Source organism: Dermacentor albipictus, chromosome 3, assembly GCF_038994185.2.
Source record: "Dermacentor albipictus isolate Rhodes 1998 colony chromosome 3, USDA_Dalb.pri_finalv2, whole genome shotgun sequence".
NCBI lineage: Eukaryota > Metazoa > Arthropoda > Arachnida > Ixodida > Ixodidae > Dermacentor > Dermacentor albipictus.
The window spans coordinates 43,854,958-43,999,136 of record NC_091823.1 but is presented as its reverse complement, the minus strand read 5'-3'; the positions used below and the strand labels follow the sequence as shown (position 1 = coordinate 43,999,136).

The 144,179-nt window shown below is 45.3% G+C and overlaps 2 protein-coding genes across 9 annotated transcripts; one reads left to right on the top strand and one right to left on the bottom strand.

Annotated features, from left to right (window-relative positions):
* The first annotated feature begins 32,192 nt into the window (after window positions 1-32,192).
* Window positions 32,193-42,195, top strand: LOC135898096 (uncharacterized). Its single transcript, XM_065426836.1, has 3 exons — window positions 32,193-32,282; window positions 34,232-34,606; window positions 39,815-42,195. The coding sequence occupies exons 1-3, from the start codon at window positions 32,267-32,269 to the stop codon at window positions 40,036-40,038; spliced, it is 615 nt and encodes a 204-aa protein (XP_065282908.1). The 5' UTR covers window positions 32,193-32,266; the 3' UTR covers window positions 40,039-42,195.
* Window positions 42,196-48,190: 5,995 nt separating this feature from the next.
* Window positions 48,191-137,728, bottom strand: LOC135898210 (uncharacterized). 8 transcript variants are annotated; one of them, XM_065427056.2, is made up of 11 exons: window positions 137,413-137,728; window positions 121,692-121,813; window positions 106,131-106,296; window positions 85,046-85,196; window positions 80,252-80,411; window positions 77,120-77,296; window positions 63,722-63,818; window positions 61,274-61,396; window positions 57,760-57,940; window positions 53,921-54,092; window positions 48,191-49,537 (listed from the first exon to the last, which is right to left on the bottom strand). In XM_065427056.2, exons 4-11 carry the CDS (start codon window positions 85,187-85,189, stop codon window positions 49,407-49,409), a joined length of 1,185 nt encoding a protein of 394 aa, XP_065283128.1. In that variant the 5' UTR covers window positions 85,190-85,196; window positions 106,131-106,296; window positions 121,692-121,813; window positions 137,413-137,728; the 3' UTR covers window positions 48,191-49,406. The 8 variants fall into 8 exon arrangements, with proteins under 8 accessions (XP_065283128.1, XP_065283131.1, XP_065283129.1 ...); XM_065427059.2 differs by lacking the exon at window positions 137,413-137,728 and adding an exon at window positions 136,459-136,594; XM_065427057.2 differs by lacking the exon at window positions 106,131-106,296.
* Window positions 137,729-144,179: the final 6,451 nt, after the last annotated feature.

Genomic DNA, 144,179 nt, shown 5'->3' with positions numbered 1-144,179 from the left:
CTGTGTTCTACGTGACGTGCTACATGCACCTAAATCTAAGTAAATGAGCGTTTCTCATTTCACCATCCATCGAAGCGTGGCTTCCCCGACCGATGATCGAACCTGCGCGACCTCGTACACTCTTAGAAAAATTTACACCCTTTGGGGCTTATCTTGTCCCACAACAATAATCATCATCTGTCTTGCCCGCGCTTCCTTTCTTTAACGCTGCGAGCCCGGCACTTTCCAGTCACGAACGGCATGCGCGCTATCAGTGTGACGCAGCATTCTCGACAGGAAAGTAGCGAGCGCCGAGTTTTCAGGAAAGGAAACGCAAGCAAGCCAGATGACGATTATTGTTGTGGGACAAATATACACCCCAAAGGGTGCAACCGTTTTAAGAGTGTATCGAGCAGCAGAACTTTCTTCAAGATATTTCTTCATGCGACGGGCACGTATGCCTCATATAATATTCGTATGCCGTTATTTCACAGCTCGACCTGCATAAAGCAACGGTGCATTTGCACACGGGGATGTGCGCGCGGCGTTTGAAGAACCCCCTCCTTAAAGCGCGCGCATCGCGGTCCAGAGCGGATGCGCGGCGAACCCGGAGCCCAGATCCCGTTCCGGGAAACTGGAATCGGCTCCCGCCGCGCCCCACCGGCTGCTCTCGCGAGTCGGCTTCCTGCCGCTCCGGGAGAGCTGCACGGGGCCAGCCAGCGTATTTTTCACCGCGCGGCCGCCACGGTGCGTGCGGTGAACGGCCTCTGCGTGCCCCTTGGCGGAAGCCAGCCGCTGGTCTGCCGGTGCACGCTGGTCACCGACTCGCTTCGGGCAGCGGGGCGATGGTGGTCACCCTGACCGCACATATGCACCGTGGCCCCGCGGGGCCGAGCCTTCTCGCGTAATGGGTGCGCATCCCCTAACTAATCTTTTATGCGAAGCATATTACGAGGGCTCAACCCAGCTCCTCAGGCGCGGCGGTGACCATGAAATTACGTGACACCGTGACGTCACGACAGAGGAGAAGTGGCTTTGGCTCAACTCTTGCAAGACGGGCTGGGTGGGAATCGAACCAGGGTCTCCGGAGTGTGGGACGGAGACGCTACCACTGAGCCACGAGTACAATTAACGCTTCAAAGCGGTACAAAAGCGCCTCTAGTGAATGCGGTGTTGCCTTAGAAACGCGCTGTTTCTAAGGCGTGCGTCTCTTGCTCAGGCGCACATTTCGTTGCCGCGCCGAACGCTGCTTTGCTCGACGCTCACCGCGTCCAATGCGGGGCGCGTAGTCGCTGCCCTGTAGCCCATTGTCTTACACCCCTTGGCGGGTCGACGGGAACGCTGTCGCGTTCCACTCTTGAAGGCGAAGAAGTAATGCATGAGTTGTTTCTTCGTCTAGCCGAACCAAATATAGCCAAGCAACAGCAGTTCACCAGGCTAAACAGTGGTTCAACAACTAAAATAAAGGCTAGTATGCTTCGCATCCTGGGCTTAACCTTACCTAAGCCACAGCCATTTTTTTCTTTCTCTTCTTTTTTTTTTCTCCCGGAGGCCAGTGCATGCAAACGCGTGGGATGAGGGCACCGGCGGAAGGAGTGCACGGGGTTTCGCCCCCGGTGTTCACTCACACCCTCGCTTTTGTTTTCCCGTTCTCGTTGGCCCTTTCGTAGGTCGGCGGAGGGGAGCTCGCACCCTCATATAGGTGGGCGCAAATGATGGCGCGCTAAGGGAGACAGCACGGCATCGTTGGTTCATTCCTTGGGTGCACGGCTGCCGTATATGCTGCGGTTCTTCCGCTGGATGCCTTTAGTCGCAAGCACAGAGAGAAGCAGAAATAGTAGGGCTCGGCGCTCGCGCGCCTGCACGATGCAGTGTCGAGTCTAGAGCGTGTACATAGTGAATGCGCAAGCACGGGGAAGTATTGCATGTAGGAAGGGTGTTCTGGGAGTGCTTTTATTACTCTTTAGCTGCCACTGCTATCAGTGGCGAATGTGCAGCGCGAATGCCGCTCATAACCTAACCAGTGCACGTTCTGTGCAGTTGGTGTTTATGCAGATATTTCCTCTTTAGTGACGTAACCACGTCTCGTACTGCCACAACTGCTTGCGCTCGTAGGCTCGTAAGGGAACAGCGGTTTCTGCACGACTGAATTTGCTTTTTGTCAAAGTCAGATGAGGCTTAACCACGCAATAGCTACTTTCCGATAGCGAACATGCCGCGTCATCCTTACGATATTTCGCGCACTGTAGCCTAAACTGCGAGCTTATTTATACCGCATACCTGCGGGGCCTCAGATACCGCCTACTTGTTGCTATGCCATGCGCGGTTACAAGACTTCGTCGTCCCAGGTCGCGCCGCGGCTTGGAAAATTGAGAGAGAGAGAGATAATCGTCTGACCCCTTATCTATCTTTCTTTAACGCGCGCCGATCCGCTACATAGTGCTACTCGACAGGGCAGCTTTCGGGCCGTCCTCTCTTTTAAGTCTCAGCGCTTTGTCTGCTTCTTTTTCTTCTTTATTTTTTTTTTCGCCACTCTAGAGAACTACCAAGCTCCTATACCGCAACCGGTAATACGGGCCGTGCTTCGGAGCCGAACGCATTTACAGCAGGACTAGGGGAGTAAGCCCCGCAATGGATGCTTCCCTCGCCTACTGAAACATCCTTCTTTTCCTTACGCGTAAGAAAGCAAGCGAGTTGCAACCGTCACGAAACGTAACACACGCACGCACGCACAAACGCACGCGTCCATATATACTATACCACAATGTGGCGCACCAAGCGGCGTATACGTAACAGCGTCTGGCCCCGCCAATCTCCCCCGCCCCCCATCTCGGCCGAACAACCTTCCTCTTCAGCTGTCCGCGATCCCCTGCGCGCGGAGTCCCTTTCCTGTTTTTAAGCCTCAAGGGCTGCGAGCGCGCTGCCCATTTGGGAAACAAAACAAGGACGCTGTGTTCAACAAAAATCCACCGCTTCAAAGAAACGCGGGAGGGGAGTAAACTAAAAGAAAACGCAAAATAGACGAACGTACAGTATATATACACGCATACGCGAACAGAAATCATCATCACAGGCCAGGGCGGCAAGGGCCAACGACCTCGTGACGCAAGCATCCGAACTCCGGTGGTACCTCTCTCTCTCGGTGTCGGTGGAAATACTCAACTTCCATACCCCCCCCCCTTCCTCCAGCCCCCCCTACTTCACCTCAACTAACGCAGCGTCCCCCGCACTCTCCTACGTTCTCCACTCCCTGGTTGCCGCCGCCATCTTGTTTGGCTCTCTTTTTTCCTTATTTGCCACCACTTCTTTACTTGCGTCGCAGTTACGTGATTCCTGCCCTCCCTTCCCGCCATCCTGCCCCTTTCCCGGTCGACCTCAGAAGCTTCCCCCCCCCCCCCTCCCACCCCGCCTTCTCTTTTTACTTGCCTCCCGCGGATATTCGGCTTTACCCCGCCAGTGAACATAGTTGAAAAGTTTTCGACCCCGCAGAAGGCCTTCGCCGCCGCGTAAACCACGTTTTCGGGAATGCGACCTCCCTCCTCTCTCTCGTTTCCCTCTCTCTCATCGCATCCTCACCTCTCGGCTGTTGAGCAAACACACAGGCTAGAACTTTCATCATTTTTATTTTTTTTTTCGTTCTTGCCATCTCTTTTCCCCTCTCTCTCTCGTAGTTATCTCCTTTCGTTCGAGCAGGAAGCACAGACTTAAAATATTGGCCGACACGCGTTTACTGTCTGACGGCCCGTACGGTTTCGGCAGTTGGCAAAGGACCTGTAAATTTGCATCCAGCCGACGATTTCTATACTCGCGACGCGTGTATAGTCCAGGGGGATCCGGCGCCGCCCCGTCTTCGAACGGAAACCGCGAGCTCCTGTGTTCGACAAGTTTCTCCAAAAAGTCCCGCCACGCCGTTGGGTATTGTGGCTTTACGAGGCATCCTGCGCTGAGAGCAGTTCGCAGAATTTGCGGCACCCGCGGAGATTGCATGTAAAACAGCCTTTCCGCGCTCGTATCCGTGTTTCTTTCGTGTCTATCTACTTCGCTAGCTACCCTGTTGCGTACTTCAAAACATGTGCTGCTCATGCATCATTCCTGATGCAACGGGGTTTTCAACTGCACAAATTCTGTTGCCAATAGTTTTGAGTTGGAGAGAATTATCAACGTGATCGTCGTATACTAGTTCGAGATTCGTCGATAAGACTTTGACTTTGTCGTCAGAAAACCGAGTACCGAAGAAAAACGCATAGGCTACGTTCCTAAAACTACAGAAATCAGACACAGTGTAATCGCGCCTCATCAATTTTCGGTAGGACACATATCAGTCGTACAAGTGCATGCATTCGCTGAATATCAGTCATGCCCTTGGTCATGTGTTGTACTTTTTCTATGGCAAGTCTTTTACGTCCTTAACTAATCTGGCCAAAAGCGAGCGAACTATTACAGTTGACCTATATAGATAGCATCATGTGTATACACTTGCGTAAACCACAGCATGGTTCCACGGTTCCTTTACAATGGGCTTGCTTGCTTGCAATAATTTCGTCAACGGTTTTGCACTGCTGCTTCAGCAACTTTTGCTGCTGCCCTGTTCACGTTGACATGTTACTGTCCCCGGAACACAGTACCAGGTACAAGATAATGGGAATGAAACTTAGAGGGCAACAAAGAAAACTTGTAAAGAAATAAAGTACCGCGCCACGAGCGATGTAGCTAAAGAATGGTTGGCGTGTCATTACGATACAGTAAGACAGTGGTGCGGATTAGAGAGCAAACGGGGGCAGATATTAGGATGAAGATGTGGAGTTGTGCAGGTTATCTGATGCGTAGAGCAGATAACCGGTGATCGATTACAGTTAAAGAATGGGTGCCAAGAGAAAGAAAGCGCATTGGGGACGGCAGATAATTAGGTGGTGTGATGAGATGAGAAAATGTGCAGGCTATAGGGTGAAGTCGGCTGGCACAAGGCAGGGGCGACACTAGCCCTCCTCCTGCAGTGAACAGAAATTAGATGACAGTGATGATGATTGTTCTGAGGCCTCACATGATGATGCCCGGATATGTCTAATTTATGCGAACATTAATACACCGCGCGAATTCGGTTATCGATAGTACTTGCACCATAAAGACCATAGTTGGGACGGTGACCAACCCATCGACAACAGCGGGATGTGCTAGCGGCGACGGTTTCGCAATGATGTCACAATACATATCTTTGCAGTATGTTTTTTTTTACCTTGAGACAGACGTAGGGGAGCCCGTTTTGATGCATTCAAAGAAAATGTTTCCTGCCAACGATAAAAAAAGTTGAAGTACGGTGTGGCACTTCGTCCACTTGTTTCGTCCTTGCGATATACACGCCGTAGTTTTTGTGTATATTTTTCTGCACGTCAGAGAAAAAATAGCAAATGACACTTTTAACAGCTCCCAACATCTTTTACAGGTCATATAATGACAATATAAACGAAATCTGATGACACTTATTCGTAAGGCATCTCTCTGCTGAAAAACGCAGCAAGCTGGCTTTTCTGCAAAAATTAGTGCCGTACACAAAATATGGAGTCTGCTTTCAGGATCCGCGTGACAACCGATTATAGTACCACGATCTTACTTAAACCTCAACGACGTCGAGCACTATTAAATATAGCTGCAAGAAATAAACAGAAATGAACAAAAAGTTGCTTAGGAAAAAAAATTAAGTACGTTACTTTTTATATGATCATATTACAAGGGTTACGGCTTATATTTATCCCACCTTTCCATATTAAGTAAAACGTTTTCATTCTTCCTGGCAGGTCTGCGTTCAATTCGAAGCAAAAAATAAAATGGCCTTTCCGAAGGAGCTTTGTCAGTACGACCAGCATTAGAACCGGAATGTGACGAATTAGTTCCACTTTGTGAGTACTGGATGATGAGAAAGGAATAGAATAGAGCTAAAGGAGTTGCTGCGTATTACGTCGGCCCAAATCATGTTTCCTTTACAAACCTGGCAGGCTCACCTGCGCATTCTTACCGTTTACTCATCTGCTCCGCAACAAAACTCGCTTGTTAGGCTGGTATATTTAACCGGAAAGTCTTCCTTGCGTGCACCATTTAGGAGCAGTTAAGGAAGACTAAACAAGTGATCCTTGCAATGTCGGAAAAGTTGACACGGCTTCTAGCACGGAGCCACTAATCGCCTTTTCATTCGTCGTCCTCGCATTTTTTTTTTAAATTCTGTTTTTTCTTCTCTGTCAGGAAATGATCATTCCATGTCCCGTCTAGCGCCGTAAAATCCCATTTACGTAAAGTGTAAAGTAACAAGAAAAAAAAGTGACATTTTCTGTGACATACTTGTTTTTCGATTGCACGCAACACTGCTGCAAAAGGAATAAAAGAATAACCTTAAGGAACATTTCTACAGGCTGAACGGAAAGACAGGGGCTCGAACGTATAGGGAAGAACTTGTCGTCACCGCCATTTCATTCGGTCCACCAAAAGCTTCGCCTCCCCTCCCCTCCTCATCTTCACTCCAAAAGACGGAGGAACTGATACAAGGGATCATTGAATCAGTGTTGCGAGATTACACGACCGCACGCCCCGTCGATATACCCTGGCACCTGAATATATCCCTCGGATTCTTCCGCGCATTACCACCGCTCGAGCGTGGCCAAACAGCGCGAGTAACTGGTGAATCTCCCGACAACCTTATCTTACGCATACACGCAAAGGCTAGCGCACTACGGCGCTCGCGGAGTCGGAGAAAAAACTATGGACAATAATAAAAAAAAAAAAAAGAAGAAGCGAGGCTCAGCGACTCTTCGCTCCGCGCTCGCCGCGGACGGTTCGCGTCCTTCGTCCCAGGCGGCCCCGAAGGGCTCGAGTACGGAGACTGCTTGCCGAAGCCGGGGCTCCGGGAACACGGATCGCCTCTTAGGCACCTGATGAGCTTTTAATGGAGGCACGCAACGGTTCGCAGCGGCCCGCCAAATCCTTGCATTATTCCCGGAATGCATTAACCGTTCAAGCCGCTAATTGGCCGTCCAGGTCCGCTCTCAAGAAGAAGGGCGATAAAGGAGGGCTCCCGCAATGACGCTATAACTCTACGCCTTGGGCCACTGTTTTCCGTTCCATTCGAGTTCCGGAGAGAAAAAAAAGGAAATAACGCACGCACACTTCCTACTTGCCCGTCCTTTTCTCTCTCTATGTGTTTGTTCCTGTAGGCCCGCGGAGGTGGCCACATAAACCCCCGGCCGGCTTTTGTGAGCCGTGCACTCTGCCTTGCAGGCTTCGCGAGCGCGCCCAAAGATCCTCTCCTCGACTGTCGTGAGAAGAACGTGCGCTATCGTCGTCTCGAGCTTTTTCTACTCGCTCGTGTTTCACTGCCTACAGTCGAATAGTTCACGCCGGAATCTACTTCCGATTTGCCTAAGCACGTCCGCAAACTTCTGTCGCACGGCACGTGTGCGGGGATCAATGATGAAAAATTGCGCGGCAGGGAATTGGACGAGTGCGGCTCATCTTGCAGAGTTGCTTCGGTCTTCATTCCGGTTACTTCCTCTTGTCCTCAAGGGTACCGCTTATTTTCTTTCTCGCTCCCTCTCTCTCTTCCTTTTTTTTTCTCTTTTTAACTGTCCGCTGACCATTCTTCTGCAGTATTCAGAAAGAGTACCGAACATGGTTCTTCGGAGAGCACAGCCGATCGCCGGCTTAATGGAATGGAACAAGGCCTAAACTACGGCATAGGAAAGTAGAATCAGTATGCTTGGAAAAGTTCACTGCGGTATAGAACCTTTCAAAGCGCATTCCGTAAGTGTCAGAATATAGATAAGTAGGCATAAAGATAAAGACTTGTTGTAAGAAATGTGGCGCCAGGAACAGATCCCATGACAAATGTTGAAAATGCATACCAGCGTATCGGGCATGACACGTTTACAGGGCAGACAAATATAAACGGGAACGTATGAATTGTGTTTCAGTGTTCTACATCCTTCTTTCTTTTCCTTTTTTGACAATGAAGTGAGAAACTACCACGCGACATTTTCTAAGACACGATAACTACTTACCAAAGATCAGAAAGTGACGTCCCAACTGGAAAAGTCTGCAGTAATCGTTGTTCGAATACTGATTAGGCGTTCTATTCCATTCAGATGCCCCCTGTATGCAGCCGCACCACAGCAAGCTGCCCCGCAAGTCAGGCATTTAGTTGTCTTGTGGAGACCCTTTCCCCTACAATCACCGCGTATAAGTTTTATTTCTGTCTGTCAGACTAACTCTGGTGGAAAAGCTCGCGGTGAGCCAATTGGATGTCCGGCAACGGCTCTCGGGCACCCTTTCTCAGCTCGTTGGACTGCTGTGCGCTCCATGTGGCTCGCACGGCCAAAAGGGAACCGAGAGTATACACTCAGGGAGACGGGAGCAAGTCCACGGCGGGAAGCGTTCAAGCCTTCGAAGCGCGTCACCCGAAATACGTTGGCCCGAAACACCGCCGTGCGTCCAGAGTCGACGGCCCGGGTCGCAGGGCCACGAAAGTGCATTTCCTGATGGCATTCCGAAACGGGAGCCACTTCCGGCAAGGGTTTTTCCCACGACCCACCGCCTGTGCACCCTGGCGGCCATCCCACCGTCGGCACCCTCCTTTCATTCCCTCGCCTTAACGACCACTGCGGGCTTCGGGACGAAGAAGGGAGGAAGTAAAAAAGAAATAAAGGGAGGAAGGAAGGAAGGCGAAAGGCTGGAACACGCGGAAAGAGTGCGCGCACCCGGGATGCGACGGTGACAGTTTGTTGCGCCATGGTTACGCAGTCAGCCAGCGCCTCTCCTTCCCCCCATCGTCTTGCGGCTGCGTCGTCGAGTCGTTAGCTTCGCCGCACATGCGGCGAACCAGCGCGTTCCCGGCGGCCCCGTTCGTCGCACTCGGTGCTGCTGCGTGCTGCGCGATGGAGCGGAGTGGCAGCACGCCAGTTCCGACCGGTCTCCCTCTCGAGTCTTTCTCTCGCGCTTCCGTGCGTTGGCTACAGTTACAGCTACAACGTTGCATGACGCGCTGCGTGGTTTTTAGGTTAGAGGATGGCTTTTTTCCCCCCACTTCCCCTGTATCTCCTCCCCCTGGTATCGCCCATAAGAAAGGGGTAATTACTGTCGGTTTCGTTCAGCCCTACGTTTGACAAATGCTACGCGCTTCACGAAGGGAGCGAATGGTTTTCTATTACAACTTTCAGCCGCCCCCAATAACGGTACGCCTATCTCTTTCTTTCTTTTTTGTCCACTCAATTACACTCCTTCTTGCAGTAAAACACATTGCCGTATGGCAATTTATGTGTTTTGTAGTAAACGCATAATTTGTAAGTAAACCACACTGCTTTGTGGCAAATTATGTGTCTTCCTTTAAAACAAATACTACATTAAACATCATAACAAAGATATTGACTTGCAATTTCCCATCTAAGTTTTCCTATCCACGGAGAGGATAAAGTTTTGCCTGAGCAGCAGTCTCAAAAGCGTTGCACGGACCGTAAGGCTCTTTTGTCGGTGACGCCTGTGGTGGAAAAGGACGTTCTATATCCACACGGCATTGACTTGTGGTGCACGCTAACACTCCCATGGATAGATCTAGTAGACATATAGTACCTATGGTAGTGGATAGGAAGACGTACAGCGGTAGCTGAACTGGTAAGAGCATCACACGCGCAATGCAGAAAGGTGGGTTCGGATCCCACCTTTTGCAAGGCGACATTTTAATGCCTTTTTTTCATTTTTCTTTACTTTTTATCATTTCTACATTTCAATTAGAACAAGTAAGTTATCCTACATTTTCCTTAGTTCATTGCTTGTTGGTTCCATATACCTTGCATGGAGCGAGATGTTTAAATAAACTTATTCAAAGTCCATCCACACCTTTGGCTCAGCGGCTATGACATGGTGCTTCCGAGCCCGAGGTCGCGAGTTAGATTCCTTGTAGCCGCATTACGATGGGGGGCGGAGTGCTAAAATTCTCGTGGAATTACGTTCACGTGCAAATGAAAGACCCCTGGTGGTTGAACGTAACCTTCAGTGTCCCCGAAATACGAAAAAAAGAAATGACAGAGTTCACTGAATTTAAAAAAAAGAAAAAAGAAGGAAAACACACACACACACAAAAGAAAAGAACGGGTTCACGTGTTGCGACACATATTGAGCGTGATAGTACACCTGCTAAATACGTTATGTACAGCAAATTTTCCGGAGCAGTAATCTGCTTTCATGAACGAATCAACAACAGCTGTAAAAGACGGACGTATCGAATAAGTAAATGAAGCAAGCGCGAACCAGCAATAATAAAGAAGAAAAAAAAAACAAAGCTAGATGTACGGTTTCAACGCAGGCTTTTAAAAGCCCTCCCTCTCACTCTTCACCCCCTTTGTATCTTGCGTGAACGATTGTAGGTTTCTCGGCAGGCCGGCTAATGTGACTGCTCATCTTTCTTCACTAATAAAAATGCACGCAGTTGCCCGGTGAATTATTGACTCCATAAGTACACCAGCTCCTTAAAGTGAGCAACGAAGAACGAAAAAAAGAAATGACGGAGTTCACTGAATTAAAAAAAAGGAAAAAGGAAGGAAAAACGCTGTTTATGCAATTACAACTCCCCAAAGAACGTCATTCATTTCTTTTTCTTTCTTGCCAGCTGTTTCATACACAGTGTCGTGGACCGCCATACTGCCGCTACAGTTGGACTCGCAGATCCTTCCTTCCCTCTCGCGGATTCACTTTCCTTCCCAAGAAAGAACCACGCGCGCCTTCTTACGCAACACCAAAACCACGTCATCAAGCGGTCTTTCCCGCAGCGTGTCGTCTTGTGGGAAAGCAGTCGTACAAAGATGAACTCCTAAAGAGACTCGCCGAAGAAAAAAGAAGAAAAAAATAAGATAGGCAAAGCGAAGAGAAACAAGACAACTCGCGGAAGCGAGCGAATGATTCTCGCGACGGAACTACGGAGGCTCGGTCTCTTGCTTCCTCCTTCTAATTTTGGCAGATGGCCCGCATTTCTCGAGAGCGTCTCGCCTTATACGCCAAATGCCCCTGTCCTTCTAAATCTTCTTTCTCCACTGCCTCTTTGGAGCTTTTAATTTTATATTGTTTTACATTATTTTTTTTTTGTGTGTTTCGGTGGTATAGGGACATAGCGTGGCACTGCACTTGAATTTCAGGAAGCGACGGAGGCGGAAGTGTCACCGAATGCAGTCGCGAATACGCTAGCGAGGACAAAAAAAAAAGAAAAACGTTTTGTTTTTAGTGACGGAAGTATACCTGCTGAACTAGCGACGCCGGAGTTTGATTGATATCCGCGTCTCAGTCGGCGTGAGAGCCGTCAACATCACGCTCGGGAGAGGCGCTGTGTATACCCTATCCGTGCCGAGGCGACGATAAACTTGCCATCAGAGTTCTCGGCCACGTACCCCCTCTCCCCCCTCCTCTTCCTCGACTCTTATGCCTAACTGCGGCAAACCAAGTTACCCGAGGCACTTTTTTTGTTGCAGCTAGTTTGAAACGTTGAAACTCAGTCTGGGATTCAGAAACCCGGCATAGACTGTGGCTTTGCGTATGTTTTGCTTTCGTTTGTTGCGTCGCTTACTTTATTGTCGTTTCTGGGAGCGAATGCGGCGCTGTGCGGCGCCCACGTAGTGCGACGTCTGCCAAGAATGAAAACGGGAAGTCGATGACTTGCATGGAAGACAACAGGATACCGGCTACCGGAAGTCGCGTCACTAGTAAATAGGTCGAGCGCTGGGTGCACTAAAATAACTGACTTGTCGCAGTAGTAATAACAGCGACAGCGGTTTACTCTTTGTAACGACTTATTATTTTTTTTTCTTAGCGGGGGGCGGGAAGGGAGAGAGGCCACCTTCAAACCAACCAACAATCGACGTAAATGAACCAGACATTGTTTTAGTATTTCTTTGTTGAGTGTTTTTTAGACAAACTTCGCGCTATATCGTTGCCACTAGCCAAAAATTATTTCAGCTATCAAACGATCGTTTTATGTTTAAGAATATTAAGATACCATTTACGAGAACTGCAAAGCAACATAGAAAAATGCCCTTGAGGAGTCCTTTTCACAGTAGCGCCGATCATTCCCTTCAACCAGTTCTATGAGATGTGTTTAACAGACCTTATCGTGCTTGGGCTTATGGTTTCATCAATGAAGACTTGCCAACTCAAAGTACAATTTTGTGTAAACAGCGCATACGCAGCGCCTTCACTTGCACAGGACAAAGTGAATTTTAAACAGAAACTGTTCATTTGACATGGATGCACATTAAGTCAACTCTAATGCAAATATGCCATCTGAACTTGAGGCAGTCAATGCCCTTAATTGTAGAAGAAAGAAAGAAAGAAAGAAAGAAAGAAAGAAAGAAAGAAAGAAAGAAAGAAAGAAAGAAAGAAAGAAAGAAAGAAAGAAAGAAAGAAAGAAAGAAAGAAAGAAAGAAAGAAAGAAAGAAAGAAAGAAAGAAACGGTGCTTAATCTCGCACAGTTATGATAAAACAAGACCAAGAAAAGGTGCCTAGTCAGTGCATCAAGTATGATTATGCTAACCTTCTGACCTGCGGCCGCAATATCAATTATCCATATTTCTGAGGCAGCATGTTGATTCGTTGTAACACAACAAAACAGATGTCGGGGACGCCTAAATTTCTTCGTTGTACCGACAAATGCGTTGTAGATCTCCTCGTTGTACAGGCGCAATAAATTTGAAAGATTGGCATTAAGCCGAGACACAATCAAACCTTCGTAACAAAGGTAATTTCGCTGTAAACGCGCTCGTGGTTGACGCGTTAAATTGTACAATGCATCGACGGCGCGAAGGTGCATCCGGATATTCTGTCATGCTCCCCGCATAACTACGTTTTGTGCAGCCATTTATTGCCCACCGGAGAACACTACGAAGGAATGTCGACAAAAATTTGTGCTTAAACGGCCTCTGAAATTGTTCAACGCTACCCATTCGACCGTCCCCAACCATGAAAAGCGAACGCAGGTGTCATGATTATGTTCGAAAAACCCGCAACTCATTCGCTCGGTAACCCTGGTACACGGACCCTTGATTACGTGGTTAAGAGGCGCCCCCCCCCCCCCCCCCCGGCCGAACCTCCAAAAATTGCTGCCAAATAAGCGCAGCGAAGCGGCTTCACTTCCTGCTGTCACCGGATAGTGTACGGCCGGTGCTCTTCCCTGTTCGACACAACAATGAGCACCGTCCCCGAGGTAGGCAGCGCTCGGGGGATAAAACGTCCGTTGCCTAACCACCGTCGCATCACTCGCGCATGCGTGAATCGAGCAAAAGAGCTGGCAAGTTGTTGCGTCGCTCATCGCATGTTGTATGTAGTACACACGCGCGAAACGCTTCTTCTCTTTCAGCGCATCTTCTCTCTCTCCTCTCTTTTTTCTTTTTTTTGTTCGTTAGACTACTCGTCATCTATGCAAAGAAGAAACTAGGAAGAGACCAAAAGAGCAGGGGAAAAAATAAACTACGAGGGAAAAAAAGGAAAGAAAACGCGAACTCGGGTGTGGGCGGAAAGAATGGCGAGCCGGAGAAGAAAGAAACGCTCTTGGGTTGTGCGCTTTTTTACCGGACAGACGTGCTCGCGGGTGAAGCCTTCGCGCGGCGTTACGGAGGCAGTTCCGTCACGCCGGAGACGGGAAATAAGCGATGGCAGACGCGCACTCTCTCCGATGGTGCAGCGGAGGCGACGGATTGCTTCTCTGCTCATTGCGGGGGTGGACTTCCTTTGTCTCTCCCCACGTAACGCACGGCTACCTCCTCCCCATTTCCCCCTTTCGCCCCCTCCACAGGGAAGCCGAGTGCATAGAAAAGGGAGTTTGGGGAATCACGGAAAGAGGTAAGAACAAGAAAAAAAAAGCATACAGTACAATAAGGTCATCCGCCCCCGCCACCCACAGCTTTTTTTTTTTTCTGGGTGCCTTTCCCAGAGTAGAGGAAACAGAAGGAAAACGAAAAAAAAAGGACCCACCGGGTGAGGCGGTCGGGAAATATGGAAAGAGCATAGAGGCATGTTTGGGGTGGGGGGGAGGAGGTGAAGGGGGTGGCCTGCACTTTTCTTTCGTGTCATAGAAGCGACAAAGAAAAAGGAAAGGGTAAGAAAGAAAAGGCGAGACTGTCACCGGCCGAATTTCTGCGGAGTCCGCTGGGTTAGCATTTTTTTTTCGCCTTCTCCCTCGTCGTTGATGGTGGTGCGTCCAGATGCGTGTCGGTCAGAAGGGGGTTGCCGCTTCGCGGGTCGTCGCCGGACGCGGGCGATACTGAATATGCCATAAATCACCCGTCCTTCACCCCTTTCGCCGCGCGAGTCAGGGCACGATGAATGGAGGCTGTTGCGCCACGGCCAACAGGGCGGTTGCGGAAATGCTGCGGTTGTCCACAAACAAGGCGCGCGCCCGCGGCCAGGCCGCGAGCTGCCACTTCCGGAGGAGAAACTAGAAGGTCATTTGCATGCGCGCGCGGGCGGCGAGGAAAGAAAGGATAAAAGAGGAGGACGGGGTGAAACGGGCGGCTGACGTTTTTTGGGGAAGCGCGGGCTGGGTGGGATCGAGTAAGGGCGAGTCCTCGTGTGCATACGCTGCAGCGGCGGCAAGCGTGCGTTCGGCCGTTGGCGAGAAGAACGTGTGCCGTGCCCCTGCGGCCAGAGAGAACCACGGTCCAGTGGTCACCGTTGGCTCCGACAACAACTCTTAACTGGGCTCATTTGGGAGTCGAGCACCGCTAAGCGGATGAGGGGGAAAAAAGGCAAGGGGAAACTGCTTCGGGATTTAGTCCCGTGTGGCTGACTGCAACGACAGCAGTAACAGCAATGAGGGCGATCGATGAACGTAACAAACGGGTGGGTGACTTAACTCTAGGGCTTCTGGCTTGTAGTTCGACGGGTGGTTTTCGCTGCAAGAGGTACGCCGTCTGTTTCTACGTAGCTTCCGGTTGCGTATAGACTCCAGTTTCTGTCCGCGGTTGGCTTGTTGAGAACGGCGCTTATGTTAAATACCATATCTCTTTCACTGCTGCTGACGTTAGTGTGGTGGCCTGTCACCGAATACCGCTGTAGGGACACTTTACCGTTTGCGTGCTGTGAATGTGCACTGCATATTGAACCGTGCAATTCCTCCTTTCATGCTGGAAATGTGAACTAACTGATTAAGTATCAGCCGTAATGCACTGGAAAGCTAAAGATAGCTCGTATAGTTTCAAAAACTTGAAGTAAAACCGAGGAAGAGCAGCAAATATCCTACTTCGGAACTGAATCAAGGCGCAGGTTGTACCTGGATAGTTGGTAGACATCTAGATTAACGCAGGGTTTGAAACACAGGTCAAACAGACAGGCAGCATACAGGGATGCTACTGGCAAGTGATCATAGTTAATGGGTCGCTGCAATAAAGGTCGAGAGAACACAAAAGAATACAAGCAAGCATGCTGGTAAGAATAAGTGCTCTGGTAGCATGGCAGCATGGTCGATCTCTTTGGAAAACAGCGCTGTAGCGACAAAGCATTCATGTATATACGAAGTCAGTGATACATGGTGTCATGATCTCTCATGTGCATGAAGCGTATCATGACAGCGTTTTAGGGTGACACATTAATAGAGTGCAAGCCGCCATTCGCACTTTCTTTAATGAAACTCCGAACGGCTGCCAGTGAACCTGCATGTACTTCGCATGTGCACTGGCATTATATCGCCTCTGCTCAGACCAGTTCACTTGCAGGGATTATGCGGAGATTATGCTGACCTCTTAAGACAAAACGATTGCGATAATAAGTAAGCGTGTGCGAATAGTGATTTTTGAGACCGAATCAAGCACGAATCAAATAGCGCCAGAAGCGAGTCGAATCTCATTTTGAATACTTTTCGAATAGTTGTCGAATAATGTAGCCGTTATTGCATTTATTATAAGATGTTGTTCACGTCCCAGTATTATTAAAGTTAGCAAATTTATGTCATTACACAGTACATTATGAAGCGTTGTTTATCAAAAGCACAAATGGAGCATTAGGAGCAAGCAGGTAGTTTCTTCGCATGCACAGGGCTTTCTAGAGAATGCGAATGATTGCTGCACACCGTGTAAAGTGTGGCTACCTACGCGGAGTGGCCTGCTCCACTAGACAAGTTCTCGTGTTTTACGTCTATACTGCACCCGCGGGGACGAAATCTCGTCGTACTTTTGCCCCAATTTTATGCTTATTTTGGCGCAGCTTACGTCATGAAATATTCGAAAATTATTCAAAATATATTCGCATTCACGAATAGTGAGTATTCGATTCGTTATTCGAAAGTTTCGGATATCCGCACACTCCAAGTCATAAGTGACGAAGAAGGGTATGCAAAATTTGAGTATTCTGTTCTCAATGACAATGTTCGCAAGTACTTTACAATCAATGAAGCAGCAGCGAGTGGAACCCATGTACGAGCTCCACGAGAGAAGGGAGAACGACTGCGGTGCCCAATTTCTTAATTCGCATATGTCCAAAGCGCAACTGCTACTATATAGCGACCGTTCCGTTACGTTAAGCTGCCTTAATTTTCATAATGGCCCGTGCCGGCTGGGAAAATTTCAGAAAGAGAGAAAGCGAGCAAGAGTTGGAGCTTCTTCGCGGTATATTTCGAGCAAGTGTATTGGATAAGAATGAGCAATGTATACTGCTTCGAGGAAGATGACGACGACGAGTTATTCGAAGCCTTGTGCGTGCATTGCCTAAGCTGTGTGTGATCTGTGTAACCTGAAGCCCTCCCCTTCTCTCACATGTATACAATCGAGACGCAAACCTCTTTGATTACCATAGATATACCGTCCCACATCTTTCCTCCCTCCCCCCAAAAAGAACAAAAAAATAAGAAAGAAGATACAGAAAACAACACACAGGTCTTCGTGGAGTTGTCATAAAACTAGCCACTGTGTACAACCACTGTTTTTTGTCTGTTTCCATCAGTTTCTTTATCCTGATTTGACATATTACCACGTACAGCAAATCTCGGCGTCTTAATTTGTGCTCAATACCAAAGAGACCCTCCAGCATCTTTGTTCTCCCTCCCCTGCGTGTCACGCACCTTTCGTCGATAACAGAAACTTTGGGTCACAAGCAAGTGCATCACTAGAGGCGGGCAAAAGCTACGTGCCATTTTGTGAAGAAAGCGTGTCCACAGTCATCGGCGATCAAAAAAAGCTATATAAAAAGTTCAACGTACCTTAGAATGATTGGCTGGGTATCGTTGGCGCGTTGCATCTGCTACACTTGTAATGATCTATCATCATCTACAGGTCAAAGGCCCCTGCCAAAAGCGCGCAATTAATCCAAACGTGCGTGACCACATCGCACCACACGCCTTCAAATTTTCAGATCTCCTCGCTCCATCCATCTAACTTTCTGTCGCCCACGGTTGCATTTGCCTTCCCTCGGCGTCCGTTCTCATACTTTCGGTTAGCTGTATGTGGAGCGCCATCGCGCGGCCTTCCCATATCCGCTTCTCACTCTTAATATAAACTCGAATATTATCTACCCGCACTTCACCTATAATCCACATTTCCTTTATCTTGACGTCACGACGCTTTTACCATTTTCTTTTAACCGGTTTGCTGCACGGTCTTTCGCCGATTCCTTTCAAATTTCTGTTATTATCTTTCACGTTTCGGTCTTGGTACCGGTCGGTACCGGCAGAAAGCCGCGATTGTGAATTTAGTTACGCTTTTACCAAACAACGTTGGAAGATTTTTTTCGTTTGCTACTGCTTGGTTCTCGCTCAAATTTCGCTTGAATATTGCATCACTTTTGTTCGCATCCTTCAAGAAAGCGCTTGAAAGTCTTGCCTATAGATCGTCTGAAGAGAATAAGCCAGCGCTGTATGTCAGCGCCTCGCCATCAGTGAAGCGAGCTGCTGCAGTGATGCGTGCAGCTATCGCTGTCCGATATGTCCAGACAACGTTAACGCAGCGCGGTGAAAAAAAATTCTGCTAGTCAATAAATTAAAGTGAGAACAAACCAGCGGCAAGCGCACAACCTTATTTTAAAGTGTTTGTTGCATATATAAACCCAGCCACTGTACACTGTAAACGAAAATAAACCCACCTGGGAGTTTTTAACAGGTGATGTACCCTAAAACCTCCCCTCCTCAAGTATTTACTCCGATGTATGGGAGCAAAACAGCGCCATTCCCTCGTTTCACTCCGCTGGCTGGCTGCGGGAGTATTAGGGCGACATGACGCGATTTTACTCCGCTTAAAAATCTTGTTTTCTCGTGAAACTCCGACAGGGAGTTTTAAAAACTCCCCTCCGCCGAAAGAGCTTGGTCACGTGGCGCTTCCCATGAGGCTGTGCGCCTCGCCAGCGACCGGGCGCATTCGGCGGAGTCGGCAGTGCTCATGGCTGACGGTTTGTTTACATTTGTGAAGTGTCGTTCCGTGACAGCGTTTCGTCAATTTGTTTCCCGTATTTCCTTCCCGAAAGTGTTGTAGGCATGCCTGAAGCTCGCTGTTTCTCAGCTTCAAGTACGTTTGCTCTGATCACTTTGCTGACAACGATGAATGCAAGAGCAACGTTTTCAAGTGCGGAAAAAGGCTTAGGTATACCTCGAAGCTGCTCACTCGCTCGTGATGTCGGCTCAGGTTCTGACTGTGTTTTCGTGCTGCGTGACCCTGGCTTGTGTTGTTCAGTACGTGAAATGCGACTTTTATGTCCTTTTGGGTACATGCTGACAACGTCTGGTGTAATGTTTGAAAGGACCGCGTAGCAATGGCAACAGCAGCCACTGTTCGAGCGACGACGTCCGTGCTAGGCCGGTATTTTGTAGCGATGCCTTTTCCTATTCTATGCTTTGTCAGGCTTTTCGCGCTTGGCCGGTGGTCAGAGCGACGGTCTGCCCACATTATCAACGGGATCAGGCGGCCGTGTGTGGTGGATGATAAGAATAGCATAGAATAAGGCATAAGGCATCGCTACAAAATAGCGGCCCTAGTCGCACATGTATGGCGTACCCCAAGTTCGTTGCGGTGCTGTGTTGCCAGTGAGAAAGATCGGAGTGCAAGCAACTGTTTTTATGTATCTGCGAACGGATATTTTCACCCGAAGAAAAACGGTAGGACATAAGTGTGCGTACTGTAAATAAAGCTTCTTATTGAACGATGTGCATCGAATTGTTATCGCGCATATAGATTTTGGTCACGTCATTGCTTCCGATATTGCATTAACATTACGCTCTATCCGAGACACTGATTTAGACGCATGCCTGCTCGCTCCGAGTTTAAGCATTCACTCGACAGATCAGCTATGTAGCTCCTTTTCACAACCGAGAGATATTGCTTGGACGCGGAGCAAGTAGTGCGGTGTATAATATGTATGACTGCGCATTTTTCGGTGTTACGTCGGCTGCTGCGGGTCATGCTCACACGTAATAATTTGTTGCTACGCTACCACTATATCGCAAAAATTTAATTTTGCTATGAAGCAGACGCACTTACATTTTTCTTGCTTACTGTAACTAACGCACTACTTTTTGGCCGCGAACGCCGGCAGTGTGCGAAGTCGCTCCAGCACTCAGAATGGCATGCTAATTGTGAAAATTTACGCCATTAACTTTTTTCTCTCACTATTCTGAATTAACAGTTTTGTGTTGATTAAGGTATTCTGTTAATCTCAGAGAGGCACATCTCGTATGAACGAGCATGGGAGTCGTAATTCTGAAAGAAGCACAGCTGCTCCCTAGGCGTTTTAGAGGCACACAGTATCGTGGCTATATATACTGGCACCGTTGCTTCTTGGGTATCGCGTGTACGTGGGATGTCTTTCAAGTTTCTGCATTGGGCGTTTCTGAAATGTTTATGTATGTCATGATATATGTGCTTTCATTGACTTGTTTCGTAGAATTTGACGCGGTCTCGTGTGCATATTTCGAAATTTGACCAGCAGCCTCTCTATGTAAAGATGTTCGCGCAAACTGACGCGATGCCTCTTTTTATACTCCCGTTGCACCTCAAAAAAACTCCGTCCATTGCAAAGCAAAAAAGAAAGAAAAGATAGAAAAAATACCTCCCATAATTCCACGCGAAAATTCCGCTCGCACGGAGTAAAAATTCTACTCCGATCATACGGAGCATAATAAACTCCGAACCGGGGGGTCGCTAGAGGACAAGCGTTATACTCCCACGTCGGAGTTATTTCCGTTTACAGTGTACACTTCCCATCAGGGTTCCTGGTGCAACTCCTTTGCAATGACCAGGAGAGAGAAATAAGTTCGAGCACGAGAAGAAGCTGCTGCGGCTTCTGTAGGGGGCGCTGCATGACCTCCTTAAGTACGAGTTCAGTTCTTTCCTTCGAAAGCGAGACAACTTCGGCGAATCTGCGCGTGCTTTGCTGGCCGTGTGCTGCCCGCGTGTATACGTCGACGGAGTAAGATATACGTTCTTTCTTTTTTTCAATGTTTAGCAAAATGTTCAACGCGGTCCAGTGTTTCCAGTGCGCATCCCATTGAGGATTCTTGTATGGAGAGACTTTCATGAAAGGTCAGGGCCCCACATAAAAAAAAAACGGAAAAAACGAAAACCTGACGTTATTTCTATAATCTCTCCTCGTTGAGCGCACGACAAAGCCAAGTACGGTACGAGCTTTCCCTTCAAAGTCACGTGTTTTGAGGACAAGATAACGATCTACGACATGATGTTTCGTTTTGTTCTTTTGTTTTTTTATATTTGTGTCAAGTTGTGGCACTAACAAATGGACGCAGTAACAGCCAACCGATAAATTTTTCGTAGCACGGAATTCCGAGGCAAAAAAAAAAGGGGGGGGGGGATGGGTGGGAGTCATTTGACTCGCATCTTCCCCGCTGAAACTGGAATTCAGAGGTGAGGGCTCCGCCGCAGGAAATCACCAACAAATCTCGGCCCTCCTTGGAAGGATACGTTACCGGCGACGCAGTTTAGTCGGTTCGTGGACCCCGCGTGCTCGGAAAACTTCTGCGGTTGGGCGGACGCTAAAGGAGTACCGGCATGACATTTTCGACCCGTCGCTTTCCTTTGCTTTAAATAAAGGTCCAAACCATCTAAACCCAAGAAAAAGCGTCAGAGCGAGCGTCAGAGCACCCTATCAAATTTACTATATGGTACTTGTCTCTACGAATCAGCTTCGGTACCCTGGAGTTGGAAGTATCATGAGGTGACGATACGTTGGCTCTCTCCGTTCCGAGCAATTACAGCGGCTGCCACTGAATAGCGCAGCCAGGAGACACGCACACAACGCTTTAAATATATTTTTTAAACCAATAAGTTGTATCATATCGGTCCTTATTGCTAGATGACCCCAAAAAATCTGGCTCTGTGCCATCACGTCATGACAATGTCCATAACGCCCGGTCGGGGACTCCGATATCATTTTTCGTACCAAATTAAAATATCTGATAAAAGCTTGCTAATCTTCATACTTGCTAAATGGCAGCGTTTTTACGCCCGAGAAGCACGCAGCCTTGCAGAAATAATGCATAATATTCAATTGAATACCATCAGTGATTCTACCGGATGCATCAGAAAGCGAATAGAAACACGATTTACTTATATTGATTTTTGTAAAATGTGGTAGAATTTCTGCGACTTCGAAAATATATTCAGTACTCCTTTATCAACAGGGATATACTTTAGCAAACGGCGTTACTGCGTCCATCCCAAATCACGTGAATTATCTCACATGTATTGTGTTGTCCGAAGGAAGTAGTGAAACACACTTGGTGCACAGTAGGGAGAAAATGACTCGCAAGAAAGGCCTGTCAGCACGATCTCCCAGGCCCTCGTTATTCTGTGCACTTCAATTAACCACGATGGCTGACGCTGAGTAATACACTATTGGAGTTTAGCGTGTTCGTAAACGTATTATTAGTTACGGAATACCGAGAATACCGGTGACGTACACATGATCACCAGTGTCGGTGGCGCCACCTTGCTACGCTGACTTCAACCAGAAAGTACAAAAATAATATAGCAGTTACAGAGAACGCGCCACTTAGTTGTCTGCCAAAAAAAGGCGTCTACACTAACATAATAATGAATGTGCAGTGGCTTTTCTTGCACTCGAAGATCATTAAAATAAGATACGATGCTAACGACGCGGTTATCTTATCTTTGGCGCTTAGTTGCACTTGACAAAAGCGGGAAAAAAATTTAAAAAAAAACACAGGGGGCTGTGTGTGTGGGGGGGGAAAGGCTAACATAACGCAAGCGGGACATTCTGGCACAGACTTACGTATCAGCCACTCAAAACCCCGCATCAGCACACCGAGGATTTCAATTCTTAACGCATGGCATCCGAAATTGTGGGAACTTCTTGGTTTAACGAACCACCACAAAGTGCCGCTACCAGCGCCGCTGCTGTCTATGTTTCCGGTGTTCCTGTATTTCGTAAACCATAATACGTGTACGGACAGAACAACTCACTCTATTTTCCTGCCACACGAATTAATAGAAAGCACACTGTATGTATAGCTCCACTGACGTAGTTCGGGCTAACCGACGCTCGCGCCTACAAAAAGGCGTCCACAAGCTCAGGGAATAATGTTCTGTTTAGTGGCGCAGCAACGCTGGCCTGATGTTAAATCTTTCATCGTGTAAGTGTATGTACAGTAATAGTGGTGCGTCATCTGTGTGATATACGCAGCCGTGTGTGTGTCGCGTCCATATGTGTGTGTGTGAATGTGGTTTCTAAAGCGTGCGATTTCACCCTGGCACGAAGCCTTGTTTTCAGAATCAAAGGCACTCAAAAGTGATGTGTATTGTGAAATGTTTACGTTGATCGCTTGTGAATTATCAGTTCTTAGAATTCAAGTTGCCCGGCAAAATGCCGTGTGCACTCTGTTAGAGCCTTGAAGGGGCAAACACGTCTCTGTCACAGTACGCCTGCACAGTGCAGCAAAAGCAACCTATCAGGAAAGAGCACAGGATGCGTGTCCTGAAAGAAAGCAGACAGCTTGCCTACTGTGTTCCACTAATCATTCCCGCTATCAATTCGTGCGACCGGCCTGTTACACGGTACAAGTAGCAGCTGACAATGGAACCATAGAGATTCACACAATTAACTAGAGGGGACTGTGACGCTAGTGTCGATGGAAGCTGCAAGCTGTTGAGTAGCGTGGAAACGGTGGTTTCAGTACATGGATTTGCCTAAACTTCGTCACTATGGCTTCAAAACATTTTGTGACTTTGTAAACTGATCCTCTTTAAGAAAGTACTGCGTTATGAATAATGAAATACGCGTTTTAGAATTGTATGACGGCAGGATTCGAGCACAGAAGCTCGACATCGAAACCATTACGCCACAGAAGCATGGACAAGTGGAACCTCTGCAATTAGCAATAAAAATTGTAGATCGCTTTAAAGTTTAGGCCAATGCAGATAAAGCGTGAAAGCAGATAAAGCGTAATAAACGAAGCCACAAGTTCGTCTTAAGCCGCAAGCACGAAAATCTGACAAATCTGTGTGCTAGCCATCATTCCCACGGCGGCTGAACAATCGCAGCACCAGAGCTCCCTCTAGTAGATTATGGTAGGAAACTCAATAAACGGAACACGCGAATTAACCGATAATCTATTCTGAACAGTAGCTTTAGCCGCACTGTACAGAGGTGCTGAGGTAGAGCATCGGTTTTAGATTGGATATTGTTCGTTCTTCGAAGTGTCTTGTCAAGCTGCAAAGAAACTGGGCTCTTTTTTCAGAACAACACAGTGGTCAACAGCTTCAGCTGAATGTATAGTACATCCAAAACCACCGAACTGTCTGCGTTTTCAGCAAAGTTATAGAAGCTGTGACCTTCACACCTCAAAAAATAATAAAAAGGGAACCAATAAATACGACATCGCGCCACCTACTCACGAAACGCGATGCGCACGAAGGCCACGTGAAAGGCTGAAACGACGCGACTTCATCAAAAAAGGCTGGTATTTAATTATGCTTGTCTGTGGAATGTGTACCTATCGAACACCTGAGACACTTGTGCATACATTGAGCGAGTACAATAACTGTGCTGCTAAAAGTGCGCGGTCCAGCAAGATGACGATCCAGCTTAAATACCAACAACTCCCGACTTCGGTCGAGCAACATCCTCGCAATACGGCAACGGCGTGGCTATACCGTCCCCTGAATTTCCGAGTGTTTTCTGCCTCAGTGCATGCACAATTTGCATGGCGATAAGTGAAGTGAAACACATATTTGTTTATCATCGTATCATCGTTAGGTGTTTATAAAATATTAAAAAAAATTCCAGCTCACGCTGCGATAACTGCGATTGCACCAGGATGGCCCCTAGCGTTTGATGTATTGAGAATGGCTAGAGGTCTTAGCCATTCGATCGTCTTACGCGTACACGATCGTCTTAATCAGTTTAGCGCCATATTCGGCGTGCCTTCTATCCAACCTTCAAGAGAAAGAGAGAGAGAGAGAGAGAGAAATTTATTTGGACCATCGGGGTCTTTGCTCATGAGGTCGAGTGGGAGGTGTCCTCATTCCAGGACTTAACTGGCCATGGCTGCTCGACGTACTTCGAAAAGTTGCAAGTGGAACAGGCGCTCAAGTATTTCAGCGGATTAGGACTATGCCATCAGTAATGCAAAGGGCAAAGACGAGTTGTACCGATCTCTTTGTCAAGCGTTCAGAGAGGAATGGCGAACGTCTATGAGCATGTGGCCCCAGCTTGTTCTTGTGTAACTTTGTCTCTGAATGCTTGATTAGTAGCGTCGCGCGCAAGAACAATGTTTTGCCGGTATTGCGTGCAATTGAGAAAGCGCAAGCCTTCTCGTCTCTCTCTCTCTCGTCTCTCTCTCTCTCTCTCCTTTGTCGTTTTTCTCGACGACGGCGTACGGGTAATTACCTTTTTTTCGTGTTCGGTGAATAAATATGTAATGAAGAAGAATGCTAAAACCATATGACGCTATGCCTGTGTTCTCGCAAGCCATTCCACTTCCTTTTGCAAACAATTTTGTTTTTCTATGCTAAGTTGTGGCTGATCCTTGAACGTAGGTACTGCTTCTGTCAAAAGTTCAGCAGTCGCTGCTCAAGAGGCCAGAACTGGCCTGGGCGCGGTGCTTCTGTGGCATTCCTGGCCATCCGAATCTCCAGAAAGCAAGTAGCAAGTAGCCCCATTCCCGCCCTCTTTCTTTCACTTTTATTCTCTCAGTCTTTCGAGCAGGATAAGTTACGTAGTTGCTTCAGTACGCAGACCGATAAGAGCTCCTGCCAGTTTGGAGGATTTGCTGCATAACTCTTGACAAATACTGCTAGTGCTAAAGAAACAACAGGAGTCCCAAAATAACAATCCGCAGTGGATTCACAAGCCGTATGCTGTGTGAGCTCATCACGCAGTGGACATCCATGACCACGCGTCAGCGCATAGGGCCAATAATACAGGGGGGTGAGTGTTGCATGCTGTTGGAATGCACTGCCGTTCATCGTGGATCAATTTTACGGTATAGTCGTTCACGCAAGCGTATTTCAGCCATGAAGGAATAGTAGAAAGTGTCGTTCTGTTGCATATGAGTGACAGCAATAAAGAAATAAGAATAAAACAAACGAGATTCAAGCTGATGAAAATCTAGTTAAGTTATTCAATACATCCACACAAGCTTTCATTTTTACATGTTTTTAACAGCATTCCGGGTAGTAAAACACTGAAATTTTTGTCAAAGTTCAGGTTGGTTGACCAGGATGCTTGGCAACTCTGGAATCCTACTATATGCTTTGTTTCGAAGCGAATATAACATAGATGTCGTTATTGGCCTAAGGCACTCTATGCATGCAAACCTTTTCCCAGTCTTGGCGATATTGAGGTCATTTAGTGAGCTACATCGGCTGTTTTACTTTGTGACAGGAATGTGGATAATCAAGTTCCCCCTTGTCCAGCTTCCAAACTTACTTTTCTTCGGAAGCCTTCTTTTTGTGAATTATCTGCTCTATCACAGTAAGCAGAAAGCAATCGAGAAAGCACGCTTGACTCAGAAGTAAACTTGATGAACGCATGTCGCTTTACCTGGATGTCTGGAAATTGGTTGCGTTAGATAATCCCCAATTATGCAATAATCCCTAATTAGGCGACGAAAACATACAGGAAACCAGAGAGGAAACAGATAAATGCCGCTGCATCGGAGAGAGGTGTGGAAAGTTGCAAAGCCCATTCAAGCAAACCTTGCCCTAGTATCAGGATAGCACTGATGTGTCCACTGCTCGAGCAGAAGTGAGAAAGAAGCGAGTGCCAATGTTGTATCACCTGTTGTGTACCACAATGTTTGCGGCCATCGGAGCAAAGGCCGCGATACGCCTGTTTACGCCTGTTTACGATTCATTTACGCATGACCTTTGTTTCAGCTCTTGGCCGCGCGAATCCGTGTGTGCGACGCTGTTTCTGTGTGAAATTGCCGGTACAGTTCAGCGTCGCACGGCAAACAGAGGACAGACCGAGCCAAGTGTTTGTTGTCCATTTGTGTGTATGTGTGTGTGTGTGCTATTCATCGTGTGTGTTCGTGGGGAAATAAATATTTTTACGAGGTGATAAAAAAGAAAACGGTGTTCTCAGTGTGTCTCACTTCTTTGGCAGCGATTCGCAAACTCATTCCCAAATGCATGCCACCAGCAAGGAACATGCATGTTCGTGAGAACTATTCGCAACTCTCACAGACGGCGGCACAGCGACGCGGTTTGTTAGTCAACCAGCGACGTGATGATCGACTTCTGCGAAAGGACTGTCTGATGCATTCTCAGGCACCATAAGAAGTACAAACAAGTGGCCTGTCATTACGTACGTACCTTTGCATAATGGAAGAAATGTGGGATGCTCCGAGAAAATAGACATTGGTTCGGCACTAAATCATTAAAAAAAAAAAGTTGTCTAAGGTTAAGTGAGACACACAAAAAAAATTAATTGTGGCGTTTTACGAGCCAAAATCACAATATGATCACGAGGCACGCCGTAGTGGCGCAGTCCGGATTAATTTGGCCACTAGGTTCATTAACGTGCGCCCAATGCAAGGGTGTTTTTTTGCATTTGGCCCCCATATAAATGTGCCCGCTGCGGGAAAGCCGTCATGTAAATAGATGCATCCAAACAGGTCCGCGTTCAAAATGTCCGACGCATCATTCCGAGTCTCAAACGTCCAAGACAATTTTCGCAAGGGTGCCATCATCTAGGCGCAGTGGCGCTATCTATCATCGTTGTAGTGGAAAAAAAAACGCGGAAGTGCTGGAACAAGGAAATGAAGCAAGCCTATATAGGAGAGAGCGAGCAGGCGCCTAGGGATCACAGAGAAGCCAAAACTTGGCATTACACGAGGAAGTACTGCCTAGATGGAACAACTACTGGGAAAAAGAAAGGGTGGCGAGTTAACCAGTGCAAGAAAAAAAATGTTCAAGTGAACGTTGCGTGCACAGCAGTCGCAAAAGAGATAAAGGCGCGCCAAAAAGATTTCGGAGCGATGTTAAGGGCATTAGGAGCACCAACTAAATATTCGCACATGTTTTTTTTGTTTTTTTTTACGTAATGAACAAGAGGCTAACATCTTCGAAGGAGACTATGCACTGCGGTACATGAACGATGTTATTAGTGATAACTTCGGCATGAGACAAAGCGTAGTCTAGGCTCAACCAGATCCAGCGACAGAGAAGCCTGATCGAGAGCTCAAAATTTAACGTACGAACTTTAACTGGAAAATATCAGAAGGAAATGTCCCTAATAACATGGCCACATGGTCGAGATGAAACTCCAATACAGGTAATCAAACATCTTCAAAGAGCAAGGCACAGCTGACCAGTGTCATAGAGCAAGTGGTGAAAACAAAGGAAATTTCAGTTGGGTGACGTGAAAACAGGACGAACCTTATCTCTAAAATAAAAGGTGATAAATAAAATAAAAGGTGGCAGATAGCACAATTCTAGTCGTTGAGCTAGTCTACTCGCAGATGCGGATATGCACGAGAAATCGAAATGCGACTAATTAACAAACATTCACTGATTAAGTTTTAACGAATTACATTACGGCAAACATTGTAGTTTACGTATGGTATCAAGATAGTTCGTAAGGCAGACTGACTTGGAACGAATTCCCAGGATCACACCAGTCTCGAGGTATTAATTCCCTAACTTTGTGAAGAAATGCATTGGCGGTCCAGTTACTTTTGTGCTTTAATGTATAAAACGGCGTTTTGTAAAAAGAAGAAGAAGAAAAAAAAAACAGAGGTAAGTGGAACGACAGTGAATCTTTATCGCAAGTTTGACGACGTATATATCGAAAATGATACCTTCCACCGCTTGCACAAGACGAAAAGAAAAAGTTGCGGAAATTTTTTTTTCTGCCTGCACCTGCACGCGACGACAGCGCCACCGCACCTTACAACTTCGAGTCATCGGTAGCGCGTATGCGATGACGTCATGCGTGTGAGTGACAGCTGCATAGTGCACTTTCCACAGAGTGCTCTGCGCTTCCGATAAGATTACGGTCGGTAGACATGTTGTTTCTTGTGGCGCCTGGAAGGGGGAGCGAAAATGGGGGCCTACGAAGGAGCTATGTCGGGTGACCAAAGCACACAGCTTATGGAAGTGAATTTCACCGCATGCATTAGACAACATAAAAAAGAAAGTGACACAAGCACAATAAGATAAGCAAGCAGTCTTACGCATACTATTAGATCTAAAAACGCATTTAATTCTATAAACATAAAGATAATAACAGAATATTTAACTCAAAACAAATGTCCAAAAAATTGAAAAGAATTATTAGAAAGTAAAGATAGATACATCACATATAAAAATGGGGAAGTAGATTTAGAACAATAATAATTAAAGGTAAATCTAAAAGAAAACTTCGGGAAGTAACAAATAAAACTCTACAAATAATAGATAATTGGGGAGAAGCAAAGAATATACATTTCAATTCTGCCAAGTCGCCATGCATGATCTTTAAAGGAAGGTACAAAAAAAGCCCCCAATCCTAAATATTGGAGGTGATAGAATTCAACTAGTACATAAATTAAGAATTCTAGGGATATTTTTTTATTATAAGCTTATGTTTACTCGACATTGTGGTAACAATGCAAACTCGTTTGGTCATTATTTAGAAAATTGTATAAGAACTAGAAAGTACCAAGACCAACTAAAAATGAAATTCGGACATATGTACAGTAGAAAAAAAAAAACTGAACTCATAAATGGCAAAGAGGTACTTTGTATTTTGGAGGAGATGGTAGATTATGTAAATAAAAATATTTGGTAAGAAAATTACAAAATTCAATACATTTAAAGCAAAAGAAAACAGAGAAAGACAAATAAAATCCAGTTTGACTCTGTCTTGCATAGGTAAAAGGGAAAATATCAGCATATGTCAATGAAGGACAATGCATTGAGAAAATCAAACAGCCGATAATCATTTCGGCTCATTACATCTATTTCACTTCTGACAATAGCCGAAAATATACAGTGCTCATCATGAAATATTGAAATATAATTCTTGTTGTGAAAAACTCACAAGTAATACATAAATAATCTCTCCAATCCGCTTTCTTATCAGTCAGTACAAAACACTAGATAAATATCTACACAACGGTATGATGGCCACGGCTACCACCGAAGTAAGAACAGTATTACCGTCTCTGAATTCTTTGACAGATTCGGTATGACGGCTACGGCTATCACCGAAGTCGAAGTAATATCCATATGATTATCATACATCTATCTTCGGTAAGACGGCTGGACCATCGCCGTAGAAAATTAAAATCAACCACATTGCCTATTCCATTCGATATCCAAACCTGGAGAGAAAGAGAACAAAGAAGAAAAAAACGATATTCCCAAATTTGAAAGCGCAGGGACATCCTCAAACTGGAATTAAAAATACATAACACAATCTGAAGAAAAAATAAGCAATCATTCTTCTCCAATCAGTGTACTTCTATATAAAATAAAACGGATATTTGTATCATGAGTGATAGACAGACGGACAGACATACTTATTCGACATCATGATTACATAATGTCAGAAACATGGGCAAAAGGCCAAAAGAGCGCGGCTTGACAAAGACCCATGTTCCCTCTAAATACAGGATATACATGACGGCGCACGTCAAGTAAAACTTTCACTCCCACTGTCACTCAGACACATTACTGTATACATTTAGACGCGAGTGGCGATGCAAGACTTAGGATGTTGTACAAAGACAGCCGCCTATGGAGAGAGACGACGCCACGAGAAAACGTATTTGTGTTGAATAAAGAAAGCTCTACGAGTTCTATGCCCCAGTGCGTTTGTTCTTGCAACGACATGTTACAGATTTACATAAAGAATTAAAAAAAACAATTGGGGCTGCTAAAATGCGTTTCTAACATACTTTCGCACTTCGTAGTCGGCAACGAAATCTCTCACGCTCTGTCAGCACCTGTGTACTTTGCGGACGCTGAATAGACTGAAAAACAAACACACAACAAAGGTGTAAATCGTTCTCGATGTTCATTCCTTCCAGGCGAGAGCTGTTACGCAGTGACACGTGTCCAGTAAGATCCACGCACGGCCATGGTTTTTCGATCTCTGCAGTGGACTCATGTTGGGTAGGTTAATTATGGCCTTCGTAATAAATTACGCATATATGCAAGCGCTACGCATCATTATAAATACTTTACGAACGGCGCAGAATTTAGCCCGCGGCCCTTGGAGAAATATAAGATGACACCGAAATCAAATTTCGTGAGAATGGGGAGAGATTTGTGGCAAATTAGAACGCGCAGTTAAACGTGCGCGTTTCAATCACAGCCTTTCAAAAAGGTTGCAGTGACGTTTCACTTCGCGAACGCGGGTGACGCACAAGCGTATGGGTGCTATAGCGCACGCGAAGCTATGGGCCCTCGGTGTGCCTAGACGCCTACACTACCCGGATCGCAGATCGTATTCAAGACGGGGCTCAGCGGCCTCGCCATACACAGCAGTCGTCGGAGTAGAACGCCCCCTCCTAAACGTTCGCTTACTATCTAAATTACCTAGAATGACACACACCGTGGTTGCCCAATGGCTATGGTGTTGGGCTGCTGAGCACAAGGTCGCGGGATCGAATCCATCCATCTATCCATCCAAACTGGCGATCCCAGCACACTCCGATATGAGTTCGTGCGTTTCATGTGGTCTCGCTGCGATACCGAGGGTAACAGTCGCCGCGCTGTCGGCCTGTACAGTCTGGGACTTATACGACAACAGCCGCAAGCGATTCTGATGTCAGCTGCTGCAAACAGTAAACATTCGCTAAAAAGCTAAAATGACGGACGCAGAATAAGAGGTTGCCAAAACGCTGGTAAAAAAATACCACCAAAGGAAGACGACAGCGTAACCACGACTGTTGATGCGCGGGCTATGCTAACAATAAGACATCATCTTCCTAGAACATGGTTGCTTATGAATTTCAGTGAAACGTACGCACGTGACGTCACGAACTAAAGCACACAGTTCCGTGATGCAGTCCATGTGTCATATAGGAAAAAGAAGAGGAAAAGCAGATTAGGCAAATGGATTCCAATTTTGTTTGAATTCCATTTACATTTGTTATCTTATTTTTAACTTCCCGGTTCTTGCCCAATCTTCCAGAGTGGTCACATGTTGGCCTTGATGACAGGCCCCTTTCATAACAGACACTCTTGGAATGCCGACATGAACTGTCGTCGCACCGAAAGTCGGTCAAGGCTTTGTTGACCTTTTTACGCGGTAGTGGCCAAAGACTATAGTGGTCCTATCCCGTCCCCCTTTTTTTTCACACCTTTCTTTTTGTCTCCGGTATTCTTCCCGTCTTTACTTCCCCTTTCCCTTCCCCTGGTGCAGCGCAGCAAACCGGAGGCTTTAACTCTAGTTAACCTCCTTGCTTTTCTCTCATTTGCATCTCTCTCTCTCTCTCTCTCTCTCTCTCTGTGTGTGTGCCACTAAATACTAGGCTCTCCACCTAAACCTACTTTATCCAGCTTACTAATCTGCACGTGCTGAGCGACAAGCAGGGAACTGAGATAGTTTTGAGCCAGAGCAGTGCTTGGTAATGGCGGCTGCGTATCCCATTGAGCTCAGACTGTCGTTCGTGAAACTTGTGTATCACAGCAGCAGCAGCAGCGTTTCGCGAAATTAAAAAAATTAGCTTACTTTGTCGAATTTCGCGAATATGCTTCAACGTCTGTATCATTCTAGACGTGTTTTTAGGTTAATCGCGGTACTGAATTTTCCCCACGCGCCGCGTACGGATACGCGTGCGTTTTCTGTATGGGCAAAGAAGAAGCAGAGGTGCGCTTCGTTCGAAATGGCGAAGAATATGCGTGAGTATCTTCGTCCAACTTCGAAACGTGTTCTTCGCCTTAGCCAGATTGCACTGTTGCATGTTGTTCCGTACTTTAATTCTAGTGCTGCTAGTTGAAGCGTTAATATATACATTTTTGGTTGCTTCACAAAATTTTCACAGTCCCCGATACTTGCATATTGCACTCGCAAAGTATCCGCAGTTAATAGAACAATGGAAAATGTCTTCGTTCACTGTCGTTTTTACGTGACACGCCGTTCCTAACACCGAAGGAAATACTTAACTAAAGCGGCAATAAACGACAGGTCAGAAAAGCAGCTGGAAATGCACTCAAAGGAAGTATGTATGCATAAGACAGAAACAATTGGTTCGTACTTCATTACATCACTCGTTCCTTCTCCTTGCTATCATCCACCGCCTGAGCCGCAGAATTTCCTACTAAAGTTGCTAGAGGGAACTCCGGCGCTGTGATCGTTCATCTACAATAATGATGGTTAGTACATATTTGTCAGGTTTTCATGCTTGTGGCTTCCAGATGTCCTTGCGGCTTTATTTACTGCGTTTAGTTTGCCTCTATCTGCCAGAATTTAGAAGTAATCTTATGTTTTTAGACGCAGAGGGCAATGAGAATCTGAGCACGTGCGTAATGATTGCGAATTTTTGCATTTATAGCTCAATATATCGTTGAAAATGATCTCGCAAAATCACGAAGCCGTTTGAAGCTAGAAAAACGAGGTGTAGGGCAAATTTATGTACTAAATTTAGCCATCATTCCCGTGCAGGAGTCCTGTTCTAGGCTTTGTCAAAATCTGCCATATTGACGAATTCGCCATCTTGTCAGCTCTGATTGGCCGAGAAGGCTACTACCGCCTCTCTGATTGTCTCAGAATGCCGCCATTTTGCCGCACTCAAATGCAGAATTTGACAATATGACAGAATTCTAGATCGTCCAGAATAACAGCACCCCTGGCGGAACCACCATATTTACGGCTTCTATAGACATTATAGCACCAGCGTTTCCTTAAAGTGTGCAAACTATATGGTCTTAGCCTTGTTCATGCAGCTTTCATGGCGTGAACCACGTCACCTTCGGAAGCGGGGATGAGGGGGTTTTCTTGAGACGGGAACGATAACTGATACACTATTCTTCGCTCCGATGGCAAACTGGGCGTCTTAATCGCCGACAGAACGCACGGAGGTGTCACGACATATAAAAAATTGAATTCTGTGGTTTTACGTGCCAACTCACGATCTTATTATGAGGCATGTCGTAGTAGGGTACTCCGGATTTTGACCCCCCGGCGTTTACATTAACGTGCACCTGAATCTAAGTACACGAGCGCCTTTGAATTTCGCCATCAAAATGCAGCCGCTGCGGCAAGCTATCGAACCCACCTCATCGTGCACAGCAGGAGCAGCCTCACGACAGCTGCTAAACCGCGGCGGCGGGTCACAACATATGCTGTTCAGTAAGCCGGGGTGCAACAGAGGCCGAGACGATGCTTAAGATGGATGAATGCGGTACTCTCATGGCATCCGAGTCCAGTTATCCCCATAATGAACATTCCAGCAATGCCAGTTGCAAGACCAAAGGAAAGGCTGCCACAAGCGACACTTTAGAATATAACTGCGTGCTGCAATGCGCCCTGCCGAGCTCTGCCAGACTAACTACAAGAAAATTTCACGTTTACATAACAGCCGGTCAGAGCGCGTTCAAAAGTGATCAAGCGAAGGATGTCTAAGGCTGCAGCCAGTGCTTCGACAAGAAGACTTAATTCTGCCATCGGGGCCGAAACGCTGGGCGCCGCCTGACACATTATTCCTCTTTCGGCCACGGTCGATTACTTCGAGTCTCCTGCGAGCTTCTGTCTTTGTGCGGAGCCAATCAGGCAGCGTGCAGAACACTGCCGGTCCGTCTACGTTTCAGGCATTTCGACAGACTTACGCACTGACCGCACGCGTATGCAGGCAACCTCCGCGCCGCGCGCGAATACGTGGACGTCGTGATGCAGCGCCTCCGCGACGACGTGCGGCTGCAAGAGATGGAGCCGAGCGAACTACGCAGCACGGGCGACGGCTCCGACTGGAAGCTCCACGACGGCACCGTCCGAGGCCTGGGCCGGGTCAGCCACGACGGCAGGCCGTGGCTGGTCGAGGTGCTGCCGCACAACGAAGGCGACGCCGACGCACCGACGCCGGAGGAGCGATTCGACGTGGCCGCCACGGTGTTGGTGCGCGACTGCGAGTTTGAAGCCTTGTACGACTACACGGGCGTCGCGCAGCAGGTCTCGGGCAAGGTCACCGGAAAAGTGGAGATCGTGCGCGTGTACATGCTCATTGGCCGTGAGTAAGCAAGGGAGCCCACGCTGTCTTACAAGCGCATAATCCGCGCAACACGTTATGTTGGTGTATAGTGGCGCACATATACCGTAGATACGGGTGATCCCAGCTGTCATGCATCGCGTTTTTTTTTTAAAAAAAGACGAGCCATTCGACACGATGAGAGCCAAGTGCATATTGTTCACAATCGAGTAGAGCAGACACCAGCAATTGATGTCATTAAATGTATTAATTATTTAGCACATATTTTAATTACTGCTGCCCGTTCACTTTTCCCGACTGATAAAGACAGCCAGCGAGAAATTATATATATAGTACCTGGCTGGTATATATATATATATATATATATATATATATATATATATATATATATATATATATATATATATATATATATATATATATATATATATGTGTGTGTGTGTGTGTGTGTGTGTGTGTGTGTGTGTGTGTCACGTGACTAACCGTCCGCCCGCATCAAAAAGCAGTGCCCTCAAACACGCCCCACAAGGCTGGAACTGCATGGAATGCAAACGCGTCACGGACCCGCCGTACATCTCCATGCTTGATCGCTCTTCAGATCGCACATCCAACCGGAAACGGCGCTGTTCGGCTTGAGTAACGGGCGCTTTGGTAAAAGTGGTCTTGTCCATGATGAATGCTGGGGTATTTTGTAAGTGCCCGCCTATATTGGACTGTCCATTTCGGCCACCACTGACTGGCCGGAGCTGAACCATCGAGAATGAAACTGGTTGTGGATGCCTGTTTTCTTGCCGGTACTCCACCCCACCCAATCAGTACTTCAGCAGCGGCCGAAATGGACATGTCCTCTTGGTGGACATTTACAGAATATCCCCCCCCCCTCCCTCCCTGGATCACGACAGTGAAAAATAAATAGTTTGAATGATGTGCTGGGACGCTGAAACAAAGGTGTTTCCACCCAGTCACGAAGTGCACCCCCTCCCCCCTCCCCCCTTTCACCGCCTCCCGTAGTGCTCGCCAAGGAGCTCCACCTAGATGCGTGGAGCGCAGCACCGGTCTGGTCTGGTGGCGGTTGAGGAATGTTCGCGTCATACATGTGACTAACGGTTCTGCACCTTATCAGCGAAAAAAAATGAACTGCCAAAGAATACCTGGCTGAAAACATACCAGCTTTAAGTTTCTTTCAATATCCTACGAATTCTTCATTGACAGCTTGGCATTCAGATCAGTAATTAAAGAAATAAGCCAACCGCAATTGATTATTAAACCGAATGACATCAAGAAAAAACTTATACTGGCGGCTACTCTGCGCGATTGTGAATACGCGCTTAGTTAGCCTCGCGTAGAATGTATTGTCCTTTTTTGAAAAATAACTGACGATTACGATACTCCCTAATGCCAAATCTGAGCGCAGCTGTCTACAGTGGAATATCGTTGATACAATATTCACGGGAGCCGGAAAATAAAACGCATCATCCGAAAATCGTATTAACTAACGTTAGCCTCAAAAAGCAAGAAAATAGGTGTACTCGGTGACGAACTCAACAGCAAAGTTGACTCGACAAACATAATAGCGCTAACACATGCAACCAAGGAACAAGGACGAGACACAAGCGCTTGTGTCTCGTCCTTGTTCCTTTGTGGCTGCATGTGTTAGCGCTGTTATATTTATATGTCAAATCAAGTATGCACCAACTCGCCCAGAAAGAAGTTTTCATCAACAGCAAAGGTTCGTACGGAGTTGAGTGATACTGCACCGCACAACACGTTATGCGCAGAAGCATCACTCGACGCCACACAAACCGCAGCCAACACACTTTTATTCAGCAACGTTGAAATAGCCCGTCAGTTTGCGCTGAACTCTCTTCTTTTCAATGTCCGCACAAAATTTATTCTGGAACTTAAAAAAAAAAAGCCGCAGTTTCCTCACTGAACAGATCAGGGGCGCACCGCCGCAGTGCCGTAGCAACGGTTTACCGCCGGTGGCCCGCCGCGTGCGTTTTTCCTTCAGTGTGTTTGGGGGCTTAACATGTTGTTCGCGGGTAATTGGAATGCTAACTAAGCTAATACACTGGCATATAAAGCTGTGAGATTTACAAATACCTGTCAGAGCCCACTACTGCTGTCGTATTATTTGATCCCGGGGGAAAACGCAATCGCAGTAACTGTACGAAATTACGTCGCTCGTGTGGAAGTTGGCCGGGAAAATAAATCTACTTGTATATAGCCTTTCATTTGCGTCTTCTTACGTAACAATATTATGCAGAATCGTATCAACGAGATTCTGCTGTACGTGTTTCCATTTCGCGATTAACCATGGCTGGCGCGGGCAATCTGTTTCGTTCGTGCGGCACGTTCGAAACGGAGCGATGTGTGGCGCGACTGTCGCGATCCGCCCGGGTTCGTGAACGAAGGAGGGCTCGAGGCACCCTCGTTAGGCAGACGCTACGCAGCGTGGTGGTGACGAACGATGACTGACCGCCGAGCAGCTGTGCTCGTCGGTGTTTATTGGGGGCGGTGACCAATGGTGCCTACCGAGCCTGGCGGGCCAATGAAGATTATACCCGAGGGGGTGTCACATGATTGTTACAGCGACTGTCTCGATAATCGGCAGATCGCGAGAGGCGGCGCGTGGACGCGATTCACAGCAGCAGCCGCAGACAGACCTCCGCTCATGCAGCACTTTGTTTCCGTCTGACGCGCGCTAATCTGGCGCAATCTCACAGACATCGTCGCCGCAAAGCGTTCCATGCGCGGCTCTACGCTTTTCTCGCGCTTTCGACATACCCTCCTCCTCTGCTTTTCTCCTCGCGCTCTATTCGCTATCGCCATCTTTCCTGTACCGCTGCGCTCCGCGTTCGCTTTCATCCGTCGCTGTGTTCGTTCGCTCGGCTACGAGGTACAACACCGACGCCGACGCTCGCCACAAGAACGGGAGCCTAAGAGCTGCGCTCAAAAACGTGGTGCATGATAGCTGGGACATCCTGTATGCACCCTTGTAAGAGTAGCACATTTTTTCGCAATGTTGACGAGATGTCACCCTTACAGGCGGGTTGGCGATTGCGGTCAAATTTTTTAATGCCATGTGTAATACCCTTGATTTCTTTGCCCCAAAAGAGCGGATGCTGTTGTTTTCAAAATGTATATATATTTGTTTGTGCAAGCACGCCACACAGCTGGTGCCTTTCTATCCTCCTCAGACCCAAAGCCCGCTCAAAAGTGTAATATTGAAGCCGGTTCTTATCACCGACTTGCACATCATGAATGTGAAAACACTATCTTTCGTTAAAGTATGCCGGTCCAGCATCACCAAGTAAATGGAGAAAGTAATTGGCTCCTTACAATTCTTGTCATAAAAACCTTTTTCCCTATGTACTGTGCATGGACACAGGTTAAGGAACCCCAGGTGGTCCAAATTATTTTGGAGTTCCCCACTATGGCATGCTTCATAATCATTTGTCATACCCCAGAATTCAATTTTTTAGCCATTTTACTGGCCAAAAGACAGATGAAAAGCTAACATTGCTTGGTACTTTGGCTTGCCAATACTGCATCCTCTATTTCACAGTAATCAAGAGCTACCTGATGGTTGCATTTTGTCATCGGTGACGACACAACGCCCTAGACCCGAGTTGGTGGGAATTTTCACAAAAGCTTGCAGCAGTGGTGCACCTAAACCACTTTGACATAGTTCTGCATGCTTCAGATTTTATACTGGGATTGGAGATTTTACGTAATTGCAGCTGAGCCAATCAATCAATCAATGAATCAGTCAATCAAAAGAACATTTATTTTCTCCACGAGAAATATGCGGGTGGAGGAAAAAAAAGCTTCAAATTGCAGCATAACTAGGCTATAGTCCCCAATAGAGTCCTGAAATGAATAAACGCAATGTGCCCAATAGGGTACTATGAGGGCAAAGAGGCTATAGTCCTCGCTACTGCCGCTGTGACCGCTGCTCAGATTCGGTTCGGTAGCCCGCTCTTGGACACAGTAATCCTCAGTGTCCTCCATGGCATCGACTCTGATGTCTCATTGCGCAAGCCAAGCATGCACACAGGTTGCAGTGATGCTCTCTTCAGTTGTCCATTCAGCATCTTACAGTTTCTTTCGAATTTCGGGCTGCCAAGTTGGGGCTGAGCCTTTTGCATGAATGCAGCCATTAACTGAATATATTCGGTAATATCTGTTAGTTGTGGCAATTCTGGAAGTCCCATCATTGGAAGAAAGAACTAGATTCGCTGTGTGGAACACAGTTGCCGCCCCGTAGAACCCCATGATGGACCCGCTTCATGAGGTCATGTTTCTTATAAAACTCCTTACCATAATAAACGAATGTTAAACCTGGAGGGTTCAGTCAGCGTCTAGATTAGTCTGTGTGGGATTATAGCTTTGTCCACATCCTTGGAGCAGGATATAGCGGCAGAGAAGTAACTACACCGCCACGGCTGCTCACTCCAGTGGCCCTTGTCACTTAGTTTCCTGTCCTCCACCACTGCCTCGCGCCACTTTTCCCCATCTGAAGGAGGTTGAAAAATGCCTGTACCAGTGCATAAGGCTTAGTCTATTTTGCAGTGGCCCCTCTCCTTTTTCTGCCCATCTTGATACAGTGTTAGAAGAATATGGGTGAGGAAACTGAAAATCTCGATTCTTAGTAAACTTTGGAGCCAACAAACAATGATGTAAAAAAAAGCATAGAGGAATAGGCTATCTTTCAAAAACAAATGTCATAACTAATTACATATGTGTGTTAAGCCTGCGATGAATATTTTATAATTTCCCTTATTTTCTGTTAACGGTACGAAGTTAAGCGTAAATTATTAGTAGCCCAAAAACCGAAAAAGGAAAAATTTTTGCACGAACTATAGGAAGTGCCTGTCAATTTAGGCAAACAGAATGTTTCAAGAAAGCTGCTCGCTTTACTAAAGGAATTTGGTGCGCTTGGCAGCGTATATTTCTTGCAGTGAGGACATAAGGTAGCTTTCTTGCTTCATTGCATAATTCTGCAGAGAACGAGCAAAAAAGCCAAAGAAAGCTACTCGCTTCAAGACACTTCAGTTTCTCTAAAATTTGCTTCCATGACATTGTTGGCTTATAGGAATTCACACGGTTGTTGCTACATACCTGGTATTTATAAAGATACACACAAACACACACAAAAAGAGAAAATAACTAACATCCAGAATACAGCTATAGTTCTTTTCTACGCTTTTCTCTCTTGGTGAACAGACCCCAAGGGGCCAGATGATGTGCCTGAGCTGAAGGTGTTCGACACGAAGGAGTTCATGGGCCTGACGCTTGCCAAGGTGAGCGTCGGCATACTTCACCAGAAGTTCATCACAGAAGCCACCGCTCAGGCTGTGCGCAGCTGCATTGAGCAAGCGATGACATCACGTGTGGCACCGCTGCTGGCCACCGTGCTCAAAGGCATCGCTTTCCCAGACTTCACCTAAGTGCAGCATTAACAAGATCAAATGTGGCCTCCAAAAGAGTGTCTAAGGATTTGTCTAAATTACTGGATAAAATGGCGCTTATTGGACAACAGTGCATCAAAGCTTTTGATCATGGGCATGGCCTCTGAGATCACAACATCGCGATCTCGGAGGCCACGTGATAGGAGTGTTTGTGTGCGCGTTTGTGTGTGATAGGAGTGTTCTGTGTGCAAAGTACTTTGGTAACACAACCGCTCTTGCCTACCTTCCCTACCAGAAATAAATTGGAGTGAGTGCCCACATTAAGGCTCGTACACACCTAGACAGTGTGTGCTGCCCTGCCTGTATAGTAATGTTCAATATGAGCTGCATTCCTGTGCCCACGTTTGAAGAAGTTCCAAGACTGCACAGGCACCGATATATGAAAAGTTGGCAAACTAAACAGTGTTTCCTTTGCATGGTATTTAATATACCACTTTTTTGTATACCGGCATTGCCGAGCAGTCTAGGAGCCATTTCGGCTGTGGGCGGTACTTCGCAGAGACTTCATCTTGTCTGACAGTCCAGGGGGCACTTAAAAGTGGTAAGCAATGACCACACCTTGAGTTGGCTGGCAATTTTAAAGGATTCTTGAGGTCGCCTAGCAAGATTGAGTCGACTCCAGGAATTCAACATTACCATGGCTTATAAGTCCGGACGGAAGCATTCTGATGCCGAATGCCAGTCGCGCACCCCTATTCCTCCACCACCGCAAGGTAAACTGGGCGACAATGCCTTCCTAGGAACAATAACCGCAGACGACTTCACCGAACAGCAACGAGCAGACCCAGAGTTAGAAAGCCTTGTGGAGTACTTTGAAGGCAAGACCGTTGTTGTCACTGGGTCTTTTGGCGTGGACTGTCTTATTTTTCCATGCGCAACCATGTCTTCATAAAGAACATTTCACCCATCCATGTCAGCTACCTTCTCGTTGTGCCTTCAGCTCCGCGGCCTGAGGTTCTCCATGCCCTTCATGAACATCCAATTGCTGGGCACCTTAGATTTTCCTGTGCATTTGGTAGGATTCAGGCGAAGTATTACTGGCCACACCTTGCCATCGACGTCGTCTGTTACGTCAAGACATGCCGAGACTGTCAGTGATGCAAGACACGGCCAACAAGGCCAGCGGGATTGCTCCAACCAATCGAGCCTCCTTTCCGACCATTCCAGAAGATCGGAATGGACTTGCTTGGACCTTCTTCGACGCCAACATCCAGAAATAAGAGGATTGTCGGGGCAACGGACTACCTTACCCACTTAGCTGAAACAAAAGCTCTGCCAGAAGTGCAGCCGAAGTGGCGAAATTATTCGTCCAGAACATCCTGTAGTGACATGATGCCACAGAAGTCCTCATCACTGACAGACGAACAGTCTTTACAGCAGAGCTCACCCAAGAAATGCTGCAATACAGCCAGACAAGTCACAGGAGGTCAACTACCTAGCACAAGTAGACTAATGGTCTTATGTACGAAGCGGCTGAACAAGACTCTCGCCTACGTATTAGCAAGGTATGTATGTTGACATTGAGCACAAGGCGTAGAATGCCGTCCTTCCGTACATAACCTTCGCTTACAACACAACAGTGCAAGAAACAATGCAGACCACACCGTTCAAGCTGGTTTACGGGAGGAACCCAATGACGACTCTCTATGCCACGCTGCAGTGCATCACGACAAAGAAAATCTCAACAGCTCGCTTGCCTGTACATCAAGAACCAGCAGAGGGCCAGCAGCTGGCATTACAATCTTCAACAACACTACCTGGAGCACCAGCCTGGCGACCATGCTTGGGTTTGCACTACAATAAGCCCATGAGGACTTAGCAAGAAACTTTTGTGATGCTATTTCGGACCCTACAAGATTATCCGATGTGTTGGCTCACTGGACTATGAAGTTGTGCCAGATGGTATTTCACAATCACAGAGGCGCCACTAACAGCCTGAAATAGTTCATGTTGTGCACCTTAAGCCCTTACCAATTTGTTAGCCCTACCAGCGCTAACAAACTCTGGGACTTTGTTTTTGTTTTTTATTTTCTTTACTCCATGTGCTTCAGTTTCTTGCTCTCGTGTTTGTAGCATTTAGACAATGCTCAATAAAGAATTAGACAATGCCCAATAAAGAATTAGTCATGTGATCCACATTTGTTGCTACTGCGTTCTGCACTGTCACTACAGCGTGACAGTATCATGAATTTTGTTACTGCTGATGCTTAAGTATCACAGCTTCTTCTTTGCTTTCCACTCCAGCTGTTCGTTGAAATGAGCTGGTACTATCAAATGAGCACTGGTACTAGCAAATCATGAAAAAGGACTGTGTGTTTTCTCGCCTAATCACTTATGACTGTCTGTTGTGACAGTTCATACCATGCAGCGTGGTCTTGGAAAGCATTTTGAAATATAAATGATGGGACTTGTTATTTTTGCTAAGACTTGAAGGGCACTGATATTAGCAGATCCTGTTTAGCTGTAAAACTGCTTATGTGTGGCTTTTTCTTTTTTTAATTCACACTTCTGCCAGGCACCCTAAGCAGCAGATTAAGTGCCTCAAACACTACTTTCAAAAGCACTTGCATAATATCCTTACTGTTTTCATTTAGAGAGGCCAATTTGTCATCTCTGCCTTTGTTGCTCAGGACTATATTAGAAAAAAAAGAAAGGCAAACAAGTTCATCACGCGCATTTAAAAGACATTTTCAGAAATGAATGCTTTGTTATTGCTCATGCTTTCTGTATGAAGCTAACGATAAACTATTGTCGCGAAAAGAGTATAGCGCGGGCCTCTTTGCTTGCTTTCCGGGAATTTTGTGGGCTCCGCAACACGGGGGGAGCCCTTTGTATCCCAAATAATCGCGGCGGCGCCGGGCATGTACTGCCACCCGGCCGCCGCGCCTGACGTCACACGTGCACCTGACGCGTCTTCGTCCCACGCTCGGCTGTCAAAAGCTGATTAGTTATGGTCGGAGTGCTTTTGTGTACGGAGTGTTGACGCGACCATTTCTTGACCCTCTGAACTCTGACGCTCATTGGATGATGTCGGCTTGCCTGATTGGTCGGAGTAACGAAGTAGCCCATTGGTGGAGAAAAGTGTCTCTTGGATGCGGTGTAAACTTATTTAAGGGATAGTTCGAGTAGTTTTTAGGGTGAGCAAGTAGACAGCAGCGGACGGCGCACCTTCACCACGGGGGACCAGGCCGGTCAGGCAGGCCGACGACGACAGGTATGGCATCGTTTTGTTTGTAGATATTTTGTACAGTTTAAACTTAATAAGGTAAATACCAAGTGAATAAATCTAGTTGTTCAAATGCTACTCTCGTCGTCGTACCTGCGGATTTGGACTTTCCCCTGCCAGAGCTCATCCCCATTCTTCTTCCGTCTCCCTGGTGAGTTGATGCGTCTGATATCTCACGGCTGCGTCACTTCGCTACACTATCATGAGAATACAGTGAAAGTGAACAGATGTAAAAGAAGAGTTCGTGTTCAATCACTCGAAATAACTACAGATCCAAATAATGAAACAAGTGCTGCCAATCAGTTTTATTAAACATTATGAAGCCATATATATTGAAGCCATGTTATAGGCTGCACAAAAAATGTGTTATGAAGGTAACTGGGAAAATGTATAAAGTTCAACATCGTTCACTATATAAAAGAGGTTCTGCCACATTCACTTGTCAATATCATTTCACCAGGTAGTAGTACAGGTGTTTGAAACTTAACCAGTTGTATTAGTATATCTATGTGAGCACACATAAAATGTTTCAGTGGCACCAGACCTTGTGAGAATTCAGATTGAGCTTTCCTCTGCAGGATGAATGGAAACAGATAGCGACAACAGAGGGCAGCACATTTCCATATTTTGTTCAGCACAGATCTGCTGATTATGTCCACGGCGTATGTCTGCTGCTTTCTCATACGGTGCATGTCCGAAACTCAGTGATAACTTCTCACAGAATCTGGCACCAGGAGCATTTCAATGACAGTCATTCATGGGGCATCTCACCAGGAGAGCCCAATAAATATCTCTGCAGACGAAGCAAACTTGTTTGCTCAGCAAACAAGTGGTTATACCTGACAAACATTGAGTACACTGAAACGAACATACACACACAAAAAGAAACTGCAATACAATGGTTGCATATGTATAAAGATCTGGTTGCGTACATACACCAAAATTTAACACACAGCACTGAGGTCAGACAACTTGTAAGCAATTACAAATGCATCACCCAAAACGACAGACAAGAACAAATACATACAGTTGTTGTGTGGCTACACAATACACAAAGAATTCTATTCGCTAACAAGTTTGGTTTAGCAAGGTGCTTCACTCGTGATACCTCCAGATGGATGCCAATTTTTTTTTTGGTGATGCTTCCTTCACCTTGGGAAAACTGGAGATGGAAACTCAAGACGGTGAGCAAATGAGAACAAGGTGAAAGCCAGAGCTCTGGCTTTTCACTTTGTTCTCGTTTTGCTCATTCCTTCAACTAGCAAACTTCTGCATAACTCGGGTGCCTAACACACCTCACTGTCTGAGTGTTCATTATCTGGCTTAATAAATGTATTCTTCTATGGCTCTTTCTTATTATTTGATAAATTGCACTGCTGAGTGAGCATATCACTGTAACTTAATGGAAAATGAATAGGTACTGGTCTCCTTACCTTAATTACTTGTAAACCATAAAGTTGTGTGTGCATTAATATTTATAGATGACAGAGTTCTGAAAGCCTGCTTAAAATGAGTTACCGCAAAGCCACTGGCTGCTAAGCACACAACCACCTGATGAACCACAATTAATACCCTACTCCTATACCCGCTGCACTATGCTGAGTGTTAAATATATTTCGGGTGGCCCAAGAAAGATTATGCTTTTACTAAAACTGCTGAAGTCTCACGATAGCAACTGTTGCTGCCAATTGTTTTACCCCTTACTTTAGTCAGAATGAAAGCAATTCACCAAATTTGTAACAAAAGTGAAGCAGAAACAAAAGGAAGAAGATAGGACATCGGAAAGAAAAAGTAAAATGAGTCATCAGTGATAATTATGACCTATTAGGATGATACAAAATTGGGTGCATGAGCAAAAGAGAATAAAAAGAATGTGCTGCCTGAATACTAATACAGAAAAATAATTCTGAATGCATACTGCATTGGCACATTGCATCAGAAAACTGTACCATAAATAAAGCTGTGCTAAAAATATAATGATAAGAGGGAATGCAGAACGAATGTACTAAAAACTGTGCTCAACACAAAAACTTGGAAGGTCCCCTCACATTGCTACAGCTTCAGCACAGACTGCGATTGGTTGGTGTTAAATTAAGCCTGTATACATTGCATGACAAATGTAAAGAAAGGGACTCAATGAAATTGATCAATAAAATAATAATTCCGAGACTCGCAAAGTGATACCGCCAAATAAACTCAATGCAAAATACAATTTCGGGAACCTTCTGCATCTATACGTAGAATATGCATGTAATTTTCCCATCAGAAACACCAACATCGCCCTCACATTCAATGAAGGGAGTAGTAGAAATTTTGCATGGCTTACAAAATTTTATAAGAAAGCCCACAAGCCAAGCATTATCTTAACAAGGAAATAAAAAGCGAACGAATGAGGTTAATGCGTTTATCACTTTATGGATGCCTCAACGGGAATTAGGTCTTAAGCTCACACTGCAGTAAGTGATGTAACATTATTTTTAAATACCCAGATTCAGCAACACTTTTTTACCTCAACTCAATAAACGCAAACAGCAGTTATTCCTGAGCAGAATTTCCTGAGGAGTCTCACATGTGATCTTGAGGAGAAGGTGCCAACACTCTGCGAATACTCCAACAGAACTTCAGTGGTCACCTAAAAAAGTGAAAACTACAGGACAACACTAAGAGGTGAACTAGCATAAAGCTCGCATGGATGCAGCAGCAGACCTGCACTTTATGTGCTGTCATTTGCAAGCAAAACACGCAAGGCACATACTGTTAATGAGATCTCCATGAAGCGGCCTTTAAAGGGGCAATGCAACGCCTTTTGGGCACGAAAACATTCGCTGTCTGTGGACAATGGACATGCCTGCCAAATATTATTCCACTGCACGTAGCAGGCAACCCACAATCTCGCATAAAAGATTGCTTGTTTTCTACCATTGTTTTCCAGCCCCCTTCCTTCCTGTTACGGGATGCCCGTGACATTATAGACCTGTACAACAACCCATAGATGCCTGCCATTAGAGCATTCTTCATAGCCACAACTTGCGCCTGAGTGAAAGTTCATGCCCACATATACAGCCCTCCAAGATGTATCCCTCTCCAGCATCTTTCTAAGACACCAATCTTCAAGGGTTACCATGAGAGCACCATGGAAAGAAGAAAAAGTAAGGAGCAATATGCTGCCCATAGCTGAGAAGAAAGATTTTGTTGAAGTGGAATGGGGAAATGAACATTGCGCTCTTTAATTTGCTGTCCTAGTTATGTGCTTTTAGAAGATTTCTGTGGGAATATATTCATTCAGAGGTATCAACCTAACTCCAGTGCAATCTATGTTTTGAAGAAGAAGCATTGTTGAGTCCCTTTAGCAAGTTCTTGCAAACCTTTGATTCATCTTTTTTTGTGCATTTGATTTACAAATCTGCTAAGCTCCCAGATGGCACATGTAGCTGAATACAAACACTGGTGAGGTGAAGGAAAGGCACATCGAAGTGCACACACACTAACTTTCAAAGTTCCACATCTTGACAAATCTTTGAGACAGCACATAAGACTAGCCCAACTGAAAAACTGTCAATTTGACTTTGACACTGAAATCTCGTTATTATTGATGTGATCACAGGTACACCTGCTTGAGTATGCTTCTCTTTTTCAATTTTTCATATTACTCTACTTACTCAAAAATATTACCCCTAATATTGTGCTCTCAGAGAAATAAAAAAAAATTATTCGAATATAGGTCGACCCATTAGAATTGACACGTTAGAATCGAGCATGACAATAAATCTGTATTACCATATCCACATAGGCATTTCAAAATGGATGCCTCGTACGCCCTAGCTGCCGTAGCTTCCTCCATGTGCTATAGTAGGTGTGCTTAGGCATTAGTTCACCATATGTAAAAAAGAAACAAAATAAGAGAGGCCCTGAAGTCACGTCTTTGAAGCTGGTAGTGCAGCCATGTCGGTATGCCATCTCCCTCTGCACCTCCAATCAGCTCACGAGAGCAGATAGGCACAAGCTTTAAACTTTCGTTGCTATGAACTGCTGGAAGTGCATGCTGCTGATGCATGTCAGAACAAAGCTTGCGAGATTTCTGTATCAGGTTTAGTGAAGCAGACGTGCTCCTGTGCTTTTTTTCCGTGGCCCGTTGAAGAAGACGACAAAGACCCGCGCCGTAATTACTTGAGTATCTCTGTTGCTGACTGACAGTCACACTCACAGACCCAAAACAAAACTTTCAAGCTTCACACCACAACTTAAAGTCAGCTTGCCTCGCGAACAAAATGTGCTGCAAGAAAGACACAAGTGGAAAAATCTTATCTCACTTTTTAGAGGCTGACACCAGCAGCGAGAGCTTCAGGAGCACGGTTGCTATGGCAACGTTGACATTTGAGGCACCAGCCGCAGTGCTCCTTTGCAAAGAACAGCATGTTACTTCTGCCACACTGTTTCCAACACGTCTGTGCTGGTCGGGACCTCTACTAAGCTTTTCTCCCTCTGTGGTCCACCGTCTGTCTTCCCGTTTTCTGTGTTAGCTCTCTTAGCATGAATTGCCGAGTTCATCATGATGCTGCATGTAAAAGGACAGTGTCATGTGCGCGTAGACGGACGGAAATCAGGCCACATCACAGGTGTTCGGAGTACCCGTAACTTGCATGCAGGACTGGCGCAAACAGGAGGAGACGGTTTTCCCCAGCAAAGCAACACAGTGGACCGAAGCAGGACGTATTTGCGACAATCCAATTCAGCGATACGATCGTCTCAGTCCTGTCTTGAAAGCGATCTGCGACGGGGACAGAGTTTACTGCACGCTGAATTTTTGCTGCTTATAGTTTGCATTGAAGCGAGAGGCAGCTGCTGCCGCACTTCCTCACTCCAGCGTTTTGACAGCGAGTTTCCGCAGTCACTGAGTGAGATGTGTTCATGTTTGCTTGTTAATTTAGTTAGTACTGTACTGTATGGGTGCGCATTACAATCGGTGCGCGTTAAAATCGAGTAAATAGAATATTTGTGTTTTGTGCAACTGCTGCTTCGATGTATCATATTGACATGCATGGTAGGGTGTTTTGGTTTGCAGCCTTGGCGCTCACGGCTCTGGCGGCGACTCTGTTCTACATTGGAACTCCATTAGCTTGGTACTTTTGTTAGCTTTGACCACAAATATAGGTTGTTAGGTAATTATGGGGTAACATTTCTGGAAAAAAGAGGTCAACCTATATTCGAATAAATATGGTACATTCCTTATAACTGCTTTATACAATAAAACAAAAAAGATGCGTGTATAAATTGGGTGCACTGTACACTTGAGTAGTCCTTTAGCTTACTTTGGTTAAGGATTAATACTTTTATAGATGTTAAACCCCGCAAAACTTGTGTAAAATGTACACAGATGCTTTCTGAGGGTTCTTATGTGTTGGGAGTATTGGAGAACCTATCATTCAGTCAATTAACTAAAAACTGGCATAAACTACAATGAGACAGGTGAGTTAGTGAAGCTACACAAAAGCGAACAAGTACAGAGAAGGAAAATGTCTCTACAGCATGTGTTAGAAATGCCAATGTCTAGATATTGCTTGGCATTCCTCAAAGATCTAAAATTTGTGGGTGATGGTGATCCTTCTTTAAGCTTTACTTTGCATCATGCACATATTAAATTAGCATAGTTAAGAAAAGCTTTAGAAAAAGCTGAAGTGACAGGAGTGGTAATTAGAATTCCTGAGACTTGTAGGAGACTGTCACATTATTGAGTGCCTAAAGTCACGCTGTTTTCTCAGAGCTACTGACATACACACACATCAAGGCTACCCAAGGTCTGGTTCACTTTTAAAGCCTGTCCTGTATGATGGACTGTTACACACAGTTCACAGTTCCCAAAGTTTCTAAGAGTGCCAGAGCACATCATTGAATAAAGTTGGAAAACTGCATGCTCACAAATAATCAGAGCAGTAGTTAGGCAAGTGAGATAAAAAATGGTGAGAAAGTTACTGACACTGTTACTGTGCAGTGAACTACATTTGCATTGCTACAAGAAAGTTAGCTGAATGCAGAACTAATAAATTCAGGATGATGCCTCAGATCAACTACTTATCGTGAACTGCTGTCTTGGCTGAGTGTTTTACCCCATGTCAAAGACCAGTTACTTGCTAGATGCAAGAGCCATTTGAAGAAGATCCATAACGGCAGAATTGACAACTTCTGGATGACGGCGAAACAGGTAATGACCTCCTTTCTTGAACAGCATCACTTTTCTTTGGCCTGATGTTGATCCTAAGGCATAAAGAGTGGTTTAAAACACAAGTATATCAAAACTACAAAGTGAGAGGTGAAGTAACTTCTACTACCAAGGCAAGATTCCAGGTTCTATAGGCACCACCAAACAAGGCCAAATGGGAGCTTAAATTTCAACAAGCAAGGAGCTGTTAAGAATCAAGACACATCCGAAAGGCTAAAACAAAACGAAGCAAAATATTATTTCCATTACCTAAATTATTCATATTATTAAATGTAATTTACACATGAAATCTTCAAAAAATAACTTATCTGCTCTAGGTTGGCCACATGAATCAAAATCAAGTAAATAGCACCTTTAATATAAACTTGAAACACAGAGAAAAGCTTGTCTAAAAATAGACAAGCAGAATATTGTTGTAAGCAGGTAGACACATGTACTGGCAGAGGTGGGGACTACACTGTAAACAGTTTATCGGACACATCTGTGCCATCTAAAACAATATACAGCTTGGTGGCAAGGACAGAAATGAGTGCAACTGGCAGTTGTTGAATTAAAGAGGCCCTGAACCACCCTGAACCATCAAAGTCAAGGAATGCATTTGATCTTAAAATAGACTATTTCAGAAATAACTTTTTACAAAAAGTACTTCAATGCATTCAGCAGAATTTATTGGCAATCAAATCCCCTACGCAGTACTTCTGCTCCTTCTTCACTGTGAAGGCTACGGCGGAGCGGGGAGTGCCCACAACCCTCTGCCTACTGAATGTCACCGTGGTGCGTAGTTAAAATTTGATCTTGGATGTTCGCATTGATGTCATTGCTTCCGATTCTGGTGCCTACGACGTGCCAGACAAGGAACTCGAGCTCGCAAGACCCAAAGACGCATTTCTGGGGGTTGACAACCAGGCATTCAAGAGTTTGCGGAGGTGACAATCTTGATCTTATGGATGGGGACTCGCGACGAGGATGTCGTCGATGTAGGAAAATACAGCCGAGAGCCCCCGCGTCACCTTGGCAATGAACCTTTGGAACGTTTGAGCTGTGTTGCATAGGCCAAAGGGAATGCGCACATACTCAAACAGGCCAAAGGGTGTAGTAATGGCCGTCTTCAGGGTATCGGCAGGCTCAACGATGATTTGGTGATAGTCCTTGACAAGGTCCACTTTACTAAAGATTTTGCATCCTTCCAAGTGGCCTGTGATGTTTTGAATGTGAGGAAGGGGATTGCTATTGTGGACTGTGTGAGCGTCGCATGCCCGGTAGTCGCTGCACGGACGCCAGTCACCCGGTTCTTTCTTGGGCACCAGATGGAGTGGGGAGGCCCTACTGCTGGACAAAGGGCAAATAATACCAAGCTGGAGCATGTGATTGAATTCCCGTGTAGCAATGGCCAGATGCTCACCAAAAAGGCAGTGTGGACGAGCTGCGATGGGTGGACCACGCGTGACAATGTGGTGGGCTACGCTGTGCTTAGGTGGCCCATTTAAATTGCAGGGCCTCGTCACCTCAAGAAAGACTTTGAGGATGCGAGCGTATGGGCATGGTGGAATCAGTGTGCAGATGCCAGTGGGAGCGACAGCCGACAGAGCTCCAGGGACGGAGAATCGCGCCTTACTGTCAACGGCACATGCCGAAGAAGTCGAAATGGGTCAGGAGGTTAGAGCCGAGGATAGGCTGATTGACGTCGGCTACAATGAAGACCTACTGGAACGTGCGCCACAGGCCAAGGTCAAGAGTGAGGGACTGTAAACCATATTTGGCGATGGAGGTAGAGTTCGCCGTGCGGAGCATAGGGCCAGGTGACTTGGAAGGGCTGTCACGCCTGGAGGATGGCAGTATGCTGACCTCGGCACCAGTGTCTACAAGGAAGCGCAGGCCAGAAATGCGATGCATGACAATGAAAAAGCAACTGGGTTGTAAGACGAGGTCACATGCCGCCATCAGTAATCTCACAGTGCATTTCCCGACCACTGGCATGGGGACCTGCACTGGCGGGTGCGGTGCTGGAAAGTGTGATGGTACTAGCAAATAGGCGAGCTTCAACAACTGCACGAGTGGGAACTGCTTGGACAAGAGGGAAAGCGGCTGGGGCGTGAGAAGGAGCTGCACTGGTCATGAGAGAATATCTGAAGGGCGTCGATGGAGACGGCGAGCTGGTTAATATGGGACTGTAAGTGGGCCATAATAGAGGGCCCTGGGGTTGAATAAAGAGTGGTGACAGAAGGATAAGTCGCGTCGTGAACTCGATCAGTGTGCTGGGCGAGTTGGTCAAGTGTCAGGTCTCCTGCAGTGACCAAGACAAGGTGGGTGGACTATGGCAAGCGCTGCAGGAAGAGCTGCTTCAACAGCGTACCATTCATGTCGACATTGCTTGAGCCCAGGAGCCATCACATGCTGTGGAGCAGCTGGGAAAGGCGGTGATCTCGCAGCTCCTCGGAGGTGAGCAGGTGCTGGAGGCGTGCGCTCTCAGACGCCATGATGTGGTCCAAAATACTCTGCTTTAGGTGCTGTTATGGGGCATCCCACAAAGGGGCAGCGATGATGTCGACCACCTTGTGAGAAACCTCAGGAGACAGGTTGGCACGTTAAGCAGCAATCCGAAAAGTCTGTGAGGTGATGTGGTGTAGATCAAAGGAGGCTTCGACCTGGGCAAACCAAACCTATGGGTCCTTGCACCAAAATGTGGGCAAATGAAGCTGTAGAGCTGCGAAATCTTGTGGGTGCGAGGTAGCGTCAGGCGGAAGGTTGCCTGAGGGTGATAGGTTGCTGCGGTCAGTGATCTCATAGTCCAGAGTCCCCAATCTTGCAAACCGAGAGGTTGCAGCATAGTGCCAGGACCAGAGGACCAGTGTAGCCGGCTCTTAAAACAGACTAGCCCATGCCGTGCTTGCACCATGAGCACACGCCGCCCAACTTTATTTTCGTCATCTTTTGCCATGCCGACCGAGGGCGCCGACTTTTAGCATCCGCACGTAGTGGCATCAGTGGGCGCTACAGTGGCTTAAGAAAAACAGTCCCCTACCTCTGCAGGGAGCCATCCCCGATTAAGGCACGATATTGCTGTCACGTGGTGCACTTCTCTTGCAGCAAGGAGATGGACTTCTCCTATATGTGAATATAGTAACCCTTAAAGGGCCCCTCACCAGGCCTCATAGCAATTTTGGTTATATGCTCGAAGTTGTTATGTGTCCTCTAGGGAGCGTTCTGCCACAAACATTCTTCAAATCGGCTCATTAATAGCCGAGATAGAAAAATTTCAGTGCCGCAAACCCATGATTTCAGAAGGTGGGTTCCACTGCCAAGCAAAACACTCTCCCCACTCACCCTGTCTAGCTGCCGCAAGCGAAATTCCTTCCCTGCGTTCTCCCATGCCAAACCTTGAGGATCACGTGACACAAACAGCCCGGGCCCTGCTTTCATTCTTTCCCCTCCTTTTTCTTTTTTTTGGCACTGCGCACTTCTGCTGACGCCGTCAGGTGCGAGCTGTTCCGATTGTCTGGTTTTGCGCAGCGCACAATTTTGTGCGCCATGCGCAAGGACACATGACTAGCGGTATACTTCAGTGCTACACGAATACTGAGGCAGAACAAGCGGATCACAGAGCATGATCACGTGCTGGAACACAGTAGAACATGGCATAGTTTCGGTACCTGTGCATGTAACAGAACGATCGTGGGAACAAGCAGACGAAGCGGAAGTACATCTCTCTTGCTTCAGTGCGAAGTAAAACAAAAGACACATAGACATTCCATTTGTGTGTTTTATTATGTTTCTAAACTTCACTTTGTCAATTCAAGACACTGATCACACAAATAACAGATGTTGCATTGAATAATTCTTGAAGTCGCGCGCCACCTCGAACGACGTCATACTGCGGACACGAGTATATAGGTGCAGGGACATGAGTATGTCACCATCCGGCTTGGAGCGTGGTTGCCGCAAGGGAAAGAGAAAACGGTGTTTGGATTGAAATTTCAGACCTTTCCGCAGCGAGTAGCGATGCAATTCTTCGCAAACAAAATCACTAGCGCGCATTATATGCTCTGCGCTTGTCACCTCAAAATGGCCAGACCTGGTGAGAGGCCCTTTAAGATTCCCATCTTTTTTTGGGAGTTGCACATTTCAGTCACACATCTAAACTTATATACTAGTTGAGGCTAGCAGCAAATTTCATCATGTCAAGAGATGCATGATAGCAATGAGGTACATGAAGTCATAAAACAATTATTCTTCGTAACCGAAAAGCATGAATCTTAACTAGTCCAAAAAAAAGTGAGCTAATAAACAATTTTCAAGCAAACTTAGCAAAAGTGGACATGTGCAAGTCCGCTTACTTATATGAAGTAGAACTGGTCAACCTGATCTGTGCAGTTAAGGTGAGAATGAGCTGAAAGAATGTGTTTGCAAGTACGACTTACCTTTTCTGACCAATTTGCCATTAGCGTCATAGAGCCAAAGATCTTGGTTCCGTGTGCCAATAAGGTCCACCATGTTGAAAATAACCTGTGGGTTGATGGCTCGATCGTTCTCACTGAATGCTATGAGCAAAGGTATGCCACTGTCAGCAACTTGCTTTATCTTGTCACCTGCCTGCAAGAAAGCATAATTTGCTCAATGTAGTATGGCTGAGGGCAATTGAGCAGCAATGTTGCAAGAAATAGGCTAGATTATTTTGCATATCTTGCAACATGCAAAGGCCCCACTTAAACTGTATGAATCAGCCTCACTGATTGTCTACACTGTTACATTGTAGTGATGGTGAGGAACCAGACAGTGCCGCATTTGTAAGTCCCGAATCTTACTCTTTATTGGGTGAATTTGTGCCTAGAAAAGCTTGTGACACACAACCACAATGATAGTGGCAAGCACAATCGTTGGTTGTAGAACTCTGATCTACGAGTAAAGTGTGTCTGCTGTTTGTGCATGGCTCATTGTACATTCCAGCGTAATCGCTGGTGTTTGTGTGCTTTCCAGAATGTACACCACTATTCGCGTCGCACATGCGATGTGATTGGGAAAGATTGTTCTGCTATAGAATTGGCAACAACATTTGAGAAAGTTCTGATACATGAAGGTGTATCTTGCGCCAAGAAATAACTTTGTAACACAAGTTAGCTGGTGAAAAACAGTCACTGGAAAATGACAAACAATGCACATGTTTCAATGTTATCAACAGGTTCCTGAAAATTTGTATGGACCACTTCATGACAAGTTATCCAACATTTTTTTTTTACCATCATACATTACATAGAAAACATTTGCATCTGTTATTGGCTGTATGAAGGCATCTACTCTAGGTCTAAACCATCTAATGGTAGAGAAAAACTACATCGCTTTCTGAAGAAAGCAAATACTGAACCTAGCAAGCTTCAGTAACATTTCCTATGGGAAAATGTCCAAAACATGAGAAAATACTTTGTAATCTGTGACTGGATACCATATTTATTCGTAACTATGCCGATAGTTTTTTTTTCAAATAATCATATACCAAACTCTAGGGTTGGCTTAGATTCGAGGTTTTCGAAAAACGTGCCAGTTTTTAATTAAAATTGATAGCTATGGTGCATACCTAGCGCCACCTAGAAGATTCAGTATCGCAGCTGCTACTAGCTGCGCCAGTAACCAAATGAAGTATACAAGCGACGTTGCCATTTTGATCTCTGTCGTATCGGAGCTGGTTGTTTATTCTATGGTATCGGCATGCAGCATGGCGTTATCGTAATGGCACCAAACAGGCGATGCCACTATAGTGCTGCTTTCAAACAAAAAGTTGTGCTAGCCGCAGAGGCATCATCAAACGTTCAAGTCGGGCAGGACTTTGGCATCGATGAGGAAAAAGTCTGTTGTTGGAGGGGGCAATGGGAGATGCCTTTTGTGTGTGATTCAACGAGGATGGCATTTACTGTTTGAAGATAGTGCACTCTCTGAAGATGACAGCGATAAGGAAGATAGTGACGAGGCTAGCACCGATGATGACATCGAATGAGCTCGGCATGTTCATTATTTAATAAATGCTGTTTTCATTTGGTGAACTCTGTCCTTGCTTTCTTCTTCGGCCTACATTTAAGGTAAGTTCCTTTCTTTTTTTTTTTTTTCTGGCTTCGTACTTTCGGGGATCAGCTTAGAATCGGGGTCGGCCTAGATTCTAGTAAATATGCTATTTAAAAAAAAAATATTTGGTCTTCGTTTAATTCTTTAGTATAAACTTTTCTCGTCCTCTTATTCTTTCTTTTTCACGCCAAGTAAACAGAAATAGAGCTCTGAAAGAGCACTAAAGAGCACGTCACCAATTTAAGCTGAAATGGTGCTGTTTTATTATGGTCCTGTAAATGGAAGTTTAGAGCACATTTAAGTGGCGAGTTGTGATGGTTGTGTGCATTTCGATTTTCAAGCTCTTTGGCTGGAGCCACGAAGCTACAATCAATATACATACTTAAATAAAATCAGTGCAGAAAATGATGGTAACATGAAAAGAAGGATGAAGAACAGCGCTTGTAAAACACAAACGTAGCACATTTTGTTTGTATGAAAGTACCTTTCAGATTTAATTTCATCAATGAAAGAAGAGCTTTTGCATTTTGGGTAGCTATTTTCAATGTGACCGATTAAAATTCTTTTGTGGACCAAAAGAGCAAATTTTAACATTTTTCTCTCTGTCTGTGTGTGTGCTTTGCAGGCAGCATAATGGAGCTGTGGAGTATAGCACCTTTACCACAGTCATCTTGGCTCAAACCCAATTAGTGATGAGAAATTTTTAAAAATTTTATGTTGCCAAGGTGTTAGACAGCGATGTTAAGAGGCAGCCAGATTCTTAGCTTGTAACTGCTGTATGAAATAAAATTTCCGAAAACTGCGATATCTCAAATAACTTCTGAGCGCCAAGTTTGCAGCTTTGTAGCCCCGCAACAAAAATTGCTATCGCAAACCTGTAACCTGAATCTGATGATGCATTTAGCCTGGGTAAAACCAACACATTAACTCACGTAACTTACAATTGATGTGAAAGTACGCATTAAACAATTTAATCCCGGTCAGTGCAAGTTATTCGAAAATTCTATTCACAAATATGACGAAAAATATGTTGTAGAGTCGCATATAATATGCCAATTTTATGTGCTACATGCATTATAGAGAATTTTTCATTTCATGTGACATCCCACTGCAAGGTGTCCGATAAATTAGGAGTTCACAATTGCTACCTTGGCTTCAATGCTGGCTTACAGGACTGCAATAAACTCGGAAGACTGCAAGCAGATGTCACGGTCTAAATGTTCTGGTTGGCTGCGGCCGCCTTGCTCCTTCAATTTGGTGACCCTCTTTCAATTTGTGTTATAACTACCTTCCTTTAACCATATAAAGTGTGCATTATACACCTTATAGTGTAAATAGAGGTGAGAGCACTGCCACTCATTGTCGTCAGTACACTGAAAAAACCAGGAAGAGCCTGGGAGGTAATGAAAAAGTCATACTGATAGTGTAAGCAGTCATGACAGCTCCCGGCACATTTGTTCTCTTTTGCTTAACTGTATGTAAAATGTGTTAAATCTGATGCCTGGATAGCAAGCACAAGTAAACGTGTCAGCTGACCCAGCAGCCCTATTGTACCTTGCTTGTGTCACAACTCATTTTCACACTTGTCTGCTCTGGTCAAATACAAATGAGTTTTAGTGCTGTGTAGAGAACTGCCTCGGAGAAAGCTATATCACTACCCTCTGCCAACAGCAAATAGATGTGGTATGATTTGTCAGGTGACTATTTAAATTCTTGCATTTAGAGATCAAAGCTTACAGCTAAAGTGAAAGTTATTCTTTTTATTCTTGACATTGTTAAACAGGCATGGAGCAAATATTCGCTGTGGTAATGACGAATTCCAATGAAAATTTACTATAAGAAATTTCACACCCCAAACCAAATTCAAATTTAGCGAAAGCATAAAAATGAAGTATAAAAGCGGAGTGCGCAGAGCACAGCTTGAGCGTCTGCCCACACTGCATTTGTAGTAAACCATACAGCCATCGATTTACAAAACTGCAGCTTGTCTATATTGCTTGTCTGGTCACCCGACAAACACTTTAAGAAACTTCCTTACTCATTTGCCATGTTTTAAAATGTTGAGTGTCTGCTTAGTTCACAGTAACCATTTTTAACAATAAGCAACAAAGCATGACAGCAGTTTTCACTGTGCAAAATAAGTGACTAAATCTAAATAAAAACGTGAACATAATAATGAATATCAAGAGCTTAGAAACATGCGCACCTCTTCATAGTCAGAAAAGATCATGGTCTGCAGTGACATAATGGCATCTTCAATGTTCGGTTTGATAGGACTTCGCGTGTACTTCATGATGGCAATGCCCAAATGTCTCATGAAGCCTTGATACCGCGGGTTGGTGTAGTGCACTGCAAAGGCTCGCATCAGGGGTAGTGGCCTGATGGCTCTGCAAAAGTGGCAACAGATTAAAATTCATGAATAAGTGTACAAATTGTGAAAGTAAACACAATTTCATGAATTGCTGTTAGTTGTACAGGATTTCATAACACTGCTTGACTAAAGCTTCACTTCCCATAACATGTGCATTGGACCTGCATGATTTCCTAAAAAATTCTTCTTTTCTTACGTTTTAGAGTCTGCAAATGCTTACAGTTCAGACAACAAGGTCCCAACCAAAAGTGCGATGCAAAGTGCGAACTCATAACAAGTGTAGTAGCTTTTAGACAGCTGGATATACAGAAATTACCTACCAGGTTTTGTGGTGCATACCACAGGATTCTCATCGATACACAGAAATTCCTGTACGCCCTTTGAAATGGCTAAAAGCTGCTAAATAAAATTTTCAATGTCAAGATACTTGAATGACATGTTTTTCAAGGCATCTAATCTATTCATAACATTGAAAAGATGTGTATTAAACATATTGACCTAGACAAATTTTTTTTCGCTGTTTTTAGCCATTTCAAGGTGGCTGCAGGATGTCTATACATAGACGTCCAAAAGATGTTTCATACTTGAAGTGAGCAAGATACAAGGGAAAGAAATATTGGCAAAATTCTTAATATACATAACTTTAAACCGTCTAGCATTTATCTATTATGTGCATACACGGTGGGGTGGCTGAAAGATGCCTTACAAGAGGTGAATATGCTCAAACTGTTGAGTGATTAAGTGCTGCTTACGAAGCGCTCACGTACATATACTAAAGGAACAATAAAGAGAATAACTATATGAAGCTAGACTGGTAGGTTGCTTTTTAGAATGTATAATATTTATTCATGCAATTGAAAAAGATGGCTTATTAGCCAGCAGAAGAGAAACCAAAGTTTCTTCAAAATTAGACATTACTTCAAAAATCAAAATGGGGAAGAAAGTGCCCAACCAAAGATTGTGACAAAAGACCTGTGCATGTAATTCCATGCCTACACAAAGCTTCACATAATTTGAAAAAGTTCACAAACTGAAACACCGTCAATATATCTTTTTCAGCGCCTTGTCAATTATGAGCAGGGTGTAACCCTCAAAAGAAAAAGAACCAGAAATGCATGCAATGCCAAACTAATTACCGAACCGATTACACCAAATGTACTTCAGATGTAGTGTGTGAGATATCCTTAGATTGTAGACGTGTTTATATAGGGCAAAAAGCCAGTGCTTCAACAACAGGAGTAGACAACACGATAATTATGTTAGAAAAGGATACGGTAGTCACTTGGCTGAACACTGCAAAAAGTGCACATGCACATTTATGTTTGGCAACAACTTTCTTGAGGAAATAAAAAATAAAAACAGGACGCAAAATAGTCAGGTGACAAGTGTGTCAGCTGTCCATCTTTGGCATTGCAGGAAAAAGAAGTGACATTTCTTTAGAGGTATCTAGGCTTGTGAACTGATTGACCATATAAACATATGTATTAACTGAATGACTTATACAATCTTTTGTACAATGATGTGTGCATGATGTACCTTTCGCACAGTGCATAAATACATGATCGTTTGAAATAAACGCCAATTGGAAGTTCAGTGTCCATCTTGTCTTATCTGTTCCTTTTGTCTTCATCATTAGCGCATTTTTATGAAAACTGTCAAGATGAACCAATTCACCCAAACCAAAGTATTGTTTTATTTCAATTTAGAGGGAAAAAAAGCAAGCAAGGAATGCATTTATCGAAAATAAAAGTATGCATAGTAGGTAACAATTCTGCATGTGCCTTGAACTGTTTCTCAGTTCACTGAGAATGGTGATCTCGTTGCATGAGAATATGTCGACATGCTGCAGTCCACTCGGGGGAAAAAATGAAGTAATAATAAAAACTCTCCTTAACACTGCATTCATTGCAAGCGGGCAGCTTTATGATGCTAGTAGAGGACACACCGAGTTTGATATATGTATCGAACTTCCAGACCACTATGATGAAGTTATTTTGCATGTGTATCGATCAGTAAGTATGGCATGTTCAATATAGAGAATAATTTGCTTTAGCTGGGTTCATTATATTCAAGTTTGACTGCATTTCTGTGAGAATGTAAAGAGAAATTTGGTTTTTTATGTTATATTCATTATTTCAATATAATGAAGTTCAAGTGCAAATGTAAATATTTAGGTCCAGTGCTTCTACCTTGTACGTGTCCATTTCATTATATGTGCTTTGACTGGCTGTTTTCTTATGAGGTTTGCAAATTAGCGTCCCAGTGTAAATAACACACATAAGTGCCTTAAATCTTTCTGTACCACGCCCATTGGGCATGGTTAGCCTGCTAACAATAGTTTGAAATGCCACTTTCGAGACTTTCCGCGCCGCTCGTGGACACTGCGCTATCGGACGTGAAGGAGGAGAACTATATTTTTGTTATCTAAGCAGTTAATTTTTTTCCGACCAGGCACTGATATTTTAATGCGCTTTGATGTTTCGTGGCCATCAAAGTAGAAAGCAAAAATGGCTGCCCGGCATCCCTGTTGCGAGATCGTAGCAAAGTTTGTGCGGTAACTTGCCGTGGCCACTCCGGCGAGTGATTGTTTCAAACGCCGCTTTAGAGACTTTACATGATGCTTATGGACACACTGTGCCATTAGACCTGAAGCAGAACCATATTTTTGTTTTCTAAGCAGTTAGATTTTTCCATACCAGGCGGTAAATTTTGAATGCGCACCAAAGTTTCGTGATCATAAAAGTAGAAAGCAAAAATGGCTGCATCCGGGAGTAGTGCACGCGCTTTAACAAAAATCGCAGATGTCGCGATTCAGCTGCGTCTGCGGCTGATTTTATCGATGAATTGAGCAGCAGCGAGTCTCAGGATGCTGCCTGTTAGTCAGGCTTTGACTCAGAGTGACGACGACTCAAACCAGCTCGGAACATCCACGACCGCAGCCTGGCACGCCGAACTGTAGTGCTGGCCGTTAAATTTTTGTAGCGGAATGCCTGTTCAATAAACAAATTTTAATTTTTTCAGAGATAGTGTCTATTAGATGGTCATACATTTTGTATACTTCATAATTTTTGTTACATATTTTTCTTAGTACTTACAAGCATGTTTTTACAAAGCTTGTTCAATTTTATCCCATAATCTTGATTCTGGCAATTTATATGTTTTTTATGACATGCATCTCGTTACTAAAGCTTACATGCATGAAAATTGCATTCATTCTGCTTTATGTTTATGTGTTACACAAAATATTAAGTGTAGTAGTTTCTTCAGAAAAAAAAATCTGGCATAACCTACGAAAAACACCTATTTTCCCCATGGTAGGAAAAGAGTTAAGGGCAAATACAACACATACCTGACCAGTTGATGTCCTGCTGGCGCCAGCAGAGCCACTGATTTCACGTGGGGCATGCCTGGCCTGGTCATGACATTTAAGGTCGGGTAGATGGCGCTGCTGTGAGCCACCAGCATGTCAACCCTAAGCAGGAAAGCAAGGTCCTATGCAATGGCCATCACCACTGCTTGCGAAGAACAAAAGCAGATACGTTTAATGTACCTGCTTTTGTCAAAGGATTTTATACCTTGAAATCACAACTATAGAGCAACCATTACATCATTGCAAAAAGCATAGAATACTAATTCCCTACAACAAGCTTACATTTACAGCAATCTGATTTTTCATTGCCACGGTATACAGCTAAATTTTGGTATGACAAACTTCAATATAATGAAATTCTCAGTATGAAGCATGAAGTATATTTTTTTTAACAACTTGTCCATAAAATACTATGTATTCTGAATCTCAGTATAACAAAGTGTGTTTATACGTGATTTCAATATAATGAAATTTCACTGCCGCCGTGGAGGAATGCCAAGGCAGTAAACCAAAATAGCCGCAGGCACAGATGGTCAAATAGTTGAATTACATGCGGTTGCTTGCAGACACACCTCACAAATTGTGTGTCGCGTGACCGAGAGCGACCACAGAAGTGGAGCAGCATTTGATAAGGATGAGTAACACTTGTAGTACTAAAGACAAGTCCTCCTTGCCATTATATTCCATATAAAGTCCCAATGTAATAGGATCCTATCGTGTTCACATGATGTGTGTTGTGGGCGGAAGGGTGAGTCGAGAATGATAGTGGCTTGATGCCACCATCTTCCCACTCCTGCAAGGAGGGAGGAGGGGGAGTACACAGTAATGGGATCAAGCGTCCGTGGCCATGGCTGTACATTTATCGAACATGCATGTTCGCTTTCTTCACTTGCACCTAGTGCCGGAGGTCACGTAATCTCAAGTTTCGAAGACATATTGAACAACGAGGCAGTAGATAGTATTCACTCCCTCCTGTTTGCGCTCTTTATAATGCCAGTATTGTGACAGCAAGTGTTCGTGGTCATCAGGTAAGATCTGTTCATGATAAACTTTGCATTTGTGACACCATGCTTGCTAATTTAATAAGCGATTGTTTACTTCAAGTTATACACCTGATAAAACTGCACATGTTACTTTGTGTAGTTGTGTAATAATTTCCTACTGCTATCAATGCTTTACCTTAGGGGAGAAACTGCAACTTTGTTGTGACTGAAGTTTGTTTTTTCCAAATGCCTGATAACTTGGCTCATGCCATAGCACACATGAATTTCATTTGTGGGTGTCTTATCTTGAGGCAAGTATGTGTTACTGTACCTATAGTCAACATCAGATTTTTCGGGCGCTCTCTAGGGGCTGAGAGAACGTCTGAAAAATCGGGCAGTCTGAAAAAATGAATGCTTGCCTTTTACTGCACCCAAGAGCTCAAATCGCCACAAGCACGTCCGAAATAGCTCTGAAAGCTTGCCAGTACACTTTTAAGGCATATCGGTGATCGGACTGTGATAGGAGACGATGGGTGCACGCGTGCAAATTAAGGAATACATACCGTGTCAGGAATACATAGGGAGCACATTAAGGAATACATACCGTGTCCCATGACACGGTATGTATTCCTTAATGTATTCCTTATGTATTCCTGCCCCGTTCCACTCTTGATATGCTTCACCGCAACAGTCAGGTATGCTTCACTGCGTAACAGTGCTGTATTGAGGCGAAGCTAACATTTAAAAAAAAACGGCTTTATGCAACTTGTGTTTTTCGAGCTTCGAAGCCATTGGTGAGGTTTACAAAGGTGTAGCGGGCACCATTGCTAACAGTGGCGAATTGTTTTAATGCAAAACACAGCACCGAACAGCAAGAAGCTTGGCAGCGAAAGTCGAAAGACCAAGCATTGCTGCGGTGATGTCTATGGCTGCCAGTGGATCTGTGTGCGAGAGCACCAGTTCGAGGCAGCGAGATAATCAAAATGGCAATGGTGGTAGCTTTGATTATAGCCGTTTCGGACTTGAGATCGCGGCAAAAAGTATGCAAAATCGGATGGCAAAGGGTGTTTTTTTTTCATCCGAAATTTCAGATGTTTTTATACATTGACTCTATAGGGTACATGGCGGTGCCACGAAGACGTCCAAAAAATTCACGGTACTTGCATAAGAGGTCAAATTTCAAACAAAAAATTTTGATGTAACAGAGCAAAGTGCAGATTTTACAGACTTTGTTATATAGCGGTTTAACTGTACTATGCCCAAACAGCCTTAAGTCCTTATAAATTGAGGTACTGAGACTTGTGATAGAAAAGGTATCTTTTAGCATACAGAAACAATTGTCTGCATTAACAAAAGATTGAATCCATCCCACAACAACAGGCTGACAGAAAAAAGATTTAACAGCAACAGAAAATAATGGTGAGAACATTAGATAATATGTTACTTGCTGATGTTGATGGCCTTGAGGAAGTCTGTCAGCAGCTGTGTCTTTTCTTCTGCTGAATGCCAGAATGTTCCTGTCCGGTAGCTGAGCCGCAAGTCTGTGAAAAGTGGTAACAAACAGATGTTTAACAAACTGTGAGTGAAGAAATGTAGAAACACTTTAGTACAGCAACCTCCAAAAAAATAAGAGAGAAAAGCATGTACAAGGAGGGACCCCCCCAAAAAACCAGACAGTCTTCAAAAGGGAAACATTATTACCATTTAGGACAAAAAGGACTTAGTTCCCTTCAATACAGTCTTTATCAGAGTCAATACCCCCCACTCGTCCAACTTTCTTTCCCGCTGTTCGAAGCGACTCTGGAGCTCCTCAAGCTTAATGCTGTGGAGTTGCTCCTGCAAAGTTGTTTTCACATCATGAATGGTGTTAAATATCTTTTCTTCTTTGAATTTTCTTTTAAAATAAAGAAATAAATAACCATGAGCTTTGCCTGATGAATAGGGCATGTGGGGAACATTGGCCCATGCCCAAGAGGTTAAATACCATGTCACAGCCAAAGCAGTGTGAGCTGAGGCACTGTCATAATAGAGAAACCACTAATCCACATTTCACAATTTTGTGCATTTTTCTTACATATTCTTTCTTAATTGCCTTAATACATGCAAGAAAAATTGCTGATTGATAGTCTGTCCAGGAGGAACAAATTCCCGCTGCACAATTCTGCTAATGCTTCAGAAGAAAGAAAATGAAATGATGACCATTGTCTTCACACGAGTAGTGCATTTAGCAAATTTTTTCCAGTACTGGTGAAGAAGGCATTTTCAACTGGTTTGAAACTTGCTTGGTCACCGGGTCATACCCATAGCCCTAACTTTTACCACCTGCGATGATCTTCGACAGAAGGTCTGGGTCACATGATTTACCAAGCCCTGGCACAAAATCAGGCAACTGTTCTTTGTTTTGTTATTTTGTCCTCTGTGACCAGGTGGGGAACAAGCTTCGCAGCAATGCGTCTCATGCACGATTTCGCGTTCGAAATTTACTCACAGGAGCTCCAACTCATGCAAGCAGCTTCTGACACCTCGTCAATTTTGTAGGTGTGACCGGTTGAAGATTGGCCAAAATTAACATGAGCTTTAGCACTAATTTCCCCTTTTGGAACTGCCCAAAACCACTCAAAAACCTGTGTACGGCTCAAAGTGGCTCTTCCATCCTAGATCATCTGGTACATTTTAAGTGTTTCTTCATTTGTGTTTTTAAGGAGGAATCAAAATTTCAAAGAGATTTGCTGTCCATAACAAACAGACATCACGATTTCACAAGAGTGCAACAACAGTTAGGAAAACTGTCACGACAAACCCACCATACATTCTATGGTGGCGTGGGCTTGGGGTCTGATTACACCCACCTAGCAGGAGAACACAGCAGTACAATTATGAGAGGCTCTGTGAAGCCAGGCCGTTTTTTGGGGGGTCCCCCTCATATATGTGGTTTATAACAGTGAAAACAAACAAGTAAAGGCAATTTGTTGCTAGCTGATGTTTTGTACATAGGGTCCACTTACAGTTCACTTACTTGCATGCCTTCCTATGAGCTCTGGACTGCTAAGCAAATCCCTTCCCAATGAGTTCACTTTTATTTTTTCATGTTGAAAACTTTGTACAGTTCAGTTTGACATACATAACATACACAAATGCTATATATATGCACACAGTATGAGTATTGAAGTGTGCATGTTACAAGGACACCTACAAAGGCCAGTTACATAATGAGTTCTATGTAAGAATGCCAACTATGATCACATAAACCCTTCTCATAGACCAACTGCAAGTTAACCAACAAAGGGCATGGCTGGGGTGTTCACACCTATGTCATCTGCTACAGATCAGTGCAGTGATCACGTCTTGTTTGGCTATTTACTTTTACTTACTATGCGGAGGTCAGTGTGAAATGTAGTGACTTCAGAATATGCATAATTTTCATTACCTACACACTTCCTTACACAAGAGATTTTTGTAAAAGAGAAAAGGAACAGCAACAATGAAAAAGAAGCTACTTCCAAGAGTATCACCTATAGGCCAAGAAAAGAATGTCTGTAGCCCACTTCCGGCGATAAGATTTTTTTTTAATATTCTTTATTAGCACCACATGTGGTTGTAAGACAAGTAATTTTCTTCATCAGTCGTTTGGAGGCAATAATCGAAACAGACAGCAGCAGCTCCAGGGTGATAGCTGCTGTGTGCTACACCTCTCTGCTCGCAACAGTATGGAAAGAACAACAGAACTGGCGCACCAAACACTTTGCTCACTGCCACTTTTCGCTTTCCACTTTTCTTCAAAGAGCATGAAGAGGAATGAGACATCAGAGACATCTCTTTGTCAGTGAACCATTCTTTTTTTTTTTTTTGCCACTGTAAACATGTGAGAGTGAAAGTGAAGGTCGAAGTGCTTCGTTCTCTTAACACCTCATGACAGCCAGTAATGAGAGATGTCGTGGCGGTTGAAACATTTGTAGTAGTTTGAAGTGCTTGGAGCCCTTGGAGCAGTATGAAGAAATCGAACCACAGAGAACCTGTTCAAACGAACTCCTAGAGAAGTCTGCATCAAAGCAGTAATTTTGCTACCAACATTGTGAACAGTTGATCGCACAAATACGATGAAGCTACGTACTACACCAAGAGGGGAAAAGAAGGCAAGCAATTATCACTTGTGAGCAGCTTTCATTCGTGCTTTCTTGCTTGTCTAACCAATGAAGATGTGTGAAATGACTCAAGAGTACACCGAGCTTCTGTAGATTTTTAACAAATCATCCTCGTCTGGCAGTTACCTGACAGCTTTATCAGTGTTTGTGTGTCTGCATTTGTTTTTTTCCTTCTCATGGGAAATAATGTGCTCCGTTTGGACAGTGCATCAGCATGTAAGAATGGAATGCGTTCGTGGCTGTGTGTATTCAGTGAACTTTAGATATATATGCTGTCGTTTCTTTTTCTGTATTTTGCATTTTCTCATCAGTGAGCACCGCCTGCTCAGAGCGCCAAGTGCACTTAATTACCTTTGCTAGTATTTCTGTATGACTTAGCTAACATTTCAATTGCTGTGTCTTAGGTCATGTTCATTAAATGTGTCAATGCCATGGTGTCGATTTGCATAGTGTTCACCCTCCACGAATATTTAGTACTATGCATCAGCTAAGTACAAACTCGACACCTCTTTCAATGACATGATGTAGTTTTTTGAAAAATAAGGCTGAATAAAATTGGTTTTATTTATGGCGCCTTCTGTATGTTTGAAAAATGCACCAATTTTTCAACTTTTTGTTGCCCAGCAAGTGCTTCCACCCTGTGTGGATGCAATAATTCTTTTTTTTTTTACACCATAGTTTCTTGGTTTTCATTCCATGGCTTCTTCTATGCTTGTGTTTCAGCGACTGCTTACGCATCCACGTGTGCAAGGGCATGCAGCGGTTAGCTTTGGTTTCCCCTCGCAAGCTATTTCCGGAAGTTTGTCGTGCTTATAAAAACTTATGTCTATCTGGTTTTGAATTTCTCAGAGGGTCACCGTTAGATACTCGCTCGTCAGTTGCTCACAGGGGTGCAATTACATCTGTTCGCAAGCATGCGCTGGTATATACAAATGATGCCACCATATACAAATGATACTGCCAAGACTGTGTTTATTTTCACGAGACTCGATTCATAAAAACTGATTGCCTTTTGTTAGCAATGGAACGAAGGATTACTGATTACTGCAAGTTTCTGCCTCGTTTGGTTTGTCCGATGAGCGCGAAAGCATTGAGTTTTCATGCATGTGCTCACATACACGAATCGATTATGCAATGGGCATGCGCACTGTTTGCTCTGCTGCAAGTGAGTCGAGCAGCGATTCCTCCAATGCGGACTCCTACCCAAGTGCTGAATTGGAATACCATATTTACTCGCATAATAGTCGCACTCGCGTAATGATCGCACCCCGAACTTGTCGCAGCGATATCTCGTGTGCCCAGTCTAGCTAATTATGATCGCGCTTACCATTTGTCGAATGCTGTCAAATGCTATGCGAATGACTCTTGAAGACATACCAAGTGGTCTGCATGCACCAAACATTTTTAAGCAGATGCCCCATTTCATTCCTTTCATCACTTTCCGCACTTCCATGAAAAAAAAAAAGCTCCAACTAAGCTTGCCTTGGCTTTATTACTTGTAGGCTTCATAATGGTTTCAGCCAACAACAACGACAAAAAAAGGCACCTTTCGATTCTTCTCGTCTGCACTCGTGCAGACGAGAAGAATTTTACACTGATGCGTTAGAAGTGTATCCTATTCATATGCCGACACTTGTAACGCAGCTAAGATATTCGCCCACCCTTAGCAGAAACGTGCCATATTAGGATAGCAGTGAAGACAAACGCTGCAGTTTTCGCAGCATGCCTGCCATGTGTTTCTATGTCACTGGCAGCTAAGCACACCCATCTCTGCTTCCCTGCTTTCCCTGCTTTCTGTTAGTGCTAAGAACATTTTAATAAATGAACAGCATGGCTTTGTATGCCAATGACTTAAAGCTATTTAAGACTGTCAACAGTGTGCACCACTGCACTGACCTTCAAAAATAATTTTTTTTTCACTCTCAAACTGGTGCCGAAACAACAAGGTAGTCTTAAATGCTTTCAAAACTATGGTATTAAGTTATACACAGAAAACACACCATGAGCAATTTTCATACGCCCTTCAAGATGCTCACTGCCCAGGGTTGATGAAAGATCTTGGTGTGTACTTTGACAAAACAATAGGCTTCTATTTACACGTTAAATATGCACAACATTCTCTTCAAGGTCTTGGAATTGTATGTCGTATATTGCATGATTTCCCCTCACCTGTTCTGTTTCTGAATTTGTATTCTGCTGTGTGCCTTCCACCACTAGAGTATGCCTCTGAAGATAGGGGTGCAATGTGCAAATCTACTACCCACCTCACTGAATGCATACAGAATAAATTGATATTCATCTTCAAGCACCAATTATTTTGCCACTCTGGCGACCATAGTCCAGCCCTCTCAAATATACCTCAATTCACACCTCTAGACTCAAGACTTAATTAATCAGACCTTTTGTTCCTGTATAAGGTGGTCCATGACATTATGCATTCCCCGAAGCTTCTTGATCATATGCAATTTTTCGTGCCACAACAGTGTACCAGGCAGCATTCGGCATTCTCTGCCTGGTCTTATTGCATTACAGACTGTCCTATGTATGGCTTGACTAAAAAAAAACATGTAATAAGAATTGTGCTTGTATTTACATACTTCAGAGTTCATTTCCTGTGTTTCGTTTAAATGTAGATAATCACATTGTATGATTAACTCCCTTCCACGCTTCCTTGTTTTCTTTTTTCCTTATTTGTTTCTCTATCGCACATTGTTTTGTCTACCACATTTGTGTTCTCTTTTTAAGTGCATCAGTACTAAGACTCTCTAGCTGTTCCTGGGCACTATAATAATCACTTAATTGACTGATTGATTAATATTGTAGTATAAAATCACGCTTTTTTAAGTATGTACTGGTATATTATTTCAGTGTGGTATCTTTCGTGCAATATTGTTACAGTGTGACAATTTAAAAATAAAGCATGAGTTGAGAAAGTGCAATGAAGCGCTATGTGCCTGATCAAATGCATTGTGCTATTAATTTCTTCTGAAATTTAATAATGGTTGACTACAATGCCTTATGCTATGCAGTAAAATAATATGCCACAGCAATACAGGTAAACCTCGATATAACGAACTTCAATATATAACACAATTCTCAATAAAACAAATTATTTAACTCTTCATAACCTCTTGTAAGCAGAACCCAATGTATTTAGAACCTCGGTATCACGATATGTGTTTGTATCCGATTTCAATACAATGAAATTTCACTTCTGCCGCAGAGGAATGCCGAGACAATAAATGGAAACTTTCGTGGACGCAGATGGTCAAATGATTGAATCACGTGGGGCTGCTTTTCAAATGAGCCCCGGTGCGACAAGAGTGACCGCCGAAGTGGAGCCGCATCATGTTCCGTATAAAGTCCAAGTGCGATAAGATCCTATCGTGCCCCGCACACTTTGCGCTTTAGGTGCAAGTGAAAGTGTGCGAGGGTGAGACAAGAAAGATGGTGGCTTCATGAGTGGCAGCTTCCCATGCAAGCAAAGGGAAAGAGGGGTAGTGGAGTGAGCTCGCGGTAACGCGATCAAGCGCGAGCACGGGGCAGAAGGTGGGGGGGTAAGGCTGCGCATGGCTGTAAGCGCGGCTGAGCGCATACACAGCTGTGCACCCTGCTTTAGAGGTAATCTGCAGCATGTGCAGAGAGTGGATGTGCTGAGAGCGCGTGGCATCATAGGCCTTCTTCCCAGGCGTTCAGTATTGGAGGTTGTGAAATCTCGAGTTCCAGTGACTCGTTGGAGCGAGAGACAGACGAAGCATTCACTCCTCGCTGCCGGTGCTTTTCATGATAGCATAGTCCCAGTGCAAGCGACGACTCTATTAGCCACGGAGGCAGTGTGAATGTGAAATCGTGGCTGGTTTCGCTTAATTAGTACTGCCGATGTGAAGATATCATTGACATGGCATGAAACCGTATCGTTCATCGCCGACTCCCCAATTCATCAAAATGAATTGTTTTCTCAAATTTGCTTTTTTAGATTGCCCGATAATTTGGAAAAATGTGCAACCTCTTTCTGTGTAAGAAAAATCAATCTGCGACTGTACTTATCTGCATAAAAGGTATAATTTAAATACAATGAAATCTCCATATAACGAAGCAAATTGCCTGTTTTACCTATTTGTTATATCAAAGTTTAACTGTATTGCATGCCTCACAGAACAAATTGAATGTCTTTCTCACTCAGAACATCACAGTAGGCTAAAAACAATACACAAGCTGATACTTTCTTTTTTTGTGTGGTGACTTGAAGTGTAGAAATGGTGAAAATAACTTGTATATATATATATATTTCTTCTGATATGCAAATGAGCTGCCCCTATACATTTGAATGAGTGCTTCAATAGTACGACTTGGCAAAGGGCAACGAAAGAACTATGATTCTCAAGTTTGTGGTATCTGATGGTATGTCATTTCATTAATGTCGAGAAACTATGTTCACTACCTGAAAGCAACAGATTTGAGTGCCCGACCACAGACACCCTGCACCTAACTTAGTGCATATGAAAGTGCGATATAGACTCCTGTTTTATCTTTCTCTCTCTTTCACTCCCCATCCCCTTCCCCACGTGTAGGGTAGCAAGCTGGACTCAGTCTGGTTAACCTCTCTGCCTTTTCTTGCTCCCCCTCCCCCCCTCTCTCTCTAGCAACATATTCATGCCACTTAGAGTGAAGGCCTCCCGATGCGATGTTGGTGCTTAAAAACAACGTAGAAAAATAAATGAGGTGCTCCTAGGGCAAGGTTAGACAGAAACAAGAATCGGCAGGAGAAAAGCTACGAATTGGATATTTTAGCTGTTCTAGATGTATTTTTGCGAGCGCTACAGGTGTTTCAATTCTTTCTGCTGATCTCCTCAGAACCCACTTTTTCACGTTTCTTTCATACACCGACAAGCATAACTGTAGTGACATGCATACTTCTTTACCTGTAACCGGTGGCCGTATTTCACCGGCTAACAAATGTTAAACGTTACCACTCGGTGCAGGACGCGCCGACATGTATTCGAAGTTTTGCAAATGTTTTCGATGGTTCTATCCGTTGTCTTTTGTCGACAAACCTTGTATAATCTGATTGCATACGCGACATGAATTGTGGGGTAGTTTCTGGAAGGTATGTGGGCGCCAGCGAATACGCTGCGACTCTCAACGACTGATGTACAAAAGCTGATGCGCTTGACCCTCAGATCAGATTTTATTGACTTTGCTCACTGCTACTGTTGCGATTAAGAGTTATTTGCTTTGCTGGGCACAAGTTCATCCAATAAAGAGTTAAATTTGCAACTCCCGGGTTTGACTCTGCATCATTCCTCACTGTCGCTACTATGTGACAATATTTCTAATATAGATTTTTCAATGATACTTTGCATGCCTAATTCTTACATAGTTGGCTGTGCAATGAGCTACCAAAAATGAAATTGTACGACAGCTTCTGATATGATATGGCATGGTCGTGCAGGTGTTTGCAAAGTGATCTTGCAGGCAGACTGCGGCGCGAGTGCTGATATCGATATTTTGTGCACTATTTTTACTTCAAAGGTAAAAACAAACTGATGCGGCAGGCGTACATAGATTAATCAAACATGTTTTTTTATATCTAAAAGAGCATACAGGTCACTAACCTATTGTTTCAAGCTCAGTTTACAGCAGGCTGTTTTAGGCCTGACTTGGACGGTTGAAGATGAAATGGCCAAGCAACAGTCCGCTGCAGCCGAAGAGTGAGCATCGGTGTACATCAGAGCTTGTGTTCAGTGGTTGCGTGCCCTTTCCGTTCAACCGACACAAAGCAACGCATTCACTTGTCGGCATGTCCAGAAGCGTGCCAACGCATGCCAGTCAGTGGTTGGGCCTTTAGAGCACAGCTCTCAGGCACCCGTTCCTGTGCTAAGGATCAGTGTCTCTCAGCGCAACTGAGCAAATGAGCACAGTGAAGGATGAAAGACGATGAGAGAGAAGAGAGTGCAAGGAGGAAAGTGGAGGAGGAGAGTGCAGTGGAAGCATGAGGAAAGAAATGGAGGGAGAGAGCATGGCAAAAGGGTGAGGAGGAAAGCAGAGTGCTGCACGAGACGTACTCCCTGGTGGCAACCTGGCACAAGGCGACGGTGTCCACCGATACCACATATATAAAAACAAAGTGTTGGCGTGTGCTTCGAACCCACTGCACATGCGCTACTTCTCCTGTGCCACTGCCACTAGAGAATGCACTGCACACGAGCCACACATTCCTGTGTTCACGTTTTCTTTCTGAACAATGAGTGACGCAACCGGTGGAAATGCTTCGTCTGCCATTGCTGCTAAATTAGCTGTCCGAGCAGAGGTTCAGCGCTGCCACCGAGAGGACCCCGTCATTCAGAATCGAATTCTTTACCACAATATATCACTCAATCAAAACACCTAAACAGCTGCACTCAAAATTTGCATCAGGGAGTATAGTAATCATCAGTGAATTTTTTTTTGTCTTACTATAGGTATTTATGGAAGCCCATCTGTATTCAGGAATAAACAATGCATGTTTACCAATTGAATTATCTTTTTTTCACTTCATGGTCACTGTAAAAAAATTGATAAATTTTTTCGAAATAGGTCAGACTGAAGTTTTTAAATATGCAATAAAGATTTCAACCCTCGGGGCTTGCATTTGGCAGAAACAAATTAACCCTCAAAGGATAGTTCACAGTGCGTGAGCGTAGCAACATGCCCTGTAAATAATAAAACACTAGTAATTTGAAGTGATTGTTCTGGTTTTGTAAAACTTTACACCACTATGTCGCATCAGCTATATAAATGTTAAAAATGTTGTTAGGACTTTCACTGGGCACCTGTTGACAAAATTCCTGCATTACTGGCCATTGGTGAAATAAATTAGATGCCTCTGAAGTACTTGCCAACTGGCATTTCAATGAGGTGGGTGCATTGAGGATAATGCTTCTGCCGCTAGACCTGTGTTTCAAAAATATAATGGGTTTGAAATGGCTGTTTTGTGTTGCAAGCTTATCTAAGATGTAAGAGGTATTTTCTCATGAAATGCGCACTTCATAACTGCGCAGTGTAATTGTCATGGTGCGGCATTATTCGATTCGGTGAAGCACCGATCAATAAGAGTAAAAAGGTGTTGGAAATAGGAACCGGCGAGCAAGATGGGTATTACCGGCCACTCAAGCAAGCAGCCGAAAGAAGTTGAAGGCAGGTTTAGAGATTATCGTCTTTATGTCGTCAGCGTGACCGTGATGCCCCGTCAGCTTTTTGTAAGAACCCCTGTGTATTCTCTGCCCTGTGCGTGCATTGAGAAGCTTACTAAAAAAGCAGGGGTGTGAATACTGCGAAAAATGCGGTGTCTCTGTGCAATCCTGTGTCCGCGAATTGCTGACGGTGTATGTGTGCCGACAGCGCCGTATGGCCAGCTGCCGTAGTTTCTCCTCTGTTTCTGAATGGACAATGGAGGTCCACCACGGATTCAAGGGTGTGCATGTGTGATGCAATACAAGTACGTGACCTCTATCAGCAGGGGGAAATCACCTGTTCCCTCCCCCCTAATTAAAAGGGGCGCAGTCAAGACCTTGGGAGGAGCGTGTATACAAGTGGGTGAACTTGATTGGATCGTCACCAATATCTGCCGTTCCCTAACACAGGGAACTAGGGAAAAAAGAAGTTATTTAAACGCAGGTTTTAGACTGAGCTAAGCAGTCTAGAAACTGAGCCTACAATCTGCAGAGAACTGTCAAGGAGCTAGTACCATCCAGTATCACCTGGGTCGCCTAGCCGCGTCTGAATTGTGAGTTACTAGTTGGCGTAAGAGACGACAAACCAACGTCTCCAACGCAGCTCACGGTAGTTCCCTTCAAGTTAGCTCAACCTGCTCGAGGGAAGATGTCAGACCTAGACTCCCGAGAAAACCAGCCCAGCGATCACATCCACTGCAATGAGATTGGCTTGCCAGAGTCCTTCGGGAAAGCCCTGACGTCGACTCCACGCTTTATGGACTTGCTGCTCCCATGTGTATGCCATCATTTGTTTTCCTTTGAACTCTGTTTAGTTGACCACCACTAAGTGTGTTTTGTGTAGCGTTAATTTCTACATTTACTGTTAAATGTTCTTTTGTATTCATCATTGATTTTGATTAAGTGCATGTGTGTTAGTGTTCTTGTGTTTGTGTTTTTTAAAATCTTTGTGTCATTGTCAGTCGATAAACTTTTCTTTTTCTTACTTTCTCCCGACTCCGACTCCTTCACCGTGTTCGCTTGAGTACGGAACGACCAACCGGCTCGTATACCCCATCAACGGCGAATGGGTGACAAGCCATGACCGTAATGCGAAATTACTTAAATTAATTTGCATACTTCTTGGTCCCACATATTTCTATGGGACAGGAAAAAGCCGGAAACTGAAATCAGCCATCGCTACTGTCAACAGCGCCACTGCATACTGCCTATGTCATCAACTGCAGTGGGTCAATAGCATGAGCAATGGCAGCAGCTGCAGCAATAGCAATATTATAGCTATAATGTTATTGTTTTAGTTACATGCCAGCTGAAAGGAGCCACTTATTAAAGGGCCTTTCACCAAGTCTGGCCATTTTTAGCTGACAAGCGCAGAGCATACAATGCACGCTAATGACCGTCTTTGCAAAGAATTACATCCCTACGCGCCGCGGAAAGGTCTGAAATTTCAATCCGAACGCCGTTTTCCCTTTCCCTCGCGGCAACTGCGCTCCAAGCCGGACGGTGACATAGTCATGTCCCTGCGCCTATGTACTCGTGTCCGAAGTGTGACGTCGCTTGTGGTGACACGTGACTTCGCAAATTATTCAAGGCAACATCTTTTATTTGTGCAATCTGTCACTTGGATTGACGAATTGAAGTTTCGAGAAATAATGAAACACACAAACAGAATGTCTGTGTGTTTTTTTTTGTTTTAGTACTTCGCATCGAAGCAAGAGAGATGTACTTCCACTTCATCTGCTTGTTCCCACAGCCGTGCAGTCACATGTGCAGGTACCGAAACTATGACGTTTTCTACCGTGTTCCAGCTCATGACGATACTCTGCAATCTGCTTGTTCTGCCTCAGTATTTGTTTAGCACTGAATTATACCACTAGTCATGTGTTCTTGTGCACTGCGTGAAACGAGACATTGAAACACCTCGCATGCAATGCTGTCAGCAAAAGCGCACAGTGCCGAAAAAAAGAAAAGAAAGAAAGAAAAAATGAAAAAAGAATGAGGAGAAAAAAGAATGAAGGCGGCCCGTGATCCTCGAGGTCCGGTATGGGAGAATGCAGGGAAGGAATTTTGCTTGCAAAGGCTAGACAGGACGAGTGGTGAGAGTGTCTCGCTATGCAGTGGAGCTCGACTTCTAAAATCATGGGTTCGCAGCAATGAAATATTTCTATCTCGGCTATTAATGAGCCGATTTGAAAACCTTTTGCGGCAGAACACTCCCTAGAGATCACGTAACAACTTCCAGCGTACTGTATAACCAAAATTTGCTATGGGGCCTGGTGAGGGGCCTTTTAGAGCCATGTTGGAATAGAATTTGTTGACCTAAAGATACGGCAGAAAGGCGGATCCATGAAGAGAATGCCAACTTTAATCACACTAAAACACCATAGTCCGAGATCACAGCCACAATATTTACATAGATAATACTAATTGCATAACTGCTGAAAGGCTTCCATTCTGCAGCCACACATGAAATAAAATTTTGCTGGCAGTAGCCATGATGTGGTCTTTATCTGCAAGCTATAAAGCATCATACATATCTGCGAGAGTTAACCGATTGTGAGCTATGTGTACATGACTACCTGGTGCATGACAAACGCCATTGCATAGAAGGCTTAGGAATAATTTTGACCATTAATATAAGCAGCAAACTCTGGCATTCTTGCATTGTACCATCAATTGTGACCGTTGGGGACAGAATCAAACTTCAGACTTTCACTTCTGTAGCAAAATACTACACCAACTGATGGGACACAGCAAGTTTTGTTCACTTAATTGTGCAGGGTCATCAGCTTGTAGGAGAAAAACCCCATTAGCACAAGGAGTCATAGCAGCTCCAATTTGAAGTGAAGACATGCAAAATGATTTCTTACTATCAGAAATCTGCGTGAGACATCACACTCACCTCTATTTTATCTGCACAGTTAAACTTATGTTGCGCACTGATGATATGCACCTTGTATGAGTGAAGGACCTTGTACATGGCAAACACTGCCATGGCAGCCAACATGGCCACACAACAAACTGTTAAAATGTACCTGGCACAGGTGAACATTGCAAGACAAAGTCATCGCTTCTTCTGGAGTAGACAAAAGATAAACAATAATTTAGCAGATGTCAGTGTACAGTACACTCCATCTACTGGGTCTTGCAATGAATCTTGCAGCACATAACTTTTTGCTGTACCTTCAGGGAGCCCCGGTAATGTGCTAGACATTCTTAGACATAAAAATGTCTTTTCTAGTGGCACTCTTCTTCTGCTTCCACTCTTCTAGTGGAAGCAGTGAAGGCCAGAGGGTTCCTGGAATGAGGAGACCTCCCACTGAGAGTAGAACCGGGGCTTACCCCGGAATACTGTTTCCAAAATAAAAGTTTATTTGCAAACACCGCAGGTGTCACAGGTCTGGTTTCTCATAAACTGCTGTGCATGCTTTTCGCACATTACTCCACCCGACTGAACTTTCACATTCGGTGAGCTTCCACTATGCTTACCAGGCCACCGGGGTGAGATGACAGTGACACCGTGACTGTCCAGGAAAGGCACCAGCTGAGTGAAGTCACGATAACTGCCAGGTGCCCCATGCAGCAGCAGCACAGTGGGGCAGCCCTCCCGCTGGGCAGCTGGTCTGTCTAAGCCTGTGTGCATGTAGCCCAGTTCCACTTCGACACCTGAAATACCAGCAATTCAGGCGAAGATGATGCGACCACTGTGTGAAAGCAATGCCACAAGATGTGCAGAACAAAAGTGGCTAAAAAAAAACACACTTGATGGGATGAGCATTGTCGGATATCGCTTGTGCCAATACACTAAATAAACTAGAAGTGTGTTGACTGCTAGTCGGCACTTTTTTATAATTTATGTGAACTTGAAAAGTACTTTGGTGCCTTCAGTGGCACTGGCAGAACTCATTGCTCGGAGAACAAAAACCAAATGCATGAAATGCACTAAGAACACTGAGACAGTAAAATAACCACATTTAAAAGGCTTTTCAAAGCTTCTTTTTTTTTGTGCGGTGTGATTTAGGAAAATATGTTTCCAGCTGTTGAGGAATTTGTCGGTAACAGGTCCTTTGACTGTTTTTGTGACTGTGCCCACATGTCATAGAACGCTACTGCATTGACTTCTTATTTTTCATCTTTGTGTTTTCATTGCTGCAGAACACAGATGCTATTGTAAGTAATGGACCCTTAGTCAGCAGCTGTGAGCACTGCTTTTCTTGTCTAGTGTTTTCCTGAAATACAAACAGACTCTTGAAATAGAAGTTAAGAAAGGATTAAGTAAACTTGCACTGTTCTATAACAATCTTTCCTGCCCTTAGATGAATGGACAACAGTGCACAACCAGCTAATTTTACTTCAAAATATCTATTGATCGGATTGGCATCTGCTTTCTCTCAAAGGGAGGGTGGAGGGGGGAGGTTGAGTGGATAGCCAAATAAAAAGCACAAGTAGAGAAAACTTGCATACATCTGTGTTGTGCACATCAAGTGGCGCAGAACAATGGGCACTATAAATATAAAAAAGGCCATTTTATGTACACGTGTTGCACACAAATCACAGAAACCTTTGTGCCAAAGATATGAGGTCAAATAAAATATACAGTATCGAAAAAAAAAAAATCGAAACGAGAAAGCGACCACAAGGCTGCAACATGCTTTAAACTACTGATTTAAATTTGCATATGCATGATGTTAGTTGGTAATTCATACACTGAGTCACCTGAAATGTAAAAAAGTTGTATTGCTGCAGAAGGCATGCAGTGATCATAACCAGGATATTTCATTTTCTAGCTGATTTGAGCTTAAAGGGGCCGTGACACCAAATTTTCAAGCTTGAATTTAGCATTGCACATTAAACTGTACACATCACACATCAAGCTGGTAAAATTTGAGCACATTCTGTAAGGTAGAAAACTCGTATTTTAATTTTTTATATTGTAGTTGAACTGTAAGCACTCTGGCAACACTTATTGGTGACGAAATGAAACGTACCCCAAAAAAGACTCGCTCGTAGTGACAGGAGGCAATCTCAAAGGCCATGGTTTTGTGTACTGCAAGTGCCGGAAGCAATTACCCAAGCCAGAAATATGTCATGGTTGCCATGCGTCGGCAGCAGTCAGCACAAGATAGTTTCTGCATGCACTCTCAGTTTGTACTGCTCTTATCGTGCGCGTGAAGGAACTGAGGGCACAAATCAATGGTGATGCCTTTGCGGTTGCCAGAGCGTGCGGAGTAAGCCGTCCAATGTTGTTTCAGACTATTTTGGAGCAGCCTGCGCAGCAGTAGCCCTGCATTTCCTGACATTACATAATTCATGCCAAAATAGTGGTCATTGTCAATGGAGGGAGCTTGGAGGCAGCAATTTCAAATTGAAATAGTTAAAATTTACTCTGAGAACACAGTTATTTTGTGTGTATAACTATGTTTGCACCTCTACTCTCAGTTACGATGATAAATAAGCTATAGCGCTGTTTGCACAGCCATATTTATATGCAATAGAAAGTAGCAATATTATGTTGCCGTGTCTGAACAGTTTCTTCACATACTATTTTAATACATTTTAGTTCCTCACGAAACGTGTCCTTTGGCAGAGAGGAGATATTGCCCACCTCTGAAACTGATTAAACATGGGTTTTTCAAAGGTGATGAATAACTGAAGGGCAAAGTGTTTTTTTTTTAAATAATCTATCTAGTGCTAAGAGTATCGTTAACCTTTTTAGTGTCAGGTTTTTTTAGAGGTGACATGCTTCCAGCATCAGGTTTTCTTCTCGGATATTATAAAGCGAATATAACGGTTTATTATGGTTGTGCAGAAATGGAAAAATGACATAAATAGTAGCAAATTCTCTGTTGTTGTGGTCCTCTTATTCCATTGTGACAAAAGGAACGTAATAGGCAGATGCCAAGACAGAAGCACAGAAATGTACATGTCAGTGATGCTGCAGGGATTATATAAGAGAAGCTACAACTTAAATATATGACCGATATTTTTACATTACCTCATACAAGCGTTTCACTTCTCTAGTGATATCAAAGTCAAGCCCTAGAGCAGCCCAGTTGCCTCCTTCTTCACATTCTCAATGTGTTACCACAGTTAACAAGTAAAGGTCACATTTTTAGACCTTTACATGAGACAGTGTCCTTAGACAATGTCACCATCAGCCTAATTTACGTCCACTGCGACATAGAGGCCTCTCCCAGCAGCCTCCAATTACCCGTCTTACATCAGCTGACTGCATCTGCTGCCTGCAAATTTGACAGGCAGCACCCAATTCCCTGTTGTCCTTGACTGCTTGTTCCTTTTCTCGTCACCCATGCTGTAACTCTAATAAACCACTGATTATCTGCTCTAAACATTACATGGCCTGCCCAACTCCATTTCTTACTCTTAATCTCAACTAGGATATTGGCTACCCTCCGCCTGGAGTTCACACTGCTGTCTTCCTGCCTCTTAATGCCAAGTCTATAACTTTTGGTTCAATCGCTCAATGTGTGGTTCCTTAGTTCCCTCAAGTTCCCGCCCCGTATTTGAGTACCAGCATAATGTAGTAAATGGAATCTCTTCAAGGGTAACTATAAGCTACTGGATCACAATCTGTTAGTGTCCTCTAATTTTTCACTATACCTTCAGGAGGTGCATTCTGATAGCCAGGTTTCCATTTTCTCCAGTCCTGGTAGAGTTTTGCACATGTGTGCACTTTTACAATGTGCTCGGTGTAAGGCCATTCAGGTGGTTCCACTGGTGCAGGCTGCTTCTTTAGTGCAGCCGCAGTGGGCTCGAGGACCTGTTCAATGGACATGCATTGGCAACATGTTGAGAACAATGGTGAAAAGAAAAGCAAAGCAACATGATGCAACAAAGTAACAAAACTTTAAAATTTCTCAACCAGTGAACATTCGGGTACTTTTATATGCAAATGACCATTTAGTTTTAATACCTTTAGTATGCACCAATGTAATATTGGAAAGACATTTATGTGTTCTAACAAAAATAATAAAAAACAATGGCTTGTGCTATGAATTGCTAATTTCCACAGGCTTGTTTGAGTTCAATATAATGCAGCCCAAAATTAATGGAAGAGTGGATGAGTGCACCTTTATGGCGCACTTCACATCCCTGCAGCAGCGTATAGAGCATATGTTAAGCAGCCTGCAGCTGCTTATAGTAGCCAGCACCTCTTTTCATACAAAATAATGCCCCTGTCACATGGGCACTCGAAAGTCTGTTGAGCAAGACTTCTCCCGAAAAAGAGTTTCGCCCGCAAACACATGACAGGGAGCGATATTATTTACAGAAGAAGTGGTCTTTCCTGGAAGTGGAGTTCGTCGATCTCTTTTACAGCCAAAAAGGAGTAGCCTCGAAACCAGTGGGCACCAGCAATTATCATATATTAAAGAATATCAGCAAACGCGTATTTTCTGTCACCTAGGCTCATCATGCCAGAAGGCATAGTAAACCCAGTGATGCTCATTTTCTTCTGTACTCATAAGCTGGCCGAACGGGTCAGGGATGTCACATGATGATGCTTACAGACGTGTGCCGCATGGACGAGACATTATTGTTTCTTAATTTGGCATTGTTAAATTTATTTCGAAAATGTGTAATACAATAAGTTTTCACTTTTATTTTTAGTTACATCAGTTTATTTTGGTCGATTTTGTTCCAAACGCTAGCGCCACACTTTCAGTAGCGTGCCCAGAAGAAAACACTAAAATGAGATCATTGGTGCCGTGCGTTTGCTGCGCAATACCTCTTCATTAAAGAGTCTTTCAACTTTGTAAAAGACTGCTCACATAAAAAAGTTTTTGTGCGCACGTGTGTTGGAGGTATAATTCATAAATTGTACCTAACAGAAAGATTTCCAGCTGACTTCTCTCATGAAAGTATATTGACCATTCATTCCAAATTCAGCTTACAATAACCAATAAAAATGAAGAGGGCCTCATTACAAAGGGAGACTTCCTGTAAGGACGACCTAAGAGTCTTACAATCATGGACCGAAGAAGTGTTTAACCTAACTTGAACAAAATCTGCTACACACAGATGAAACTAGGTTTATGAAAGGCAATAGAATGTGTTTCATATTGGAGGGTATCTCCACACAAACATTTTGTAACAAAGATTATTATTACACCTCATATTAATGGAGTCATCAGCAATCAGACGCTTCTACTACCACACCCTCGCAACCTCCTCACCGGTTTGTCATTTCCACTCCACTGGAAACTGTGTGCTGCACACATATGGAACAAAGTTCACCGTGCTTCTCCTATCATCTCACTGAGCTTTTGCATTAGCACAATCTTGACACTCCGTCCTGCCGCCTTTTCAGAGCCATAGTGTTAGAGCAATGAGAGTTAGAGCGACTCTAATATTGTAACGAAGGTTGAAGAAAACAGAGGGTGCACCATGTCATAGGACGATGTAGCGGACAAAGAATGTGGCAACTTCATAACGGTTTCCTTGCAGAATAACTTTGGTTTCGGCATACTGGATGAAGTAGTCAGTAGCGACGGCTATTTATCAGTTGCACAAAGGGGTCACTGGGAACGGATCAAGAGGGTCCATTCCTATTTGTTGTGATGGTATTAAAGGAGGGTCTACAGGGTGGAGAAAGCCAGCCGGTTTCTTGCAGCACTGGCAATCCCAGCAGGTCTTCACATACTGTTGCAAAGAAGAAAACAGCTCAGGCCAGTAACACTCCTGTCTTATCCTTGCTAACGTCTTAGTGATTCCCAGGTGCGCTGCACATGGCTCATCGTGGTAGGCTTGCAAAATATCTTGGCGCAGCGCTGATCGTATGACAAGGAGGTACGTTTCTGGACCACTCCTGCAGTTTTCCTGTAAAGGACGTTGCGCACACAGTATGACGATAAGCTATGCATGAGTAAGCGAGTTAAAAGAGTTTCACGTTACTGTAGGTGCTCTATCAGTGGCAGCAACTCTGGGCCAGCGCAGTAGTGCTCAGCGATCTTTACAATGTCGACAACACCAACAAATGGCAAGTCGTGGTCAGGATCCGATAATGTCGCAGGGAAAGGTGCGCATGACAAACAGTAAGCGTCGCTGTGCTTCCAGATAGGTAGACAAAGGTGATGTCATAATCTTGTAAGTGCAGGCTCCAACGGGCTAGTCTGCCTGAAAGATCCTTTAGGTTGGCGAGCCAGCACAGGGCGTGGTAATCATTGACAATATCAGCATTGTGGCTGCTTGGTTGGTTTATTGAAGCATCACAACTAAGCAGTGTTCTTGGCTAAAAGCAATGCTGATATTGTCAATGATTACCACGAGTAAACACTGTGGCTGCTTGGTTGGTTTATTGAAGCATCACAACTAAGCAGTGTTCTTGGCTAAAAGCAGTGTTTACTCTCCTGTGAGAGCAAGGAAAGAAAGTAGTCGAGGCTTTGGAAAGTGGAATAAACAGAAGGCCCCGCTTTCGAACAAACTTGTGTCTCCCCACTGCATGTATATATTCTGTTTCATACATGCCGAGCAATGCAATAAAAGCTAGAGAGACTCCTCGCAATGCTCACATTTGCAACTAAAAGAATAGTGCATCACACATTAAGGAAAGATGTAGGCACACATAACGTAATTTGATCTAACATCAAGCCTCATACTTTTATGTCACAAAATACAATTTATTTATGACATGGAAAGCATCAAAGATCTATACCTATTTGCCACCAAACACGTGGAGTGACACATTTCCACGAGCAGCAGGCACAGCGCACCGCTTACACTTCCAACCAATCTACAGTATGTTGCACACTGGAAGTGAAAAAGTGCACAAATAATGGACGATTTGAAGCAACCGTGCATCCACAAGTTGCAGTGATAATATCAGAAGTAGCTGTTCCATAGTAAAGCATCGAATATCAATAAACAACAGTACTGTGAAATGCACAGAGTGAGTCTTCTATGGTCGCACTACTACAGTAACTTCCACAGCATTGCCTGCTATGTATGAAAAGCACAGGCATAATATGTGGTTCCAGTGTTCATGACAGTACACCTAGCGGCTATGCAAGTTATTCTTATTGTTCTAAATGTGTTGGAGGACCCCTCTAAAATTAATTATAAAATTTTGTGAATAACTTTATAATGGTACACATGTCACATGAAAAATCACACAGCGCACCGATGCAGTTTGCATGAAATTAACTTTCATGCGTTTCCTTTTTCTAGGCTCTGAAAACAACCTCGTGGAATGTGCAAAACTGATATTGCTATGCATTTGCATGCCGAGCTCTAAGTACTTTGTAATATGTGTTTAAAACCAATGAAGGTGCACAAATATAATGTACCACGTGGCAAAGATGCAACACGTATCAACAACTGTACCGCGCATGGGAACAGAACTTGCCTAAATCTGTCTGACATGCTCATCATTGTCAGCCTAGTTTTATGTGCACTGTAGGATGAAGGCCTCTCCCAACGATCTCCGACTACCCCTATCTAATCTGTCCATAGTGAATGATGATTTCATACAGTTGACCTCTGTCAACTCAACTCCAGTTGACCTTTTACTGCCTTTAAAAAATCCTGAATGCTGCCTGCACTTTCGGGAAATAATCATTGGAAAGATTGTGGGCAAATACAGTTCTGCTAAAGGGTCTAATGGCAATGTTTCTTGATCAAATTGATGGCACTGCCAACACTCCAGGTACACCACTTTCCCATGTGTGTGATGAAATAAAGGATGACATGGCAAGAGTATGAGTGAATTTAATGACTCCTGGTTTTAGGGGCCAATAACAGCACAAAGGCATAGACACATTGGGTAGCTTGAAATATGAAGCTATGCAAGAGGCAATGAACACGTAGTATGGAAGTTTTGTTTGCAAGTAACAGCTTCCATTGTGTGCCCCTTCCTGAGCAATCATTCATGGTAGATTAAAACCAAGTCTGCAACATTCGTTTTGTACCTATACTAACCATGTTATTCAAGATATATTCATACTTTGAGATCTGTGCAGTGCTCTTTACCTAGTGCTAGTATAGGCAGCAATCACAGTGTATTTTATGGTATATGAACTTATGATGATGTTGAATCACGTTTTCACAGCACAACAGCCAATTTGGCTTAAACTGCATCAACCATCAAACTTGTCATTTGGTTCAAATATAGGGCCACTGAAGTAATTTCTTCTGTTCGTAACAAGGTTGAATTAGCTGAAGCTGGTTGTACAATTTGCAAATAATCATTTGGAGGCACGCTATCGGAGGAGATATCAATATAGCATGGGTATACACAAGTGTGACTGGGAACTTCAGTAGTGATACACATAAGAAAGGATGGGACGGCAAGGAAAGCATGTTCAGTAATGAACTGAACGCTTAGAAAACTTTACTCAGTTATCATCCATTTATTTAGTTGCTGATAATAATCAGTAAACAAGGATGCATAAGATTTACCTGTGTGGCAACAGCTTCAATCTGCCCATGTGATCGTGAAGTCAGCAGTCCTCGGCACAGCAAAATATTTGGTGGCAATTTGCTTCCTGTGCACACATTCTTGCATGCTTTGAGGCTGAGGAAAATCTTCGTCGTTCCTTGCATTGTGTTCCTTAATGCAGAGGGAAAATATATATTTTTCATTCAATTGGTTAAATCTTAACAGCACATGAATACTACAGGCAAAGTAAAAAAAAAATGCACTAGAAGAAATGTGGAGACAATCTTCTGAAAAGGAAATAACAGATATTGTTGCTGATATTGTTGCTATTGTTGCATAATATTGGTTGCTGAAGTCTGGCTGCACCCGAAGCTGATAAACATGTGCACAAATCACAAGTAAGATGAGCTAATAAATTGTATGTTTCGCAACGTAACCGCTACGATGACTTGGACACGGAACTGGTCATTGACACGTCATATGATGGCGTACCCACATACACACGCATCGCTTGTGACAGTTTCTCAAGGCCGCTTCTCTAACCTGCGTTGACTCAAAGCGAACACTCGGCAAGATATACCATAAATTGAATGACTTCATTAAAGCGATCCACTCATCTTGGGCACGGCTAGGGCCTCCAGTGATGCGACAGCTAGCGGAGAGAGGGAAAACAGAGAGGAGTGGCTTCGGAAAAACGCGATGACGCCTGATGTGCTTCCATATACAGTTTGAGGGATAAAATCGCGCAATCGCAGGAGCTCTTGATTTCGTAATTGCACCAATTGGCGCCCATACTACTTTCGTTTCGTCATCGGCGCGCATCCTCCGCCTAAGCAATGAACCAATAACAGCGCCGCGGAGAAGATATCGCGCCAGATAACGCAACTCCCCTTTCCACTACCGCCTGCGGTGACAGCGCGCACAGCGTGTCAGTCAAAACGGTTCATTTTGCGTCGACAGCGCGAGGCGAATAAAAACGGGCCTCGTTATACGAATCACAACAACGCATCGTCTGATCCTGACGGATATGTCAACGGCACCGCGAACTCACGCGCTGCCCATTGGTTCGTTTCAACCCTTTCTTTACTGACATGGCAGACCGGCGCAACAAGCGTGCCGCGCCTCAACTGACATTTTGCCGGCTCGACAGCAGCGGCTGAGAGAGAGAGAGAGATATCAAGCCTCTGACAAAGGGCTGACAGGCAGGTACTCACAAGAGCGGCACGGCCGGCGGAGAGACTTTGCACACACAGCGTGATAAGACCGGACCAACGAGCGCGGAGCCGGCCTCGTCTAAAGCACCATAGCAACGCACATGCCGAGAGCCAGAGATGAGGAGCTGCTGCGCTGCCGCAAGTTGAATGATCGAGGCAAGGGCCAGCTACACAAGGGTTACGTCACGATCGTGCGATGCGTCGCCCCACCAAGGCCACCGTCGAGAGGTGGCGCGATGTGCCTTCGCTGACGAAATATGGCGGCGTTTACGAAACTGAAAATGAACGGGATGCCGTGTTCGTATGCAGTGATGTTGCTGCAAGTAACTGCGACGAGCCCGAGCCTTCGGAGCAATAGGCTTTACTACAGCACAAATGTCGGACACAAAGTGGAAAATTCTGCGCGCGACTTTCTAGCGAGTGGGCCCAGTGAGCTGTTCGGACGCGGTCCGGTTGTTTTGGTCGCGCACCTCGCGGCCGTAGCGGACGAAAACTCGAATGCGGAGAAAACCGGAATCGAGGTCATGAGCGTGCGATGAACCGGACAGTCGTGAGAAGGAGCCTGGTTAATGGGCTTAAAATGTCGTCTACCTCTTGCGGGTCTCATTCAAACACAACAAAAGGATTTCACGGTAGACTGCAGACTGGGTCGTCGCGCCGACGGTCTGTCCTGGACTATAACTGGTTCATGGCGCCAAGTGTCGTGCGCTATCATTGGAAGCGCTTTGTGAAAGTGGGCGAGGAGTGGCAGTAACGGTACATAACGCATACGCTTTCTAAAATGTTAGCTGCACGCGTACAGTCAACTGCAAAAGTTTACGGGACGCAGGATCTGCCAAGAAGCTGAATTCTCGCGAAGCGTAGTAACACAGCCTCGAATTAAATGTTCCAGCATGTAGTAGCCTTCGCCACCTACACAGTGATTCATTAAGTATGAAGTGCCATGCCTTAACAGTGCAGGAATTCACATTTGAAGGGGAACCGCATCCCGTAAACTTTTGCTGTTGACTGTACATCCCGATCAGACATGATGTTATGCAACTGACTGGCGCAATGCGTTCTGCCAGCACCATCCAGGCCACGCGAAAGAAGTGAAGAACACGCATTAGCATTTTCTGCTAGGCTGTGAGGCGGCCATTCTCGAATTAATATGTACTAGACATGTAATGAAAATCATGATTGTAGTGTTTAGTTGCATTTTTGTCGAATATGCGCTCTCTCCTTTATCTGACGCTTTGTTACAGTGTAGTTATAACTTTCCGCAGTAGTAACCTGATTTACTCAAAATGTGCTTGTAGCTCCTGCGATACCATATGAAAAATAAAGCTTTCTGCTTCATATTCCGAATAAAGACATCTTATGGACAAGCTGCCTGATCGTCCAGGCACTGGCATGGACGCATTTTGTATTTTCCACTAGTCTTTGCTTTTTGTGCGGAAATAATAGCTTTGGAAATTGCCCCAGCTGCGCCTGGTGCTACATTTTGTTTCGCCTTTGCCTCCAAAGGTCAACATTGTCTTAAGCTTTTTGAAGTTACTCACGCACACTCGAGCAAAGAAGAATGCCTTTGCAATTTATTATACGTGTGTATAGAGATTACAAAGGGCACTGTCGAAGAGAATATGTACTATGTGCCGTGGCAGCGCACGCCGCCTTGAAAATCGCAGCTGCACTGACAGATGCGACATTTTTGCAAAGTTTCAACAATATCCTAGAAATGTGTTGAACGGCGAAGCAGCACCAGAACTAATGATATTCCATTGTTGTTGTATTTTTCTCTCTCTCTCTCTGTTTTTGCAAGGCAAAGCAAAAAGAAATAAGCGCGCAAAAACACTTTGAATTTTTACGTTACTCGGACTCGTATATTTAATAAGGCCCGACTTTTATCGAGGCCTCACTTTCTTTATTTTCTCTTTTTTTTTTACACTTACGCACTTTGTTTCTCGGTCGCATAATCGCTTAGGAATGTTTACATCCGAAACTCGCTCCAAATTCCGCTTCATCTTTTGCAACACCGAATTTTGAAACCGATTCCAACAGTCCCGGAACCGAATCGTATCAGAAATATTTTTGAATTGTCCTTTGAGTATAGTAAGCTTATGGGGTTTAACGTTTAGAAGCAGAAGCAGTCATGGCCACTGAATCACTATTGCTTTGCAGTGCAGCGTTTCATCACGTCACAGAACCAACTGACCTACTGCAACGAACTATTTGACTACACTGAACTACCGCGGTGGGCGAATAGTGAATTTAATGCTCATTTACTATCAAATTACAATCGTTGTTGCCTTTAAGTCGCGGACACGTGCGAACGTCCACACCATGACGAAGTTGCGTGATTTGCTTACGGATCTACCATCATGTAGGTTTCGTCGTTAAATTAATAGACGCTCGTTAAGCGTAAGTAAGTAAGCTACCGGTTGCCTTAGAGCACAGGTTAATGAATGAAGGGACAACGCAGCGGGAAATGTTTTAGATATTGGTCAAAATATTATTACCAGTATCAGAATACGAAGTCATATGGCTGAACACAAACACTCTCCTAATCATTTTTCTCGAACTCTGCTGAAGTCTATACAGCGTCAAGTTCTCCTTACGTTTTTCTTCTTTTTTTTTAAAAAAAAGATATAACTGAAACACAAATGACCTGCTACAGATGTTTCGCACCGAAGCACGACGTTCCCGGCAGCGACAACTATAATCAAGAACATCACAAAGTCTAAGGGATTATTTGCAGAGCTTGAGGTATTTTTAGTTCTAGTGCAAAGAAACTAGTTGCTCAACATCATCCGGAAAAAAATGAAAGAAAAAGAAAAGCAACTTTCCGTAACTTGTCTCAGTGCGTCATCTTGAGAAAAACACCATTTCAGCTTCAGTTTGGGTTCCACGTAATATAAGGATGCATTCGCATACAATGAAAGGACATGGTGGATTTTACACTTGCAGTATAGGGTGTTTTTTCTTTCTTTTTTTTTAGCTGCACCAAACTTTAATTAAAAATTGCCTGTGGCAGAAAGCACAATTCTAACCTTCTATAAAATTAATTGATAAGGCGGTCATTACTTACACGAGAAATCAAAATACCTAAACGAATAATTAACATAACTACGACAATTCACTTTTTTAATTAACTTACGGCACACATTTCAATCTACGAATTATAGGCGGTGAGTTTGCAAGGCGCATCCACTTGGAAAGAATTCTCATGACTGCACCAGTTTCGTAATAATTTTCGAAGTGCCCGACAAAACGTATTCGTATAAACGTATTCGTACAAACGTACACGAGCGTTGAAGTTGCTTTTCTTTAATAGAAAAGGCTGTTTTATGCATAATTAAAGCCCAAAAGGAACTTGAACACCCACGCATTTGGTCGGACACTTTCAACATTAATATCTTGAACATGGTGCAACCCTGATAATTCGTTCCAACTCACTAGCTACAATTCGTATAGATCAAAATTTGTGCCATAAAATAGTTCATTAAGACGATAATTAGTGTAACTACGTTAATTATTCACTTAGGCATTTTGATTTCTCGTACAAGTATGGCCGCCTCGTCGAGTAATTTAGGACAAGGGTTAAAATCGCGCTATCTGCCACAGGCAATTTCTTTTTATCTATTTTTAAAAATTTGGTACAGCTAACAAAAAAAAAAATAAGAACTATATGCCCGTCACAGTGGGGTTCCACGTGGTTCGTGCGCGACAAAGCCAGCAATTGCAAAACTGATTGCGCTGAGAAGTGCAGGGGTGTCTCGCCTTTTGTTGATTGCAAGCTGTTCCAAGAATTTTCATGCGGACAGCTGTTCGGCGCGAATTGAGGTACGACGCGCCTTGCGCCATTGCTCGAAAGCCGAGCTTGCAGCCTTTGCATTTATTTCTATTGTGAAGTGCCAACTTCCAGCGTATACATATAGCATATACATATTTGGAGAATTCGAAAAAAAGAAAAAGCAAATGCTCTCCGGTTGTTTCGAACACCAGGGCAGTCGATTAGTTATTACAGAGATGCGCTTGTTCGTGCCCATCTCGTAAACGTGAAAGGACGTTATGTTTGCTGAGCGTATATTGCGTCGTTGTCGTCGTCGTCATCATCATCATCATCATCACCACCACCATAATCATCATCATCATCCACTGCAAAACGAAAGTCTCTCCCTGCGATCTCCAATTACCCATGTCTTGCGCTATAGCTGATTCCAACTTACACTTACGCCTGCAGATTTCCTGATTTCATCATTACGTATAAAGTAATCATACTGTCTAGTGGTCTGCGGTAACATCTCCTAGCACGATTACGATCTGGAGAGTAAGTTTTATATACCTCAGAGGCAACCTTAATTTTCCTATTAATTAAGAAAGGGACATTTGAAACGCTGAAATTCTCTCATAAGGCAATTGGTGAAGCAATATGTGATGGCGCTCAAGAGAGAAATTTAAATTATACCGACTGCTAGATGCAGGGTTCTCGTTCAAGGGCTGCAAATCTTTTATAAGGGTGATTCACTTTCAGCAAATTTTAAAAAGAAAAGAAAATATAAACCACGATGTTTACAACTCCGCACTAAACGCGGGTATCTAAATTCATGTAAACTGTACATGCGTCCTATACAGTGCTTAAGGTCGGCAATTATGCTGCACGTTAGTTTGCAGCTTATGTGGAATCATTACGCTGCTCACGCGATTTTCACACAGGCATTGTTCACAAATTATAGTGGCACACTTCAGCGCGACGTTTATAACATATGTATGCATTTTGCATAATTGTGGTATCTATTTTTATTGCATGCGTAGTTGCGTATAGCTGTTAAGCTTGCCCTTCAGTGTTCTGCAAATTTCCAATATTCGTAAACTTTTGTTCGAAATTTCAGAGCATAATTAAAAGGCCCTGTTCTCTCTGACTGTCATATAGATATTATTTTTTCGTTTTCTTTTAAATGCACAAACCTAACCCGAATAAGATCCGTTGATGCTAAGAAAAGCGAGTTTCTCGTTCTCATCAAAAACTTTTGCTAAACTACGAACACGTAGGTTAGCTTGCGCAAGCGCAAATTAGTAAGAATTCGACCGTAGGCTTGGTAGTGTTTCTATGCGTTTCTCTGGCTTTTCGATCATATTCCCAAAATTGTTATGTACGCTTCCTGGAGCATTCCACATATTGATTATTTGATTGACTTTTATTTTTCTACTTTGTAACATAAAGTTTGCACGCACAGAGTGGATCCATAGCCCTGGGCTAGATGGGGCCCAATTTTTTCATCTCTTATTTCATTTTTTTTTTACTATGTCAATTCCGACAGGGTAAACAACACTGAACAAAATTCTGAAGAGTGCGAAATTCTGCAAGCAGGCTTTCCCACATAGTTAAGTTTTGCCCGGCGCCCTCACGCTGGCGTCACTGTATGCACGTGAGGGGCGCGTGCAAGCAATAAGAAGGAGTGCGGGTGGCCCCGTTGGCGGGACGCTTGCTTTCCTGCGCACGCTTTGTTCCATATACATAAACTGCGAAATCCGCCATATTCTTGTGGCGCGTGTCAAACGAGATGTGTGGATAAGAGCACTTGCGAAATTTCGCTCTCCCTCAGTGTCTGCGATGTTAGAAGTTATCCTGGGGGCAATGCATGCAACTTCAACAAAAGAAAAAATATCCGAGGACACTTAAGCACTTATCAGTTGGGAATGCGAAAGCATTAATGTCCAATTGAAAGCCGCTGAGCTGCTCGCGGGCAAGCGAGCGCGTTGAGACGCCTGGCCAACGCCCCCTAGATGGCGCAAGGTCGGAGCACTTCGATCCGCCACGTCAGACGACCTTGCCCGACTGCCATGGGATTTAAAATGGCGCAGCTTATAGCGCAGGCGAGAGCTTGCGAAAGAACGCCGTACAACACAGGCTTCCGAGAGCGAAGGTGACGTGGCGTCGTGGCGATGCCCTCTCCCACACAAACACACACACACGCACACACACGAAGAAGAAGAAGAAGAAGTAGAAGAAGAAGAAGAAGAAACGTGAGATAAAGTGCAGTGCTCAGTGATTCAAACGCGATACTCGCTGTGCGTGGTTGCCGGGACAATTTGCGCCCCCGTGGGGGACGCTGCGAGCACGAATTAAAAATAAGCTCACTCATGCGGTATGCGATTATAAAGCGAGAGCCCTTTCACGCAACGCGACTGCACACGGTCGCCACAGCGCTGACCGGTGGAGTAAAAAGTACCGACCTCCACACGGCCCGATCGTGGCGCTTGAATCGCTGAGCACGGCACGTAATTGTGAGGGGCCGTATACACAAAAGTCACCAGCCCTTCCACTCTGTGAAGAAGGACGAGCAGCGAAGCTGTGGTGTGTTTTACCTCAATCGCAGGTATCTGTGCACGTAAATACGTATCACGCTCTAACATGCGTCCGGCCCATATCAGAGCTCCGCGGAAACTGTCGATAAGGTCGCCTAGGAAACTATGACGTAACCACAACACACGACGCCCACTGGTGGTAACAGTGTGTTTAGGACGCAGGTGGCCGTTAAACGGAGCCCCGACGCGAGCGAGGATATGCGTTGACCGGGGCGTAGTCAAAGCAGGGCACGAAACAAAACACGTTTGCCTGTAATTTGCGATTGAGCATATGTCCTAGTTGAATGAAACTTGCAAGGACTAGAGTTTTATTCTGGTGGGCAAACATGGGGCGGTCCGTTTCCCTCCCGTAGAAGCTCATGTATTGGCAGCAGACGGGAATTCTGCGATATCTACAACTTTACTGTGGACTACGTAATTATGAAAAGTAGACGAAGCTCGGCTTAACGTTAGAGTCGTCTTAGCGGCTAATTTTCATATAGTTTGTTTCGGGATAGTTTTAGTAAAACAAGAGTTACAGCCGTTTTCTGTAACCGTACTCCCCCCGTAGACGATCATGTATTGAGAGCAGACGAGAATTCGGTAATGTTTACAACTTCACTGTGAACTAACTAATTATGACAAGTAAATGAAACTCGGCATAATGATAGAGTCTTCTTAGCGCCCACTTTCATTATTTTCTTTCCAAGATGGTATGGTATGGTAAAACTTTATTAATTAAAGTCCTGCAGATCGTGAGTCTTCACGAAGCGGGCCGCTCCCACGTGGGAACCGGAAGGCCGAGCCTCTCGGCCGCATCGTGGGCCTGCTGGACAGCCCAGAGTTGGTCAGCCAGAAGAGGGCTGCGGAGAACCGCCTCCCATCTGGCCGAGCTGTTAGCGATGATAGAGCGTGACCGAGCACACCGCCAGAGCATATGGTCTAACGTGGCTATATCTCCACAATCGTGGCAGGTAGCGTTGGTGTAAGTATGCGGATAGATTTTATTTAAGAGCGATGGATTCGGATAGGTATTCGTTTGTAGTAGACGGAGCGTTAATGCTTGAGCTCTATTGAGGCGCGGATGAGGAACAAAGTAGGTTCTACGGCTGAGATAGTAGTGTTTAGTTATCTCGTTGTAGGTGGAGGGCGTGTCCCTGTTCTCTAGTGAGTCGGCTTCCGATTGGTCGAGGGTAGCGCGGTGGGCAAGTTCACGCGCAGACCCGTGAGCCGACTCATTGAGGTTGGGAGGAGCACCCTTTATCTGACCCTGATGTGCCGGAAACCAATAAATGAAGTGGTGCGTGATTGCCTTGCCCCCAAGAAGTCTGAGGGCCTGTTTGGAAATGGTGCCTTTTTCAAATGCTCTGACTGCAGATCTTGAATCACTATAGATGGCATCCCGTGAGCTATCTAGCAGGGCTAGTGCAATAGCCATTTGTTCAGCTATTTCGGAGTCCCTCGTCCGAACCGAGGCAGCATTGGTGATTCCTTGGCGACCATCAACAGTGACGATGGTGAACGCCTGACGTCCCTTACATTGTGTATTTGCCTAAGGAGGTTGGCCGCCCTTGCCCTCCTTCTACCGCGATTATGATCGGGGTGCATGTTCCTAGGTATTGGCGCGACCGTAATGTTCTCACGAATCGACGGAGGAACGTCAGAGAACTCTTCTGCTACTCTATCGGGGTGATATCCGAGTTCCTGCAAGATAGATCTCCCTGCCTTCGTTGTTGTGAGGCGAGATAGCTGTGCGCGCTCCTGGGCCTCTGCGATCTCTTCAAGAGTGTTATGAATGCCAAGCTGCATTAATCGCTCTGTACAAGTGTATACGGGTAACCCGAGAACCCGTTTGGTAATCTTCCTAAGCTGTGCATTCAGTTTATCCCTCTCTGCCCGTTTCCATCGATGCATGGCTGCCACGTATCTAAAGTGGCACAGAACGAAGGCATGCATTAGTCGAATGAGGTTATCCTCCTTGAGTCCATGATGCCGATTTGATACTCTCCTGACTAAACGAACAGCACTTTCAGTTTTAGTAATTAGCTTGCGTATAGTCTTGCCATTTGTACCCCCTGACTCAACGATCATGCCCAAGACCTTGATTGAATCGACTTTGGGTATACGACAACCGGTGTTTGTACATAAGTTAATATCTTTGTCTTCTAACGATGTCCATCCCTTGGGCCTTGGACCGCGTTTCTTGGGACTATACAACAAAAGTTCCGACTTCAAGGGGGAGCATCTGAGACCGGTGGGTTCTAGATAGGTTTCAATAGTGTCTATTGCCTCCTGTAAGGCGCCCTCAACCTGACCGTCATTGCCTCCTGTGCACCATATAGTTATATCGTCAGCATACATAGTGTGTTTGATGCCTTCAATCTCGAGAAGCTTTCTGCTTAGGTCAACCATGGCTATATTGAATAAACAGGGGGAAATGACGGACCCCTGTGGGGTGCCCCTCTCGCCAAGTTCCAGTAATTGGGATTCGAGATCGGCCACCCGGATGGTAGCCTTCCTATCCGAGAGGAACGATCTAACATAGTTATAAAATCTCTCACCCAGATTGAGCCGAGATATCGAGGCTAGGATATGCGAATGTAGAACGCTGTCGAAGGCCTTTTCAAGATCAAGTCCCAAAATGGCTCGAGTGTCGCTAGAGTCGTTGTCTATGATTTGATTCTTAATCAGTTTCATGGTATCTTGTGTGGATAGGCCTGGTCTGAATCCTATCATACTATGGGGGTAAACGTCGTTATTCTCCAGGAACCGGGAGAGTCGATTCAGGACCGCGTGCTCCGCTACCTTACCCACACAGGATGTAAGCGAGATGGGCCTCAAGTTGTCAACGCTAGGTGTTTTTCCAGGTTTGGGTATGAGTACTGCGAGGGCAGTCTTCCAAGGTAACGGGACGGTTCCACTCCTCCAAATTTCATTAATGTCCTCTGTGAGGTATGCGATTGATTTTTCATCCAGATTTCGCAACGCCTTGTTGGAGATGCCATCCGGCCCTGGTGCGGATCTACCATTGAGTCCATGTAGAACACTTCGAATCTCCTCAACGCCAAACTCTGCATCCAGGTAGGAATTGGCCTGGCCCTGGTAATCGAGATGTACAGGAGACCGCCCTGAGCCGACTGGGAGATATTTGTTGGCAAGCGTGCGGATTAGTTCGTCCTCAGAGGTCATTCGTGCAGCCTCATGTATGGTTCTAGCAATGACATGCCTCTGATTGGACTTAGTATTGGTCTCGTTAAGCAGATGCTTAAGCAAGTTCCAAGTTTTACCATTGCGCATTTGGCCGTCTATCGAATTGCAAACCTCGTCCCACTGCTGTTTAGAGAGGGTTGCACAATGCTCCTCAATGTGTTTGTTTAACTCAGATATCTTTTTGCGTAGCCTACGATTAAGTCGGTGACACTTCCATCTGTTGAGAATGGACTGTTTGGCTTCTAACAGATGGGCTAGCCTGCTGTCCATTTTCTCAACAGGAAGGTCGGTGCAGACCTTAGAGGTTGCACGCCGAACGTCATCTTGAACCTGAACCATCCATTGCTCTATAGTAGGTCGGGAATCTGAGGGAGACCTCTCCTCCCGAAGCTTGCGGAATTTATCCCAGTCCGTGTACGAGAATTCGCGCTGTTTTTTACCCACGATAGGAAGCTGGGCCTCACAAATATAGTGGTCACTACCAAGGTTCTCAGCCAAGTTATTCCATTTGGCCTCAGTCACGTTCTTAACGAAGATGAGATCGGGGGTAGAGTCTCTACACGTGGATGTCCCGATTCGGGTAGGAAAGTTAGGGTCAGTGATCAGCGTCAGGTCCAGATCCATGGCATTCTGCCAGAGATGCTTACCCTTATTGGTATCATATTTATAACCCCAGGCATGAAACGGGGCATTAAAGTCCCCTGCGACAATAAGAGGGCTTGAGCCTGCCATGTCTATGGCCTTGCGGAGCAGAGTCTTAAATCTTTGCCTTTTTTCGTTGGGACTACTATATATGTTAAGAACATATATGCTGCCTCGGTTGACCCGACCAGGTATGACCTCTACCATAATATACTCAATATTACTACCAGCCAATTTGAGATCATGTGTCACATGAGTGAGTTTCTTACTAACAAGAGTACATAACCCCCTCCCTCCCGACTGCACGGCGACCGAGCAAAACCCAGCCATCGAGATGCCAGGCGAGAGGGTTTCCTGTAATAAGATAACCTGGGGCATCTTTTCACAATTGCGTAGATATTGCTGTAGGGGAGCCTTCTTCCTAGAGAAGCCCCTACAGTTCCATTGCCAAATTCGGAATGTCTCAAGGGGCGGAGCCATCTCTTACGAGCTGAACGCCGACTCTAGGTGGGGCTAGAATCGGGGCTACGTTGCTAGCTGTTGGTTCAGAAAGACGTATCGGCGGGTTCGGTGGCGTTACCGGGCCCACCACAAACTCGAGAAAGGATTCCATTTTGGCCAACCGTTGGTTGGTGTTTGCTTCTAAGGTCGTCATCTTGCTTTGCATCTCAGTGATCCTATCACCTAACTGTTTCAGACTTTCGCTGAGAGCGGTTAGCATCTCGCGCACTTCTGATTTAGCTTTACGTGACACGTTCTCCTGATCACAAGCTATTGCCCTCTTCTTCGGTGGTCGTGACCCGTCGCTACCCTCGGCCATCGGGACCTCCAGAATTTCCGCGTTGATGGTAGCGGTGGGTTGCGAGTTCCTAGCGCCCTTAATCTCTGCTATCTCAGCCATTAGCCTATTAATGTTCTCTCTCATGGCCGCGTTCTCGCGCTCTAATCTCGTGATTTTTTCCAAACTATCATCATGCTCTGGCAGCGACCTCGACATCACCTCTGATGGTCCTCCACGGACCCGATCTGCCCAAGTGGGACGGCCCTCCTTGTGGACCACCTGATGCTGATGAGCATGTCCCCGGGCTCTGGATCTCGACCTGGACCGGTTTCTGGACTCGAAGCGAACCATGGAAGCAGATCGTCCCCTGGAGCGACCACGGGAATGGCTCCGGGATAAACTCCAGGAACGGTCACGATCCCTAGACCGCGATCTCGAGTGACGGCGACCTCCCTCGGGGGCTGTATGCTGGGACCGATGCTGGTCGAGCTCCGGGAACTGGAGCTCAGGACCGCGGTAATCCGGGGTAGGGCTTCTCATCCGGCTCCTTTCGGCTCTGGCTCGTTCTTTTCGGCGACGTCGAACGACGTATGGGATCTTAAAGCGTTGTCTGCATTCCTTTCCTGCCGTGAGATGGCCCTCACCGCACAACTTGCATTTAGGCGTGCACTGATGCTGCTCGTCTGGATTCGAGGCTCCACATCCTCTGCATACGGCTTCGCTGGGTGTCGGACAGACGTCGGCACGATGGCCAAGCCGTCCGCAAACGTAGCAGATGTCGATCTGCTTACGATATAAAGTACATCTGACCAATGCATTGTCATACCTGACGTAGTTAGGTACCCGGTATCCGTCAAAGGCAACTATGACGGTGCCGGTGTCCTTAATCCTCTTGGCTGCCAGCGCCAGGGGGTTTCTTGCATTAACAATCTTGCGCTGCAACACCTCTGGCCCGTCACAACGGGCAACGTCTCGTATTACACCTTTGCACGTAGCATGTGGTGTGGTGCGGTATGCCGCTACCTCGTGCAGGCGACCCGCCACCAAAATATTCTTGATTCTCACATATTTGGTTGCGTTCTCCTCTTCGGGAGTACTGACCACGACTATATTCTGTTGATAGTTAGGACAGATCGTGTCGGCTTCACGCTTCGAACCTTCGATGCAAGCAGCGGTGTTGATAGCATCAGCCACCACAGTCGGGCCTATCTTGGATATATTCAGGCCACCCCTCACTCTGATCACAATTTTGATGTCCTCCCTGGGAAGCGGCGGCATTCTTCCACGACGAATAATGCGGCTCTTGACACCAGCTCCAGTCCTGCCATGATTGTTGTGCCCGGGCACCGCGTTAGGCCTGGCTCCATTGCCGGGCCTGTCTATGGACGATTTCGTCAAATGGTGTCTTCGGCCAGCTAATTGCCAGCCGGAATCCTCGAGGAAATCGTCGGGTGGTAGCTCCTCCCCTTGCACTGTATATTCCATAAGAGGTCTCGCTGAGCGGCCAAAAGGCCGAGAGCGGTTTCCTGCCACGAACACTTATGGTCCACCGGCGACGCGGTCGAAGTGAAACGAGCCGTAAAATTTGAAAAAGTCCACTCACTGGCAACAGTCTGGTATCCAGTTGGAGCTCACAACTTCACGAATCCGTCGACGATGAAATTAGGCACCCACAAGCAAAAAATCCGGTCAGAAACTTCCCAAAAAACGGGAGCCGATGCGGACAAAGCATTGCGTGTTCTCTTCTTCTTCTGCTGCTCTTCTTTCCAAGATACCTACATTAAATCGAAAGCTACGGAGCATTCGCAAAAAACTGAAGACGAAAACAGACTATACCGACACCATCACTGGAGGGTAGCTATACACAGCTTCGCTGTAAAAGTATTTCCTGTGAATGGCTGAGGAAGTACTAGGCGCGTCGTAAATAAACGGCTGACGACGCCGGTTCGTTGCGTGAAATCCACAGTGTATACTTAGAAATTTATAGGGTAGTGCGAATAGCACTGTTTGAGACCGAATTGAATAGGAATCGAATAATGCCAGAAACGAGCCGAATGTCGAATAATTTTCAAATAGTACTCGCATATTAAACAGTCGTTCTCACCATTAATATAACACGCTTTACCTATATATAGTATTGGTAATGTAAGTGAGTTCATGTTGTACCATAACACGTTATGAAGCGTTGTTTATTAAAATTCGAAATGGGACATTCGGAATTCGAATAGCCAGTTATTTGGTTCGCGTACCAGGAAATATTCAGAGAGTGAGAATGATCTCGGTTCAGAAGGAGAGGTCTTGAGCCCTGAGCCATGTGGAGCGTGTTCTACGGTGCGTGACTTCTTGCGTTTTATTTCTACTATGTAGCCACAGGGATGTAGTTTATCGTAGTTTCGCTCCAATTTTTATCTTTGATTGCGCAGAAAAGATAATTTAAGCTATTCTAAAAAACATGCATTTATGAATATTCAGGATTCGATTTGATGACCGAATGTAAGAGAGCATTCCTCGATTCGTTAATCGAAATTTTCGGATATTTGTGCCCCCCCCCCCCCCCCCCCCAAAAAAAAGAAGTTTAAATAATGCTGCGAAACTGTCCAAAACTCGCTCTTCTTTTTGTGTTTGTAATCCGAAAACAATATCAATGGAGTAGTCATGTCGGGGTCCACTTCGATTGGGGAGGGGGGGGGGGGGGGCACTCTATATTAATAGCAGGCAGCTCTTGATATGCCCCGTGTTGTTGCTATATAAAGCAACATTACGACGACGACGAGTCAGAGAGCAGCGCTGAGTTGGCTCAACGAGCCAACTCAACATTGCTCTCTCATAGCACGATGTCATCTCATGGCGGACATAACCTCATCGATAGCACAACCAGCAGTCCTAAGGCAGTGCCGTTCAAACGCTACGGGAAAGCTATGCGGTGTCCTTTTTATCAATGCATTTTCTGGGGCTTTCTGTAATCTCTCGGTCGAATATCTCAAGGTGAACGACTCTGAGGATTACAAGGTTCGCTCCGCATAAGCAGTCATCATAAGAAAGGAGAAAAGAAAGACTAGAAATAAACACGCATCTCTGCCCTAAACCCTATTATTCTCGCAGTCGGAGACGGAAGCCTCCTCTGCCGTGAACTGGGAGCGGACTGCACCGCTTGCCCTTCTCACCGAGCGATGCATAGGCGTTTGTTCTTGACCTCGCTTGCCCGTACGCACGCCCGGTCATTGCCTCGAGGTGTAGGGCGCCGTGATTATGCACTCGGTAATCGCGCCTCGAGCAGGTCCTGTGCGTTCGGGGCTGAACGCTCGAAGAATTCGAGAGCGGAACGGAAACGAAGGTGCGGTTTTGATGACGTCACTGCGACTTGGGACTCCCGGCCTGCGACAGCGAATCGCTGGAATGTCCAGCTCCTGCTCGCGGCGAGAGCGCACTGCAATCAATCACTGCGGCAGCCGCTTCAATTCACATTGAGGACCATGATTAGTGTCAGTGACGTCACCTGGAGTTTTACGGAGAGGAAGGGCTCAGTTGGGAGCTTGCCCCGTGAACTGCACTTTGAAGGCGGTGACGCGCAAATATTGCCGGCATGTGTGCGCGCATGCGCGTGTTCCTGATCCTTATATCGAGGATGGCTTGGAAGGCATCGGCATGTTCTTGCCGAGCTAGCCTATGATTTCGCTTTCTGAGTGTGCGGAATCTTGAAGCAGATCAGGAATGTAACAATTTTCGCCCAGGAATACAATAGGCGACGTGAAACTAAATGAAATCCCCAACCAAAGCATTTTTTCTTTATGGCCTGATCTATCCGTATATCAAGGCCAAGTGTTTTCATTGTTCACACTTCGATAACTCGGAAGAAATGACTCGTAACAGCGGTCCGTGCCGGGCTTCAACCGACAGTTGTGCTGAATTTTCTGGGCAACTCAATGGCGAACTTGCGTGGTTCCCACGTAAATAAATTTTATCACTCATGCACCGGCCGGATATTGACAAAATATTCACTATCGAAGCATTGCTTTTATCATAGCTTTGGATGCGCTTATTTTCTTGTTAATTTCTTGGACCGAAGTGGTGACATTTCACGACATTTCCACTGCTGAAAAGCGTAGGAAAATAACGTAAATTATGCACAAATAAACGTCAGAGAAAGCAAAAAATAACCAGTACTCACAATATTTGTAAACAGTTGGGGCTATAGACTAGTTAAAGTTTTGTTTTTAAATGTAATGACTAATCTACAAGGGACTTGAGCAACGAAAAGCCCATGTATTGCACGCTCCTGCTGCACTTACAGCTTCTTAAGATTCTGGGCACCTATTGACAAAAAAAAAAATCTATATGGCTATTCGTGAGAGTAAGTGCCAGTCAATCGTGACTTTGACCATAATAGCAAAGGCGGCCGGCCAATGAACCCCACCATTTACGCGTGAAAAGTGCTGAGAATTCGGCCCCCGTTTCAGAAGTGATGACCTGTGCAGGACCTGCGTTATGAGTTGCGACCTACACATTAATTTGATTTTAATCTTACCAACAGAAGAAAAGAGAGGAAAGTTTGCAGTTATACACGAAAATGCAGTGCACATATTTTTTTTTTCTGGGTCTCACTGAAAGGTTTTGCTGCAGAAAATATTTCAAGCTATTATATAGGTTCATTCTGCGGAAGGCTCTGCATGTGGGCCGAGTATGAAGTTAAGCCTACATCCTTTTGCCAACGATATACGGTGGTTGTTTGACCGGGAAGCTGCAGCTTATTCGAGTGACTGTCTCCTTTACTTCAAACAAGAAACGACGGATCCGACATACGCTCTCCAGTCGATGAAAACTAAAACAAAGCTTCTCTTTATAGACAATAGAATGCGACACGCGCCTCAGAAGAATGAACTATACGAACGTGGCAGCCATGGTATACGTGGCGATCGCGCTGTCTCTTTCCTTCTAATGTCGTTTTTTTCGGCAAATCCTGCTTCCCTTCTCGTTCCTCTGTGCGTCGTGTAATAAATGCCTGCACCCAACAAATTACGCGAAAGTCATTAGCCCGTAAGCGGGCCAGACAAGACGGAAGAAGCATGTCACTTAGAAAGCGTTGTTTTATTCTAGTATAGTGAGCAGTATTTCCAACAAGATATGTGCAATTAGTTGCCTCCGTAGTATTGTTGTATGCACACACATTGATAATCTTTTTGCGGTAAACCCCCTTTATAATAACTTCGCGTTTTTTGGCCGCCTGCCCTATATAGCCTCAAAAAGAAGTGCACTGTCCCTCGAGCTGCCAAAAGAAGAAAATTTATTTGTCTCTTCCTTTCATATTTTATAGTTTTCTAGTGTGTTCTTATTTTCCCTCTTCTGTGACCACTGCTCTAACCACTGCCCCGCGGCTTCCCGGAGGCGGTTTCTCTGAGCGCATTGGGGCAACCTATAGCTGCGACCAGCCGCGGGCACCAGGGGCAGCACTGGTTCTCAACGGTCTGGGTGATGCGACACTTCCGGCGAGAGGTAACATATAGGGACGTTTCTTTTGAGCTTCGGTATTTCAACGCTAAAATTTCGCGAGGAGGCTGCTCTGCGTCTACGTCATCTAAGACTGGGATTTTTCCGCGGTTCAAAATTTTGTTGCAGTTGGCCTTTTAAGCGTGTGTATCCCCTGTATACGCCTGCATCGCTTCGATTCTGTATACGCGTCGTACACAGAATTCACGTGGACGCCCGCTGCACTTTCACTCACTAGCTAGATTTCGTTAATGGTTGCCCTCCCCCCCCCCCCCCTCCACCCCATCTTTTTCGTCGCTTCTTATTGGTTCGCACGTCGTCGCTATCGTCTGAATTGGCCACTGGAGCGACGAGTGATAAAAAGGAACTGGAACCAACGCAAAAGAAATCGTTTTCAGAAGTGCGGCCCCTTGGGCTGGGAAACTTCATTCAATTGGCATAGTAAAAAGCTAACTGCCTTTTGATTGATCGGTGCAAAAAAAAAAACATGATTGCCTCTTTCGTAGTTGTAGATATTACGTATAGTGCTGCCTCTGCACGTTATCGCCAGCATCAGCCAGTCGCCACGGCAAGATTGCAGTGCCGCCGAACGAAAGGAGACGTCGTGTCACACACCAGTTCCGCAGAGATGTCAAGGGCATTTGCACTTTCTCCGTCGCTCACGGCACAGCGAAAAAAATAAAATAAATGTACCCTCCGGCAGAAAGAATTGCGCACGCACCGGTAGCCCAGTGGATATGTGGCGTTGCGCTACAGAGCTCGCGAGGTTGCGGGTTCGGTGCCGACCGCGGAGGCCGCATTCCAATAGAGGCGGAATGCACGAAAGCCCTCGTGTGTATCACCATGCATAGGGTGCATGTTAAAGAATCAAAGGTGGTCATGGTTATTGTGGAGCATTTATGCATGCGATGTGCACCTCATAATCAGATCGTGGAATTTGGCACGTGAAACGCGCGAACTTGATTTAATATTTAGAAATAATTGCGCTTTGCTCTGGCACGTCCGTCGATCGACTGTCTACAGGTTGATAAATGCTGTAGGGGTTGAGGACGGACTTCGGGATGAAAACAAACTTGGAAGGGTTTATTTTACATTATTTACAGTGAGGTGAGAGTCAAGTAACAGTCGTACAGTCATTACGGGCCGGCAGCAACTCGGACGCTGCGGCCCGCGGCAAGAAGTTCGAGAGAGGTCAACCAGGGAATGCTCTACGAATCCTGGAATCCTCTTCTGCTGCTCCCGGTCTCTCTTTTTAAGCCCTTCGATCTCTGGAAGACGCGTCATGTTTGGCCAATGGGAGAGTCCGCTCAGATGACGCCATTTTCGGCCAATGGCAGGCGCCCGTGCAATGGTGTCATACCCGGCGAAGAGAGTCGCCGCTTCGTCCCTTTGCGGTCTTGCCTTGCTTACGCGCCGTCGCAAGAGGCAGGTGGGGGCGACGGCGGACCAAGGCGGGCAGGGTGGCTTACTTTCACGGTGCCTTACTTTACTTGCAACAGTGCCGGGCTATCCCCTCGCTTTCTGGAAGAGTCAAGCATTGAATAGCTCCACCGGCGGCGTACGAAGTAGGGGCCTTCAACTTGTTTGCACGTGCGCGCCTCTGGAATGAGGCCTCCGTGCTCCTGCATTCCTTACTTAGCAGTGGCGCGATTCGATGTGTTCTGGGGACTCGAAGTAGGCGCAGGAAATGGTCCCGTATCTAACAATGCACATATGACTCTTTACTGATGCGTTAGCATCAGAAAAGTCCAAGTAGAAAAAAGTGTAAGCGTGTGAAGTGTGGGAAGTGGGTCACGTGGTAGTTGTACATGTAGTGCAACTGACGGTGGTCTGACGGTATACTGACGGCGGTAAATGAATGAATGAATGAATGAATGAATGAATGAATGAATGAATGAATGAATGAATGAATGAATGAATGAATGACGAACCACCGTCAGTTGCACTTCGCTCTTCGAAGAGTGCAGGACGTTTGTCGAGTGAGGTGCTGAACAACGCTTTTCAATGGGCTGAACGCGGTTAAAATCATGGATGCAGCACCTCAAAAAGGTCCTACTTATTGCTAACGCGTTTTTCTCGCGTTGATCGCGAAATCGCTACGGACATTTTTCACGAAACGTTTATATATTAAGCTTCGATAAAAAATGTCGTGAGGGAGAGCTTTGGATTAACCTTAACTCCTGAAGGCCCTATCACATGAATCAAAATATGAGCGCACGAATTTTCTTTTTCTCCTTTTTTTTTATTGCGTCTCCATTGTTATCCTAGTCGCGATTGTGAGTCGAACGTCTGACTTCTCGCTGAGTGAAAGAAGGTCAGCAGCTGAGCCACCGCGACATTCGTAAGCGTCCGAACTGCACGTCTTTTTTTATATATATATGTAGAACTATAGGTAAAGTGCAGGTTTACTGTATAGTTTCACCAGACTTTTTCACCTCTCCTTCTGGAGATATGCGGGTGCGGCCACTCAACCACTGCTTTTCTTTTTCAATTTTTCCCCCAACTCAGTGAATGCACTCACCCGCTCTTCTACGCTTTGCTGTCAAGTTTTTTTTTTATCAGCTCCAGATACGGACCATTACTTTGGCCGCCACGACGGAGACAAGCCGGAGAAGTGCCGCGTACGTCCTGCCGTGGTTGGGAAGAGAGATACCTGACTGGGTGGTTTGGGACGGGCGGATAAATTTTACGGCTGTGTTCTCGTGCTCTAGCTCGCTCGCACCGCGCCTGCCTTCGTGTTCTTAAATTCCAGGAGGGGCTCGCATTTGGCATCTATTGGCATCCCCCGTGGAACCAACCCACGCGACTGGTAGAAATAGAGAAAATGGCGCGGTGACTGAACCGCACATGACAAGGACGGAAAGACGCGCCAATGTTCACTCGAGAGCAAAAGAGACGGACCACTCTCTTGTGTTCTTGTATTCACATTTCCTTCTGACGCAACTTTTTTTTCAAGCTAAGCGTTAGAAGGTAAAAGCTAAACAAAGAAAGGAGGAAGAAAGCATAACTTCTGTATCGTTTGACAGCATCCAGCGAGCAACTATATTTCATCTTTATCCGGTCGCAAGCGTTTAACACTTAGTAGACGGTAAGGTCGTATAAATGAATTACGTTTCGAATCGGGACACGAAGACTCCTCTCCGCTCACAAGGCACAATTATGATCACTGTCACCATCTCGAGACTGATTGAGTCCCCTGTATTTTTTTTCCTGCAGTGCACTTATTTACAAGCAGACCTAATGTACTATCTACAAGGTATCTACAAATGCACCTATCCTACACGAATCGAACTCATTCCATGCGGGCAAATTTCCTGACCTCATCACTGAACCTAATTTTCTGCTGCCCTCGATTGTCAATTCCCTTTCCCTCGAATGCCCGTTGCGCGAATTCCGAATAGACCACCGGTTACCTGCAGATCGTTAGTGCGTAATGCGTGCACTTACCTTAGTCACAAAGCGGGACCGATTGGATGCTCGGCGCTGTGTATCGAAAGGATCCCGATCGCGTCGTCTCACTCACTGCTGCATCCAGTTCGGAGACACGCGGCACAAGTGGTCCTGGAAGTGGCTCGTCTTTTTCCGTCGGGTCTCGCGGAACTTTCTGCGTGCTCTGCGAGAGGAGGCGGCGGCAGAGGTGGAGAGGGGGGCGAGTGGGAGGGCGAGCGGGGAGACGCGCGTCTGGTTTTGGTGTACGGCCGACGCGCGGCGGTGTTGTCACGAGAGCGCGCACAACCGATGGACAGCCCGCGGACGGACGAAGCTGCTCGCTTGTGCGTCTTATCTAATAAGCGGGGCCCGGATTCACCACAAAACTAAATTTAAAAAAAAAATGCGCGTGTCCCCGTACTGCGGGAACCGGTGGACGCGAAGCGTTTTGGCGGCTTCCCCCGTTTACTCTCAGCAACGAGAGACTGTTCGCCTCGCTGTGCAGGTCTTTCTTTGCGAGTGTGGGTGCATGCAACCGAGAAGTACCAAACGTAACGCTTTACGTTTAAAGGCCAACTCCCGGCGATTTTTTTATGTCCACTGACCTTAATACAATTTTGGACGTACGTTCTCTATTGCACTCTGATAATCTGTGCCATTTTACTGGCCAGCCTGTGTTTGTGCCCGCAGGGATCGCACGACTGCTTCGCTCAGAAGCGACAAAGCTGACTCCTCTTTGTGCGAGAGAACGGCCGACATCATCGCGATAACCGGTGCTTCTCTCCGTCTTGCCACGGCATCGTGCGTTGGACTTGGGCACGTCAGCTGCGTCGCGTGGCGGCGGCAGGTCAAAAGCAAGCGGCGATCCTTGAGCGCTCATATCGTCGCTGAAATCTTTGCTGAAATCACCACTGTCTAGCTCGAAAGAGCTGCAAGAGCTTCCCGTGTCGTCAGAAGACAACGTCAGCTTTGCTCTTTTGGGGGCGCTATAACGTAAATCTATTCAAAAATTTTCTATTACAAATCTGCAATCAGCCCTCCGCGACGGGTCTAAAACTTTTTTGAACCACCCCCACTTCACCTGTCTGTCACGCGACGACACACTCCCCTATGACGCGGCGTCATAGCTCCCCATCTGATATGACGTGTACACAATGACTATGCATGATTTGACCCAACAAAAGAAAGAGTTATTTCTCATTCGACGCCTTTTCGCCATTAGCCCTGGGCTATTGGTCAAAAGTTTTCGAGCTGCACCCACTTCATCTGCCTGTCACGCGACGTCACAAAACCGCGAAAACTCACCGCGTCAATGGGACGCGTACGCGTTAAAGATCCATTATTATGCCGAACAAAACTGATTTTTTTTTTGAACAGCCGCAAGTTGCCTCATTCCGAAAGGAATAAACGATGGTGGTTGCCGCCGATCGCTCAGGCACTGGCTACTTGCACCTGCCGGAGAGCATCGGTTTATTTGCGGATAATAAAACTTTATGCGTGGCCGCGTAACATTTTCGAGCATTTTCGGCACGTTTACGACCTCGCTCTGCTAACTCTTCCTTGTTGAGGATCCGCTTTAGCGGCATTCTTAACCTACCGTCGCACGCCGCCACGATTTTCGGCCAGCCACTGCAAGCTAAGTAAGGGAAAGCGGACCAATCGCAGACGCCGGCACCACCTCCTTCATCCGGTTATCATAAAACTTAATCATGTGGCTTCCAAAAAGTCTACCTCATTGGCAGACAAAGCAATTAACGAAAAACTGACGCAGTCATCAAAGTTATTGAAGATATGTGGTAATCTACCATAAATTCTGGGGTACCCTATCTTCAGTGATGGAACAAGATATCTGTATTGCTAAGCATTGGCATGCATCCGCAACTCCCACTATGATCAGCTAAAGTGGGTTCTGGCCTTCTTGTTGACAACGTGTTCGCTTCGAAGCCCATCACACCACGATAAATCCGTATCAAACTAGGCCAAATTTCACTTTCGCAATCGCGCGTAGAAAATTTTGGACGCCGAAAAGCAAGCCAAAGCTTAAAAAAAGGTTGCAATATATGCTCCATGCGACTTTACAAGATGATTGTTCGAACTAGAGAGAGAGAGAGACAGAAGAAATAAATGTTCAATAAACTGAACTAGTGAGAAAGAGTGCTTCTTTCATCGCCCAAGGCGCGTGGCCTCCTCAGTCCAACTAGCCATTGGCCTTTGCTGATTTCCTGGCCTTGTTCACCAACTTGCGATAAATAATAATAATAATATTAATAATAATAATAATAATAGGAAGAAGAAAACCGGTATGCTTAAAATATATGATTGATAAGGACAGGCACAAATAAAAATAAGAAATAAAGACAAGCTTGTTTTTTTACCGTTAGGGCTCGTATTCACACACACACACACAAAACATTATCACGTTGGAACTTTTCGTAAGAACAAGTGCCGGCCAGTCGTGAATTTGGGCATATAGTATGTAACTGGCGAAGGCAGCCGGATATATAACGGAAAACAACTCTTACGAACAAAAACTTGCGATTACGCAACCAGGTGACTGGCCTTAAGCCCGATGCTCCGAGCGTAAACAATGCTCGCTGCTGCAATATTTTCGAAGCAAGGAAATTCTATTCATGGAAGCAAATCGAAGGTTGTAAGGTTTGCGAAGGAAAATGCCCCAGCCGGTGACAACGAAACACAGGTGTTTTAGCCAAGAGACAAAAAAGAAAGTGCGGAGACTTCAAAACGATCGCCATTGTTTCCTCAGGTTGATCGCTTGTGCTCTTATGCCTTCGATTATTTCCGAACGCTTCTTTCGAACGTGCTTCAACACATGGGACAACCATCGCGTCCTTTTTTTGTCGGTTTGTTGGAGGAAAGTCGAGTCTTCATGTAATCATTTCTTTATAACCGTACAAAACAATAAGAAAATGAAAGAAAGCCAGAGAGAAAGAGGGTTAGTTCGCAGCTTGCAAGACGAATTCCATGCTGGGTGATTTCAGTGTCCATTTCGGAACGGTTTCGGTCTAGGTTAGAGAAATGGAGGCTGTGGTTTTTCATATATATACGCTACTCCAAGGCACAACACTGATGTTGTATAGTACAAGCACTGCGACATCTAAAAACCCGGGAGTGCAACTAGGCTGACGTAAATATTTAAAAGAGTGCATAAGCGCCAAAATGTAGCCGCTGCAATAAATATAGCTGTGATGGCTAGCCGTATTTCGTCCGCGCCATTGCAAGCGATCACGTCCGAGCAGCGATTTTCAGAGTGCGCTGAACATGTAGCCTCAATGTGCTTGCCCCTATGAAGATTTCTTTTGTCCATTGACTGCTTAGAAAGGAAGGTCGGATATTTCCAAGAAGTTCTTTATTTAGTGGCCTTTGCATTCTGCCCTCCTGCCTTCTGTGTAAGGCTATTCTTAGGCGGCGAAAATTAACCCTGAGCCCTCCACTGCCGTTTCTCTGATAGTAAATGCAGATTTAAATATCCATTACTGTGTGTGTGCTTATAATACCTTAATTGATTATGATATTGACAATGCTAGGGTACTCTAGCGTCGCGCATGCCTTGCATGCTTTGCGTTGAGTGCCTCTGTCTCAGACTGCGTTTAACATTGTTACGTCTACGTCGACAAAAAAAAAAAAGCAGAGCCGCACGAACGCTCCCTGTGCCAGCATCCGACGATGTCGCCGGCTTACCGTCACCGCCATGTCTTTCTTGACGCCTAGATGTCTGCCTGAGTTCCATGGCCAACTCACCACTCTGAGGATAGCCAGGCTTCATTGGTCACGGGTTCTTTTTCCTGATCTCGGCTGCTTCTGTTCTTTTCTTTTAAATTCTTTCTGAACCACCATTGTGTTTTTGAACGGCTAAGTAAAGAAATGAGAGGAAGGGGGGGAGAGGAAGCGGGGAGCTCACTTCTTCTGCTAATCGGGAAAGCATCGTGGGCGGCAGTATAAAAGGGCGAACTGCGACAACCATGACAATTGACATTCGAAACTTTGGAAGTTTGTGGACTACACCGAATCGGTGAGTGCACACATGCTTGCATACATTACGAGGTCTGTATCGCCTCGCAACGTCTTCAGCTCTATTCTGATCAAGTGCTAAGAGTTTTACACGTGATCAGCGGGTGTATAATGCGCGAACTTAAGCGTTAGTACGAGTGGAACGCCGCGGACATTCACGGCAATACCCACCGGCCATGGTCGATAATGAAAGCTAAGCCTTCGCGTTTGAGTCGGCTTTTGGTTGGTGTTCGTCTACGTATCAACAAGTGCGCTGCCTTTACAACAATCATGGTCTACCAACTATATATCACACCAATATCTCCTCAGTAAGCTAAGGTCATGCTTCGGCTAGGTAGCAAATTACGTTTGCGGCATCTCTAGTTTCTTTTTTTTTCTTTTTTCGCAGTGCAGCAGTTCGCTTGACGACCTCATGTCGTCTTCTGGCGATCTTCCATCTGCGTCTCTTTCTCAACTTTCAAGAAAAGTCGTATGAGCTTTCCGAGTCTCGGTAGCTGCTGATCGAGTCGGTTTCGCGCTTTCGAAATGCTTTCCTAGTTCTTGGTATGGTGTCCTGAAATGAGCGGGCGTGGTTGAAGCGTGTATGATACAATGCAGGGCTCTGCGGTGTGCCATCAACGGGGGAAGCGTGACACGATCCCCGGGTGGCGATGGTGCCTGGCGGCCGCATCGTTGGTCGTACTCGGCACCCTGGTTCAGCCCATCGAACAGGGCAAGCTGCTCTAGATCGCCTTCGCCGCAATGCCCTGGGCGGCCACCGCGGATTCAGCATGGTTCTCATCCCCATCCACCAGGAACACAAGCAGAACCACTCTGTACACTACCCAGTTACCATGCCGTGAGTTAATCATTACACGCTCTGTCTATATTGACACCTGTACTTGTTTATCGAATGAACGCGTTTCATCGTCAAACAAATGTTATCGCTCAGCGCAGGACGCACCTGCATGTATTGGAAGGTTCTGGAATGTTATCGGTGGTTCTATCCGCTGTCTGTGTCGCCGAACCTTGTGTAGAACTTACTGGATGACACGTAGGCACCAGCGATTACTCTGGAACGTTCAATGGCTCATGTAGAAAAGCCGACGCGCTTGACCCGCTGATCAGATTTTCGACGATCGCCGACTGTGTTCGCCGCTATCGTTGTTCTTTCAGCGTAGCCTGCTTTTGAGGACACAGGTCCGCCCAATAAAACGCTAGTTTCGTCAGTCACAGTTTTACTGCCTTCTTCACCATCACTACCACGTGACAATATAGCTGCCTCTGTGGGAGTCAGTGTGGCAACCTTAATGGTGTTTGGGGTAACAGAGTTGAAACTTTGAGCTGGAGCTTTATTTGAGTTTCCATAAACACTGATGATACATGATAGTTATCATGTGTTTGTGAAAGAAATTAACTGTGTTTTCCTGCCTGTGATAAAAGTCATCTCGAGCACTTGTGCACGCCTTTAGCCACGTCCACTATGCAGCAGCTGTCCGTATACAGCGAAGTTCTCGAACCGAACTATAGTTTTCAGGGAGATACGCGCTTCAAGTATAGAATCAAATGCCCCATTTTTTTTCTAGCTTTTCTAAATAACAGAAAAGATAAACAAGGGTAGGAAAAGTGAAACAAAAATATTATTTATTTTCTGCAATGCGTGTATTTGCGCGTAGTTGTAGGTCCACTTAATTATACAGCTTACAAACGCGAAAACTGGCCACAGATCCAGGTCTTCGGTTTGCAACGTGCACTCCAAGCGGCCTGCGCACCACAGACATCGGCCTCTTTAGTGGCAGGCACGGCTCAATAAATTGTAGTAACCCCGCATACTTGGCTATATCCGTATATTCGATTAACTTCAATATCGAATTCTCAAACCGATCGAGTACTTATAGATTCGAAACAGACCTATTCGATTTGTACTTAAAATTCGAAATATTCGCAGCGATATCCGGCGTACTATGGGCTTAACGTCATCTATGTACATTTAATAGACGGCGGTGCTCGTGCGAAGAATATCGCCAGACTAGGCGTTCTCCAGCGTATACCACAGCCTACTCGTGTGCTGGTGCGTTCAAGGATGGGTTTGCGCCAGCTAGGAGTGCAGTTGCATAAGTGATCTGACCAGAGAATCCTTGGGGCCGTAGCCGTATCATAGTAATGGCCATTCAGTCCGAGCGATAAGTCTGCTGGCTCGGTGTCGACCCTGCAGTCACGTGACGGCACGCGCAGCGGTGCCGATCCACGTTCGTCGCGTGCTATAAAGTAATTTGCCGATAGACCCCGTGGCCTACATACGAGTCCCAACACTACGGCTATGTTACCGGTTACCTCACTCGCGTGCAACGGTGCCTTACATTCATACGACCGGCTGGCTCATCCAGCGGCCATGAAGTATAATGCAAAGGCATTGCGGCGTGCTGGCATGTTTGGCTGGTATACTGATAACAGCGAGTGACACGTTCGGCATGCCTAAGCAAGGCGTCAGGCGAGCTTCCCGACGTACGGGTGCAAGCCGCGGACGAAAATCGGCTTTAACCTTTCCTGACATGTACGCCGTGAAGTTGTCGTTTAAAGAACTAATGCGAAGTATCTGATGTCTAATAAAAATATGTAATCTTGCACCTATTCGTTGCCTGCGCTCGGTTGAATAAAAATGTCGCAGAAATGTTACTTCAGTACCCGCAATATCGAACTTATCGAACAATATCGAAAAAAAAAAAGCACGCACACAGAAGGCTCGCCGGTTGCCACGCGGTGCCCCAAGCCTGGGCTCGTACCTCGGCTGCTGTTCAAGCAGTACCCATATAGCACCGCCCATATAGTGACGGGAAGCAGAGCCGTGCAAACAGTGCCCTGCACGTGAAACTGTGTACGCGCGAACTAAAAGGGAATGCTGTCTTAGTCGCAAACTGCATACAATCGCAAATATATATATTTTTAGTGCTTATTATCACCTATACTCTGTTTTGTCATCTCTGCCTGCTCTTTGCTCCCGTACTCCTTCTACTTCCTCTGACCGTCCGTCTTTCAGGTGTCAGCCGCTTTAGCTGGACGGTTTTACGACGCGACCAGCAGGACTTTCCTTCCTTCCTCCTTCCACGTTTAGTGAATAAACAACCATTCACATACATAAAGGACGTCAGTACTTACGGAAGGCGGAGGTATCCTTAAGGTTGATTTTGTCACTCTTACATTCACCTACACAGACACGCGCGCTCCAGTTGCTCTATCATGCTCTCCAAAAACAAAAAAAAGAGACGAGAACGAAAGAGAACAATGTCAGAATTCAAGGACGTATCTCGACGGCACTGCAAAGAAATAATGTAAATGGATGTCACAACATTTCCTTCCTTTGAAGTTCGCGGTTTATGTGCCGCGCCGCGGGTGGCGCTGGTAATCCGCCATTTCGCTGGGACTTCTATAGCTCGTCTCTTCCCGGATGACGGCTATCAGGTTCAAAGGTGCGAAGATGCGAGAAAACGAAAGGAAAAAGAAAACAAGCAAGCAAGAAGGAGAGAAAGGAAACCTAGGCCAATAGACCCCTCAGCGCCCTTGTGCAGAACCCCCTATAGACCCCCCATCCCTATTGCACCTCCATTTATTTCAATACAAGCTCGAAGGCAAAAAAAAAGAAAACGACCAAGTAAATCTGTTACATGCTGTGTGATTGTGCTCAGAAACACATTTTTAACTTTTATTTGTTCATTTATTCTTCTTTTCTTTTCTTTTCTTTTGTTTGATTTTGTTCGAGCAGCCGATATACAGTAGCCGACGAGCTTTCGTTCGAAGCCTATAGCGGCAAGTCCTTCCGCAACCTAAGAACCTAAAAAAAAAACAAAGAAAAAGAAAAGAAAGAAAGGAGGGAGAGAGGGAGTGGTCGATTCATCACGCAATGTTTTCACTAGTGATGGGTTTTTCACGGTGCAGCAAGCGAGAAAGCAAAATCTCGTGTATGTCGTGCCTGAGGCTTGCCGTGGGCGGGGGGCGAGTCTGAACGAACATTTTGGACGGTGTTCCCCCGACCATCTTCAAAGAGCTGTCGGCTGTACCCCTTGCTTCCACAACTGTCCTCCTTACCGCACACGCCACCCACGAGTTTTGTTTTTGGCGTTTTAGTCCACTTCCAACACCTGCCTCGTGTCCTTCCTGCTTCGCCTATACTGTTTATATACCTTCAAATTTCTTTATTCTTGTAAGTGTACTTGCTATAGGGCAAGAAGTTTGCAACGCAGGCAGCGCCTGCTACTCTTCTACTCTAGAAAAAAAAAAGCCAGCTTTCACTGCTATAATAACAATACAGCGAAGCGAAATGAGAACTGAAACACTGATGTCAATTCTGTAACGATCGACATGCAAAACCTGCGAGTGCGCGTCTCCACACACCTCATTTGACTTAACCAATACGGTAGAACTCGGGCTAGAATCGCAATTGAGGTGTCAACATGTGAACTGGGGCCATCGACCCTGCCGCCCCTTCCTCTCCCTCCCTTTCCCCGCAGCGCACCAGCTTTCATAACGCGTGTCTCAGGTTTAAAAGTGCTGCCGTCTTTGGTTAGGGCAAGTCAGATGTGTGGAAACGCCTGCTAAGTGAGTTTCGTGTATCGTTCACTGCTGCGAACCGTATACAGCGCTTCGAAACTTGGACTAAATTATGTAGACTACGTGACCCACATTGTGGCCCATTCACTCCCGAGCTACAGTCACTGAACTTTAGCTACCTCGCACTCATCATGCCGGAACCGCTCAGTTCCTTGCTATACGACTACTTTCTGCACCCTTGCCTTGCCTTGCCTTGCTGCTGCTGCAGAATTTATATGTAAAGAGATTAGCTTAAGTCACCGTATCTGCGAAATATCGATGCATGGCCCTACTGTGAAGAGCAAAAGGCAGACAGCGATGATTCTGGACCCATTGCATGTTCACAGTGTCGGGAAGGTCGGCAATTATACTAAAACAAAAGCTACTTCTCCCCAAGTCGCAATGGTTTACCGAGCTACTTTCGAAGGCGAGGAGTGGGAACGGCCTGGTACTCTTGGTATGAGCTTGTGCTTAGTTGGCACTCCGCGTATCGCACTTTCGCCGCTCCGATCAGCGGCTTCTTACGCTAAGCAATTCCTGTTGCCACGGTACGGCACAGTATGTAGGCGAACAGTATATACACTGTAGCTCATGTACTGTACTGCCTATAGACAAAAGTCATTAGAATGCCCATTTCATTTTGTCTATTTTATGTCTACAGAATTCCTGGTCGGCTGCCCCCAGAAAGTCTGCCTGTTACGTCAGTCGAGTTAACAATTGGGACCATAAGTGTACAGGACGTCGATCCATGGACAATTTGCAAACTTCTATATAGAAAAATCTATATCCCCCCCCCCCCCCATCCACAGACTGTCTCGATAAATTTTTGTGCGAGTGCTACATGCCTTGTTCAATGAGACAGAGACACAGAAAATGAAAACAATGCTTAATTAATTAACGACTAACACTACGCTTCCAGCATTCCATTCCTGCGCCATTCTGTACAAGAACAGAACGCGTTCTGTTCTTGGTACTAAGTTTCTGTGCTCGCAAGGTGAAGTCAGCGCATCAGAAATCAGCGATAATACAGAAACCGTATTGCAAAACGGTATTCGCATCTTTCCTCTGACAAACTTTCACAGAGTCTGAAATATGCTCCAATCGGAAAGTGTACTCATCCAATTTATGTTCGCATTTGTTATTACTTCCTACGCGAGCAAAGGAATGTGGTGTAGCAAGCGAAGCGACGCATATTTCTGTACTTTGTTTCCTTTTTGACGTCCGAGAAGGTTTTCGAGCCTAGCTGCAGAAGCTTAGAGGATTCTTTGAAGGCCCGACATTTTGTTTTCTTCCCGCAAGGTACAGACCACTAGTATGAATAAAGGGAAAATCAGACATCCACCCGTTCGTAGCAATTGCTACAAAGGAAACCCATACGGGTTCCTCGAAAGAAAAGCCTCATCGTTGAAGAAAAATTCGTCCTGGTTCTGCTACGAACGGGTGGATGTCTTAGTTTCCCTTTATTCATTACTTCTCTCCACCTTGCGGGTTTCCGCAGAACTACTACGTCAGGCCACTAGTATATGATATATACATACCTTATTAACGTGTTTTTAGACGTTGCTTTCGATGCTTTGTTCTTTTATTCCAGGGAATGTGCTAAAAAACAGCACTTGCTAAAGTTTCAGAAGTATACCTTTATTGCTAGAACGCTATGATCGTACAGAAACCTATAGAACGGCATGCAAATTCCTTCGTTCATGCGCAGTGGCCCCAGACATGTGGCAAGTGGATAATTTCTATTTTCTCGCGACTTTGACACCAGTCATATTTGTGTGGCTATTTTCGACAAAATCGCTTGCCCCCAACTAGAGAGGTGACTGACCCGCTCTGACGGGTCGCATTGCTGATTCGATTAGGGCGCTAAAGAGACTTGTGCCGTTTTTTTCTTGGGCGCCTGCCAAGCATACGCAATTCGCTTATTCCGTGCAGCATCACAGATCTTACCAGCCTCCTGTCCTAGCATAATTTACCCGATATACTTTCAGCATCACATAGTGGAAGTCTCTGGCAATACGTTATTCACGTGGAACTCGAAAGACGAGAGACAACTAGAGCTAAAAATGAGAGAGTGACTGAAGTTTTTCGGTATTCTGTCCCAAAAAAAAAGTAGCGGTGGATAAAAAAAAACAGAACAGGAAAAAAAATGCGGGCGGGATCACGCAGTGGTTGATCTAGGTGCATGCCTTTGATTGAATGACTCAGCCACGGCTGTTGCACGGAATTGGCCTCGGCCTTTACGAATTAAAAGCGGGTATCATTTGTAAGCTGTATACTGTTAATGCTTGCTACGCATTGCCAGATAAAAAGACAGACAACTCGTCGAGCAAGTTACAAGCGCATATGTGACGTCTGGCATGTGTCGGAGTTCATTATCTTGCCGCAGACGGCGCTCATTTTGCAGATGTCTAGTGCAGGCTGTTAAATAAAGTGTTATCTAAAGTATGCGAAGAACCACAATTCGAAACTTTGTAGTCTCACAAAGTAAGTATGTGGTTTCGTCGTTATAAGCGTGAGTTCTGTGGTGACGACATGATTTTTTATGTTCATTGGGGGGGGAGGGGGGTGCAGAGCGTGATTCTCAATTTTCGTTTGGTAGTGCACCCTCCATGACTGGCACTCCGTGGTGGTGAGAGGGCAGGCAGTGTGTTTGTCTATGTGAGGGGGGGGGGGTAGAAAAAATATCGGGGGTTGGTCGCCCCCTTTCCCTTCTCTGGAGCTGTCCTTGATTATAGGTCACGAAAAAAACCGACCTACTCTGTTGGGTCTGATAGGAGCAGTGGTGGTGGTTGCTTACGTGGAATGCGTTTGTGATAGCCTGGCTTGCAGTATTCCATTTAACTGGGCAGAAACAATGAAGGAGCGCGTTCCACCAGATCTATAACATTTCTTCAGGTCTGACCGACGCCATGGACTGACACACCAAAGCCGTGTTGGTCACCCACATCCAAATGACGTCTCCTCTCAGGGCGCGTAAGACTGAAAAAGTTATACATCCAAACAGTTTGAAATTGCTTGACGATATGCGTGTATAGGACATGAAGTATGTGTGATGAGTGCAGAGTACATTCGTTGTGAACGTGCAATGAGGTACGACGTACTGTGCGTGGTATATGTATCACACATGCGAGAATAAGCAGATGACTAGGCGTATACTAGGAAAAAAACGCGCTAAGTTTGAAATATCAACACAAGATTTCTTGTGAAACTGTCACACGCTCAACAAACGGCGGAATCAGAGAGCCTGTCCTGAGTCCTGTCTTGACGGGTCAAATATTCTACAAATCACTCAATCTTTCAGCCGAGTTATATATTTGTCTTGCAAGCTTACTCTACATTTACAATATTGCAATCCTGCGATCTTGGTCAAGGGTGCGAGAGAAGTGCTGTTGTTTCAAAGAAGGCGGAATACATTTGTGAACTCTTCCTTGTCTCCTGTAGAAATACGGCCTTCTTGTGCTTCCACGTGCTTCCACTTGTGTTTGTTGAAAGTATAAGAGCTTTGCGCCGGTAAACCTATCACCAGACTCTTAAGTGCTAGCGAACACTCGTGCCTAAGCAAATGCAATGCAAATACAACCTTTTCTTCTTCTTCTGGTTCTTTTCTTCTTTTTACTGCGCAGGGTGTTCCACAATTACCACACCAAGCACAAGCTCCGTAACATCCACCTCCTGCGCAAGATTTACATTCCGGTGCACCACCACACCAAGACGGTACACTATGAGCACAACTTGCATTATCACGGTCTCGGGCACGGTTACAACGGACGTGACCACTACGGTCACGGCCACTACGTACACGGCCACGATCACTACGGCCATAGAAATGAACGGCACCGCCGAGGGGCGCTGCCGCGCCGGCGTGAGAGGAAGCTCAAAGGGAAGCTCATTACTTTTCGAAGCGAGATCGGGATGCCTTAGAACACGCACCTATAAAGCGAGATATAATAAGGAAAAAGAAGCATGTGCTTGCTGCGGTAAAGCTAGGGAAACGACGGAGCATGTTTTATCAGAATGTGAAGACGTCTACCCAGCGGTCGATTTAGGCACCACTGGCCTCCTCGAAGCCCTTGGGTTCAGCGGGAGCAGTGGTAAAGCAAACAGGTCCGCAATAGACATTACTAAGAGGCGATTGGAGGATTGGTGGAAGAAAAGTAGGGAAACGACAAAAGACGGAGACGCACAAAAAACACAGTTCGCAATAGGGGATCAGAAAATTTCGACATGCACGGTAGTTCATAGTGTTTTTTTTTTCTTTTTTCATTGGTTAACCTAGGTGGGATATTAGGCAGCATAGTAGCAAGAACTTGGTGGCGCAACCCACCGCCCCGTTCCAAAGGGGACGCTCATAACATCCATCCCATCCATCGAGAGCGCCGCATGCGGGGCAAATTCACCTAGCGGGTGTACTTAGCGGGTGTACACCTCTCCAATCTCTCGTTCGCACCGCCTTGAATGCCTCTTGCAGTGCGCGTGTTTTGGACACGTTTCGTACCGCGCGTGGTGTGTGCCTGCGTGTGTGAGCGTGGACATTTTATTAGAAGGACGATGTACATGCTTCTATTTGTCTTTAAGAAGATCGGCACGCTTGACGGTTATTTTCATGGCTGCAATGCGGCGAAAGGGAGCGTCTGCTTAGCCTTGTAAGTGAGACTGAGCAGATAATTGGAAACGTCATATGCGCCGCCGGAAAAATCGTCGGCACGTACGATGCGTGTTAGCTAAAATCATTTTCGCAGTTTCCACACCCCTCTAAACAGACACTGCGTGCCTTTTTTGACTCCTCTGCGGGATTTCCTTGTCGACAGCAAGCTAAATATATTTGTTTAGTTTGTAGCTTCTTGCGTATACTCTACCCACAACGAGTCCTTGTTTTTAGGGCTATATTGAACAAGGCCATTTGTGGCAAATCAATTCTGCGGAATTCGGCAAGTTGAAGGAAGGTTCATGAAAGGAAAAATGGGCATCCACTGGTATGTAGCACGAAGCTACAACGGAAACTTGCACAGGTTTCACAGAAACAAAGCTTCATAGTTGAAGAAAAATCCCGGACCAGGACGAATTTTTCTTTAACTACGGAGCTTTGTTTCTGTGAAACCCTCGTGTTTCCTTTGTAGCTTCAGGCTAGATACCAGTGGATGATCAAGTTTTCCTTTCAAGGCCAATTCTGTTATCGCATATAAGTGTGTTTTTATTTTTTATTGTGTTTCATGTAACTTGCGTTACTGAACACGGGTGCATCGATAGACTTCTTCTGTTTAGCTGTTTTAGTGCGAAAGCATCGTATATACCATTACGTGAAAATCCGGCGGCGATGGTGGCGTGACTAAGAGAATGGTACCAAAAGTGGCCGACGGCGCAAACATTTAAAACACCTAAAAACGCTCGGATTTGCGTCAAAATTTTCAGGGAGATTAAATGGCTTTGAGGTTAAATTAAAAAGCTTTGAAAATAAAATTTTGTGCGTTTCGGCTTGCGTGGGAACCGAGCCCGGGCCCTCGAGATGCGAGACGAGCACGCTTCCCTGAAGTATAAGAAACTGCGAAGTATAAGAAAGTGAACTTTGGCATTTATTTTTTAATTCTAGTAATGAGCATTGTAACGCAAAATCAACAAAAATTAAGTTTTCTGAAATATGTTTTTTTGCTATAAACAGCTTTAGTGTGTTCTCAGTAGCATCCCTTTAAACAAAAACATTAAAATTCAAATCTGCTTTACTTTATTATAACTTCGCCATCAGCTTATTAATGCGTGGAGGAAGAAAAAGAGGTAGAGGAAAGGCAAGGAGGTTTTTTTTTTATTGCGATAAAGACTTGCCCTTAAGGCATAATTCTTGGAGCGTATATGTGTATTATATGTGTGCTGTGAGGCCTGTGTTGTGTATGAATTGAAGCAGTGTTTTGTGGAATCTGTTGTCATGTATCCAGCGGTCATAGCTGGTTGTCACACTGTAGTGGAGGCCGGCTTGCAGTATAGGAGACGCGAGCGTTCCGATTGTAGCAAGGAGGCTAACCAGATGCGAGTTTCCAGTTTGCTACACTGCATGGATGTGGGAGAAACAGGGGTTGGAAAGAGGACAGAGAGAGAGAGAGAGATTAAAAGAGAAAGTAGCTGGAGGCACGTTCGAATTAGAGGGTGGATCATAAGCCGGTGGATCTTAAGCACAGCGCTTGCATTTCTTTCTGATGTAGTATTAAGTCCCGTCGAAGTTGTGGAGCAAGAGCAAAGCCATGTGCCTATATACCGCAGATACCCTAGTGCATTATAGAGGGGACAAAACATTTATTATGCAGAACAGGGCCCTGGGGTTTGCCCATGTAAGGGAAGCTTTCTTTGTTTTGGAGAAGGGTGCATTGAAACACAACACATGGTATGTACATTGTGCAGGCTAGACAGATGATGATGATGATGATGATGATGATGATGATGATGATAATAATAAAGGGAAAATGAGACATACACCCACTCGTAGCAATTGCTACAATGGAAACCCAACGGGTTCCTCGAAATAAAAGCCTCGAAGTTGAAGAAAAATTCGTCCTGGTCCGGGACTCGCACCCGGGACCACCGCCATTCCGGGGAAGCCACTCTACCATCTAAGCAAACTAGGCGGCTAGCAGATGGCAGGGCGAAGTCGAATTTATCGACAACTCGAAGCAAAGGCAAGAGTTTGACGTAATCGTTCTATTACGTCTCTCTAATGAATTCTCTAATGAACTCGCGCTACATGTGCCAAGGCCCGGTGGCCTTCAGCAACCGCACAGGCCCTAAGGGGCAGCCGCCCCTCAGCGCCTCCTGCCCGGTGAGGGGGATACGCAAAAGATACATGGCCGTAAACGGGAAGCGCATCGGTGACTTGAGGGGCCATAGACGTCTTCTTTTTTTCTACTTTAGTTCCTAACGAACTTCTCTTGGGTTGATCGGGCATGCTTTAATTGTTTGGCGTGTTTGATAAATTCCGGGATGTCGGAAGAAATTCTGCGATACCTGTAAACTTGAGACTACGGGATGCCCGTTTTTCAATGCCGTGTGTGGCTTCTTTCAAGGTGCAGATGTTGTTGCCGGTCTGTAGGATGTCCGTAGAGGCCTGTCGATGCGCGGTCGTTCTCCTGCGAAAAAGTAACGTCCAAGGAGTGGATGCTAGTTTTGGGAATGTTATAACGACCGGAAGGTTTCGTAAGGAACATTTGTTTTTAATGTAAAAAAGGAAGATGTAGAGGGCTAGAAAATATTGAACATCATGTTCCAAATGCGAAGCACTATTTGCCACATGGAACATACGCCATTCGACCAGTAGTTACTAATTTTGCTAATTAATTTCTGCACTTTCGAATAAAACATTGCATAACTGATTTGGCGGAAGATGAATACGGACCGAGCACCGTTGGTCCCATTTATGTATTTCGTAACATGTGCATTTAATAATTCGAGCCATGTTTGATGGAACGATTCAATGACACATTTACAGCTCAACGCGATGTGTGAACTTAGGTAAAGCCATGCGGACAAGCAAACATACTCTTCGCTTGATCGTGTTTCTACGTCGTTGATTATCTTGAAGATGAGTTCGAATTCACTTTTTGCGCACAGATTGAGACAGAATTTCAGGGACAGAAGCGTCTTACCGATTACGTGTAAAAATGAGAGGTTAAACAAAGGTATTGGCGCTAAGTGTACGTGTTGAAACTTGAGATTTGGTTTATTTTACCACGTGAATACATAATTAGTAGGGAACAGATTTGTACCTAAATTATGAGACTAGCGGGGAAAAAAGCTGCATTGACTAGCTCCGCGACCCCCTGGTAACAAAGGCAGCAACGAAAACAGGTGACACAGAACAATTCGAAGCAACCAGCCTTAGCAAATTACAATATCTCACACAATTTTCACAACACAACGTAGGAAAGAGCGTTCAAGATATTTTATTTAGAATGACACATTCTTCACTATTACGCATAGACTTTCATCTGTTTGTTCGAAGTTAATGCGCTGAGGAGACCAATACTGCAGTAGATGCAGTCCATAGTTGGTAGGTGGCCGTGGTGTGGGCCAATGATCGGTGTCTTGTTAAGCGTGACGGGGAATTAAAAGCTCAATTTTCTAAAGTGCTTATGTCGTGACCACTTTGAATCAATTCGGACCTGAAGGTTGTTAAAAGGTGACACTCGTACGAGGTTGTAATTCTTAAAACCTTAAATTTAGCAAATAATTCGGATGCATGTGCATACACAGTAGAGCCGCATTGCAACGCAAAACATTTTTTCTTCTGCGATATTATTCAGTTCTTCAAGGATTTTTTAGCTCCAGTAGCCCAAACTAGATCAGAGGAACACAGGTGATGAGGTGAAGGAGCGTTATATACCCTAGCCTTTTGCGGCTCTTGTAGAATGCTCTGACAGTTCGTAGGATGCCCACGACTTTCTTAAGTTTGTTCATTAGGTAATTTATGTGGTATTAACTGGACATATACTCATAAAACGCACCTCCTAGCGTTGTGTCGTTAAGCAAAAATACGGGCGGAAAGACTTCAAAACTCCTAGTGTCTTTGGAGACGGCGAAACTTCTATTCCAACGTTATTTAGAGTAAGGGAATTAAGCATTTCACATTATGTGAATTTGGCCCGAAAAAGAATGAATGAGTGAATGAAGTCTGGGATTTTAGGTGCCAAAACCACGATTTGATTATGAGGCACGCCGTAGATGGCGATTCGGGAACAATATTGAACAGCTGGGAAAACTTAACGTGCTCCCCAATGCACGGGACCACAGGCGTTTTTGCATTTCGCCGCCATCGAAAAAGAAAGAGCAGCTTTTGTTTTGGAAGAATATAATGTAGAAATTATTTTTAGCTGTCCAAGTGTATAGTCCTCTAATGTGTCATTCGTCGATGCTATAATGTTATCAACGTTCGTTCCTGAAAAAATAAAAATAAACTCACGTCGTCTGCATATTTTACTTCGTGTACTGAAATGCACCCATATACAATGAGCAAAACGAGGACAAAGTGCAAGCCGGAGCCAGCGTTTCGACAAGTGGACTTTTCCAAGGTGACACGTGCTTACCTCGGCACAGTGTATAGAGGTACGGTTCTTCGAAAAGGGTGATGGCGTAAGGCGGGTAGGCGAGGCAACGAACAAGGGTGTTAGCGGCGAGGGTGTACAATTGAAGAGAAAGGTGTGCTATTCATCGTCGGTGAAGGAATGCGAGGTAGCGTTGTGCGTCAGACGGTTGAAGTGTCATTGTACCTAGGATCCTCTTTTCGTGGAAGGGGACTGCATGAAGAAAGGGGGAGGGGATTATCTGCTCTGCTGGAGGTCACTGAACTGTCGTCTCTCTGAAAGAGAGAATAAAAGTAGCGGCAGAAAATGGTGTTCATGGAAAAAATATATATATAGATAAAAGAACGAAAAAAAGAAGACAGATAGAGAGAGAAAAAAACTAAGCAACCGGATTAGAAATAACAATAAAAATAATAACAATAACTAGCTGCTGTTTTCTATAGTTTCAACTTTAGCATACCGAATAGATTCTAAAGCACACTTTGAAACGTTTGTACCTATTGGTTTCAATGAACGAGAAGGAAGGGGGTTAATCGAGGGGCCCGATTTTTATTAATCATATCATGAGAAACCAACAAGGAAAGATGCCAAGGACAACATAGGGGCAAATTACTTCTACTTACTAATTGAATTAAAGAAATGGAAAGCTAATGATAATGAAAGTGGATGAAAAAACAACTTGCCGCTGGTGGGGAACGATCCCACGTCTTCGCATGACGCATGTGGTAGCTCAATTGGTTAGAGCATCGCACGTGTCATGCGAAGACGTGGGATCGTTCCCCACCTGCGGCAAGTCGTTTTTTCATCCATATTCATTGCCATTAATGTATAATTTTGTTAATTCAATTAGTAGGTACAAGTGATTTCCCCCTATGTTGTCCTTCGCGTCCTTGTTTGTTTAATTAAATATGGGGTTTTACGTGCCAAAACCACTTTCTGATTATGAGGCACGCCGTAGTGGAGGACTCCGGAAATTTCGACCACCTGGGGTTCTTTAACGTGCACCTAAATCTAAGCACACGGGTGTTTTCGCATTTCGCCCCCATCGAAATGCGGCCGCCGTGGCCGGGATTTGATCCCGCGACCTTGTGCTCAGCAGCCTAACACCATAGCCACTGAGCAACCACGGCGGGTCCTTGTTTGTTGGCTTCTCATGATATTGGTTGCACTGCCTTAACTTATGGATGAGGTACGATTCTCTGCATATTCTGTCTCGCGCAGAACGGAAATTTGACCGTAGGAGGTAGAGTTTAAGTTCATCAACGTTATGACCTGGTTGGTTGAAATGCTCAGCGCCGGCTTTGGGAAGCTATTTAGCTGTGTCCACACAATGTACGTTTAACCTGACGTTCATTGATTGCCCCGTTTGCCGATATATTGTTTCTAATAGAAGGAACAATCAAGCATATAAATTGCGTAGGTACTGGTGCAAACTAGTTTTCACTTCGTGTGCATAGCTACTTGCGGTGCTACAATGTCATAAATCAGTCAGTCAGTCAAGAACTTTATTGAAGTCCTGAGGAGTTTCAATCCGTTGGAGATACCACGCGGGGAACTCCTACGGCAGAAACCGTAGGCGACGCCCAAGTCGCGACGGGAACGTGGTGACGATCCGCCAGTTCTTGGGCCCTCTGGACGGCCTTGAGTTGGAGTTTGAGGTCCGGGATTTTGAGGGATTCTCCCCATTCGGGCTCACTAGAGAGAGGGCCCTTTGGTAACGCGGTACATTGCCATAGCATGTGCGAGAGTGAGCAATAAAGTTCTGGGCAGTCTGGGCAATTTGCCGAGATTTCTGAGTTATAGTGACTTAGTAGGCCTCGTGACGGATACGAGTCCGTTTGTAGCATTCGAAACGCGGCCGCCTGCGCGCGTTCGAGTTTGGCGTGTGGGAGCGGGAATTTGGTTTTGCCTTTCCGACAGTGGGAAGTGATTTCTTGGTAAGTGAGCAGCGGGTCAATAAACTGAATGTCCAGCCCCTCGGAGGCCGTGGGACCGTCGCGGTGGGCAAGTTCTCGCGCACGGTCGTGGGCCGTTTCATTGAGGTTAGCTTTTTGCGGTTGAATGTCTTTGCCCACAAATAAAAATAATAAATAAAGAGGGACCGAGCACACTGCCCAGTGTTACACCCTTGCTATTTTTTCCCAGTGCTGACAGTTGTCGAGACCAAAAGAAAGACATCGTCTGCTGCGTATGTGTGACGCAGACGATACGCCAACGTCATGTCCACAAATGCAGCTCGGTCGCCTCGGCGTGCAGCCCGTGGGAACAGTCGCACACACACACATACTGCGGTATGCGGTGCTCTCGCTGCGATGAAAACGGCAGACGAAATCCACCTTCAAATACCAGCACCGAGGCACACATTACTTCACAAGAGTCCCAACCGAGGCTCTGCTGGGTCGCTCGTTTCGTGTCAACCATCGGCGAGTCCCACACAAGTTGCGTGGGGCTATAGAGTCGCTAAGCGCACCTACGCACGGCATAGCGTGGCGAATCCATCATAGAAGAGATCCACTCGAGGGATTACATTGACCGGACTCTTACCTGCGTAAACGAGGTGCGGCGCCACCCTATAGATACCGCGGACTAAGGACACAAGTGCCTTCGACTCATCTTGTGAGGAGCTTCGTGGAGCAATACCAGGCTTCAATCCAGACGCTGGCGTTTCTCGGAGGCTAGGGGTATGAATGGGATGCCGGCGAGGTTACTAGCCTCGGAACGCCGGGGACATGAGCAAATCGACTCGGCTAGGCCGCAGTGGCTCAGCCCCAAATGGTCGCTCCGCTACAGCTGCGCAAACAAAACTTTACTCGAATTAGGTACGAGATGAGCTTTGTGTCTTCTTGAACATATCATATATTAACGTCTACTGTAAGAAAATATAAAGAGAGCCGCACCACTAATGTTACGACTATAGTTTTCTCAAAGCATGTGCAGCGCTTCTCATCGTTCTTACAAATTACTGCCTCAAGAAAGCACGTTATTATTTTAATGAGGGTTGTTTTTAAACATAATGAAACGCCTTCTCAATATCACTCTTTTGTTGCTCTTTAGTGTTGTTTCAGTATAACGAAAGAAGTTCTGGATGTCAAGATGTCACAAGTCCAACAACTCCCTACATTTCTGTGGCGGCATTACCACTGCTGCTCCTTCGTTACCATTATCTTTAAACTTTAGGCAGCGCCAAGCAACCCTATGCCTCCTGCAACGGCCTCAAAGCGCAGTGTATGTGTGGAGTTGTCACTCTTCTCATTTCTTGCCTTCTTAGAAGGCAAGATTTAGCCATCCTGCGCTGCGGCATCACGGAAGACGTAAAAAGGATCGTCCATGGGAGAGGTAAATGCGCCGAGGGTAATTAACGGGGGAGGGCGAAGAGAGGCAGCACACATGTGTACCACGCTAAGCGATTTATGTCAAAGACGTTGGCCAGAGCGCTCAACCCATTCGTGACGCGTCTTGCCTTATATGTTCACAAACGAGTTTTATTGTGTGTTATTGGGCGTGTTTTCTCCGAGTGTATGTTTGTAATGCAGTTAAAATATGTTTTCAATCCAAAGCCGATTGGTTCCCTTCTTGCGTTAGCAGTATACACAACACAAATATGCAGAATCCCGTCGCGCTTGTGTTATAAAAAAATTGAAGAAACAAATAAATAGGGTAGGTAAGAAAAATACGAGATGTGGCAGGTGCCCATAAATTTATTCTATACTTCAAATTGGTCCAGTATTTCCGCTTCAGTCGAAATGTAACAATGCTTCTTTTTGAAAACTGAACGTGATTTTATTGTTCCTGTATCGATATTTTTCAATTTTCTGCGTCACTGAGGTGCATGTTGGCGCCCCCTGTCAAGAGAATGGAAAATTCAGGACGCATGCTATTATCCTGACCGATGCCGCTGAAGCCTCGAAGAATTCCTATTTCTCCGACTCTCACAATGGCCGCCTGAACGAAATAGTTCAATCATGCTTCACGCGTGTCTTCCGTTTGCCGAACGCCTGTTTACGTTGGTGCGTTTTCTGGGGCATTATAGCGGCTTTGAATGCGACATTATCGAAACTGCGTGGAAATGGCATGAGTAGTAAATTGACAGTAACTTACGCTTGTGCAATATATGAAAGCGGTTTACCTCGGCAAATCAGAAAGAAATAGTACGGAAAGCAGGTGGCGACGTGAGACGGCGTCGACACCTACTTTCCGTACTGTTTCTTTCTGATTTGCCAAGGTAAACCGCTTTGATATTGCACAAGCGTAAGTTACTGTCAAATTACCACTCATGCCATTTCCACGCAGTTACGGTAATGCCACGTCGATTGAATTCATGGATTTTGGCTATGCCTACTTAGGTATCGTTCAATGTATATCGAAAGCAAGTGTGTTCCATTCTAAAGAGACTAAATGGCATGCACCCTAGGAAGCTTCTAGAACCTTTCGTGCCCCAAATGCCGTGGGGTTTTGTTCCCACGTGACTCCAGGAAACGAAGTACGAGTTTCTACGGTTAGCACTGACGAAGTGGTTAAAAATTGTTTGGGCCATGGAATGACGTATCATTATAGCAGTCAGCTCTGAAAATTTTAATAACTTCTTTATTAAAAGTGGCATTGCATCTGTGTATTAGCACTTCGTATGTCCTTTTGTGTTATTCTTATGTCGCAGCATTTTGTGCGGGCTATATATTCATTAGTGTGCTGTTTTCTTTTTAATATTGACTGTTGTTGTTTAAGCATGTTTACGAAATGTGCTTTATTACCAGAGCGTTTGTTGCCTGTTTGTTTTTCATATCACCTCCTATTACCATCCTTTGCTCATTCGACAATCTATTGTTTGTGGAGAAGTCGGTGTCCTAACAGCTGTTTACATTTCCAAACCTACAAAATCAAAGCATCTCGTATAGAACAGTGCCTTACAGAAAAGCTAAAGATGGTTTCGCAGCGTGTTACGCACAGGCAACACTATACATAATGCATGGCAACAAATACACTTAGCGTGGTCCTTTAGAGCCCTGCAGAAATGCGCCTGGAGTCTCCGTATAATTGCTATAACAACAATAATAATAAAAGAAAGCGCGTGTGAAATTAAAAAAAAAGGCTAAAACAGTTATAATTACAAACGCCGCCATTGTCGATCAGAAGACCCAGTGAAAACAACTGTAGAATGCTAATGAGTAACTGTTCGGTTCTTTCTTTATAGATATAATATGCGCATATTATACAGCTAAACCGGATCAGGATCATCTGTCAGTTATATTAAAAGTGCTAATCAACGCCTACTCCTATAATCCCGCGACTTGGACATACTCTTGGCGCCCGGCACTGAATTTTTCCACGTCCCTTTCTTCAAGCTAATGCTGACGAATCGACGAGGCGTCAATAGCAGGCGAAGACGTCAGAAGGAGCCTTCCTAGACGGCCGGCCCTCTGGGTACTCGGGAATGTGCGTCTCCCGACGAAGTCACAATATAGCTGACACCCGCTGCAAGCAACACGCAAAATGTGCTGGCAGTGAGACGCGACACGAGCTAAACGATCCGGCGGATAAATCTATCGGAGCGCCGGTATAGCACCGTTGTATATATCTATTATGGTTTGCTTGTCTTTCCTCTGCGGCTCGCACAAAGGAGATTCTCCGCGCGTTCTCATACAGACGTCTGCTATATTTAACTCCCGAGAGAACCACGCGATCGCTTGCAACCTTTCGCTGCTGCAGTTCCAATTCCTTCGGTTCTGGGGACCCGAAGTGAACGGCGCGCAGCTCCCACAGGGACCTCGCAACAGAGAAAACGCCGCAGGTCGTTCTACCGAACTCCACTACTGCGCATGCTCTCCGATTCGCGTGCTCGTACAGAGTTGAACGTGTTTGGTGACAGAGGGGGCGATCGACAAGGAAAACGAGGTTCGAGAAAAAACTCCACCCACCTCCGAACCTTTACTTTTTGTGTGTGTGTGTTCAGTGCCGTATAGCAATGCCGAGACATATTTTCGAATCGAACGCGTAATACGTCTTTGTCTATTGCAAGTGTGCTGGAATCTCTTGTAAGGCTGCACGGACTCGGAGAAGAAAGAGTGAACGATGTTGAATGTGGGCTCAGCAGCCTGTATTGTAGATACGTGCCTACAGGTTGGCACTGTGCCGTCGTTTGGGTGCCTGACACGAGACGAGTGCGAGAATGCGTCGTCTCTAAAGGATTTAGGCGGAAACTTTTTACTCTGCCTTTTTCTTCTTTTTTTTCTCTCCCTCTCTCTTTCTTCTTTCTTAACGCAGACTAGGTTTGGTTGTGCTTCGATAGCTTTCAAGGCAGCTTTACGGCCTATTACAATGTTCTCGTATGAAGTCGCAGTGTTCTTTCATTTAGTAGCTGTGTGTGCTGGTGATTTTTCTTCCATCGGTCGAGGACAATGCTAAGAAAAAAAAAAAAACAGAGGAGAATAGGATGCAGTTTTGTGCGCACAGCAACGTTTAAAGGCAACTTAATCGTTCGTAGAGTTTCGTTCGTGAGCTAACCAGCACTTTATGACGTCATATGGCGTCTCACCTACGCATCTCAAAGCAGGAGAACGACCAAAAACTGAACGTCACCAAACGAGTTCATGTAGGTGACAATAGATTGGAGACGTTTACTCACTTGTAACGGCGACCCGAATTGTACAGTATGCTATGCGGGAACAAAGGCATGGATTCGAGGCTTAACAACAGACAATTACACTTAGTTTGAAACCCCCGCGGGCTCTCCGTCATTCTTGCTCAACCCTTTGCACGATCCCAGTGGGCTGTCGTGCTATTTCATTTACTGCGTCTATTTTCGAGCAGCGGAACGAAAACTCTTCCCTTGAGCACGCGGCGAGTTCTTGAAAACGCGACAGAAACGGAGGCAGCTTCCTCCCCATCTCGGAAGCTGTAGTTAACGTCCGAGAGAAGGTTTCTATTCGGGCTGGTGGCGAGGCACGAGGCATTGCAGAAAAGGAAAAAAAAAAAACAGTGCACTCGCCTTCCGTTTTCCGGGTGGAACGTGGTCACCCACCGTCCATCTTAGGCATAGGGACTTCGTTGCGGATGGCCGGATGTCCCGTCGTCGCACGTCAATCAAAAATTCAACGAAGGAAATCGTTCTGTGTCTGTCGTTTAACTTGTTCCCTATGCGGCTCACCGTTTTAAAGCGGATAGCTGTCTTTGACCCTTTCGCCTATTTTCGTGGTATCCGGACTTTCGCCGACGATGTATATGAATTAATGTTTGATCTTTAATGGCGCAAGGGCCAAGTGTGGCCAAGGAGCGCCATGCCCGTAGTAATGAGTTCGCAGTGTAGTTATGAATTATAAGAAGTTGGTGTGACATGGCTGTAAATGGGCCTTAAAAATAGTCGCTCTAAAGTGCGTGGAATCTGTATAATAAGATTAGGGCGAAGACATATGACGCGTACTATGAACATTAAGATGCATTTCAAAAGAATGATACGATGTACAAGATATATCAGATTGTAAAATTGGCTAGATCACTACTGCCTCCTTGCCCTTGAAACACAAGGGCCTGGAGGTATGTGCTATGCAAAACAATTATCGCAGTGGCATCTTCTGGAACGAGGATGCTCTGCGAATTAAATGGACTTATAACATGTAAGATAACACCATTTAAGAAACCGAGGACTACCCTCCGTGGTTGCTCAGTGGCTATGTTGTTAGGATGCTGAGCACGAGGTCGCGGGATCGAATCCCAGCCGCGGCGGCCGCATTTCGATGGGGGCGAAATGCGAAAACACCCGTGTACTTAGCTTTAGGTGCACGTTAAAGAACCCTAGGTGGTCGAAATTTCCGGAGTCCTCCGCCACGGCGTGCCTCATAATCAGAAAGTGGTTTTGGCACGTAAAGCCCCATAATTTAAAATTTAAAGGCTCCGATGCAAGGGTCACGTGCTCGCGACACCGAGTTGCGGGCCGCCTACTGTTTGTGTTGCACGTGCTTCGCAAAGCATAGATGCTGCGCTGGATCGCTCGAGCAGGACAACCGTCCTCTCCGCCCAGCGCCCTCTCCCCCCGTGGGGCTGCGAGAGAGGGCTCGGTCGGCGGGAGAGGGAAGGTACCCCGCCGGAGCTCGCTCCGCATGATGCAACACGCATACGGCGAATCGGCTTGTATGTATGGCCGCCTCTGCCACCTAAACTACCACAGCATATCTGTTGGTTAACAGCTCTGTTCTCTACGTAATTGCGCAATGAAATAACAAACGCTACTTAAATATCCTCGCCGCAACAAATATACAAGCGCATCAGTCCTTTAATAAAGCGAAATCCCTTTAACGTAACGCATGCTACTGCGGATGCGGAATTTTTATCGCAAAATGATTGTTTCGCGCATGTCACAGACGAGGCGCGAATACACGTGCAGAGAGAAGCAGTGAGGCACAGGCAGACGTGGCGCAGCGCAGTCTTATACAGCACCTTCCCGTGAAATACTGCTTTTATACCGAAACATAAGCAAACGCATCACGTGGATAAGCACGATAATCGACGATAAAGATGTTGGATGACCAGTTGCACCCATTTTTCTGGTGAAATTTTCATATGTAATGCCTAAGAATCTTCGCAGTGCTATTTTATGCGAATAAGTTTTGAGTTGAGAGATCGCATGCACACGTGTGAAGCGCGACGACTGACGCGAATGCGGCGCATCAGCGTCAGGCAGGCATAACTGTAGCTATCCAGCACCCCCAAAAAAAAAAAACGCAGCAGAGAAGGTAATCTCTGCGGTATCAACTGTAGAAGTAAGCTATTGCACCGCTATACTAAATTAAACGTCCGCGTCAACATTACACTCAGACCAGCTCCACCGGCGCAGTAGTTACCCGTCAATATTTATCAGCATCAAACGCAGTAGTTCTCATGTAACGCCTTCCCTGTCTTTCCTTATGACCTCTCTCTCTCTCTCTCTCTCTCTCTCTCTCTCTCTCTCTCTCTCTCTCTCTCTCTCTCTCTCTCTCTCACGTGACGACATCGACGGGTTCGGAGCATGGTTTCCTTCTCAGGCTATGTTAATTACACTTAATTAACAGTGGCGAATTGGTGGTCAGTATTCTGCTACTCAGAGGTGTCTTCTCAGCTATTCGGCGTGGGTCCTGTGAAAAACTCGTGCCTCAGATACGACAAGCGCAACCCCAGGTGATTGTTAACTGACACATGTTTCAGCGGCTAGCGGGTCACCGATGGCCGCTGAAACTCATGTGGTGCTTACGTTATCAGCGGGATTGGCCGATCCTGAATGTGATAACGAAGGAATATAATCGAGCGAAAGCAGTCCTTGCATTGTACCGACGCTGATCTCGCTCCATCATTTGCATTCGCTCAGTCGTTCTACGCAACTGCGCTTCAATTTTTACCTGGTCTTCCACCGAAGGTGAGAAACATTATCCTTGTCACTTACGTCACGGCTGTGTCAGCTGGTATATACCCCCTCCCTACCCCCTACCCCAGGTAAACGGGAATTGCGTCATGGGCAACAATTTCTTGCCTGGTGCTTGGTAGGCCAAACTTTCAAGATTGAAAGCAATTAAAAAATCAAGCACGTTGCCATGGCAACGGTTTTTGTTGATGCCCGAGGGGGAAACGCCGTCCCGCTTGTCGGCTGCAATGCGCTCGACGAGCACACAGCTTTCTCTGCAGGCGCCAGCGGAAACCAACACCGCTTGCATTAATTTTTGCAGATTGTTTTCCTCTTTCAGATCTTGTTTTCAACACCCTTCCGCTTCCAATGTTCTTGCACTCGTAACACCGGCGCAACGCATCTGTGTGAAAACTTATTTTTTTGTTTTGTTCAAGGTGCACGTGCCAGCACGCCATGGCGTGCGGCCATTTTGTTTCGGCAAAATATAAGTACGCAGAAAGTATGGTTTATTCACTTCTTTCATTAGCGAACTTTCCCACACCAAGAAATTCAATACACAGCACAATAATTAGACAGAAATATGGAAACCCTTATTTATCGATTAAGGCTTACACAAAACATTTCTTACATATTTAAATTGGCCTTGCGGAAACCCTCGAATGTAACGGTCGATTCGTAGATAAATATATACATCACCTCCTTCTAGATTGCCCACATCACGGCACACCAAGATGCCGACTTAAATCAACCGTGAATACATTAGACCGCAGACCTTTCAGTTTAAGGAAACTTTTGGGCCCTTGGCCAACAACGGCCTTGAAGAAGAGCGCTTTAAAAGCACTAATATACTTTCTCGAAGACAGCGGCATTTATTGGCCGTTATTAACGCTTTTAATGTTCCTTTCATTTCAATGTCGCTGTATATATGTATGTGTTTGTGGATTACGTTATGTTGACTGTTCTGTTGTGAATATATGCTACAATGCATTTACGCGATTTATGTACAACCCGCTGACTAGAGACTGCATTATTAGTAGACAGTATCATTTCTATTTTTGAGACTTTCTTCTACAGAACTGTGGAGTTCTTTAACTTGTATATTGTATGTACCATGTATTTCTTACGCCACAGTGTTACTGTAAGAACATTTATTGACAAGTTCTGGTGCTTATATGAAACGGTTATTTGATATGTAATCTTGAACCCTGTATGTTGTATACGCTGGAGCCATTCGAGAGCTAAGGAGTAGCCGGCGCCTTAAATTGTGCGTCAGTACTTCCTTATATCATATCAACAACAACAGCAAAAAATTTAGAGTTGAGTACCTCATTATGCAGTACAAGTGGGCGCTTTCTGTACTACGATCATACACACATAAGACCGCTTCCTACAATTTCCCATAGACAGAAAACTGCTGCAGATGCCATGTTTGTTTACTGTGCACAACAATACAACTCTATGAAAACAATTTTTGTAGCAACACTTATTTGTGAATAATAAAAAAAGATTATCCAGTGCAGGTTGTCCACATCTTTCGCATACCAGTAAAAAAAAAACATTTTTTATTCCATACAACGGGTACGCTTGCTAGATTAAGTAGCATACTATACCTAGTAAATTTTCTACATAGCTCTTCCTGTGCTTGTGTATCGATAAACATTTAGCAAATTCAATTGAAGATATCTACATCTTTTTATAGTTGTGTTTGGCGATACAACATGTACGCCGAGTAGAGCTTCATTCAAAACTGCTTTTATACTTCAATGCATGAAACGGTGGTTTATAAAAAAGTGACGAACGCCAATGCATTTCGCCGGACAATGTGAAAATTAATATCTCGGAACTGGTGCCGTCCAGAGAATTCGTCCCAAGTAGGTGCGCCGAGCGAACTCAGCGGCTATAATTCGTAGATTGAAATATGTGGCGTAAAGTAATTAATTAAAAACCTAATTAGCGCATTTACGTTAATTATTAAATCGAACATTTTGGTTGCTCGTAGAAGTAATGGCCACCTCATCGAGTAATTTCGATCAAGGGTTTAGAATTGTGCTATCTACCCTAGACAATCTTTAACAAAATGGTGCAGCTATTTAAAAAATGTACATTCATGTAGCATGTTAACCATTGCTGGTTTCTCAATAGCTGGCTGAGAATACTTCGCATCAGTTCCTTTTTTTCCAGCTAGTTCCCTTGATCGATGAAAGTTTTTTTTTATTCATCTTGTTAAGGATTGGGTAATTGAACGCTTTATTTACTTCGGCTTCCCTTTTCTGCAAAATGCCCTGAAGAGGAAAACTAACTTCCAACGGTTTAAAGCTGCTGCGCAACTCCGTGTCCGCTATGTGTCCGCTATGATGCGGCAGCCGAACTTGGGGACAACACTGTTGGCAGCTGACGCGCGGCAAGAACTGTCTTCGCCGTATCGTCTGCTGTAGCACCAAAGCCGTGAACTCGCTCATTGTCTGAGAAAACTGTTCGGCTTTTTAGTTTAGCACATAATCTGGAACGTCGCGCACCACAGATGAGCAAGCGGTTATTATTATTATTATTATTATTATTATTATTATTATTATTATTATTATTATTATTATTATTATTATTATTATTATTATTATTTGTTTTGAGCACATATGAACAATTAACAGGAAAGGGAAAGCGAGGAGCTGGCAACTGCCACCCGAAGGGGCACAACGCCTGCCTACTCTTCAGAAGGGAGGTGACAGCAACACAGAAATGGAAGATAGGAAGGAGGGGAGGAAAGAGGAAAGGAGGAGCAACAGGACAAATCTAAAGAACAAAGTAGAACACACAGTACAGGTCACACACAGTAGGGCCGGTCACTGAAGGTCAAGCTACTACAGAACGTTGAATAGAATAGTTTCAACGCTACAAACGTGAACCTAAATTAGTTAACTCTAGAAAAGTAAGTAGAGCGCGATGAGCCCGATCACGTTTCGACGCACAACCACTGGGGTACAAACAGTCGTCGATTGTCGTACACCGCAGGTGAAAGAGGTCTATAGTCCCTCGCTAGCGACATGCGCCGCGCACTGAAGGCGTGACACTCAAATATAAGGTGCTGAAATGTCTCGCAGCGGCCACAAGCGATGAAAAGAAACTGACAAGCACGCGGTTTCTTGGCGCGCGCCGAACGAGTTTCGCTGGGTAACGTAAAGTGGCACCGGGCGCCGTAGCAGACGACGTGGAAAAGATAGCACTCGCCATGCTCATGGCACTTGCGCCATGCGCCCTGTGAATTCGTTTCGGTACGAGAATAATTAACTAAAGACGCACAGATTCGAAACCGCTAATAACTTCTTTTGCTTACCTTCACCGATCAGGGACCGCTCTACCACTCCAGCAGTCGGGACAGCCGACCACAGTCTTGTTTTGGCCGGGTCGGCGTAATCCCTTGGCCCTTTTTGTGAGTGGCCCGAGCAGAGGCGATGCTGTTGTACATACATCTGCTTCCATGTCAGCCCTGACAGGACTCCCCATTTATCGTAATTTCGCTATATATATGCGTGTGTGCGTGTGTGCGTGTGTGCGTGCGTGCGTGTGTGTGTGTTTGTGTTTGTGTTTGTGTGTGTGTGTGCGTGTGTGTGTGTGTGTGTGTGTGCGTGTGTGTGTGTGTGTGCGTGTGTGTGTGTGTGCGTGTGTGTGTGTGTGTGTGTGTGTGTCACATCTGAAAAAATGGGCAAAATACCGCGTGGGGGTGATTAAAGAACACCTAAAAGCGAAACCAAAGTTAGGAAGCGTCGACAAAATTCTGCCCAAGGCACATGTTGAAATGTGAAGCGCGCCTCGGTCGTCACCCAGGCAACGCGAATTTATATTTGTAATTCAAAACGCGAACGGCGACGTAATTGAGGCTTTTCTTTTCTTTTTTCGGCAGTGTTTATGAACGCTCAAAGTTGGCAATGTCGCAACATAAAGCCAGAATGCTCTCCAGCGTAACTAGTTTGGGCAGCAAGCATTCAAATACCTTCGGTAGCTATAAAATGCAAGTTTTCTACTCGAGGAAACAAATGAAGAGCAACCGCTAACATAAACCGAAGCGAAATTTCCGTCTGCGCGTCAGTGCTAGCATCAATCAGCTCGTGAGCAACTTTCAACGAGTTGCTTCAGTTCCTTAAAACACTGCAGAAAGAATGCGCCGCGACAAACCAACAAAGATATTCACTAGAAGGCAAGTGCGGAAGATCTTTCGTTTCATCCTGTAGCTGTTTTGAGAAGGATGGCGCATGTTTCTTCATAACGACTGCAAAGGAAGTGTGCTTACCTCTAGTTCGCCAGGAAACGAGCCCTGCTGCAATTCTTCGATGTTGCCACACTACACAGCCACACAGCACCACCGTATGCCCTTTCCTCAGTTTTCTGACGTTGCCGTAACGTTCGCGGGTAGAGAAAGAAAAATTTCAATCTGCGGATCGTGCAAAAGAAAAGAAAAGAAAAGAAAAGAAAAGGAAAGAAAAGAAAAGAAAAGGAAAGAAAACGTGCTCGTGCCTACAAAACGGCGGGAGCAGGCGAACAGAATGGCAGCCGAAGCAAAAAGACCCAAAGCTCCACCCGTTGGGGCAACAGTGAAGGGACTAAATACAAATATAGGGCGCCGAAAAAGAAAATAGCCGAAATCACGTTTTATTTTTAGACACAATTGCGTCACTTCATTACTACGTAGGTTTAGAAGTAAAAAATGCAAATGTTACTGATCTTAGCTACCATTGTCATGGCGATGCCTTTATTGCCAATACCGAAAATAGCCCCACCGTCTACGCACTGTTTACGTCATGACGTTGCATTCACCGGCGCATATTATTTCTTGATAGGAATGAAAGAGAGCGCTGATTACAATGCCTGCGGTTTCTGAGGAATTGTAGTATACCTCTGTGTATGCTGTAATACTCGTCCTTCGAGATCAAAGGCTTGCCTTCCGCATCGCTCTAAGCCAGTTAGATGAAATATAACCTTATCGTTGGGAAAGATCCTGAAACCATGTTGTCGCAGATCACAGCTACACAAGGCCACAAAAGCACCGCCATGATTACTGGAGGCAACCGGACTGAGCGACCGTCTATGACACAGCGCGGGAAATTTTCATTACATCGGCGGTTCCAGCGCACACCAACTTTTCACTTTCATTTTCTTAGTCTTTTCCTCCCCTTTTCGCCTTCGCTAGCACAGAGTAGCAAAGCGGGCTCACTCCCAGGATGACATGCTTACCTTTCATTTATCCTTTTCTCTCTCTTTCTCCGTGGTTGCCTGTTTCGGCCGAGAATTTGTGCTGGTCACGGACTATTGACCACTAGTAGGGCTTCAACAAGAAGGCTTTATTGTACGGGCAATAATATCATAGAACGACAGAAAGCTGAGCTAGTTGGTAAGGATTCATTATGCAAAAAGGTGAGGCGTGCAGACAGGACACAAGAGAAGTGGTGTTGTTCACTTCTCTTCTCTTGTGTCCTGTCTGCACGCCTCACCTTCTTGCATAATCAATAGTATCATCACTGAGAGCTATAGGCCTTACTCTTGGGTGATTATTGTATAGCGTTGGATTCAGAAGCGACACGCACAAGAGCAACACGGACGCCCGCAGTCGCTTGCCATATTCTAAGGATTATCAACAGTCGTGCTTTGTGTCAGAGTTTCCATAGAACTGCTTTATGACCTATTCTGGGCAATCACGTTGGGGAAGCAGATGGACGAGGATAAGTGTCAGTCGTCTGAACTTTTGAAGAGAGGGGACGAACTAAACAATTAAACTTCTCTGTGCCACAAACAACTCCAACGCTATACCTTACGAGAAGACTCGAGCTGCGTATCGTCGACGTTCTCATCTACCGCGTACAGCGGGTTGCAAAGACGGTGATACAGTATCCTCTCGGCTTCACAAGCCCCATCAAGCTTTTTTTTTTTATTGAAGTGAATATTAGGAGAGGTTGGCGCCTTTGTGGTGGCACCGGCTACTCCTTGTCACTTGGCAAAGGAAACAAATTTGCGCAAAAAGGGAGAATAGCGACACGAAATATGGCACTCAGTAGAACACTGGATGAATAAAAAATATACAGTCCAACAGTACATCATTCGCAAAGTTCAGTGCATTAGTTCAGTCCACGTACGCATATATAAAGTCAGATATATTGTACAGCCAAAACACACAACACATGTAATGCACTTCAAGTACATAACAGAATGATACATATTGCGTAAAAGTTGCGATCACCACATAAACCAATTATGAACCACGGACAACGCTTGTGTCACTCATTTAGCGTATTCGGATCATCTGATATATTCCCAAAATGCTGGTTACAATGCACGCACATCAGTAATGCAGGCTCCTCAAAGACTGTTCTCGTGGCCGTTGGACGCAGACGGTCTTGCGCGTTCTTGGGTTCCGGACTACATGCTCAGCCTGACCCGGTACTTGATTAAACCACAATCTGATTATGAGGCACGCCGTAGGGAAGAACTCCGCATTAAGTTCGACCACCTGGGGTTCTTTAACGTGCGCCCATTGCGAGGTCCACGCGGTCGTCTTTGCATTTTACTCCGATCGAACCGCTGCGGGCGGGATTTGATCCTATGTACTTGTGCTTAGCAACGAGACGCGTAAAAGCCACTAAGCAACCACGGTGTGTGAACCGCTGCTTGACGCGCCTGTGAATTGGCAAAGGGTACCATATGTGACCACTGTTGTTCATAAAACCAGAGTCGTCGATGAAGGGTAATCGTCAATGCGCGCACAAAACGAAATTATCTATCGTCTCAGTTTTGTTTTGATGGAAGTCACATTAGCTAGACAGCGCACGACGTTCGCACGCCTTATCTCGTCGCGAATAATTTCGTCAGATAACAAGCCTCAGTTCTCGAGCCGGAATGTTCCAAATCTCATGCGTGCTAACGGCGTAACACACATGCGCCGTGCGCACATGATCCCTCTATATCCAGCGACGTTGTAAACAAAACGCGTTCGCAATGTGCGAGGTAAAATTTTGATGTAGTTCGCTTCGAGCGACAGGCCTCGAAAAAAGAAAATATGGGGTTTAGTTGCCAAAACCACCATTTTATTATAGGGGACGCTTTAGTAGGGGGGGGGGGGGGGGGCGGCTCCGGAATAATTCTAATCATTATGAGCTTTCTTAACGTGCACTCCATGTCCCGAGCGGCCCGTCGCGCGGCAATATTGCGTGTACCCGCGGGTTTCTTTCATGCTCGGAAAAACAGTTTTGTGTATTACGTATTGAGCAACAGAAAGCTGCATTAGGAGTTTTACAGCGAAGCTATATATGGCTAGCTGATTAGTCCGTCCGTCCGTCCGTCCCTCTGTCTGTCGGTCGCCTGTACGCCGAAAACTCCTCCGGCGCAAAACCCATGCGCATGCGCGAAAAAAAAAGGATGGAGAGAGAGAAAGAGAGAGAGAGACGCGCGATTAGCCATCACCACCTTGTTAGCACAAGGGCTTTTTGCTCCGATCCATGATGTCATGCTACCTGTCCCGAAATTTCAATTGACAAGGCCGGCGTGATGAAAGCGGTGACGTCAAAATCGCTGTTGCCTACTCGGGAGCATTCCCATTACATTCTATGGCAGTCGGGCAAAGTAAATGACGTCAGGGATCGGAGTGACAAGGCCTTGTGCTGTCTAGGTGGTGTTGGATTAGCTGCGCCAGTAGTGACGTCGTTGCTCTCCGTCGCAGCCGAGCGCGCGCGCAGCAGTTTCTCTCCGGTTCCGAAATGGGTAGGCCGTGCGTCATACGTACTGCTTAGGAGCAGGTAGCTTTCGATCAGCAACGCCGCGAGCAGAACCGCAAACAAACTCGTCTGCGCCGTGCTCATGCTGCAGCCCGGGCACAAGAATAGGCTCGTGCAGCTGAGCGCAAGCAGCAACTGCTTACCGAGGATCCGGCAGCCTACCAAGCCGTCGTTTAATGAACCGTCGGGATTAACACAGCGATAAACACCGGGCCGCACGTTTCAGCTTCGCTGGTTAACCATCTGTACGGAGTGCTTGGGCGATGATTTTTTTTCATGTTGCTCTACAATTTCATCATTGACACTTTTCATCAAATTATAATATTTGAGAAGTTTATTGGATAATTAGGGCTAATTATGTAATTAGGCGAAGTGCAAAAAATAATCTCGGTATCTCCAAGCGACGGCAAACAACATTACCTTGGTTCTGTTCAGCTACGTGGCATTTACATGTTTCTAAATCTTGGTGTATGAGAGTTGGGACACCCTGCATAAGCCGGTACAGCCCCCGTCACAATTACCCTGAACAATGAACGCACAGTCTAAAGCGGCTAGCGTTAAACAAAACACGGATAAATTATCAAATAATTTGGAAAGAAGACGTATTAAAAGCTAGCACCCTCAATCAAGGCACCCCAACCAGAAATCTCCAGTAGGCGCGTTCGGTTAAGTATGATCGTGACAGACAAACAGCGAAAACTATTCATACTACATAGAGTAAGCACAGAGGATGTGGTGGGTTGTGTGTATTTTTCTGGGCGTATGTTGCCTATTTTTACGCAGCTCATGTATCTTTCATAGCATGCTACAACATTGTTGCGGTCGCTTAAAAGCTTTGGATCACGTGGCTTACGAGAGGGCGGTGAATGACTATGTCTTTAAATAGATTACATATATGTTTCTATCTCGTTTCTGGGTCTTTTTGGAAGTCATGCTTATCTGTTATGAAGAAAAAAGCCTGACGCAATATTTTTTCTTTGTGCGCAATGGTTCAATAAATACAAAAAAAAACGTATTCTGTCGTGTCCGATGCTCTGTTAATAGCATTTACTATCATGTTATCATGGTTACTAAAACGCTTCCGAATAGTACGGTTACCAAGATAAAATATTTTTTTCGACATGTTGAATCCACCAAGGTGCCCATAAGGAAACAAGTTGCGTCAAGAGTTACGAGAATGCATACGTCTCCGCCACTTATAATGCATTTTCTCGGCAGCAGGAGTAAATAAGGTAGCGTCCCGAAATGGGAAATCTTTCGCTTGCAACGAAGGCAGAGTTTGAGTTAGCCGAAAACGGGCGTTGGGATGGAAAACACGCGGCAAACTCACTTTAAGTATACGCGGAACCAGCTCATCCGAATGAATAAATGTCTTAGGCGCGCTTTCAAATCTCGGCCGCGGCGGCCGCATTTCGAGGGAAACGAAATGCAAAAACGCACTTTAGCAGGGAAGAAGTTTGGGCGTGTTGGTGGGATACATTCAGACTGGGATAGATAGCGCAAGAAAAAAAAAATATGTATCCCAGTTTGAATGCAAAAGCGCCCGCGTACCGTGCACTGAGCAAAGAACCCCGGGTGGTCAAAATTAATCCGGAGTCAACCACTACGGTGTGCGTCCTAATTATATTGTGGTTCGCGCGCGCGAATCCCGGTAATGTCATTTAAATATTTTAATAACATCTTGTGTGTGCCAGCCCACTGCACACTTGTCCAAAGAGTGGGCTTGGGACCTTGGCAAGGCGCTGCAGTTCGGCCACGGCGGCCTATAACTTAGGTCATTAAGTAAGTGCGTAGTTTGTAGAAACCGTAATGATGGGTGGATGGATGGATGTTATGAGCGTCCCCTTTGGAACGGCCCCTTTGCTTGGTGGCGCGGCCCGGTGGGCCGCACCACCAAGCTCCCGCCATTGTGCTGCCCAATGTCCCACAGAAGTTAAGAAAAAAAAAAGAAGAAAAAAAAGGAACAAAAATACCACAATGAACTCCCACAAACAAATTTTCTTACCTCTATTGCGAACTTTGCTTTTGTACGTCTCCGTTTTTTGTCGTTTCCCTACTTCAACCAATCTTCCAATCGCCTGTTACTAATCTATATTGCGGACATGTTTACTTTTCCCCTGCTCTCGCTGAACCCAAGGACTTCAAGGAGGCCAGTGGTGCCTAAATCGGCCGCTGAACGTATAATAATGTGAACGTACACCAGCGCCCCCGAGCGGCAGCCGCACCGGCATGCTTCTCGTCGCCAATTCTGTAGTAACGGTCGCGCCGTGGGTCGCACGTTTTCTGCAACAGACGGCCGCGAGAATAGATCGCCTGCTTCTTATAGGCCGTCTGGGAGGTTTCTTTGTTTGTTTCCCTAACTGCGGCGAGTTCTCCAATATGCGGAGGCGTAGGTATTTCCACCTCACCCTCCATTTTCGGCACGCGCTATAAGAGAGACTGTTAGTTTCCATCAGTGTGTATAAGATGTGTAGCGACAGATCTTTCTCTTCTTCGAGTGCGACACGTACTCGTCGTTCTCAGGTGATACATACACATGACGTCACAAAGCATACGTCTGCATTTCGCCTCTCGCGACATCTAGAGTGGGGAAACGGGCGGGGGAAGAACAGAAGAGCACGCGCCAAAGGTATGTGATAACGGAGGTGTTGCTGCTGACATACAAACTGAGCGAAGAGACCGAAGAAGTAGCGATGACGCAGTCGCGTGACGTCGAAGTGGTGGGCGGTGCATAAGATTGAGCGACGTGGTACGGGGGGTGAAAGTGGACTGCTATGGGGTAAGTGCACGATCGTCCCGCTCGTATAGAGCGCCTCATAATCAACACTTCTCTTGACACGTTTGTTGTAATGTTTCTCATCATTAACAATGACATTTCGATAGATTCGACAGAAATACTTGGTCTGTCTATTCAACAGGGAATAACGAATGGCAGGGGACTTCGATGCACAGGTTGTGATTGAATGCCTTGCGAATTCATTTGCGCCTTTGTCCGTGTGCCGGGGTCGATTTAGCAGTCGTAACAAAGCGACGGGTGCAGCCATCGTAGTGAGATAAAGACTGGAGGAAACCCCCAAAGGAATGCCGGAATTAAGTCCTCACTAATTGAGGGCGTACCAATTGGTCTCCGCGTTACACACGAAAAAAAAAAAGGCGAAGCATTCCAGCTTGCGCAAGCTGCTATACGTTCTGGGAGCGAACACATGGACTGGGTCGTCGCATTCTCTCGAACACTGTTCGACCGGCAAGCTGCTCAATAAATCACGCGCGTGGTCGTGTACACTTCTGCGTGGCT

What these genes read in the sequence shown, in the direction of transcription:
- LOC135898096 (XM_065426836.1), top strand. An exon ending in CGTGTACATGCTCATTGGCC is followed by an intron (nt 34,607 to 39,814) that starts GTGAGTAAGCAA and finishes CTTGGTGAACAG; the next exon opens with ACCCCAAGGGGCCAGATGAT.
- LOC135898210 (XM_065427054.2), bottom strand. An exon ending in TCAGAATGCACCTCCTGAAG is followed by an intron (nt 77,297 to 80,251) that starts GTATAGTGAAAA and finishes CTGGTATTTCAG; the next exon opens with GTGTCGAAGTGGAACTGGGC. An exon ending in CATCTCACCCCGGTGGCCTG is followed by an intron (nt 63,819 to 77,119) that starts GTAAGCATAGTG and finishes CACTTTTCACAG; the next exon opens with ACTTGCGGCTCAGCTACCGG.